Source organism: Xiphophorus maculatus, chromosome 23 (assembly GCF_002775205.1).
Source record: "Xiphophorus maculatus strain JP 163 A chromosome 23, X_maculatus-5.0-male, whole genome shotgun sequence".
Classification (NCBI taxonomy): Eukaryota; Metazoa; Chordata; class Actinopteri; order Cyprinodontiformes; family Poeciliidae; genus Xiphophorus; species Xiphophorus maculatus.
Genome location: NC_036465.1, coordinates 2,013,653 through 2,118,082, shown reverse-complemented (window position 1 = coordinate 2,118,082; position 104,430 = coordinate 2,013,653). Strand labels below are relative to the sequence as shown.

The window sequence follows — 104,430 nt, the reverse complement described above, 5'->3', positions numbered from 1 at the left end:
ATTTCTCTGCAACTTGCCGAAGAACATTTAACCAAGTAGTGAAAATATAGCTATTCATTTTAACTTGTATGTATTCAATTTTGACCCTGAAATTCAAGCTTGTTTTTTGTATTTTCCATCCTGCAAAAACAATAACTTAAATGTTTCTGCTGCTTGACTTACGAAAATCCCATTCTAGTGTAACTAACAAACAAAACAATGAGAAGGAAAAGCTTTTTTCTCATTCATTCTTCAATGTCCAAATATTTCCAGCAGATGGGTGTAATTTTGACTTGTCGTTCATGTTTCCAGCATGACACGGAGGAAAGCCGATGAGGGCTAAAGAAGGAATTAGCTGCCCACTCAAAGGCTTTGCTCTGATCCTTCAGGTCACTGTTTGGTCCCTCCAGCTGCTGAGCAGCTCAGAGTAACACTGATTTGTGGGGATTTGTGTAGATTTAAAATCCAGGAGGAGGGGGTGCATCTTTTAGACAAAGACACAAGATTCACAGTCTATAGAAGGAAGAGAAAGAAGAGAAAGCCCAAACTAGCGAAGCCCCATGAGTAGCTCCATCTCCCAGAGGACCAGGGATGAAATCTGCTCTCAGAGTCAGTCAATGTGGAAAATGAAAACAACTCCTACTAAACTGTGGAACAAGAGATGCATTAGTGTAAAAGCCAAGTATATTATTGGATGGTGTAAAGAGATCTAATAGCCCTCTTATTCACATTCATTTTCAACAGATATCCCTGAAGGTGTTTCACTAAAATATGAAATTTATGCGGATAGGAATTTATTTGTAGTATTTTCGTGCCCAGAACAAAAAGCCTCAAAAATAATAAGTGTATGTTTGGTTACAAAAATGTATGGAAAGCTGAGCTGTTTGTTTTTACATTTGCCACTAGATGGCGACAGCATATAGAGACAAAAACAGTTCTTAATGAGTGAAAGACAATAACAACATGCAAGTAACAGCGTTCATATAGACATTTTTTCTAACTAAGTTTTAGTTAAATACACAGTAGTATTATAAGACAAATGCTTTACATTTAAACAGTGTTATAACAAATCCAGCTTCGGTCTGACGAAGCTGGATGTATCAGTTCAGTCTGTTCACATTTGGATTTACTTAGCTCTCTATCCAGAAGATAGTAAGGGACCTTTTGGCAGCATCAAATGCAGTTTCTCAGCTTCATGCATCAGAGCAGAGATTCACCAACCTCCTTAAACCTTTTATAATAATAAAACAGAAAAATTTGAAGTAGATACAAACTAAATCCAGATCACTAATCACTATTATCAGTCAGACTGACAGGCCAAATCTAGGCTGTTCATGTAATTGAAATCCATTGTTTATCAGTGATAATCCTGTATCTGGTGATAATCCGTTGTGCAGATATGACTGAGTGACATGCAGATATATACCAACATGCCTCCCTCATTGTTACTTCTTAGAACAAACACAATGTATTAATAATGACAGAGCAGCTGTCATTATTGTTTGTTGAAAATAGGAGACAAATGCCAAATCATGCATTTGACTGGAACATTTAAATGTGCTATTTGAATGTGAAAGTACTGTTCTTTTCAATCTAACCATGCAAATATTTCTAAAAGCCTGCTTCACCAATCTCTTCATACCAGGGTAGTTCAACTTTCCATCCAGATTCATTTGGACTTGGCCTAACTGTCACATTTACAGATGTGTTGTCCAATCCAGGTAGGACTCAATCACTCACCTTCTGTTGGGTTAAATTTTAATTTCAATTTATTTCAGATTTACAGCCACACTTCTTCAGCTGATGGCGACTCCTTGGCAGAGGTGTCATCCATTAGACCTTCCATGTCTCTCCACCCTTAGGCCATCCCGGTCAGCAGGACTCTGTGTTTCTGGTTAGCACATTGTTCACAGATTGCTTGATATGAAGCATATATAGTTAGATGCCAGAATTATTCATATCAGGCAGGTCTGAGCATATTTTATTTATGTATCAGATATGGCAGCCTTCTTAAAAAATGGTTAATTTGCTGTTTCAAAATTGTCATACCTAAGAATTATCCAAGTGCCAAATTTGTTGCTTGTACCAGTTTGAAAAATTCCTCGAAAACATTACGATTTCTCCTGCACTCTTCTAAGACTCACCTGAATCAATCAGGTGTGTGAAGCACATCCAAATACCACTGCCAGAAACACCTGGAAAAGGAATCATGTAAGAAAAGTCTTTATATTCCTCTGCTTGCTTTCTGTTTGAAAAAGGATGAATTTTAGAATTTTGTTATTGGCCAGTAAAGCATTGAATGATCTCTGTCCTGAAAAGGTTTAAGGCGGCATGGTATCTCTGAGCTGCTTGACAGACATGGGCCATGTAGACCCCACAAGTCATGACAGACCTGCCAACTTAGTGTTTGCAGAAAGTGAGAACATGAGGAGGCAGCATTTTGTTTCTGTTCTTGACCTCTGGAAACAACACACTGAAAACCTGAGATGCACTTTGAAGTATCTTGTGTTCTGTGAACTTGTCTGCCCTTGGCTTGCTTTGTCCAGCTCCAGTTTCAGCTTTGTGACACACTTTCCAAAATTATGGTTATTTTTCTAAAAAGTTATTAAAGATTTGTTATTTTTTCAGATTTCTGTTGCTTAAAAAATTCTCTATAAGATTATAATTGAGAGACAAACAGTTCAAGGAGATAATGAGTGGACTCCTATCCACTTTTCATACAGCACATCTATTTGAAAGAAGATGCAGCTTGAGAGGCTGAAATACCAAAGTGCTACTATACATGCGCTTGGCTAGCATTTGCTTGGAGCAAAACCAAAGGCTCTCAAACAAAACAATGTCACCCTGAGGAAACGGGGGGATCTGAGTTAGGATCCTTAGCCTAACAAAAGCTAAGGGCTAACCATAGCACTGTTTTGTCAAGCCTGCCTAAAACAGTTGCTATAGCCATTCTTCCATTCATTTCCCTGTTCTGGTGTCATTCTGGTTTCAACTAGCCCTTAAGACTATGTGGGGGCTCGTCCAGGATTGGAACATATACCCTTCAATAGACTAGAAAATGCATAAATTCAATTAATGGTAAACATTTTTTTTTCTTTTTCTGGATCAGGCCATCAGTTAATACTGTGATCAGCTCAATGAATACAACTGATATCCTCAATTTTAGCAGAAATGGTAACTCAGCAATTAATTTGCTTAATTGGGAAAGCCACTCCCCTCTGAATACAAATTCTGCCGGATGATGTTTTTGGTCACAGCTCATCACCAGAAAGGCCTGGAGAGCTGGAATTTGTTTCTATGGCCTAGTTCACACATGGCCAGGCCTTTTTAAAACCACATAGCGGAGATATTCGTTTCTATAAAATAATCGCGTCCACACTTAATCGGTTTAAGAAAAGTGTTCAACCACACAAACACTCTGAATTATTCCATTCAACATTGTATTAAACATGCTAACCCCATAGGAACTAGATAAAACCTGTCAGGGAATCACAATCCTTCAAAACAACCCCAAGTTCCTGTTAAGAATTAAACATGACACCATTTGTCTGGACAGAGCAGTTGAATTACTTTTAAATACTATATTAGAATATAATGTTAATATAAAACAAGTCTCTGTTGACTGGGAATCATGTAAAAGCAAATACGCAGATGCATGTGGAGATTGAACGGCATTCAGCCTCAATTGGGAGGGATGGCTGGTGTAAAACAGCTGACCTCAAAGCTCTCGTTCTCCTTTACAACTCAACATATGGGCTTATAAAATAACAAGTAAAAACTCTATGATATAACTAATGTAAAAATCAGCCCCTCTCTGACAGCAGCCATCTTTCCTTCACTGCATGGTCAAACAATAGCAATGACCACATGTGTAGATGTGACCACATGTTGTTGTAGATTGTCGTGCGTTTTTCTTTAAATTTCCGGTTTCTAATATCCACACAAAAAGCAAAAAATGAGAGATTGCCAATCTTCGCTTTGGCTGGATGTTTTATGATTAATAATTTTTAGTGAGGTTACATGTGGATAAAAGGCCAAATCACATAGAAATCTATTTGGTTTGTCAGATAGCTGGCTACGTGTGGAGGAAGTCTAAATCAAAACAGAAAACTCCCCTCTGTTTTTTTAATGTCTTAACAAGAAAAACTGGACAGATTGCATTTAAACTCATTTGTTTTACTTTCAGCACCAACAAACGGGTTATGTACGCGTGACGCCATGATGGCACAGAAAAGAAAACACCACAAGCATGTCACATTTTTGCACACTTTCTTCATACATTGGGTTTTTCAGCAACAATTGTTTTCTGACATTGATATAGTGCAAATGCACAATAGCACAACAGACACCATTAAGGATACATACCTTTTTTCAATACAGCAGATTTTTGACAATTTGCATGATGTTTTTTTGTTTTCTTGCTAAACATAAGTATGTTTGTACTCCAGCTAAGGTATCAGTGTCCAACAGATTAGTATTCCTCACTGGTAGGAACCCTGTAATACAGACAAGGGTCCGGAAATCAGTGCATCTGAAAAGTTGAGACCAGAGATGAAGCAGGACACGGTCAGCATCTCATCCAAACCCAGCCTGGCTTCAGTCCATGAGGCCAGCTTCAATCTGTCTTTCCTACTGGTTTGTATTCATTGGCAACTGTTGTGGAAGCAAATCAGCCACACTGTAAACTGGAGCAGATGTTAAACATTTCTACTGTATCTTGATATGCACATTATATTAACAACGGGTTCGCCCCTCACCACATCGCTTCACATCAACTGCTAAAACTTCAGCTTCATTTGCTCACCGGCGTCTCGAACCTTTTCGTTCTCAGATTAAAGCGAAACAACAAACACAGACAAGAAACGGACAAAAACTCTGATGGTTCACATTAACAATGAGGCCATCGATCATTACGAGTACCTTTTTTTTTGGTCGGTAATAAATAAAACATATTCTAACAAATTTGATGGTTTTACTATTGTAAAAGTTTACAATGAGCTTGTTTTTGTTGTTATATTTAAGGATTTTAAAAGTGAATTCATAGGGGAACATTTTAGAGTTCAGGTGAATGACTCATGATGGCTTCTGATCATGGTGGTGCTACTTCCTCCGTATCCCTCAAGGGAGACATTACCTCCTTTTTAGGTCTTCAATAAGTTGTAAACCTGAAGCACAAACACCAATCATTTCATGACCCCCTCCCTCCCCCCTACCTCCCACACCAACCCATCAATAATCCCAGCAACCCCAGACTCCATGACACATTTCTCTCATCCCATTCCAATCCTGTCTCACACCACTGGTCCCTGCGCTTCGCTTTTATTCTTTTATTAAATTATCTCCCTGCATCCCAAGCTTTTGGCATTCCTTTCCTCTCTACTCGTTCTTCTTGACATCAGTCTTGGCCAATGAGTTGGACTTGCCGATGTAGGCTTCAAAAAAGAACTGGACAAAAAGCACAAAGTAGCTGAGGTACATCAGAGAGGACCACACAATGTTCTGCATGTGGGATGGACACTCCTGGCCCTGCTGCATCCAGGAGTACACCAGGTAGTTGACCACGCATCCCATCAGCATCTGGGTGATCTGGGTCAGAGTGATGAACATGGCGAACTTGCGCGAAACCTTGAAGCCAGCTGCCCGCAGCGCGTAGTAGGAATACATGACGGCGTGGACCAAGTAGTTCATGGTCATGAACCAACCGCCGCCCGCCACCATGTCCTTGTAGGAGTACCAGGAGTAGAGCAGCACGGTGATGTGGTGGTACCAGTGGAGAAAAATGAGCTTCTGCTTCCTCAAGACGATGAAGAGAGTGTCACCTGAAGAGAGACGGGATTATCAATCATTTTCAGAAATGCAGAACATTCAGAATGAGATACAATGTGCTCAAAGGGCGAGAGGTGGGGCACGCCCTGGACAGGTCGCCAGTGCTTCACAGGAGTTTTGGTGCTTCTGCTTTCCAGGTAAAAACTGAACAAAGTTGAGTGATCAAAAAGTTTAATATCTGTGATTAGCTTTGATTTTTCTCATCATATGATTTATAACTTCAATAACAGAAATGAAGAAGTCCTTAATCTTTAAGTTCGCCAAGTGAAGTTATGTTGGCAGATTCATTTCAGGTACACCACAACCAAAAACAGAAGGGATTAGCTACTGTAGTTGGTTCAGCTCTGGAATTGGATCAAAAAACTTTCTCATCCAATCTAAGACAAATCCTCTCATCTTTAACTTTAACATTCATGTAAAATTACATTATAATTCAATTTGCTATTCAGAACCGCAGAATACTTAACTACTGTAACCTCAACCGCTGCATGTCTCCCATCAGTCAGACAACATCAGACATGTCTCGACTCACCCAGTTCAGGAGCCTTGCTGAGGACGAAGGCGTAAGCCCAGAATTTGCTGACTGGCCCGTTGTAGAAACTCTGGTCGCAAACTGACTGTTTCAGCCCTTTGCTCATCAGGATGAACATCATGTAGCTCCCAGTGCGGATGGCACCAAAGATACTGGGACAACAGGAACGATGAAGAGTGAACAAATCAGGTAAATGAAGCTCTGCCTCCTCTATAAGGGTTTATACATAAGCATAATAACTGGTTTTAAACTTTCATGTTACTGTGAAGTCGATAGAAGTAGCTGTTCACAGTTTCTACTTTACACATCAAGTGCTGTCACCGCCTGCACCTATGATTATGAGAATTTTAAAAACACGAAGCAGAGAATAATTATGAAGTTTTTTAAATTCTTGTCACTTTTAATAGGACCACATTTGTAAAGTGAATCGGTGTATTGTGTCCTTACTATTACATAGTGTTGATCTGTTGCTTAAATCAGCTGGAATGTGATGTGACCAAACACTGTGGATACTTTAGCCAGTCATCGTCTGCGCTTCAACCTCTCACCTGAACACAGCGAGCGTGAGAGACCACAGCACCAGCGGTTTCCGCAGCTCAAACTTTTCCCTTTGCTTCATGACATGACGCCCTCCCAGGATGCAGGCAGCGTAGAGCGCAGAGAACAGGAACGACTTCTTCCTGTCAGCATAAACAACAGACATCGCTGAAGAAAGCTCTTATCGTCCCAAAGCACTGTTAATCAGAGGCTCGTGTTTGGACTTAATGTTCACTGAAACTAAAGGAAAAGTAAAGAAGGTAAAGATGAAGAGCAGCTATTCATCTTTGATGCTGACTATAATGCATTTAATAATTTTCATAGTTTGTTCATAAGCAGCAGTTTACACTAAAATAACAGAACACAAAAGACACAAACTACATCTAGATTGGCTATCATCAAAGTCTGAAAAACATTTTGACCGAAAACAAAAGTTTGTCTCGGCACGGCCAAGATTTTCAAGCACACATAAGAGATCAACACTGATTGGCTGGCTGCTGTGATGAATTCATTCAAGCATTTTGATTGGTTTAAGTGTAAAGCCACTATTTCGCTTTTTCAACCCCGAGGTCAATGTCAATGTCTAATTCAAATGTATTTATATCGCACTTTAAAAACAGGCTTACAACTGCATCAAAGTGCTGTACAAAAATTAAAAGAAGTTGAGAAAAAGAAAATAATACAAGAAAAAAATATTTGTATAATGTTAAAATAATAAGAGTAATAATAAGTAAAGAAAAAACACTCTGGAAAGGTAGATGATTCCATAGAGTAGGAGACCGAGAAGGCCTGATCTCCTTTTCTCTTAAGATGAGTTTGAGGAACATTCAGTAGCAGCTGATTATTTGATCTTAAAGTTCTGGAAACAGAATGAAGTTTCAAAAGATCCTGAAGACATGCTGTATGAATCAGAAATAACTTAAAATAAATCTGACTTCCCATCATAGCCGTATCCAACATTTTGAAATTGGTGTCCGTCTCTTTAAGAACCTCCTACTTTTCCAACACTCCACCTTCAGTACATCATGACAACAATGTGTTTCCATAATGATGTTTGCCACCGTTCTTAGGAGGGCTGCACTGAGAAATAGTTTGTATTTTAAGCTCAGTTCCACCAGGTGTTTGCTAATTGCTGCTGCCGCTAGTCTGGAGGAGCTGAGTGGGGAAGTGATGCTCTGTGGGGTAGAAGCTCTAAGACTGCAGCTCCAGAGATCAGCTGTGTGGGAATAGGTGGCACATTGTGGGAGTGTTAAAACACCTTTGAATGGTTGTATAAGAAATTCAAGGTTTCTTCAAACATGCTTTAAAAGAATCAAAGCAATACACATCATTATAACATGGTGTAAAGCTAAAAGAATTATGACAATTCCCTGACTTTTGTTCTGTGTTGAATAAAATACAGTTGACCCATAATACTGCTGAAGAGAGACACACGTTGTCATCTGACACTCCCACACCTGCCTACGATTATTACAGTCTGAGTCCAGCTGCAGGTGTAACTGAATGCTGCCAGGCTGCAGCAGTTGCTGCGGAGATCAGAGCTGCTCCACATGAAGAGGAAAGTCTTCTGTTCTGTTGACTGGATACAGAAAAAACGGAGCGTTCTCCAGCACTCAGCAAATCCCACGGCACAGGTGGGCTGAGTGGACAGACTGGATCCTGAGAGGAACGAAGAAAATGCCAACCAGATCAGCCCTGTCCTAAAATAACATTAGTTTAAAGCAGGGGAGCTAAAAACATTGGATCTGAAGGCTTCATGTCCCTGATGTTGTAGTAGATTATTTTGGATAATTTTCCTTAATCCTTCAAAATATAGCAGAAATATTTTCTTTTTTAAGGAAGCTGAGATCCTTCAATGTGTGCAGCAAGATGCTGGAGACCTTCTATCAGTGTTGTTGCCGGTGCCATCTTCTTTGCTGCTGTGTTGGGGAAGCAACATCAGAGCTGGCGACTCTAATAGACTAGACAAAATCATCAGGAAAGCTGGCTCTGTACTGGGACTAAGGCTGGAGTCCCTGGAAACTGTGGTGGAGAGGAGGACACTGAAGAAGGTTCTGTCTATTATGGACAATAAACAGCCCCCTCTCCACCACATAGTGGACAGACAGCGGAGCACCTTCTCACATAGGCTGCTCCAGCTCCGCTGTCGTAGGGACAGATACAGGAAATCCTTCCTGCCACATGCCATCTCACTGTACAATAAAAGCTAAATCATTGTTCTGCCAAATCATTCCAATTTTGCACAACTGCACTGTGGCACACTGCTGTACATATATTTACATATACATATCTGCATTTTTTTAATCTTTGCAAGGACTGCTCTTAAGTTGCTTTTTATATTAACAGCATTTTATATTTTTACAATTTATAGCATTTTATATTTTATTTTTTATTTTATCTACAACTACTACTCAGTGGTAGTTGTTATCGTGTCTTGTCTCTATGCTGTAACTGCGAAGTAATTTCCCTGCTGGGATGAATAAAGTACTTCTATTCTATTCTATTCTATTCTATTATTGTGTTACTGAGGAATTATGCTTTTCAAAAACAGCATTTTCAAATTAAAATAATTTAAGTAACTCTAAATGTTTCACATTTTTATTTCAACTAAACTGTACAATAGAGAAGAAAAACAAAGTAAAAAAGTATGGAAAAGTTATTTTTAATGTCTTTTTTAATATTTTTTTAATATGACACATATTATGACAAATATTACTTGATTTCTAGAGTATATCGGATGCATAAAGGATATTACAGTAATGGCTTCCACATGATCTCACTCTGAAAAATGTGAACCAATAATTTGACTTTATTTATTGAGTGACAATAAAATCCCTTTTTAAGAAATAATTATTAACAAAATCACATTCTGACTGCAAAAAATGTCTTAATTAATAATCCATGACTTCCTGTTTCCCTGAAGTATGAATATGACGTGACACGAAGGATCATTTCGTGTCATATGGAAGCTATATGAGAGAAATCATCTTCCTCAGTAAAAAAACATAAGATTTTTTCTATTTACTTAAATCCGACCACATGTTCAGTCAGAGGAATAATTTTAAAAATAATCAACTAGAACTGGGACAAACAAGGCTCGAGGAATCAGGTTTACAGGAGGGAGGTAAAAAAAAAGCTAAATGTTTGAGAACTACAGGAAGGTTTCCATAGCAACAATTTATTTTAAGGCATTTGTACTCAAAGTGCCCTGTGAAATCGACTACAGACCAGACTCAACCCATTTTCAGCTCGAGTGTCTCTGGCTGGTGACCAGCCAATTTGTATTGTAAAAATCCAATCATTCTTTGGTCAGTGAACACACCAACCACCACTCTTTTAGTGTGGATGTTGTTGCCATGCCTACGGTTAACTCAGGCTGTGAGAAAGAGCAAGACTTCAGCAGATAACAGGAAGGTTGAGTTGCCTTGTTCGAGAATTCTTCCAACTCTTTTTAATCTTGGAATCTGCTGGATTTGTAAATATTAGTATGTAAATAAAGATTTAAAGATCTTCTTTATCTAGAATGATGCAGAGGTGTCAGTGTTTCTATCTGATGCTAAAGACAAAGTACTGTACATTTTACATTCTTGATGTAATCTGATGATCCTGATAAAAATAATTATTCACTGCTAAAAGCGGGAATTTTTTTAAGTGCTCACATTATATTGTGATTGTTAAATAAAATTTAGTATTGGTAGCAGCAGGTTGTTGTTTTACAAACCCTGGAGATCAAAAATGAGCTAGAAAATTTGGATTGGTTCATTTCTGTTTTGAGCTCAACTTAAAAACAGAAATGAACCGATCTATTAATAATTGCAGTGCTATAATGTAAGGTTTCATAAATAAATGACAGAAGAAAATGGTTTGTACAAAAATAATCAACTGATCAAACTATTTAAGAAATGTGTAAACCAATAAACCACAGAGAATGATTTGATGTAATCATCCTTCAAAGCAACCTACAGATCTGCAGCATGAGACACATTTAACATGTTAAACAACTGATTCTGTCTTGCAGATCAACCAACAGCACCAGGTTTTGTCAGATCTGCACGTCTTTTGAAGGCAGTAAGACATCGCTCTGTTAGTTTAACAACTAAGATACTTCCAGGAGCGTTTGTGCTGGAAAGCCATAAACTCATGAGCTGCTTCTGCAGAGCAGAGGACAAAGCAACACGGTCGATGTCAAAAGAAGCTGCTTTCACAGAATGACAACAGGACTGCAGAATGACATCACTGTTCCTCAACCAACCACACAGGGAGGGGGCAGAACAGATCGGCACACAAGACAGTGGCCTACATACTGTCTGAAGCTGCAGATACAGCAGAGGAGGAACAAGCTTTGTATTCTCCTGCAGGGAAATGCCATTCAAGGCCAAAGGTCAAAGGTAACAGTGGCTATGTAGCCTCAGCTTTAAGTCTTGAGTACACTGAGTTTCCTTCTAGTCAGATCCTGAGCACACACACACATAGTTTGAATGCATGTGTGACAGATCCCGTTTAGCATCAGAGATGGAGCTTTCATTTCTGTTGTCAAAGAAATAAAAAATCCTCAAAGGTAGAAAAATACTGGAACAGAAAGAATTTCTCCTTCAGGATATTATAATAAAATCAGCAATTGCACATAAATATATATTTATTAACTCTAGAGCACAGGCCAACAACAAGAAATTTAAAGGAAATTTGGATTGGAATGAAAATTTCATCAGTCTTTTTTCTAAAGCCCTTCTCATCCACATTCAGTGATGCAAAGTCCAAAAATAAATGGCAGAAACAGAGAAAATGTTGGTTAAAAGGACTGAGGACATTTTCTGGAAAGCCAATGACACTAGGAGTACTAGGTTTTCGATTTCTCCCCAGACTTGCTGAAACAGTGCCAAAAGACCCTGAGTCCAAACTGATGACTCTGATGGCTCAAATTAGCCTCCATTCATCCATTCTTCTATTCTTCTATTGTACATGTGGTCGTTGACCGTCAGGCCAGAAGGTAGGAGTGTGAATAGTCCATGTTGGGGGTGGGTATCTATGATACCTACAACTAGTCAGTTTAGTTTTGAAGCATACATGAAGTGTTTTTGGAGAGATGTGACCTTTTGCAGCTGATCCATGATGTTGTGCTGCATTATCCAGGTCATTTTGCCAAATGTACATAGAGTTTGCAAAACATACAATCTGTTTCAAAAAATATGCAAAGGTTTTTCTAAAAGAAATTAGTAATGTTTCTCTTTGAAATAAAGCTAAGAGGGTATAAAATGACAGTTTAGAAATAAACTAACCAAATTAATTGTGTTGATCCACCTCAAAAAAATCATGCAAAAAGTGTAAGCAAAAGAAATCTGGAAGACTTTGCACATGCAAATTTGCATGCAGCCTTTTGTGCTGTGGAGGATAAATAGGTGACTGCTTCACCTATTTAGCTCACAAGAACTAATGGCATTTATTTCAGTCATAATCTTGCGGGGGGTGACCAAGGTTCCATCACTATGTGACAGCTGGTCAGCAAACCTGGCAAACATGGAAACATTTATCAGGCATGCATTGGGGTGCAGGAGAGACGGGTGGACTTCCTGGTTGAGCTTGCAAAAGAGTTGGGTAACTCTCATGTGAGTGAGAAGAAGGCACACAAGGAGAAACTGCTTCGGCAACAACCTTCCACACCCAGCTCAGGCAAAAGGGCGAAGTGTCAGGTCAACCATCGATGCAGGATGCGTGTCCTGAGGCCGAAACATCATCAGTGACCCCTCACACCCCCACCATGGACTGTTCTCCCTGCTGCCCTCTGGAAAGAGTTTCCGCAGCATCCGGTGCAGGTCCACCTGGTTCTGAAACAGCTTTTTCCCACTTGCCATCAGACTGCTGAACTCTTAACTGGACTGTACTCAAAAACTGGTCTCCACTTTATACCTTGCACATGTACAGAGCTAAATAACTTCTATTTTACTGTCAGTCCTGCACGTTATATTTTATATTTAGATTTATATTCATATTTTATACTGTATTTTATTTTACTCACAACATTGGAACCTCAAACATTGTCCTGAGCCGTATGCAACGAAATTTCGTTCTGTATTCACCCTGTGCATTGAAAATGACAACAAAGTCAGTCTAAGTCTAAGTCGAAGTCTAAGTCTAAGGAACAATTGTGCAACTGTGAGATGTGTTGAGGCCGTTACCAGGGTACTTATAAGGTAATGGCCCTATTTACGGAACAAAAGCACCTGCTAGATAAAATCCTTCAGGCCAGTTGGACTATCTCTAGACTGCATAGGTATATGTCACAATGGACTAACTCCAGCACTTCTAGTGTTGATGATTATAAATGATGACATAATAGAAGAGAGAGATGATAAAATTCAAGAAGCATTAATTTTGAAATTCTAATTCCACAAATGAATAAACAATATAAATACTAAGCAAAACAAATAATAATATTGAGAATTTAAAATCTTATTTCCAAAAATGCTAATAGCTAATAAAGAGTGTGGCGCTTGGAGCAAGACGGTTCCAGGCGGTTGTAGGACATTAATGCCTCATAGTGGACAGTTTCTTTCTTTAGATTTATCACAAGTCCTTCTGGACTTTATGGAGCAGCAGGTCACATGCAGAGACAGACATCTTGTATTGATGTGAGCGCGCTCTAACCTTTGTCAACACTAGTGCAGCTGAATGTTAGAGTAACAGTAGAAATCCTTTGGAGGAAGCCTATAGTGAAGCGTTGCAGAAATCCGATCTGCAGGTGATAGTGTGTGAAGGTGTGTGTGCGTGAGTTTGAATGCGTGTGTGAATGGGTGAATGACTGAATAGATAAAGTCCCATTTAGCACCGAGACAGGAACGATCAAACTCTGTTGATGTTCCTCGGGTCATAATATAATTAGATTAAATTTAACTTAATCTAATACCGGGTTGTTCAAACTGCGGTCTAGGGTCTGATTTTGTGCAGCCCCCAACTTCAGATTAAGAATGATACAAATTTGGACTGCTAGCAGAAGCGGCTGATCCAGATCAAGACTTCTTATTTTTCATTAGAGCAAAATTATTACAGACACATAAAATCTTGTTGCAATAACTGCACAATAAACAGGATCACGACTATCCACAGTTCTGCTCAGAAATTAATTAATCTATTAAACTTGGATAAATACAGCACTGACCCAGATCATGTTCTTAGTGCTGAAAACATTTATCTGCATTTTGTTCCAGTTGAGCCAAAAGAATTTACAAACTGGAAACTTTTCTTTAATAAAGCAAAAACCTATCATACATTTTGGATGATTTAAAGATCCCTTTTCTACAAAACCTCCAACTACTTTGTTTTATTAAAACACTGCATGCTTAATTTATTGCTGAGCAGGTATAGAATTCACTGGAGAATTTTGACCCAAAAGACAAAAAGTTTGGACGCCCCTGATCTAAAGAGTTCATTCTCATGGTTCGGACTTCGTTGTAGGTTTACCTTCAGTTCTGTCTTGACTGAGCTGAGGAGAATATGTTACTATCAATGACTTTAAATCTAAAATACTTGTTATTAGATTTTGAACATCTGATCACCACCTTTGTTGTCTTGCTTTCCAATGTTAATACAAGCCACAGTATTTGATATTCAGGCTCTACTGAGGTATATTTAGAAGACAGATTTTTCTGCCGTCAGAAAAAAATAAAAAGGAAAAAAATCAACCTAAAGGCAAAGTCAAAGCTGACAAGCTGGTAGAGACGGTTGGGCAAGAGAAGGTGCTGCTGCTGCTGCCTTCTGGCTAAAGCCCTGAAGCAACAGCAGCTCTCAGGAATCTACAGATTTTTTTCTTCACAAACCTTACCTGAATAACCACCTTCATCACTTATCTGTGGATCTAGTTTTTCTGGGTTATGAAGTTCATTCGTTTTTCTTAGATGATGTCATGTGTTTTTATATGCTCTAATGCTGGGAAAAAAAACTCTTCACCAGAGGTGTTTAGTGTCCCAAAATAAGTTTGAACATCGATCAGCTGGCAGTGAGAAGTTTGTTCCTCCTGCTCTCAGGTCCCAGCTGTGCAGAAGGTGACAAATATCGCACCAGTACGCAGCTTTTCCTGTAAACGCTCCGTCACATCTCAGTAAACTAAGATGAGCGTCTAACACAGCCGGTCACGATGCGACTGCAGCGTCTGAAAATAACTGATCAAAAACAGGCGTCGATTTTTCGTTTCACTTCAAACATCCAGGATATTTTTCTATATTAGATTTTTTTTCCTCTTTTAGAGCCATACAAACCAATATTTATAGCTATTATGCATATTTCTATTGCCTAACAACTCTATGGATCACATCACTGACATCACTTCTCACAATCTTGCACTGCATCATCATCACAGTCACATGACCAACCTGCTCTCTAGAAAAACAAACAGAAACGAGACGGAAATAAACCTCAGCTTTTAACATAAACCAAGTTTTATTTATTGAATTGACATGTAAAAAAAAAAAAAACTGACATCAGCAGATACCGAAGCTAACGCAGACATTTCACTTATCCCTAGACTCAGAAGGTTTAAAGAGATTTCCTGTTGTCTTCTTGTAGACAAATATTTTTTGTCTCAAGATTAGAAAATAACTGGAACCTTGAAATTAAAGTGACAGCACAAACAGGGAATGAACAGCCAGACTACCACTGCTGTTGTTTGTGAACATAAAGTTAATCTGGTAAGAAAACACTTTCTTGAACAAAGGGTTTTACGTTTGTGTCTTCTATCAGTACAAAGTGCCTGCAGACCTTCAGCTACAACTCATTTTTTCTTCATATCTGAGCCAAATGAAGGACAGCGTGTGACTGCAGTGTAATTTTTACTCTTTATGACTAATCAACTCATTGTGGGAAAAATAACTGTGTATGGAGTTTTAGAGTTTTATGAGCATGACAGACTGATTTTAGGGAAAGAAGTAAAACTTGCACAATCACAGCATGGTTTGAAGTCTGAATCATAACCGTGTTCAGTGACTTTGCTTTCAAAGTCACTTTCAGAGCTCGGTGTTTGAAACTAAAATCATTGCTCTGACAACTTTCAGGTATGTTCTAGGCTGCATTTCCTCACTTTACTACATATATCTTTTTCTACATGCCCTTTTTACATAAGAAAACAAGATTTACTATTAACATTTTGAAAAAGAAGAAAAATCTGCATGTTTATTTAAAGAAATGTTTTACAGTTAGTGTTTCATTATTCTCCTACTTTTGTCATATCTGTTAGCTCAGCTTCAACATACAAAAAGACTCATTTTAACACAAATATTAAAATCAAAGACAAGCATTGCAAGCAGGACTTCTGTTTAAATGCTGACTACCTGGGTAAATATGTGCATTGGAGTTTTGTGGGAATAAGCTTGAATCGGCGGTTCTTCAAAGTAGCTGGGGGCAGCACAAGTGAAAAACAACGCAGTCAGAGCTCTTTGGGAGGGATCAGCATGGAGGACTAACAGAATCAGCAGAGGGCTGAATTATTAGAAGAAACTAAAATTGCACTTTTCAAGCACAAACCATGTAATCTGCACTTTAGAGGTCATAAATCATGGCAGAAATAACTGGCATGCAAGACAATGTAGGATTGTTGTCAGGGATTCTGCATAGTTATTACAGTATTGACAAATCTAAACATTACACATGCTGTAACTCTTGCAGTTTATGATGAGAAACATAAATTGTTTCTCATCCTACACTGACAGCGTCGTTTAAAGCTGCTGGGTAATTTGGATGTGTATTAGCTGGAGTTATGATGTAATTCTGTTTTCAGCCTGAGGATGAGGCTGCATGGCCGTCATGGTGAGCAGACTCAACACAGCGTCGCTTATGGATGTGCCACGGCGTGCAAAAAGTATGTCAATTCAGGTCAGTTCCACAGATCCATGGAACTGAAACCTGGTTTTAAAGTCAGTCACTCAACAGAAAACATAGAGAGGCAGCTCAGAAAAACCTGTTATCCTGCATTCATTTACAGTTATGTCCACAAACCCTGGCCGCTTCATAATGGATCTTTAAGTTGCCATGTCTGCATCCTGCTACAACACAGCTGCCACCTCTAATCTTGTCACCGCCATGCTTCCTGAATAAATACACACAAACTTCACCACTCTCTTTCTCTTTACTTAAATCAAAGCATTTCTTCTCCAGCCTAATAAAAAGTGACAGCAGAGTGCAGCGATACTTCAGGCAGACCTTCATTCCTGAGACACTTCTCTATTTCTGACGCCAACGACGGTAATGATGATGATGATGAAGAGAGCAGTGGACCTGAAGCCGAGCCTGCGGTGGATTCTGGGTTAGCAAGGTCGACACTCATCAGTATCACCGCGTGTCGCTCCAGTAACACAAAACCGTAGAAACAACAGAGCTAAGCTGCAAGTTTAACACCAGAACAAACATCTAAACCTCGTGTGGAGCAGCCAGAGATTCATGTTTACAAATGGCCTAGTCAAAGTCTAGACATCACTACAACTGAGAATCTGTAGTAACACTTGAAACTGATGTTTACAGACATTTTCCATCTAATATGGAAGAACCTGAGCAAAGATTCACTCTGCAGATGTTTACAGCTGGTGGCGACAAACAGTGTGACTGCAACAAAAGGTGGATCTATATTCTGCTTGCACTGACGCAAGCAGAATAGAAAAGCATGCCACACTTTTCAGATTTTAACAAAAAAAAGAAAAGGACTGAAGACCAGGTATCATTTTACTTCCTGATCAAAAAAATGCAGTGCATTATGTATGTTTATCACATAAATAAACTGAAATGTCTAAATGTGTTCTTGGGAAAGAGGTGCGAATATATTTAACTTGCACTCCTTTGTTTCCACCAAGGCCACTTGGTGGAAACTAAAAAGTCTATACAGTCCAAAAATATTGAAACATATAACATGAGAAGTGCTAATTTCATGAAAACATGAATGAATGTTTTCTGAAAAACACTTAAGAGGTCAAGGCCAGTCTGGAAAACTCACACGGCTCGACTCTTCTTCATGAAAGAGTAATGTGAAACTCAGAGGAAAGACAGCTATCTCCTGAACCATCTAGTCCCAGAAACCTGACCCCCCACGAAGAACACACCCCCCCAAAGTGAATCGTCAGAAGGACAGTGTTTAAGAAGTGCTGAACCTGTCCTGATTCTGCCATGTAAATGTTCTGTTCTTCCAGCAGGGAATATGGAAATGTAAATGCAGATCATAACAAAGCTCATTCTTCATCCTCTGATGTATTTTTGAGACTCTTATGTTAGCAGTAAGCAGCGATACAGCCACCAGGGATCCATCTGAAGTTCAAAGACCTGAGAAAAGCAGTCAGCACCATGAGAGGCTTTTCTGAACCCGATTTGAAACAAAGGTTGAAACAACCTGCATGCTAAGGAGGGATGGTGACGTCTGCAGGCTGGAGGAGTGAGTCAGCAGGATGCAGATGTTTGATACACAGCTGGAAAATCAGCCTGTTTCACTGGAGAACTATAAATGTGAAGAAATTCTGCTCCCTCTGGTGCTTTATTATCATGCAAGTTTTATCTCTGATATCAAAAACATGCTGTTATTTTTGTGCTTATCATTACTGTAACATGGAATGCTAAAGCTGCTGTATGCTGCAAAGTAAAGCAATCTAACATCACTTCGTTCCATTAAGCCATATGCAGAAAGTAAAGATTTTCATCCCAATTTCAGCATGTTCTCATAAAGATTAGCAACACATCTTTCTCTTTATTTTAAAGGGAAATGCCATCACCTGTGAGTACTGTTACAGTTAAAAGACACCTGAGCAGCTGACATGAAGCGCCTACAGAGTCCTATAATAAACAATGACATGTGAAGCAGACGTAAAAGAACCCTAAGTAAAGAGACAGAGCAACATTTGGTGAACTGATGAAAGAGAGATTATTCTACGATGATCTAAAGTTTCTCAGATGACCCCAAACACTGAAACCAGGCCACAGAACCCTTTAAAGGTTCTTCACACACATGTGGAAGACTCTGTTCTGCTGCAGTTCTCTTTCACACTCCACTGTCAAACGATCCAGAAGCTTTTTATAAACAGGTTCCCCTCTTGGCCTGCACCAAGAACCACTGAAGGAAATGACACAAAAACCTCTGAAGAAGAAAAAGCACACAACTTCCTTCTTCACAACATGTAAATATCGGAGTGGCATCAGATTTTAACGGTCGTAGGATTTCTCTTTTGTCTTTGGTAAAAGACCTAAAGCCATTTTTCTCCCATTTGTTCTGATTGTGTTTACCCAGAATGCTCTGCGCCGTAGTCCATTTCCTGCTTTTGGAGCGATTTCTGGTCCGCTTGGCGTTCACATATGCATCAAACCACACCAGGATTCACTTCAATCAAAGCCCGATAGAGGTTTGTAGATGGACCGGAGTTCAGTCTTTTGGTCTGGATCAGAGTTTGATTACACATTTACACATCTCCAAATGAACCGGACTTTCTAAACAAATGGACTGGAGTTGAATTAAAGCGAAAATCAACCTCAAGCAGAGTGGTGTATGTTATGAAGATGTTTCCTACACTACGTACGTATATAGGATCATACAAAATATATTTCATTTTTCCAAAATTCTACTTTTTTCATTCTAAGCAAGAGAAGTTTGTGGGGTGACATCAAACATCCTGCAAAACCGAGCAAACCAGAGAAACTGGGTCATGGGCCGTTCACCTGCTCAGGTGCTGGAAGTTGGTCGACTCTAAGCAACACAGACAGTTCAGGAATTCACAGGAAAACGTACAACAATCTTCAAGCACTTTTCTGTTCATAGAGTAAATGTTTGAGTTTGTAAAAAAAATATGTATGAACAGCCTGATATAAATTTTTTCTCCCTTTCTGTGGAGTCAGAAAATGAATTTCTTTCGGCGTTTTGGTTTGGAATAACACCAGCAGTGCTCTCAATGCATTTGCATACATGGAAATAAAAGCTATGAGGGATGTTTGATCTTTACTCACTTTTATAAACACTGCTGGGATTTAAAACACATTTATATGGTTAAAAACTGAAGAATAGAAGACTACCTTTAGTCTTTTACCACTGATGCAAAAATACCTTTAAATTAGAACCAGTTTCTAATTTAAACTGTGATGAAGCAGTTCTCCAGACTGAATAAGGTTTTGTTGTGTGCTGTCCTAACTGATGCATAACAAGTTCTGTTTATGCAATGACTCTGATGACCAAGGTACAATGTGATGCTGGAGCTCCTAAAATAGCAGTGAAACAGCGATAAGAGCAAGTACAAAGAAATGCAAATATTTATGAAGGCTTTTTATACAGATGTGTAACATCTTATCAGTTTATTCAGTCACTGCACTTACTGATTAGTTTTGATCTAATGACCGGGAGTTCATTAGCAGCACCAGGTTGGAACAAACCTCCATAGCGGCTGCAGCAGGAAGGGGAGTAATGTTAGCGTGGCGCGGCGAGGCGACCCATATTTACTCAATCCAGCAGCCTGCTTTCAATAACAGTGTTATTGAAAGCAATGTTATTGAAAGAGCTTTCAATAACATTTTGATGTTTAATGAAAGTCTGGATGGATTAAAAAGAAAAAAAAATTAATTTTTCGTTTTTAATCCATCTTCTTGTTTTGAAATCTCAAAAGAAGAAGAAAAGCAGAATTTCCAGAATGAGACCAGAAACAGAAACAGGATCTTCAGTCCAACTATACGGACAATCAAATCCACAAGGTTGAACAGCTAAACAGGGAAATATACTCATGTTTTTATTTACATATCTAGATCACACCTAAACAGGTTCTGGATATAAATCAGAATTCATTTGAGGGTTGGTTTAGTGTGCTTAATCCATATTAAAATAAATAAAACCACAACGGTAACTTCACGTTCACAAGGAGCAAAATTAGGATCTATTGTGTTAAATGAAACCGTAATCAACTGCTTTGCTGTCTTATTCTTCAACAATACACACCATTACATTTGTCTTCATGAACCTTCAGTGATATAAAATATGTCACAATCAGTTCCAGTTTACATTGTGAATGTAGCTAATTAGCAATCTCATCTCATTTTTCTGCCCTTGCTGCCTCTGAGGCCATGTGCGCCGACCCGCTCCAGTCTCCTTCCTACTACACAAACGACACAAGGCGTGGGCACAGAGCAGCCGCAACGTGATTGGTTAATGCTCTGTCAGCAGACATCAGAAGATGATTGTGATTGGTCAGCTGTCAGTACCAGGGTATGGACAGCTCCAGCCTGCCTGTCTCTCTCTCTATTTCTCTCACACACACACACCCACACACACATCTAAATGAATAAGGACAGAACTGTCCAAACCAGGGCTTCAGGAGGTCTGGTTAGGTTGAATTTGTTTGAAATGTGGCTGTTTTCTGCAGTCACCTCTGAGTAAGACCAGACAGACTCTAAATGAACAACTTCTCCTCACACATCCTGCCTTCCCAGAAACCCTGCAGCATCTTTAATGAAGCGTACACTCCAACTTTACACACAGCTTGCTTAGTTTTGCTCGAAGTCAGTTCTTTGTTCAACCTGGTTTGGACAAAACTGACCCCCCAGTGAGTCAAAGCAGAGGACGCTTGGATGGACCTGCACATGACCTACATAAAAACACACACAGCTGCTCAGCAATATTTGCTTAAAATCAAAAGTGACAGTTGAACATCGGGGCTTATCAATGTTGTAGGTTGTGCAAAAGCCTGGGCAAACAATCACTCATCATAGCTTTAGTTTCTGCTCAAATTCATCATCAGCGAAATGAGAAGCATAATAGATTATCTTCTATATGTTAATAACAATGTGTATTTTTTAGAAATAGGCTATTATTTATTTTGTTACATAAAAAATGCATTAATATTAACTCATTATTAATCATTAATAATAACTCATTAACAGAAGCTGAAAGACTTTAACATTAGGCAGTTAAGTTTTTCCAAGTCCCAACATAGTAACTGCCATTCTAAAGCAGAGCTGCAACAGGAGTTGGACTTTGTCAGTATGTTGTGTTTTAACATCAACAGTACAAACCTTTTGATTGCAAAATATATATTTTAATTCTGAAATGTTGAAATGTAAAAGTGTAAAGTTGGAAAGATTAACAGAAAGTTCCTTCATCCATGTGGGAAAGTTGAGCATTTCTTAGAACTTGAATTATGCTATTTTTAAGAATTGAACAGTTTTTTTCTTACTGTAAAGTCTCTTCCATTTTTTGTTACCTTTACTAAATATGTATCTGAATTCTTCCTGTCAATTTGCTGCTGATGCACAACAAATTCTCCACCGATGGACATTAAAGGATATTTCTTTTCTATTCTATTAGAAAACCAGAAATGGTTTAACCAAATCCTCACATTTCACAATATTCAGCAGCTTATGTTAAATTTAATTTAAATTGTGAAATTGAAGTTCATTGGGCATTAATAGTTTATTATTATGTAAATAGGATCTATTAAGCAAAATTCATATTTTGCGTGATTCTGTACTTCCATTTGGGTTTCATCTGTTTGTAGAAACAGCCCAGAGCTTAAACAAACACCCAGCTGATTATGGAAAATAGGTAAATGTTTTTTTGTTTCTAGAAAGTTCAAAAATCTCCTGATTAAGTCACAATTGGTTTCACCGTTACCTGGCAACCTCAATGAGCCAGCCCCTCTCCTAGCAACCCAAGAAGCTCCAGCACAATTTGGTCAGCTGGTCTTATTGCTGTATGAGCTGTACAATGGCTGCTGGAAATGAAAAGTTTTGTTGTTGACTTACCATTCAGAAGTTGCTACATTCTTGTTGGTTGTGCAGGAGGCTCTGCTTCTGCTTTTGAGTCTGTTTGGGTCAGAGGTTGTATAATTGCACATCTGTTTGCAGCCATTTTCTTTAAACATTGTGATGGGGGGCCATGATCAGCAGCAGAGTCTTTGGATATAAAGCTGCTAATTCTGAAAGGAGTTCAAAATGTCTGATCAGACTGAAATCTCATTATCTAGGAATGATTTTGTGCAAAAATGTAATGAACATGTTTAGTGACCTACCCTAAGCATTGTAGGTCATATTTAACTAACCAGACCATATGAGTAATAATATAACATCCACATTTCATCTGAGTACCTCTAACAGGCAGTCCATGTACCACTGGTGGTACACACACCTCAGTTTGAGATACTAAAGCTTTAAGACATTATTTATCTTCTGTTTAATTTGCTTTTTTCGGTTGTGGCCCACAAATCATCCCTTCTTAAACAAACACTTGCATGTTTGTTTAAGAACAAACCCTTCATCCCTTCTTTTTGACCAAGAAGGGATGAGGTTTGCAATAACATCGATGTAAACAATCGTTTTTGCTTTGTTGTTGTGCAGTAAAAGCTTATAAATGTGATGTTTGGTAAGAATCGGACGCCCTGAGGCAGACTGGGGAGTGTGTGGTGTGTCAGCATATGGCCAGGCTTGGCTTAATAAACTACTGGCCCACTGACTGAATGGATGAGGCAGCTGGAGGATGGATGACCTTTACGAAACCATGATGATGATGATGGAGTATAAATGGCAGGACGTCAAGGACAAATCGTCACTGAAAAGGAAGATAAACAGCAGCAGCCGGTTTTCAGCTGTTTTTAGTCTCATTTTCTGAAGGCCTGTGTGATTATTTGCTTCCTTTTCAGTTTATATACTGACAGGGAGCATGATATAACCGCTTTAATCCCAGTGAGCAAAGCTGATGCTGTTACACGGTTCAAATTTAGCAGCAGGTCACCGAGCTGAATCCCCGATCCAGCGCCGGTGACAGTAACTGTTAGGCGGGATTAAAAACGAGGCGCTAACGTTAGGGAGGGAGCTAGCCTTACCAGTTCTCCTGCATCCATCGGATGGCTTCCTCCTCGTTGAACTGCCTCTCAAACTCATATTCTTGTAGAGCTAAAACCGACATGGCTCTCCGTGTTCGGCTTCTGTCAGGTTGTGGAACAAAGCGACGCTCGGACTGGATGCTTTCTGCTGGCTCTGCTCCTGTTCTGTCCTCCTCAGCCCCGGACTCGCATCGCTCACGCCGCTTTCAGCAGCACCTCGGCAGTCCCTCCCCGCTCTCTCCTCCTCCGCCACCGGCTGACGGAGCCAACACCCTCTTCCTGAAGGAATGAGGACTACGGGTCCTAGCGCCGTCGACTCACATGCTGCTATCAGTACAATTCAACTTTTCAACGGTGTTGTTTCGGTTGTCAAAGGCCCGAGGCATAAGCAAACCCAGCTGCTTCTGAGGGTCCGCCAGGCTCCCCTGAAATAACTCAACTCCTGTTCAGTATTCTCAGATTTTTCCTAACAGCATATCCAAAATTTCCAAACAAAATGCAGCTTGGGAAGCTGAAATGGTGGGCGCACTATTACTGTTAAGGCACAGTCAACAGGCGTTGAGCCGTTACCTAGCAACCCAAGAGGAGTTCCAGCACCTTTGGACAGGTGGTTTTATGTATGCATTGCACAATTACTCCTGGAAAAGAAGAAGGAAAGGACAAGTGTTTTGTTGATGACCTGCCATCCAGAAAAGATGCCTGTAAAATGTTCAGACAGTTGAATAACTGAGTTTCTGTTTGCAGTCATTTCACGTTGGGGTGTAAACGCTGAGTTGGGAGGCGCGGTGGTAAAAACGAGATCCAATACACTTTCTAAAGAAAAGACAAAATACTGTTGCGGTCATCATGTTTAGGCTACAATTATTTAATTCTCATTGGTCAAGGTTAGTTTGCACAGGTTTTTATTTCCCCTCAGTAAATTAAATCACAGTCTGGGAAGAGCAGTTTGTATTTATTATGCTTATCTTTGCCTGACATTAAAATGTGTTCAGTTTAATAAATTATAAATTATTAAAGATATCTCACTTCTCTTTTTTCTGCTTTGTTTGCTCAGTTCAATGTTAAAAATGTTGACTAGATAAGAAAAAGTCAAGCTGAAATAAAAGTGCTGCCGTTTAACCAATATCTAACCCGGATTTTCCCTCAGGTTCAACTTGTAGCTATTATCTTATGATTTAAGAGTCCATTTTTATTTTATTAGAGGGAGTTATCCTCTATCATAATTAATTACACAGCAAGAAGGTTGCTGATTTGAATCCTCCCTGTGTGAATTTGCATGTTGCTATTTGCATGTGTTCTGCAGGAACCTTGTTTTCTTCCCAGAGGACAAATTACATGTTAACTGCTGATTTTAAACATTTTAGAGTTAGTGTATAGGTGATTTTGATTGGTTCCTTTGTTTTGGTCCTGAGATAAAATGGTGATGGTGTCATGGGTGTACCTAGCCAATAAAAACTCACACCCTGCCATTCACCCACTCACACACTGATGGTAAACTACAATGTTTTGCTGCTCTGTGGTATAGAAGCATTGGTTCATGTTCACTTATCATGTCTGTTCATAACTCAACATAATCTGACAAGTCTTTGAAATGATGTAATTTATAATCACAGCTACAGTGAAATGTGATTATATCAGTTTGTACTGAAGTAGCAGGGAAGAAAGGGGTAACCATGAAACCTGTCTCAGAAACATATGAACCAAAAAAATTATCATATAAAGAAATGAACAAAAAGACCAAAATGTTCAGACATGTGAGTCTCAACATGTGGTGAAGGGTTCTAAGACTAACCTGACTGAGCCATTAGGAATTGTTGAGCATAAACCTTATTGTCAATCTGCAGTTTTCTCAAACTAAATAGGACAAGTGCATTCTGGACACCAAGTTCTATGATCTGAGGCAGAAGTGTTTGAACTAATCTATTTCAGTGTATGTTTCCAAGACAAATTTCTCCTATGGGAGACTAATAAAATTATCTTATAATATCTATCATAAATCAGTTACTCTGGATATTTTCACAATCACTGTGAGAGGTGAATTTGCATGAAAGAAGAATCAGAAGTTGTCTATATACTTCTCAGGAAATTAGATTGATTGAGAATGAGGACTAAGATTAAAACCTGATGATAAAAACATTCTGCATTAATGTAATAAACAGTTGCATTTATTCTACTCACATATAAATACCAGTAAGACGGGAAGGAGAGGAGAAATAAAAAAGATTCAGAACAATTTTTTGTCACTAGAACCTCCACAATAGATAGAATTTAATGTGTTACTTTGATCCGTGTTCAACATTTCATTAAGGGCCCCTCATCCAGCCCATGCTTGTAAATGAAAACATCCAGTGGACGGTGGTTTCATGGCAGTTTGGCACCACAACCAACGTTGAATAGCTAAAATCCGAAAATACTGGAACCCCTTGAATATCCCTAAAACTGCCTGTGTTAAAAGTACAAACATCAAATATCTTATTATCCGTTAATACATACAGCAGAAGCCATCTTGGCACTACGATAGAAGCTAACATCCAAAGACTTTCTTATCTTTGCTTTTGGGAGCACAGCCAATCAGAGCCAAGAAAAAGTGGCAATATGTAGCATTGTGTCTAGGTATTTCAACTTCAAAAGCTGATTTTTTTTATTACTTTAGGTATTAAAGTATTAAATACCTAAAGTATTTAGTACTTTATTCATTAAGTAGGTGAATCTACTAATACTAACCTGTGAATAGGCAGGCTCACTGTATTGCCTGGTAAAACAAAGGTTTGAATGATTCTAAGATTCAGTATGTCTGCTTCCAGGATTAGTCAACCAATCAACAGCAAACAGTTTGTCACCAGGCAGCCTGAGAACAAATGACCAAGATCAGATTGATCACATAAGCAAGCATTTTTACTGCCAGGAAAAACTGCTGGACTAAATGACTGAGCAGCGTCATTGTGTCTCATGTGTTCATACCACAGGTGTCACCTTCTTGGAATGAGAATCTATCTGGACATTTTGAAGGGACCTGGACAAAGCAGTTAGTGTTGGTAAATGTCCAAACACACACAAAAAAATATTTTTGATCGCACACAACTGATTTTTAAAAATACATATAATTACAGCTTAGTTTCGGGCATTCAAAGTAAAAATAAATTGTCTCTGTGATATGTTTACACATTAATTTCTTTTTTTTTGTTGTGGACCCTTTAATCTTCACGAGAAAGCCCACAGTATACTTTGCCATTTTTAAAGCCAATCAAAGAAGCCCAGGTAGTTTCTGTTCTCTTGATTTGCATAAATTTGGTTTTGAGAGTCAGATTCTGTTTTTATAACGGAATCAGTGAGGAAGTAAAGTTTATTCATAAAGCAGCTTTTCCACAAAGCATTGCATAGCACAGGTAAAATTACATGATATTACATATAAGTAGCAGCTTTAATAATAGGCAGTCATATCTCACTGCCTTACTACTGGAATGCTTCATTATCTCTTCTTATCTTAGTAAGAAAATTATCTAACAGCAAATTAAATGAAGAGATATATTTCCTGAGGTTTCATGTATTCTGTTTTTGATGAAAGACTTCCAACTAGTAAATCAGGACTTTGCTCTGATCCAATACTTTGAATATCTGCTGATTATATCAGCTTGCCAAGGTAACAGACCTTCCTCGATCTGACTAACAGATTATAGGTGGTGTGAGCCACTGTGGCACCACCCAATCAACCTCTCACCCAGATACTAGGGCTGCGTACAACAAGCTCACCACAAACTGTTTTAAATTTGATCAATGCTTTAAACAGAAATTATTAAATTGACACATGTGCACTTTCTCCTTTCATGTGTCTTTTAATACAGTGACACAGTAAAGTCCTAATCATCACCAATACTCCAACGAAAAAACAATCTGGATATACTGTATGCTGGTGGAATAAGTATTGGACACTCCACCAAGTTTTCAACGTTGCCCTCTTACAAAACACAAAGAATAGAAAGATCTGTTATTTTTATTGTAGGCGCAGCTCCATAAAAATCACTGCATGATTTTTTTAATAATTAATTTGTATTTGTAGCATGAAATAAGTATTTGATCACCTACCAACCAACAAGTCAGTTTGTCTGTATGGATGTTTTCCCACCCGACAGTTCAGTAAACTCAGTTTGATTGAGGACCAAAACTGCAACATTTGTTACATTTTCAGCTGGTGAGGTTCTCTTTCACACTAATTCTCCAGTTTTAGCAAATCTGAAATGGGCTCCTGAATGTGTCAGTTTAGAAAGCTTGGGAGATCCACCCAACTCAATTTACCCCATAAAAGACCAGTTAGTCACCGCTCCCAGTTTCTCTTCCAAGATTCTCAGAGGACATCATCATCGGAGAATGGGAGTGATTCAGTTTTCAATTTTGCATAACAAAAAAAAGACTCAGTAATAATATAGACAATGGAGATAGATAGATAGATAGATAGATAGATAGATAGATAGATAGATAGATAGATAGATAGATAGATAGATAGATAGATAGATAGATAGATAGATAGATAGATAGATAGATAGATAGATAGATAGATAGATAGATAGATAGATAGATAGATAGATAGATAGATAGATAGATAGATAGACTCCAGAGCAGGATTACAGTGCTACCAACTGAACCACTGTCCAGTCCGTCATAATATTTACATCATGATATTCCATCTTTAAAACATTCACACTATTTAATAGAGCAACATTTTGCTGATTGTATATAATTACTACATCATAGTAATTACATCACCTATAACTATGTGCTACATTTTTGCCCTGTAACTTTTGTCATGTCACATGTATTAATCTTGTAATACCTTGCCAGGGGCAGATGATACAATCACAGTAAAAACATCAGCTAATAAATTATGTTCTGGCTCCATAAAATATAAAATATGTATATTGTGTATATAAGGTAGTTTCTTGAAGCTTTTTGGGAGTGAGAGATTTCTGCCAGAAATCTCTGTTTTCATATAAATAAATCTTTTCTCTGAGCCAGCTGACTAAACCTATCTTCTTCCACCTTTTTAATCTTTGCCTCATCACATCAGTATGCTCCAAATACATACTGTCCACTTGAATTTCATCATCAGTCGTGGTTGTGTAAGTGAAACAGAAGAGGAAGATGAGAGCCCTCACCCTGCAGATCATCTGCTGCTGTCAGCGGACGCTGGGAGAAAATCCCTGTTTCTGGAACAAACAAATTACATTTTGAAAACTATTATTTAGATATTTTAATGAATTATTTCAATCGCAGACATCAACACAATTTTTTCTTGGACATCATTTTGAGTTTATGATTGACAGCAGAAGAAATTAGCCTTCTGTAACACATTTAGGCTTTTTCAACATTAAACTGTGAAGTGCTTGAAAAATATAGATCTTTTAAAATATTTTAACAGATTTATTTATTTACAGTTGGGCCAGTACTGGGATAGATGAGGAAAAACAACCAGCCACACTCAATCCTACAGCCAGGTCATCACAAAGGAATGTTTCCCAAATGCAGGAAGAAACATGAAGTAGAGGCAGAGTCAACATGCAAACTCCCATTAGATCACATCTGGGACTCAAACTGGAAGTTTCTTGCTGTAGTCATGTAGCTTCTGGATTTTCAAAATGGCTCCACTGCTGTGATAGTTTATGAGAAGAATAGGTATTCTATCTATTTAACACACTTATCTTCTGGAAGGTTATAAAAATGTATAATATTTTTTCAAAGCTTGTACACCATCCACGTTGCAAAGACTGGGAAGCAGAAGTTCCAAAGAGATTCCCACTAAGATTTTCACTTGATCTTGATCAAAATAATGTCATCGTTCTGGTTATAATTGAGATGGTTTTGAGGGTTTACTCTTTTGGACCTGCTTCCTCCGGCAGAAGATCATCAGTTGTTAGACAATAAGCACAGAAATACTTTCCTCTTCATGGACAGTTGTTCAGCACTGATGATCCGAAATGCTTTCAGTTTCTCAGTGCTTATTCAAAGCATCATAAAAGCTTGAACTCTGACACAGTAAGGTGGACTTTAAACAATGATTTTTGTTTTGGTATCAAAGTATTTCAAAAGGAAGTTGAAACGTTAGAAGCCAGTCTAAATTCCAGACGGGCAGCATTATCAGCGTCAGTAATGGCTCAGGATTATATGTGACGATGTAATGTCTTCTTGACTCAATGCCAGATGAATTACTGATGTCTGTCTACAGAGAAGGCCTTGAATTTCCTAGTCTACTAGTCTGTGTGAAACAGTCCATGTGACGGACAGCCACAGTCTTCCCATGACTCCTAACACGTGTTGTGGCATTCATCAAGATGACCTGATCTTCTTCCCTACTTCTCTGAGCTCTGCCTTTGTAGATTCAGCATCTTCTGAACTTGCCCTGCAGTTCTCCTTGGCATGCTTTAAATAGACCGTCCTTGAAAGACCTGAGTTATTTACTATCTTCAGAGGCCAGTCGGACACTCTGCAGCACTCTCAAACAATGACATAACAGCTTCAGTTGTGCAACACATAACATGTAGACTTTCATAATCCCTGTATTGCAATAAGTCTCTTCAGCTGATTAATAGCTTTTTCAAAGTGTTTTTAAAATGTATTTGCTAATAATGTTGCATTATTTATTTATTTATTTATTTATGTTGTTGTTTTTTTACATATTTCTTGAACATATTAAGCTTTGACTTGGTATTTGCTGTTGTTAAAGCCAAAAATATATATTTTTGTCAAAAAAGAGAGAAAACAATTGACACATTTAAAAGCTAAAATGCCTAAATATTAAAGTATATTTTATTTGTGCAGAATAAATTGTAAAAGCTAAAGTTGCTTAAAGCAAATACATTTATTTTGAAATATATGTATATAACTAAAATAACTAATATGGTTTTTAAAGAATTAAAAGCAAAAACCATCTGTGAATAGATTTTGTCATTTGATAAAATTCAGAATGTTAAATGGAACATGTTCTCGTTCAAACCATTTGTGATGTACTAAATCTAAGATCTATCTATTGCAGTGATACCTGAAGTATTGAATATGGAGTTCATTACACAGAAGAAGAACAAACCTTCCTGTTTCAGGGGTCTCAAACTCCAGGCCTCGAGGGCTGCAGTCCTGCAGTTTTTAGATGTGCCACAGGTAGAAAACACTGGAATGAAATGACTTAATGACCTCCTCCTTGTGTAGCTCAGTTCTCCCAGCCTTGCTAATGACCTAATTATTCTGTTCAGGTGTGGTGCAGCAGAGGCTCATCTAAAAGTTGCAGGACTGCGGCCCTTCAGGACTCGAGTTTGAGACCCCTGTTAGATGCTAAAGGAAGCTCAATGTGTGTCTCTCATTTTCTATATCACAGCTTCAAGAGAGAACAAAGTTATCACATTACCCTCAACCTGTCCAAGGCTGTCTGGGAACACAAGTTTGACTTAAACTTAGCTGATATTTTATTTTAACAGTTTGTGGTAAAAATACATACAGTAGTTATAAAAGCAATGATTTCTTCATAGCATTTCTTTATCTCAGAAAAATAAAGAGATTATTTGTTCCTGACGGTAAGGCAGTACGAAATTAACTCACATAACGTCATTAGATGACATGCTTGGATCATTCAGTGACATGACAACAACCCTAACATTAAACCAGATGGTGCGGCCTGCTGCTCATGTGACCCTAAAGGGCTCATTAGTGACCTTAACAGCCCTATTAGTGTGAACGTCCTGACTACATTAGAATGATGCTTCCAACCTCCGCTCAGGTCTGGAGAAGCATTTTGGATGAGAGATGAGAAATACTGTTTTTAATTGGATTTTACAGAACATTTTAAAAGTCTTTAACTCCACTTTTTTACTAACTATCCAGTTATCCTAATATGTCAGAAAATCAAGCTGTTTCAAAATCGACTTTTTTCAGATGAGCTCATATTAGGAACAGAGGTGGGAGATGACTCGCTACATTTACATTTAATTTTCACTGTGCATACAGTAGAGTGAAAAAGTTTTTTTTTTCTCAAGAAGTTTTTCTCCCTTCTTTCAAAGTGTTGTTGATCCATATTTCTTGTGGTTTGTGAAAGTCTTAACTTTGTCTTTGTTTTTTGTGTGTGACGTATAGATTCTAAAATAGTTTGTGTTATGAAAGCATAGGTATTTTTATGTTGGAAAAATGAAAACAAAGTTGACACATTTCTGTGGAAACGGTCAAATATTGTGTAAAAAATACATTTAACTTAAAAATTCAAAGTAAATCACAAAATTATTATTATTATTATTATTATTATTATTATTATTATTATTATTATTATTATTATTATTATTATTATTATTATTTTTATTATCAACAAAAACATTTTGTTGATTTTTGGTCAACAAAATTGCTAAATGATCCAAAGTGTTTGGCTCTGTATTCACAAGCATACTGCCATCTAGTGGTAGATTGTAGATTTTACTTTTCACCTCAAATACTTCATCTCACCAAACAAATTGGATTCATAATGTATGGCTTACATTACAACCTGTTTATATCATGTCTGAGTCTGACAAAAAGCCTTGGCAGTAAATCTATTCTGCAGTATATCCCAGTCCTCTGAGTGACATTGCCAATAAGATGGAAAATTGGTGATATGATGAATGAGTGAGCGTGGTATATGTATTGTTTTAACCAAAAGGGCAGCAGGTGCAGTCACAGTGCTGGGGCGTGAAAAGTGGGAATCCGACCTATTGGTTTAGAGAGGATAAAAACACATTCCCTCTGACCTTTCTGCTTCATTACCTGCCATGATACCTCATGAAGTCAGGAAAATACCAGGCTGCAACATTCGTCCAGAAGAATCCTGCACTTTCTGTCCTTTGTGAAATTCAGTCGGATTTCCTCCAATTTTTGCAGAATGAGATTCATATATTGAAGTGTTGATTATATGTGTTAAACTTCAACTTAACGGGAGCCAATACTGAGTGTACATTTTTAATTACTGAAAAATCTATTAAAATGTTTTGTTGATTTATTGTTTAGTGTGTAGTCAGTAAAGATAACCAACCCACTTCTGCATCACTGTAAAGAATTTATGAAAGAACTGCTGTGCTAATTTTCTTTACTGACCTCTAGTGGTTGTTTCAGACCGAACACAAATAAAATCTATGAATAATGCTTTGTTGAACTTATAAACAGCTTTAAAAAATTTAGAAATCAGGTTTTGAAATATTTACACTTGATAAAATAAGATTTTTTTAATTTTAAACTGTTACAAAACACAATTTTAAATGACAATCAGTTTGATATTATAAAATAAAACAAAACATAGCAATGTTTATGCAAGATTGGATTAGTCTTCAGGCAGCCATGAATGTCTGGCCAAGATCAGGAATATCAGTCGGAAGGGGAAAAAACAAAATACACATTTTCCTTTTTACTTATTTATTTTTTGTGGGCCTCTGCATGTCCATGTGTCTAGAATTTTCTGTCAGAGATTCATAAGAAAAATAACAATAGATATGTTTTGAGATCATGAGTTTAAATCCTCATCATCAGTCAGAAAATCTTGCTTATTTTGGGGGGTTTTCATCATGTGTTTGAATTTTTCTTCTACAGTCGGGTGATTATAGAACATGCAACTTCCATGACTTTAAAAAGTAAGAGGCATGCAGAAAGTAAATTTTTCTGTGAATTTACTTGATTCAGTCTTCAACAAAATTACACATGCATGCTGAAATATGTAACTAATATTAGGTAAAATGACCCTGAGTAAGTTGTACTTCAACCACATGACCTTTGTAGCCATCACCAAGTTTCTGACCAAATTCTGACTGGATATTTGACACTTCTTGGTGTAGTTCAGTTTTTTTTTTTTTTTTGTCATAGTACTAACTTCTGGATTAGTTCACCAGTCTGTTTTGGGGAGGTCAATCAGAAAGCATATCTGAGCCTTTCAGTTTCTGTTTCAGTGTGTTTGAGATCACTGTCCTGGAACAAATAAAACCACTGATGCTACATGCTGCATCACCAGTCCAGCTTCCCAGAAAATAATGATTTAAATATCTAATTAAAAGCCTCAAACTGATCAAATTAAATTTGCACACAGCATTCATGCTGATATGTGTATATAAGCTTCTAATCGGAACTGCATTTAAATGCAGACTCTGCAAACAGTTTTAAACCTCACAGTAGTGGCTTACATTTCATATCTGCAAGCATATGACATCAACAACAACAAATAGGACAAATCATGCCTCTGATTCACAACAGAGGATAAATCTGCACCAGCATAACAGGTCCTGTGGAGAATATAATTCTTGATATAGTCTATATGCAGTGACTACAGCCCTTTATCTATGTGCATGTTGGTGTTAGGAGTGGCATCCGTTTCAGTAATGACAGCATGGCGGCTGCTCCAGCAGGGATTACCGCGCCGTGTGCTCGGGCTCCCCACCGTGCTCCATAATGAAGCAGGGCTGTGCAGACTGGAGGCCCAGGCTGCAGGTTGTTCTTTCTTCACCCGAGTTTTACGGCTCTGAACGTGACTGCATCACTGGAGATTAAAGCTGTCTGGCACAAAGAAGGAAGGCAGAGTTTTCTGCTTGTTCTGTTGACTCTGCCATCCATTTAAAGAGCGAATCACAAAACATCAGTTCAGAAAGTGAAGGTGTGCTGTGTGAAAGATGGCTGCTCAACTGGTTGTACTCCAGCCTGAGGACAGCACTGTGACTCCTGAAGTGTGGATTATGACTCCATCCTGAGGCAGAGGTCAGGAGATGACATCCAGAACGGCTACACTTACATGCACTGTTACAAAAAACAGACTTTGATCGGATTTGATTGACCATATTATTTCTATTTGTTAAATGCCAGAATAATGAAAGAGAGAGAACATTTTTGAGTTTCACTGACATCCAAGTTGTAGAAGAACCAGAGTTGACAATGGTATATCATTGAAGCCACAGGAAAACTGGGTTAGATTTTCTGATACTGGTTTGACTCTTACTTAAAAGGACTGAGACTTATTTGTGTCGATAGGTAACTTTTCATTTAAATGGACAAAAATCACATTCGGGTTGTCATAAATCCATGGTCATTTGGGCTCTTTGCTTTTTTTTTCTCCATATATTGATTTCTTTTGATTTATTTCTCTAACATCTCTGTTTCAAAGCTCCTAATTGTTGCTGATTGGAAATGGAAGCAGCTGCCAGTGTCTCCAGAATGACATCAGATCCAGCTTAAGATGCAGAAGTCATTCTTTCTCACTAACCCCATCCATTCTTTCTGTCTCCTTGTCACTCTCTCACCTTTTCCATCTCCTCTCCAGGAAGTTATGATTTTTGTTAAATAAACCCAATTTTAAGTTATCCTATGTGTTGCTTCCCTTTAATTTGTTATGGTTCCAGAGACAGACCATAACAACATGATATCAGATGATACACAACTCTACATTAGAATGTCACTAAGTGGCTATAAACTCATTTAACTGTTTATAAAGTTTTACAAATCAGTGCATAGATGTGCCATTACATTCTACAGGTGAATAGCAACAAAACTAAAATTAAAATGTTTTGACATGGAGGAATGGTCAGAAGTAAAGCATTAAATTTCAGTTATTACACCTAGAAACTAGTAATCAAGCCCAAAATCAGACCTAAACCTTCAGTCACACAAAGACAATTACAAAATTGACCTATGACCTGAAGAACATTTCCAGCATTCAGACATGTCTGAAACGTGCTGATGCTGTTTTACATTGCAGACATCTTACGTTTATTTAATGCTGTCATATCAAAGCTCTTGTTTGTGTTTGAATCCCTCCCAGGTGACGTTTGTTGGTTGGAAATCTCCTGAGACAAACTTCACAAAGATAGTTCTGCTGGGTCATGCATTTAGTTCATCCTCAAGCAATAATTCAGTGGATTATTGCACTTTGTGTTGCAGAAGTCTTTGAGGTAAACTGATCACTCTTGCTGTGGTTTGAACCTAATCTACCTGAAGAGGATTTTGCAGGCAAACAGTGAGTCAACAATGAGTTTTCTGTTGACACAGTTTGTGGTACTTTAGGTGCATAAACTATTTTTATCCTTTCCTTTATTACAGTTGTAAAAAACAGACCATTTCCAATCACTATGCAGCAGTTTCACGTCTTCTTATAGGCTTAATAGAGCCACAACAAAATAAAACAGCTTTTGTGGGTGTGAAATTATTTTTTACCTGAATATTTGAACAGAATCATCTCTTTTTTAGCTCTTTAGGCCAGAACGAGAATCCAGTGGCTCCTCTCCCCTCCAGGTCTGTGTGGATGTTCAGATCCTGCAAGATCAGGCAGAGAGAGCAGATCTTAGAGAGATCAATACTCCTTAGTGGATTTCCTATATCAACCACACAGAAATCCTACCATCTGTGACATATAGGTTGAGCATATAAGTCACTGCTGGATGGGATCCAATCCAATAAGTCGCTCTCCACACCGTCTGTTCTTGTTGGGTTGGAAATGCTGGATGGGCTCAAAGAGGTGCAATAGGAGAGACAGCAGGTAGCAGCACCAGGTGGAGTGTTCACTTGTTTTCCCTTTTTCACAGCAGTTCAGATTTTTTTTAGCTTTTTAGCTCTTCTTACCTATATTAATCATTTTGTTTACCAAGATTTGTGCTGTGAAAGGTGCAACAACAAAAATACAGGAATGAATAATCAGGAAGTCTGAGTAGATCTGTCCACCTAACTTTAAATCTAGAAGGTTTCAGCATCACTTGGCTTCAGGTTTTCTTATCTTCTGACACCAACAGGCATTCAGACAGAACAGCTGGTGATTTAATCAAAACATGATTTGATAGTTATTTTCCTGCTTTGAATAAGTATAGAGAAGACAATATTTAACAGGGATTTAGACAAGATAATATTACAAAAAATGAATAATTCAAATACAGACACAAAACTAGACTGATGTTTGCAAAGCAGCCAATCCAGAAGTGCCATGCATTTTCCCTGGCATTGATTGGTTGTACCCTCAAAAGTGGAGATGAGGTAGATTGTGGATGTTAGCTTCTGCTGTAGCACTAAGTCAACTTCTACTCTGCAGTCTAATATTGAGTTATATTTGGTGTTGGAACTATTAAACTAGGCAGTTATAAACATTTTTAGAAGGCTGTTTCAAGTATTTGTGGATTGTAGCTTTTTGCAGGCAGTTGTGGTTCATAAACCTTTGATAATACTGGGGATCTGCTGCAAATCATAAACTGTTTGAGCTTTATAAAAAAGCATAAAAACTAAAGTATTTTTACATACTACACTTTTACACCGTTTGTCACATTACAACCACAAATTTTAAGGGATTTTATTAAAATTTTAATAAGGATTTTCAAGCTTTTGTGTTCAGTCTTACTGAGTAAAAGCTTCGTAAATACAAAACCTGTAATTGCAGGTGAAGTTGCATATAACTGTGGGAATGACGAAACCAACTTTACAGATCTAGAGACTGAAAATGTCTCAATTTCTTTACTGCAAAGTTGCAGAACATCAGTCAGTCAGAAGATCTGGCCAGAGCTGACATGAAAATTAATGTTCAGATGCGTTTGAGCCCATCTGAACATTAATCTTCATGTCAGCCCCCTGCTAGATGTTTATGTTTAGTGAACCTCCAACACAGTCTCAAGTTTCCTCCATCCTCTAACAGGTTTTCTTTAAGGTTTGATTCAGCTCCATCCACCTTCAACTCTGACCAGCTCACCTGTCCAGGTGGTCCATCCTCTCTCCAGGTGATGAAATGATCAGAGCTCTGAGAAATCCTCAAAGCTTGCAATGTTGTTGCAGACTATAACCTTTAAACTTCTCCACAACACTCTCCCTGACCGAAATATAGATACATGCCAAACTTTTCAGATTATTTTTTGTAAAACATTTTCAGATCCACAGATCAGTTTCCTTCCACTTCACAAATATTATTTGTAGTTTTGGATCTTTCATTATGTTAAAAATAAATCGCAAATTCTTTTTAAGTCACTGGATGTCCTGTTTAATTTCAAATATTATTACCTTCACACAAAATACAGGCGACCACAACCAGGAAGTACTGAGGTCCAATAACTGGCAGAAACTTTTTAAGTAGCTGTTCCTCATCTTTATTTCCTAAAAAAAAAAAAACAATAGAGCATGTTAAATGATTTTACCAACTATATAAATAAAGTCATGGAATATTACCATACACACTTATCATATCATACAATGTGATGTGAATGTGTGTACAAGTAAAAATAATACATTGCATTGTTTGTGTTTCTCAGATCTCTGTAAAAAAAAAATCCTCATTGGGGGAATGAACTTTAGTTCAAAAAAAGAAAGTAAATGTCAGAGACAGAAAAAAGATGTCCTAAGCAATAAAAGTTTAAAAAGTTCCTTTGGGAAACAACATCTGGATTCCATAAATGTGGAAGCCAACAAATATTTTAATGAGGTGTAAACAGTGACAACTTACGGTGATTTCCTCCGTCAGCTGATGAACTGGCTGTGGTGTTTTCCTGTGTGAGCGCTGCTGGCATGTTCACCTCCACCAGCGTCACACAGCAGAGCAGGACAGAGACAAAGCGATGATTTCTCTCCTGTAAGAAGCAAAGTGTGTGTGGAGTCAGAGATGGATTTGAAATATGAAGCGATAAACTCTGAGATGATTGTAGGAATGACTGAGTGCAGCGCTGAGCAAATATTTGACCACACAGACACTGAGAAAATACACCAGGCACAACATTTATTATAGATTGTCAACTACTTTATTGCAGTGGCATAATTTTAGTATTTAAAAACTCAGAGGTGTTCTGTTATGCATTTTTCCAGCTGTCTTCCATTCCCATATTTGGATGTTTGAGAAAATTAATAAGGTTTCTCAATATTATTTAGAATATTTTCTGTTTCACACAGCCAGTCTTAGAAAGCCAGTGCAGCGCCACCACAGATATTGAGTTTTAGAGGAAGTTTTACTTTTTTTATTTTATTTTATGATCCAACAAGGTTTCATCAGTTTAAAAAATGTCATAAATGAAACAAATGTGATAGGAGATTGAATTGAAATCATCTGAGCTGCTGGTTCTAACAGAACATGTGGCTCTAGTACCAACAACCTTTTCAGCTTATCAATGTTCTTCTTAGGCCTCTAATGAGCCATCATTGGATCCAGGTGCGTTAAACCAGGGAGAGACTAAAACATGCAGGATGCCGACCCTCCAGGACCCACTTTAGGCATCCCTGGTCTAAAGATTCATTTTTGTATTAAAATATGTCTAAAGCTCCAAAACTCCTTTTGAAAAATAGGAAACTACTTAACAGAATGCATGAATGATTTCACTCTGTGTAAATGCCATGAAATAAAATAATTCATGGTGAATAAGAAGTAAAAATCAGTTACTCTTTTATGTCCACAAAGATGGAACATTTTTCTTGAGTGGACTATTCTATAAAACAAATCAAATAAATTGAAGTTAGTTGTTGCAATGCGATGGAAAAGAGAAAAACATTGAGGGTATGAATACTTTTGCACTGTACATTACTCAGTGTGTAATTATTTTCATAGTTGCACAAGGCACCAATGTAATAATTACACTGGCAGTTTTCAAACTCTGTAACTAAACCCACTTTTGGCAGAGTCAGCACCAGTAATTGCTGCCACATTTTTCATAACTTCAAGGAAATAACTTGGACGTAAGCAGCATTTCTGAGAGCATTTTATAACTGGCTGATGTTTTTAAATGATTTTATTTTGAAGCGGCAGCAGTAGACCCTGAACGTCAGCAGTCTGATATCAGATAAAATGAGATCCAATTACTAGAGAGCAAACATGAATTAACAAATAACTGTGAAGTGGAAAGAAGAGGATAAACAGTTTCTAACATTTTTTTATGAAGATAAATAACTCCTGCAGTTTTAACAGAGTTTCTTCCAGGATTGTCCTGGATTTAGCTTTAAACTTCTCCTGACCTTTTTTCTGACCTGCTTCTGGCTTCCTGGGTTTTCATGATACTGGTTGATCTCCAAAGAATCTCTAAGTTCAGAAACACACAAGTGGACTCCATTTATAATCAGATAACTTAAGACCCTGCCCATTAATTGCACTAGGTATTACTTAGAGGTAACAGAGTGAAAAGGGGCTGAGTTCAAATGCATGGCACACTTTTATTATATAAATAAGATTTGAACTGTATTTTATTTTCAATTCCCAGTTATGCACTAATTTCGGTTCTATTGATTAAATACTGAAGGTCTTTGGTGATTGTAAAGCTGTATAATGTAGAAAATTCAGAAGGTGTGAATACTTTCCCAAGACAGCCAAGCACATTTTCAGAAAGCTGTATTCTCCTGAATTATGTTTATTAGACAGTTAAATGTAAAATTCAGCTAATTGACACTGGGCTACGTTAAATGGCCGCTCAGTTTCTGTCTTCTCATTTCAGAGTTTTAACACAGTTCCAAAGTTTGTCAAGCCCTGCTGACGAGTACATAAAGTCACGTTGTGATGGTAAACAGACTGAATGCAGTTCTGACTCACATGCAGCAGCAGGCAACTTGGGGCTAGTGCCTTGCCCAGGGGCTCAGAGACAAGAGACAAGAGAAAGCTGGAATCAAACCTGAAACTTTCCAATTGTAACACAGATACAGTGACCTGAAATACCACAAAGGATCACGCCCAAATACGTTTAAGTAAAATTCTCAATATTCCACACAGATTTTTGTGTGTGCCCACCTGTGTGGTATAAGCACAGAAAGGCCAGTAGCCAAACAAGGACGAGAGAATAAAGAGACAAGAATTTACTCATGTGTGTCCATATTTCTGCAGAATCTGTCCCATAACCACACAACATGAAAGCACAGAGATTTCTCTTGGAAAACATTTCTGTTTGGACTCAGGAACTGAACGGAAGTTGGAATTAGGTGAATAAATTGTGATATTGTGTTTTTTCTTTACTTGGCTTCCCAGTAATATTGCTCATTTTATGCTTGGAGATGTGATGTTTGTACAGCTGGAACGTTGACTCGGTCTGTAAAGTGTGACATTAACTCTGCAGGCGTTCCTGCCTTTGTTCCTGCCATCATTTCAAACTACGGCGCAGAAATATGGCAGGTTTGTATATTTTGCATGACTGAACATGATCTTTACAGAGAGACTGAAGAAATGCAAGAGCGCAAATGTTCAGTGTTAGGTTGGATGTTTAAGGCTAAATCCAAAAGAGAAGTTGAAGAACTTCTTGTACTTTGATTCTGTCATTCTGACTTTCTTTGTTCATCCTTTGTCTTTGCAGCTAAAAAAAAATAAAATAAAATAACAGATTATGTTTTCCACAATTTCCCTCTGCATTTTCTGACTCACCTTGGGTTGTGAAGATTGTGGGATGTGAAATGAAAGAAGCACTAAAGCAAACACAAGTGCTCAGGTGTAATTTTCTAGCTAAAGCTGGAGCCTGGGAAGCGGTCGTGCCGAGCTGCTCTTCAAACTCAGACTCTGGGTGGCTGACAGCCGCAAAACTGAGGTAAACGTCAATTAAGCTGTTACAGTAGATGACAGGCCCAAAGAAAACAGAAACCAGTGCAGGAGGGGGGCAGCCTGTGTAAACTGCAGGTGTCTGAACACGATGCTGTAGATAAGGCTAAAATGTTAGCAGCTTTGAACTTGTCGGGTTAGCGTGACAAAGCATGAGGAAGACTTCAGAAACTGATTATTCCCATAGAAATCTTGTAGATCTTCTAGTTGTTTTCATTTCCATCCAGTAAAAGCAGAAATGATCTGATACATGTCTGGGATGACTTGCATAAAGTTTGGATCATCACACAGGCTCACTGATAGACACACTCTTTAAATTCCTAAAACACATGTTGACAAATGCACCAACCTGTGGTGGCTCATGTTACGAGCTCCACTGTTTTGTTTTTATAAATCACAAAACATATCTTAATAAGATGCAGAAATACTCAAACTATGTTTGACTTGTTTCTGTGTTGTGGTTTTCATGCTTGTCTTAATCTAAAGCGGTTCTAGTTCCAGAAAAAGCATTAATCATGCTCTTGTCTTTGTTTTTGGATAAGTTGAAAAACTTCATTGTCTAGGTAGAAATTTTCTTTCTGTCTCTGTCTCCCACCACAAAATAAAACACATTCAAAGATTCATCAACAGAAAAAGCAAAAGGATGATCATTATATTCAGCCCTTAAACAAATCAGAGACCAACTTCAGCAGCACTGGCCTCCATCACAGCCAAACTTCACTGTTATGTTAAAACAGTCCAAGGATAAAAGCTAAATCTTTTCTGCTGCTTGTCTGAGCTGGAAGACATTTGCAAGCATTAAAGCTGCAGTATGTAACTTTTTTAAACAATATGTTTATTTATTTATTTGTTAAAAGTGTCACTATGTCTTCACAGTATATTATGAGTCAGATAATCATAAAAAAATCAAGTTTCCTCGCCTCCTGCCAGTGTTTATACTGTCATCTGCAGAAATACTTTGCTCCGTCAGAAACAACCAATCAGAACAAGAGAACAGTCTTACTGCTGTTAATCAAGCTTGTGTACGCCCCCTCTGGCCATGCACCTTGCTCTCTGCTAGCCTACAGCTCGTTTCCCACCCCTTCCATAAATGCACAGGTTAGTTACTATAGCTACCGATGCCGGCAGATAAACAATTTTTCCTGTAATGTCAAGTTTTTTCTCTGATATTCGTACATTAAGCAGTGAACACAACATGAGGGTGACTGACCGCACTAAGACCCTCCTACTGGATCTGGTTGGTTGCTTCTGATCTGGAACAATGTATTTCTGCAGATGGCAGCAGGACCCCTGGGAGGAGGCAAGGGAGCTGGATTGTTTCACAGATTGTGTTTCATGTTAAACTGTATCGACATGCTGACAGCTTTAATAAATATGTAAAAGTATGTAATATATATTTATGAAAGTTACACTCTGCAGCTGTTTTCTCTGTAATTCCTGAAAAGTGACACTGTGGACGTAAAAGCTTCCCCTCGACCTTCTCTAAATGTAAAGCGGGCCTGATGGACATTTTGAGATGAACTTACTAAGTCTGGACAGCGATGTCTTTCTGATTAGCTTGTTAGCCTAACAGCACTCTGAGGATTTCTTTACTTTTCTACAGACTCATGCTGATCTGACTACACCAGCTGAGGGAAATTATACTGATGATTTCTCAGCTGAAATATTCCAAACTATCCCTTTAATTCAGACTCCTCTTTACTGGAACTTGAATATTTTCTTTTGACCAGATGGCAGCAGAGCTTCTGATTTTTGATTCAGTTGTAAAAATAGCAGGTGATATTCACCCTTAAACATTGACCGTATCGTCTAAATTCTCAAGTCCCTCATGATGGAGCCTGTTTTTCTCCCTTCAAGCTCCATGAGAGCTGCTCCGCTGATCTTTTCAGCATGCTCTCAATGTGCAGAAATTGATTTGGAGAGAAAACAACTCAGATCTGTGTGTGTGTGTTTTGTTTTCATCCCTCTTTAATAGAACTTCAGAGAGCAGGAAGTGTGTGCGTCATGAAATCCGTCCTGGTTATCTGCTTTCACACGCTCTAGTCTGCCGCCTGCCCTCCAACTGCTCCCAGCTTCCACAGCCAGAGGAGCTCCAACACGGCTGCACGAATGGCACATGTATACTGAACAAACACGCAGCAGACACCGGCGCTGAGCAGGGCCTGAACTCCCCACAGCACACCTACTCCCAGCCAAACTCACTAAAATAAAACACTTTCATCCGGTTTTAGATCGACGCTTTTATATAAAAAAAAAAAAAAGCATTTCTAGTTTTTCATTTTGTGCTAAGTAAACAGACACAAATGTTGCAATAAATCCAGGCATCTTCTGATTTATTTTGAAAGTTTGCCAGAGAAGCTTTTTTCCTGTTAGTTTAGATGGGTTGTAATGAATCTTGTGGAAAACCTCTCTTCAGGCCTTAGGTGAGGGTGAGAATGTGTGAGGTCACACCATGTGACCTTTAGCTGAAGCTGCTGGGCCACCATTGGTTAAGAGTCAAACACTCCACCTCCCCCAGACACAGGAGTCCCCTCTGCTGCAGAGCTCATGCTTGTTGGCCCAACTCTTGCCAAAGTGTCTCACTTGCAAACTACACCTGCATACCAACATGTGTGCAAACATAAGTATGGAACAGGCTGGCGTGTCTCCCATCCTCTCTCACCTACAGACAGCACTGACCTCACCCAGCTGAGTGTTTCTGTCCCTTCGGAGTCCTGCTGTGATTTAATTTGGCTCTGTTGCTTCATTGCCTCCTTCAAATAATAAACTATTGATCCGAGCCACCCTGCCTGCTCTGAAACATCCGGAATCTGTGTTCATTATCTTAACCCATATCCCTCCAACTCCCACATTTCCTGCTTGCTACAGCAACACAGAGTTACTAAACAGCAAAAGAACAGATGACATGCAAAGAGGAGAAAAAAGTTCATATTAATTTGTAAAAATAATGCTAAGTCAAATTTTCTGCATCCATTGTTCACCCAAACTAGTTTCCTAGCATTAAATATAATCAAAATATTCATAAAAGCCACAAATTATCTATGAAGAGTGCCGTCATCACCAAACAGCGTCGTATTTAATCTGCATGAATCTTTAGAGGCTGTGATTATTTTTGCTGGATTTTTGCATTTGTTGTCTTTTTAATTTAAATTCTGCTGAGCGCAGCGAGTTTTTCTTCTAAAATCAGTAAGTGGAACAAATTTCCCCCTCAGGATGGACTGCGGCGATGTAGGTAAAATAAGCAGGTGATGCGTGGATTTCTCTGGCGATGAGACTGAAAATATCATCTTTATTTTATTATTACAAATTTTACACGTGATGCAATAATTATAAAACAATGTTATGAATCCCTTACGAAGGTGTTTTCTTTGACGCATAGTTAAGATAAATATTTAAAATAAAATATACCCAGATTGTATATCCGTAAATTCAATGTAATTTCAACTCTTGCTTAAGCATCAAAATGTGCAAAAATATTAGCGGTGTTTCAAAAAAGCTTACATTTCCTGAAGAAAAATGATTAAATGTATTTTCAAAAAGCGCAGACCTAACCTCCATGCAATAATTACATTTTAAAGACATACCTATTTTTCTTTTTTTAATTAAATATAAATTGATGCTTACCTTTGAGCAGAAGTGCGGAGCCACAGAAGTGTGCAGTCCTGATCAGCGTGTCAGCCAAATGAACAATTTCCCACTGATTCCTCTTCAGGTCTCATGTTGATTGTGTCGATGTGTATTCAGACTGCAGACTTGTGTATTCGCCCGGGTTTATCCCCTCCACCCCACCATTACAGGATGATTATTTCTGCGTCTTACCAACTCCATCCAAAGGTGACACTTGTGGAAAATCTTACAGGGTTTGCAGCTGAACACGGCAGCTCCGGCATGGAAACGGATGAACGCTTTGCTGCTGTTTGTTATTTGGCACTTTTGGAAAAACAACACTCGGGACTAACTGAGATTTATTTCTGCTCATAATAAAACCCCATGAGAGGCGACCTGAGGCGAACCTCACAGTGGATCTTCGGACCACCTTTGTGCTAAAAACGGGGGAATGCTGCACTTTTACATCCTATATCTGCATTATGGTGGGATATAAAAAATACAATAAAATATAAATATAGCATTTTGATGCATGCATATTGCACATATTTTCTTTCTGTCTGCTGGAAGTGGGGCGTGTTTCCTCCGTGATTTCTTCCATGAACTCTGCACTCATCCCCGCTTCCTCCTGCATGCATCCCCGGCCTTCATACCTCTGCAGCTCTGCATGTTTGCTCAGGCTTCATACTCATAGTTTGTTTGGCTTTGTCACGTTTGTGCACATTTAAAGCATAAAAAAATCAGCAGCGCCAATGAAGACAATAAAAGGGCAAACAGATGAGTAAGGCTGGTTGCGTGTCTACAAAGAAGAACTTGTTGGAAACAAAACAAAGCAAGTTTTAAGGTGTGTACATAAGAGTCCAACGAAGCAGGGTTGATTTGATGCATGGCTGCGTTTGAATCGCCTTATTTCTTTTTAAACTTTTTTCTAAGGTTTCATTGACTCTAAAAATCCACTTCAGAGAACGGAACTTAATGGATTGCTGTCTTTGTTGTGTGCGCCGCCGTGCAGCTTTTTGTTGATTCCGGTGTTATTTCAAGCCCCAGCGAGCAGCCGAGGCTCTTGGCTGGAGCAGGCAGGCAGACAGACACGCATTCAGGGGCTAATCTGCCGGAGCATCCCGGTGCTATGTGTATTGGAGCGGCCCATTGTTTTCCTCTATAGATTTGCCGCACAAGCGCCTCAGACAATCGAAAGGCTATAGACAGACTGTCACTGCTTTGCACTCCGCTAACAGACTTCTTGCACAAAGATTCAATAAAAGTCGCCCAGCAGAATGTTTTTGGAACAATATATTTACTTCCATTAAATAAAACACAATATTTCGGGGATTGATGGGGGAGAAAAACAACATAATTCCGTACCAAATAGTATACACAGAGCAAAAAACCAAATCATTTGTCGCAGGAACATTTTTGGATGCTTAGTATTATTTTTTTAAAATCCAGAATTGCTATTCTAAATCGATATTCACACAGACATTAATAATAAATTTATAATATGTTCGAAACACACAACTGGTGCGTTTTTAGTATGTACATTCCCTTTTTGTTTGCAAGCAAAACATGATTCCTTTTTTTAGGATTTGTATTTTTTTTATCCACATGCGTCGATAAGTTGGAACCTGGAGAAGTCGCAGCGTCGGAGCGCAGCCGCTTCAACAAACAGGAGATGATCATTCAGATATATTTACACGAACATTTCTGTCAACAGTTAACGTCCAGAATCCATCAGGGAAAAAAAGCCCTCATGACGAGCTGTGAAAAGTGAAACAGGCCTTTATTTAGATTTTTTTTAACTGTGTGAACGAGGCCATCACTCATCGGAGAGGAAGAAACTTAAAAAACTCCCGGTTCAGTTTGACTCCGAGGAGGAGCTGAGTGTGTTTCAGTGGTTCAGTCTTCTAGTGCCCTTGTTTTGAAAAAAAAAAAAAAAAGAAGAGAAAAGTAGCTGTAGTAGTCTCTTGTTTCGGTGGACGGCTGCTATTAATTATCCTCACACTGCAAAAAATAACCACCGTCACAAACAAAACCCTCTAAATCAGATTCACTGCGTGAAAATGAATGAAAGTCAATAAGAGCGAATTAAGTCAAATTTTTCCTATTATCTGATGGAAAAGTTGAGTCTTGGGGGAGATGGTTACCAGGCGAGCAGTAAATTCCCTTTAACACTTCAAACAGTTCAAAATGATCTTTTGTGGGGTTAAAAATGCTTTGTCCTCTAACATGTCAGCTCGGTGGCGATTTTTTGCAGTGCAGGGAGCAATTAGACCGGCCTGTCCACCGCGTACTGGCAAGCGCTCAGATTGGTGGCTGGATTCTGAACCCCGGCGTATCCAAAACTCGAGTGCTGCTTGGCTTTCAGTCTCAGGCTGGCCAGGCTGGAGTTACAAGTGTCTCTGTACACGTAGGGAGGGGTCGGCGGCGCGTAGGGGCACGCCGGCGTGGGCACCCCAGAGTTGAGGGAAGGGTTACTGAGGTTGTTCAAGTTATTGAGGCTGTTCAGGCTGGATCCCGGCACGCCGGTCACAGCGGATGGCACCATGCTGGAGGTCATGGAGGAGATGGAGTTGGGCGGCGAGAACATGGTCTGCGAGGATAAAGGGTTGACGTTCATGGAGTTGAAGAAGGGGAAGCTTTTGGTGGATAAGGAGGCGGACGTGAGGCCCTTGGCGGCCCAGTTGTTGTACGTGTAGCTGGGATACATGTCGTCGTACGGCTGCATGAGTCCATTGAACTGCGGGCCGAAGCCGTTCTTACACAACTCTGCTTGCTGGTTTCTCTCCCGTTTCCTCCACTTGGCTCGTCTGTTCTTGAACCAAACCTAGAGCACAAAAAATAACAAATATAAGAGATAACATACACTTTTTTATTCTTAGTTTTATTTTTTTTATTCGTACTTTTTTTTATATTGGATTCTAATTTTTCTCCCTAAATGTACATAATTAAAATAAAATGAAATCCCTCTCATCCCATTTGCGCAGAAAGCTCCCGTTTTACAGCCGCCTCTATCTGCGCGGAATACACACTGCAGTCTCAGTGGAGCATCTTAGCGTGGAGTGGATGTGTATTCCCCCGCATGCTTCCACAAACACTCTGACCTTAATCACACAACGTCAGGGCGACAATCGCAAAATACGAGCTTTGCACCTCTTTTACACGGAGAGAAGAACACAAGTGGCACGTCAATAGCCTCAACTGTTAACAGCGTCATCACTGCCTAATTACACCTAATGGGTAAATAATACATTGAGTAATTTATAATTATTTTAAAAATAATTAAACGATAAGGATCATTTCCAGATTATTTGATCTGAGGTGAATATTTGCGCGTCGTGTCATAATTGATCAAGTTTATTGGAATGAGGTCAAATTAAATGTTGTTTTATTCTGCAGTATTTTAAAATTAGTTTTCCTTTAATTATACTGAGTATCATTTTTATTTGTCATATTGTAGTACATTCCAGCAATCCATAAAGTTTTATTTACGCGCGTAATTGTGCCAAAAAGCCGCATAATTAAAAAACTATAAATTGTGTTCATGTTCAGAGAGAATCAGAAGTGCTGCGCTTGATGTATGTGTGGTGTGTGTGTGTGTCTGTGTTTTACGTGTGTGTGTGCGTGTGTGTGTGTGTGTGTGTGTGTGTGTGCGTGTGTGTGTGTGCGTGTGTGTATGTGTGTGTGTGTGTGTGTGTGTGTGTGTGTGTGTGTGTGTGTGTGTGTGTGTGTGTGTGTGTGTGTGTGTGTGTGTGTGTGTTTACGCACCCTGACTCTGGCCTCTGTGAGGTTGGTCCACACGGCTATCTCCTCCCTGGTGCTCATGTCCGGGTAGCGGTTCCTCTGGAAGGTGGCCTCCAGCTCCTGCAGCTGCTGGCTGGTGAAGTGAGTCCTCTGCCGCCGCTGCCTCTTCTTCTTGGACGGGTCGTCCGAGGAATCGTCGTTTTTATTTTGTATTTTTTCTTTTTCTATAAAAAGAAAACCGGGTTTTTAGATTGAGATTTTACTGTTTAAATTAAAAAAAGAATAAAACCTAGATTGTTTTTTATCCTTGTGAAGAACTTTTTATTGATTTAAAAACATATACTTTTTCCTTTTAAATCGCATTCTACTTTTTATAATAATGCTAAAAATACAATAAACTATTTAAACTGTTTAAAAACAAACAATAGAAAAAACAATAATTCACCGTCAAACCAGAGACAAATGAGCTGCTATTAAAATGACAGCTCCGGTTTTTATGCATATAAATCTCCCTTCATGGTGACTGATAGCAACTATTGTTTCATAACCAGATGATCTCTGGGACTCCGGGTGAAACCCCGGCCGGTTCTTACCCACAGACTCCGGGCTCGATGTGTCCGACACAGTGTGCACCTCTAACCGGTGCTTAGAGTCCACGGAGCGCTGCAGCGGCTGCATGCTGGACGCCATCGCCAGAGCCGTGTGGTGCGTGGAGGCGAGTTTATTCCCTGTGAGGTGGTGGTCTATATTTAATGGATCCCTCATAGAGCTCATCGGTGAAAGATCTCACGAGCTTCTAGCACAGGAAGGCTGAGCGGAAAGTCCGACTCCGGAATGTGTTCAGCTGTCCAAAAAGCGCACAGCAGCACAGTTCCTCTTGCTGAGATGAAGCCCTCGTTCTGTTTAAACTGGAGAACGCTTTAAAACAGGCCATTGAGTTTTATCACAGCATCGGTGGAAAACTGCGGCTACCTTGGCTGACTATCAGAGTGACAAGGACAGGTAGGTGATATTAGATCCAGAGGCTTACACACACTCCAGCGCTCTCTGCTCATTTCAGATGTTGCCTGTGCTCTGCCCATCCAACTGCGCCTCTCTCCACACCTCCACGTCACCGCTTTGCCTCCGCCCCGATTCTCTCTGACAGGCGCGTCCATGCGGATGTGCCCAACCAACCGGAGCTCGCAGAAACGAGATATGTCTGCCAGTGTATTTATGCCGGGGCTGGCGCTTATTTTTCCTCTTCCAAATAAAAGCATGTAAAGTCAGATGAGACGCACGGTGTACCGAGCTGCGCCCCGAGCCGCCGCTGCGCAGCAGCCCAAGACCAAATAAAAATGAAAATAACACAGTTTGGCCTCATTTTATGAGACGGGTCCAGTGGCCCGGTAAAGAGATGGAGTGCCGCTGATACCCAGGCTGAGCCGCGCTCTCTCCCGCTCTGTCGCTGCAGTTTGCTCAGTGGATAAAGCGGCTTTTATTGAAAGGCGCAAAGAAAATAGATGCGCACTGAATATCAAAGACAAACACCTTCTGCACCGCAGAGGTCCCGTGAAAGGACAAACAAATGTTAACTTCAAAAGAAGGGCTGTGGTGGCGCCAGCGCGCTCCAAAACTATCTGCGCGCACTTGTCAACTGACGCTAACTGCCAGACACGCAAGCTATGTGAAAAAAGCGCACACGTGCCGCATGTGTGTTCGCACAGGAGCGCAGAATGGAGGCGCTGAAGGAAAAGAGTCAAGCGACTCCATCCAAAGGCTAATTTACACCAAGCACTTCAGTTTGTAAACATTCAGATCAGAATTTTTATTATAGAATTCTGATGTGTTGAAGTAAAGCATCCCCACAGCATAATGCTCCCACCACCATGTAACAGGCTGCCCCTGCTGATCCACAGTCAGATTCAGATTTTTATGGATTAATCACAACAGAACAACCTCTGTGAAAAAGAGAACTTCTTTTTTCGAATGAGTTTTTGACTTCAAGTCTTCCTCAGTACAACATGATCATCTGTTAAAATCTAATTCCCATTTAGTTGAAATAGAGATTTGACCTAATTTTACTTCCATTGGACAAGTGTGAACAAAACTTCTGAAATTTTCTAAACTTTTATAGATTTTGAGATCAAAATGACTTCAGGCTGCAGAATCATTTATTTATCCTCTGGCTGTGTTTTCCTTCGAAGCAGTTTGACTTCCATCAACTATTTTAAAGTATATTTAGATAAAGTCACAGAGTTTTGCTGATTGGGACGCAGAAGACATGCCGTGTCTGGAACAGGTTTGTGTTGGAGGTAAACTTGTGTCCATCTAGAACTAAAGTAGTGACGAGTTAACGTTCAAGTTAAACTGGTTGACAGGCTGAGCTCTACTATGAGGAGAAACATGAGACATTTTAACTTTAGATTCATTCTGTAAAAACTTTACAGAATGAATCTAAAACTTCTTTTTATGGATTAATCACAAACCAACTAAAGGACAAACTAGAGGAGCAATAATTACAATAGAATGATTTAACTGAGTGGCTTTCAGCAGTTAAAACCAAAATTATTTCTTTCCAAAAACGCTGACAAAAATCTAGCCAAAGAAACCAATTTAATTTGTTGAATTCTTCCAGTGTGGATTTTCGGTCAAAGGCAATAAAAGCAAAACAGTCCTCAACAAATTGAGTCCAAGACACAAGAAGCCTGACCTCACAGACTTCCTGATTCACGACATGCAAAAGAGCCACACACTAGCTGTCAAATGCAGTGATCCTCTTGACCCCCTCAGTGTTAGGCTTCTCAGATTCATTAAATGAAGCTCGGCGGAGGCGCGCGGGCCTCCAGCAGCCGCAGATCTGCTTTGGTGAGGACGGATTACTCCATCATGAGGCTTAAACCGGATCTGTCCTCACTTTGCCGCGGGTCCTGCAGGCTGCGCCGTCTGGGACATTTTTCTTCCTTTTCATCTCATTTTTCATGTCATTCTTTTAATGAACGTGACGCAACAAAGAAAAAGTGTGAAAACCAGTGACAGAGATGTGATGGAGCAGATCGAGGAAGAGCAAACCGGGTTAAAAAGCACCTTCACATGCATAACCATCGTCATCATCATCATCATCATCATCATCATCATCATCATCATCATCATCATCATCATCATCATCATCAACATCTTTAGAAAAGTAAAGAAGGACTCCTTCATCTTCCACGTGGCCAAGCGGACGCGCTTTCTTGCAGCACATTTGGACTTGGCGCAGTAATCCCCCCCATATATATATATATATATATATATATATATATATATATATATATATATATATATATATATATATATATATATATATATATATATATATATATATATATATATATAAATACCAGCAGACCACCGACACGCACAGAAACACGCATCAGTCACCACTCCTGCAGGCCGATTACATGACAAATCAACTGGAACGGAACCATTTAGATGTGTTTGTTATGTGAAACACAAGAAATGACGAAGATTTTCACAAAACAATAATAATAATAATAATAATAATAATAATAATAATAATAATAATAATAATAAATCAAACAGTGTGATGTCATTTTTTCCTCTTCCAGCCATATTGTAATACTAAACTTGAAGTGGATTATCGGTTTCCTCTTCATTTCTACAATCTGAATGCTTTATCTCTCTTCTGCGGATTACTGGTGCAATAGGCCTCCGCCATAGAGGGCCATTAATTAGCAATTCAGTCAATATAGCGGGAGACGACAAGGCTTTTTACATAGGATTAAGAAGACATCAGATTCCACCATTAGCGTATTCCTGCTCACGAATGGGCTTTCATTATACATTTAGTTTTCCCAGGAGCCAATCTACGGAGCGCTGCATATATTACAGGGCGGCACAGATGACGCCCGTCTCCCTGTGAGCTGCAGCTCCTGCTCGCCAGTTTCTGCGTCTATTAATCATATTATTCCTAATATGCGGCGGTTTGGATGAAGGGATGAATCCAGCAGCCGCATCGGTGTTTACTGAGTTACACAATCAAAGTTGTAGTTTGTTCGTTTACAGCTGAATGTGATTTTCGAATCGAATTAGAGAGCAATGAAATAATTCTATTTTACTGAAATACATTTTTTTATTTTTTTGTTTTTTGAAATCGTGATTCTCTGAATACATTGAAAAATTGACGTGATAAAATTTGTTTTACTTAGATGTAATTTGAGTTAAAAATTGTAAAAAAAAAAAAAAAAAATTAGAATGAAATTCAATGGGTTGAAACTGAATTCGGCTAAACATTATTTACTCGCTCAAACCAGACGTCATCAACTCAGCCTGCTGTAAATTTGGAGAATACGTCTGACCAGCAGGTGGCGCACTAAGACAAAGAACAATGACCCACAGAGGCCAATATGTCTTCACATTTTTTGATCAGACTGCTAAAATTGACAGAAAAAATATGTACCTGGGCTATTTTTCATTTTATCAGAAAAAAAAGAAAAAGAAAATCTTAGACCGACGTCACGTTGACGTAATTAGAGAAGAAGGTTGTTTCTCAATCATAAGAATGAATTGAGATAATGACTCAATTTCCTTCTTTTTAATTTATTATTATTATTATTATTATTATTATTATTATTATTATTATTATTATTATTATTATTATTATTATTATAACCGTTATATTTGAATGATTAATTGAGGATGGTAATATTAAATGTCTGAATGGATTTTTTTCTCTTTTCTTTGCTGTTTTTAAATGAATAAACTTGAGGAAACTCACCTATTTGTGCGCAGGTAGTGGCCAGTTTGCGGCAGTGCGACTCCATTGTGGCGCTGTGAGGTCACTGATCTGCAATTTAGATAAACACAAAAGATTCAGTTAGTTTGATTACAACCTAAACAGCATTTAAGGTTAGAAAACATTTCAGTTTTCTGTAATAACAGTGATGTTTTCAGATAATTATCTGAAACACTTTTAAATTTATCAAAAAATAAAAGAAAGAATTTACATTTAAAAAATCAAGCTTGAAAAATCAGGGGATACAGACATGGCGCTAATTAATTTAAGAGGATAAATTAATAAAATTGAATCAGTGATGACTGTCAGTGAAATATTTCTAATGAGTTTTTTTCTGCTTAAACTTTTTTTTTGAAGCGTGTCAGAAATTGCAGCTGCATTAAAACAATAATTGTGACGCCCTCCTCACTTGCTGCCGACACATTTCCGATTGTTTTACTGCATTGTCTGATTTCTGTGGCGTGGGTAAAACACGTCGTGTTTTGCCTGAGCCTCCACGCGTGTTTTGCTGCTGTCTGCAGCAGTTGGAAGTGGAGTGATTCCGTGGTAAAATCACGGGATTAGAGTCTGATTGAGATGTCTGTCGGTGGGATATTACAAAATTCATTATCGCAACCCCTCATACTACCTCGATATGAAGTTACACAGATGGGTTTTTATTAGTCCAGGCTCACACTGTTTGCTTATGATAATTCGAGGCGGGAGGAAATTTGCATGCAGTCATGCTGTTAACCATTTTCCTCACTTCTCCTTCTCACCTGCTCTACATCTTCGCTGTGTTTTTTTTTATTATTCCCTGTTTTTCATTCAGAGGATGCAGATATTGGAGGTTAAGTTTTACACGGTGTGTAGCTGCGCGACAGTTCTCCAGAAGCCCTTCTCTATTTTTCAGCAGCAAAATGAAAGAGTGGGCGGCCAGGCTGGAAGGTGGAAGGTTATTGCACGCTGCTCCGCCTTATCTAATCAGAGAGGTTTAATGAGAGCTCCACATGCAGCCTGGGCTTTTCTGCGGCCTCTGAAGGCAAACCTGCTTTGATTTTCTTTAGAAAACTGAGATTTTTAATACAGCAAAAATCACATAAATCCTCCCACAAATTATCTGCTTTTACAAATATTATTTTGAAAGTTTGCATTTCCTTTTTCCAGAAAGAAATGACACTAAGCAAAAGAAATAAAATTTAAATTAAATTAATTGTAAATACATTTTAAATACAAAGCAAAGTGAAAAGAAAAGTGAAGAAAATTAATTTCTTAATTAAAAAAATAGAATAGCAATGCACTAAATAATAATAATAATAATAATAATAATAATAATAATAATAATAATAATAATAATAATAATAATAATAATAATAATAATACAATTTAGATTAATTTAAAGGGTAATGATGCCTTATCCGCCAGAGGCCCTTCTTTTTAATATCTGTTTGGGATAAACTGCCCTGTGGGAGCAGTTTAAAGAAAGCTGCATCAGCATCGCCATCACCACTTTACTTATTTTCATCCCGTTCATCCATTCATTCTCACTCCGTGGAGTCCGTTTGCTCTCAGCACCAGCAGTTGATGTGAATCAGTGAGTCTCGTGGCATCGGGCCCAGTGCAGACAGAAAGCTGGCATCGCCCCACGCAGGCTTTACTCGTGAAATTAGCACAGCGTGAGCACGAGGCTGCAGCCATCACCGGCAGGATGAGCCACTAACCTCCATCATATGGTCCTGTATTAATTAAAGACGCGGGACTGTCAGCATCAGCACGTTATTTATATTACTTTATTCTCTTAAGGAACAAAAGTGATGAATTTCCACCTACATCAGCTGAATATTTACTAATAAATCACAACAAGCGGAATTTTACCTATCGATGTTTTTAGACTCCAGATAGAAGATTGAGTTATTCTAAATGTTCGCTGTTTGCCTTCTCGATAGTTTTTGCGCATAAATAGGATCACACTGCGTGTTTCACTCTGCGCTCTCCCGTGTTCCAGCTCTCCATCACCGCTATAATAACACCTCATGATCATCCACCGACCTGTGCGCCAAACGGTGCCCTCACATCCCCATTTATGTTCCTCCAGTCACGGCTTTGAAATACACATCAGAAAACGCACAAAGTGGAACAAATTCCCTCACTCGCATTAGCTCACATTTCGGTTCTCCTGTTTTTTCTATTTTTACTCAAAGCGCTACTCACCAGCTGCGGACACCGGGCGGGACAGGGATTTTTTTCTGTCTCCAAGTCGTCGGCTTTTTTTTGTAAAGTGAGGAAATGAATCCCACCGTCCTCAGAAGCCGCGCTCACGGCTCAAACTCAGACAACCTCGAGCTCCAGCGGCGGTGAACTTTCTGTCTGTAACCGTGAGCGTCGCATGGAGGAGCTCCCACACGCCGCGCGTATCCAAAAAAAGAGACGCGGCGCAGCCTTTAGGTTTGTTTCATTTATGCGCATAAATAAGTGTCTGTTTACAGCGCGCGGAGAAAGTGCGAAGGAGGCGCTTTCATCCGAGTCTCCCCTTGGCTCGTCCTCTTCTGTCTTCCTCAACTTTTTTTCCTCTCTTGAAAGACGCTCCAGGAGTGGCGCAATTTTTCCAGCTTTTGAGATCAGAGGGGAACTCGTGTGTGTGTGTGTGTGTGTGTGTGTGTGTGTGTGTGTGTGTGTGTGTGTGTGCGCATGTGTGTGCGCGCGCTCACAGAGGGGTGTGTATGTTTGCGTAGAGCAGAGGGCAACTCTCAACTTTCACCAACAATCCAAAAATTCTGATGCGTGTTTTCAAGAAGGACGCGGTGACGAAAGCGACTTTTTATCTAAACATTACGGGCGTGTATAACTTTTAATGACTTATTTCCTTATTAATAAAAGGGCAAACTATTTATAACTTTGGTAAATTGTGCGCAAAATAAACAAGACGCAACCACAGCTGTCTGCAAACAGTTCATATCTATTAAATTCAGATAATAATTACATATTTTCTCTAGTCATCCTCAATTAAAGACTGTTTGATAAGACACAAAATATCCTTTATTGCTAATTTAATGCACCCACAAAACATAATATTTCAAATAAAAGCTGAGAGAGTCGCTTTTATAAAGATGCAGTGGCCTCGTTCTGCGCCAGACAGCGCGCTATCCTGTTGCGGATTTATGTGCGGACGGAGGGAACAGCTGGCTCGGATGCAAATGTTCTTTATGGATCCGTTTCGTTTGATGCAGACTGCATGCGTGTTCCACCCGCATCTTAAGCTGGGCGAGCAGACCGGACGGACGCAGGCCTGCGTTAGTCCCCCCGCACCGCACCGCCCCGCACCGCACCGCCCCCTCCACCAGCCCGCCATCCCGGCACATAATCCGTCTTTTACATTTTTAGTCATACTCCCATTAAGCCAGTAATTAATGCGCTCATCCACACGGGAATTTCCAAGCAAAAGGGGGACACTGAAGCAAAACGTGCGCGTCGTTTCTTCCTCAAAAAAAAAAAAAAAAAAAAAAAAGAAATATATGTATATATAATTAAAATCAAGTAATTGGAAATATATTTAATAAATTACATTTTTTGGAATAAAATAACTAATTGTAGGAATAAATACAAAATAAATTAAAAAAACATTTTTCGTCAATTGAACGTATTTGGACTCATAAAAGATCCAGTCGGGATTGTTTTAAATATTTTCTAGTCATCTGAGCCTGCCCTGCGGTGTGATGGAGGGACAAATTTATGTCAAACATTTCATGTCAAACATCCCGGTTTGTCAGGATTTCACCAATTTCTCAAGGAAAGCCAACCAAACACGCCAAATGAGAGAAAATGCAAATAAAAGAAGAAAGCATCAGCCCTGCATCACAGAGATTTCTCCACATCACGCCCCGCCTGCAAGTACAGAAGAAAGAGGGAGCGCAGCGTCTGGAGAGGCTTGACGCTTCGGCCGCATATGCTTCTCTTACCTTCTTACACAAAGAGAGGAAGAAAAAAAGTGAGTGAGCAGCCTCCTCTTTCTCACGCAGAAAGATGCAGAGGAATGCCTGAAGTTCAGACAAGGCTGGCGGGTATGAAATCTTTCGCCTCGGGGGCAAACCGACGGCTTCTTTTCATTTCAAGCGCTTATCGATTTGCCGTTGTCATCTTTGGCGACGCAGAAGGACACTTGAAAGAATTTCTGATGGGGCTGTGATGTGAGAAGCAGGGTGACCTGCTCCGCTGGTGCTCTCTCCTGATTCTTAACGAGCACATCAGCTCGTCTGTGTCAGCGCAGTTTGGACACTTCAACTTTTCCCTCCTCCTGCATGCGCTGGAGAGGATTTCAAAACACTCTCTGCAGCTTTTTATGTATATCAGCACGGCATGCGAGCCTGCACTTCAGGGAGGAGAGATGATAGACTACAGGCAGTCAGCCGTTAACAGAGCTTCATCTGGGCTCCTTTAAAAACAGGAACTTCTTTCTTTGAATTCACAAAACTCAGCAGTTGCTTCCATTTCTTACATGCACAATTGTTATTACATTTGTGCATATTTGCTGTTTAGACGTTGTAAATGCATCTCAATGTAAAATATTTTATTTATTAGAGTCACAATTTAAAAATGTGAAAGCTTGCCTGCATTGTTGGCTCTGGTGTCTCAACCCATATATTCTCTGTGGTTCGCGTTTCTCTGCAACTAACCCCTGTTCATCTTTTTCTACCAGACTTTTTCCTTCCACAAAACTTTCAACTGGAATGCTTGTAATGACCTTTGGTGGTTGCTGGACATCTCTTAAGTCCTTCCTCGGGATTGCGAAGGCCTTAAAATAGCCATAATATTCTGTATTAAAATCATTTTGTTGTAGTTATTATGTTTCATTTTGAACTGACATAAATGACCTTTACATTGAAGTTGTAATTTATTGAGATGCTCCTGCATGTGAGCAGATTTCTAACCAAAAGGCCTGACATCACTCGAATGCATCATTGTAATTAATGCAGACTTTAGTCTCATTTCTTCTTTGTTGAATCACCGTAATGTGCAGCTGCTCTGAGTAATAAACTCTGACACCGGAGTGAATTTGTCTCATTTAATTTCCTCACAGGGTAGTTTGTTGCACCTCATATCCCTCTCCCACCGTTGCATCCTGAACGTGCCTTTATGCATAACTCATATCACAGTCAAATCACAAAGGAATGCCTCTGTAATTTCTTCCTTCAGCACAGTCATTTTTGAATAAATTCACATATTCCCATAACATTATCCAATGTATTGTATTGCATCAGGAAGCTTTAGTAGATATGAAGTGGTTTCATTATTTGGTGTTTGCCTTTGCGTCTGAAAACAGTTTCTTCGTTTCTCTTTCCTTTTTTCACAGATTTGGCCTAAAACCACATGTAATTTTCACGATGTTCAGTCTGACCAAAATTCTGCGGGTCATGTCGTAAAACTTGAAGTTGTAAGTGTTGTTTCCAAAGCCACAAGGCTTTGAACGGATCTGCTAATATGGTAGAAGTCTAATAATGAGCAGAAATTTTGTTTCATTTATGGTTGAGCTTAATTGAAAGAGTGGCTTGTTGGGAAGAAGGAAGTCAGTGAAGGATGAAGAGAACAAAGAAGGGAGTTAGAAAAAGGGATAGATGTCTAAAAAAACACAAAACATTCACTGAGACTTTCTCCTCCAAGTCAGAAACATCCTGTGTGTATTTCCATTTGTCAAGTAGCACTCCAAGAGTGTTATTAGTGAAAAAGCTGGCTGTAAATTAACCAAATTAAAAGGGTGGATCTTTGATAGCTCTTGAGCTTGTTGAGCGGCTTTATGCCTGATCCTTGCTATTCCAGCTCTGTCACAGTACCAAAGGGAGATGAGCTGCAGCAACGCTAAGCACTCCAACTCAGCTTGTGGTTTAGTAAGGCCTGTAAACGGCTTCCTTTGCTCGCCTCGCTCCTCCTGACGTGCCCAGCTAACATGGTGTATATTTAAAAAGTACTCAGCTCTTCGTCTTTGTCTTCTTCTGTAATTATCCCATCGATGGCTACCAAAAGAATTGCAAAGCTGATGTCATTGTGGGTTCGGGCCCCCCGGGCGCTCTCATTTTTACTTCCATGAATGAAGCAGCTTGAAATGAATACAGATTACTCTGATTTAAACTCAGCTCTGTTTGTGTGTGAGGCCTGTTGGCCCTGACGGGTCTAAGCAAGCCGTCTCTGCTGCTCTTGACTTTGGACGTGACATGGCTTTGGTCAGGCATGATGGGAAACGTCCTGGAGACCAGATGACTTTCATTAGGCTGACCGTTTCCACACGGAGGACCGCGGCGTTTTACTGCGCAGAGGTCGCTCCCAGGGAAAGCAGCTGCTGGTGCATGAATAAACACATGCAGCCTCAGCCTTAATCACAGGTGCGAGTGGGCCAATAAATTGCTCCAGCAGGTCTCTGATCAATTACATGAAAAATCAATGGGAAGCTGCCACTAACCTGCCTAAAGGGAAATCGGCCAAGAATGAAATTGGTGTGATAAAATGACTATGATGCCTCCCAGCCCGTCGATAACATGTAAAACAGTCCGGCTACATGCTAACTCTCCTGTCAGCAGAGCTGAGGTGGACGCAGAGGTCACAATCAGCTCCTCTAATTGGTCTTCTTCTGCAGAGAAGCAGATTGAGGAGAGGAATGAAACAACCCACAGAGACGCGCAAAGGGTTGATTTCACACCGCAGGAGGAAAACAAGAACTTCATAGAGATCTTAAAACAAAAAAATTATGTGTCACCTAATGGTAGGAGGAGAAAGTAAAATGCTTTAAGGTCATATTTAATAGAAAAGGGCAGAACAATTCCTCTCACATGTCCTCACATCGAGCTGGTTTCATCAGTACACGCAGGAGTTTAAGAAATGTTGCTTTGAGGGAAAAAAAGAAACCAAATGTGAAATGTTTCTGGAAATAAATTTTTCTAAAAAAATTGCCTCTGATTTCTTACACATTCATCCTTTAATGGCCTCTGTCTGTAATCCCTCAGAAAAAATATTCAAACCCATTAAACCTTTTCACATTTTGTCACTTTGAAATTACAAACTTTGGGATTTTATGCAGCAGACCATCACAATGTATTGTAGTCTGGCTAATAATAATTGAAAAGTGTAAAGAAAAGGACATGTGATTTTAGATGTTGTGTATAAATGAAAATATGAAAGGTCTGGGATGTATTTGTGTTCACCCCTCTACGATCCAGCACTTTACTCTGTGGTCAATCTGCTGGAGTCAACCTCTACCAGCTGTGAGCATCTTTACACTGAACATTTGACCCATTCCTCTTTACAACAGAACTAAAGCTCAGTTGGATTGGTGGAGAGTGTCAGTTCTACCACAAACTCTCAGCTGAACTTTAACTGAGCCATTGTTTTGACCAGAGGTCTGCCTAGCGACAAATACTTCCACCTGAGCGGAGGATCTCTACAGCTCCTCCTGAGTTACTTTTGGCCCCTTTCCTGCTTCTCTGATCATCAGTTTGCATGAAAAGTCACCATAACTGCTGGTTTTCCATGCAGAAAACTTGTTTTCGCATTAACTGTCATGAAAGTCTGTTTCATTTCAATACTTTTATTTTGAAAGCACGCTAAAGTCAGGTCACTTCCTATTCTCAATCAGATAATAGGAAGATCAAATCAAATGATACATATGGATTCTGATGCAGACAGTTGGTTGCACTGGAGTTTATTTAGGAGTTTCAGAATCAAAAGAAATTGGATACAACTACACACCAACTTTCCACATTATTATTGGTAAAAGATATTGAACCACACATCGCTTTCACTTTGGTTTGGTTTTCTACATATAATCCCAATTAAATAAATTGCAGTTCTGAACTGGAAACAGTGTTTAAAAAGCATGTAGAAGCATAATACCACATGTGAAACAAAAACATCTGTTTTTTCTATTTAAACTTGTAGGGACTGTTAGATTCAGTAACTCTGTTTGCATGCAGCTTAGCAGAATTCAGGTCATATGTTTGACCAGAATTTCTGAATTCTGTCTGTTAACTGAACTCTACACACTATCCAAAAAATATCATGTGTGACAAAAAATAAAAATCCAAAATTATGTTTTAGATTTATAAGTTGTTTTTGGGTACTATTTCTTTGAGAGAGCTATTATGAAAACGTAATAAACTATAAATCTGCTTCTGTCCTCCAGAGCTTCCAGGCCTCTCAGGTTCTTCTGCTGGTGCCTGGAGGGAGAAGTGAAACACGCGTCGAGGCGCCATTCCTTCATGAAGTTTAGATCTTCAACAGCCAAATAAAGACAGATCCATTCAGTCTGGCTTTTACTTCAAGTTTATAGCTATTCATTATCCCTTACAGTTTATTATTTCATTCTTCTTTTAGCTACTCCTAGATTCTTTATTTGTTTTTTATTGTGACATTGCTGTTTTTACTGTACTTAATCTTGTTACTTACAGTATGTGTACTATGTATGGTCTTAACTTTGCTGTTTTTATAGATTTTATTTATCTTATCTCCTTCTAAAATATACATGTACTGTATCTTTCATATTTCTTGCATTTCCATAGTTTCTGCTCCTCTATAATGTTAGTTGATTTCTCTCTCTTTAATTCTTAATTGTTTTACTATCCATAAATATTGCTCTATCTGATCACATAATTTTTTCATCATTTTGATCTTCATATTGTGGGTCTCTAGTCATTAAATGTCTGTTTTTTTTTAAACCTGTAAAGAATTTTGTTACACCTGACTGTAAGAAATGTGTTTTATAAAGTTTAATTGATTAACTGATTACAACTAATTTGTTTTGTATTGTAAAATGAATGTGAGCCATCCAATATTTTTTTTTATCTCCAGTCAGACAGCATTAACTACTAAACAGACCCAGAAAGTGATGAAACATTTTGCTCCAACTGTATTATTGAATGCACTTTGTCACAATAAAATCAATAAGCACCAACTTGTTTGAAAAATTTCTCTGGATTTTTGAATCAAAACTCATCTGCAAATCAGCAAACATGACCTTAATTGGTCAAATTGTCTTGTTCATAGATGATAGTCATGTACTTAGCCTTGCAAATCTTTGGAGGATCTAACTGTTTATAATCGACAACTAAGAAACAGTTAATAGATTACAAAGGTTGGAGTGAACAAAAAATATGAGACAGATGTTAGAAACTTGCAAGAGAAATTAGATAAATCTGATGCGGTAAAGAGTAAAAGCATATAAGCAAACAATATCTAAATGTAACTACAAAGCTACATGATACAACAAATATTTGATAATACTAATAATACAATTTACCTAACAGGATTAAAAAAAGATAGAAGAAGAGAGCCGGAGGGAGGGTGGATACAACGTGGCTAATCTGTAATCAGGATGCTGGTCCCATGTCACGTGTCGCCATTAGTTCCAGTCTTTCATGCTCGTCTGTCCGTTTCACGGAGCCTCACCGCTTGGCTGCACTGCATACAGTTTTCCACCACAGCCGGTGCAACAACTACACTAGCAGTGACCCCAGAGACGGGCCTGGGTCAACATCCATCCATGCTGCACATCTCAGTGTCACTTTCTAAACTTCATAGACTGTAAGTGTGACAGATTTTAAGAAACAACGTTGCAGCTGTTAATCCTGGTGGCCATGTGGAGGAGGTTTCATGCAGACCTCTGCGGCTCGTTGGCCTCTTCCCTCAAATCTGTGCTTCAGGTTTAATCCAAAGAGAGAGGGAGGTGTGTGTGGATGCTCAGGTTTCTTCATGGTGGATGTGTCTGAGTGTGTGTGTGCAGGGCTTCCTGTGTGAGCGTGGAGGAGGAGGAGCAGGAGGGAGGGGGAGCGAGGCTGTGCGTGAATGAGGAGGGTGGGGGTGTCTAATCCAGTCCCAGTGTGAAACTGTTGACATTTGTTCTTTTTTTCCCTTCATTATGTGACTGGGGCTGTTTTGCGCTGGATTAGCTACAAATCTCCCATGCAGCACATTCAGCATGCCACTAGTAGTTTAACTTCATTAATAATGGATGAAGAGATTGTAATCCAGGAGTAAGAGAGCATGCAGGAAAACCGTACAGCGAGTGAGAGGCAGACGGGGACAGGGAGGGAAACCCTGTTATGAAGTCAGGCTTTTTCCCCAAAACAGATCACTGATGATGGCTGCTGAGTTATAATTTTACCTTAGTGATCCTAAAATTATGAAATGTTGTTGTGCCAGCCAATAAAAGGGACAACAACTCCAGGACACCAGAAGTCTCTGTGGTGCATATGCTAGTATCTTTCATTGATTGTGTTTACTCAAGCTTCTCATTGCAGACTATTATGGAAGTCCGGGGGACACACCCTGACCTAACATCAGGATAAGAGGCATTAAAGGCATACATATTCACAATTTTTGTCTCTGCTGCCAGCTTTGATTTCCTCGAACACAATGAGTTTCTGGACTGAGCACAGTGAGGGCCAGCGGCCTCTGAAAGGTACAGAGCATGAAGGTTTTGGGTCCTGTATGTTTGAACTCATTCAGTCAAAAACTGAAGAAAAAACAATTAAGAATCTGAAGGTATAGAAATAAGTTAAGAATATCTGCTTTGCAATAAAAAAAATCAAACCAAGAGCAAAATATACATTTTGGTTCATGGTGTATCAGAAATCATTTGACCTTTGACCTCTAGTCCAACATTTGAGTTTTGGAAAGTTAGGAAATTATGCAATAATTCTACAGAAAAACAGGGAAATATTCTCATCGGATCTTTACTGAATTACATTACATCGTCTGCATAAATGCTAAATAAATGTGTTGTCATGTTATCTAATAATTTGGCTAATTTGCTGTGGTAGGGACATTTCACAATCATAATTTAAATAATGTTTTTAGGATGTTAATAGCAAAAGTTTAGAGAACCAAATAGAACTAATGATGAGATCAACATATGTAGACAGAAATCCATGTAAAGACATTTTTACATCTTCTAGAACCGCCTGTTGCTGCAATCACTGCAGCAAAGCTGTTGGAATATCTCTCTACCTGCTTTGGTAATCTAAAGGAGAAGTTCTTGGGTATTCTTTATGAAAAAGCTCAAGACTAATCAAACTGGATGGAGTACATGAATTTCTTATTAAGAAAATTATTTCATTATCCACAGACAAATGACTCTGTGGATTTCTCCAGCGTTCCCATGAGCCCCTTTGATGGTTCTCTGCTGACTTTTGCTCCTGCTCCCTGTCAGTTCTGTCAGTCTTTGTATAATAAGCTGTGGTTTTTCCAAAATACTCCTATAAAATTCAAAGTCTGCAGATATTTCTACTAGTAGAGTATTTGCTTTTTTAAATATGCATATTTATTTATTTTTATTGTAAATCACAGATTTTTTTTACAATAAAATTCAATGTTTACTAAAGTCTCTCAAATAAGTATTATTTAATGTTTTTATAATTACGTAAAATTACATTTTTGGTTTAATGTAATTTCATTGTTGGTATTTGACTGTCTTTTGATGTATTTTTTACTATCTTTTTCTTCTATATTTCTGATGTACTCAGTTTTTTAAATCATCAGTAGATCAGTCTTCTGTTAAATCTAGAAAGCTTGTGATATTGTTTTGTAACATATATTTCCTTTAAACCTCTCCAAATCTTCATCCCTGACTCTCTGCTCTGTTCCCCGAGTCAACTCTGTTTAATAATTTGGTGACTTTTGAAGGAAAATGCTTACATTAAATCTTATTGAGGGGAATCAGCATAAAGCATGCCAGACTTTTTTAGATTCTTTTCAGTAAAAAAAGGCAAATGCTTAGCTTTCCATTTCACAATTACTTTGTGCTGATCCATGACAAAATGCCCCAATAAAATAGGTTACTGTTTTAAGTTGTGACATGGAGCCAGATAATTTAAAGTCTAACACCCAGGAAGTGATTTTCTTTCCTTGTTCTCACCTTTTTTCAGCTTTTATAAAAACCCACAGCGCAGTTTATATAGTAAACATGCAAACCGCTGGCAGTGAACACTGACAATAACTTGCCATGTTGTTCCTCTCAGGCAGCCAGAGACATTTTATTATATTCAGTGAAGTCTCTTGCACATGCACAAATAAACATGGCAGGTTGTTAACTGGGATTTAGGTTTGATACTGTAGGCATGTGGGGAGACACCAGTGAGTAGTAACTGTTCAGTGATGTGTTTGATTGGCAAACGACTGTGTGCTGCCTTTAAGGAACAACTGACGCTGGATTACAGAACTCCTCAGAACCAGAGGAGCTTTACAAAGACATGAAGAAATTAAGGCAAACATTTTGCAGGTGTTTAGTTGTGATTACTATCACACAAGCTTACATATTGACAGAAATATTAAATATGAAGAATATCTAAAATGAATTACTACAAAAGAAAATGTGGAAAAACAGTAGGACAGTGCAGGGTGACTGAACTCTTTAGTGTGTTTAAATGACTGTTAGATGTTTTACTGTGCAGGAAAAGGCGTTCAGACTTCAGACCCCACATCAACAAAACCCTGTAGCTTCAGGGCTGTCATCATTTCAGCAGATGCTTTTTTACAAGAAAGAAAATAATAAGGTTTATTCACTAAATGGCTGAAAAGACAACAGCACCAACTCCTCAATAGAAGCAGATGTTCTGTAATTTGGCACAGTAACGGTAATAATAGCCCACAGTGCTCCTGAAAAGCACCTGTCCATGAACTTCCAGGTTCAGTTGAGCAGAAATCATGTTTGTTCTTGTCTGTCTAACAGAAAGAGCTCCAGGGTTACTTCTTTTCATAACGGAAAGTGGCATTACCCTGTTGGGTAACAATTAATCAAAGCATATGCCTGCTCATATTCAAAGATCAAAGAAACACTTGCTTTAATTAGAAAAGATTAACTATAAAGATTAAAGGAGGTTGATTGCATCACTATTCAATGGCCTCAAAACAAAATTCTGAAAAAATCAAAACTGCAGCAGACATGAACAGTCCTGACACCTCTGAGGTTCTGCAGGCTGTGACTGCAGGTTTTAAGATCCTTCCCTCATATATTATCACCGCAGAACTTTAAAATCAGATTTTGCTGCATTCAGAAGACCAAAAGGCTTTAGGAAACACAAGCCTCTGTCTTAGAATCACACAAACTTGCTGTTTGGTAGTGAAGGTTTGGCTAAAACTGCAATTCAAAATTAAAGCTGTAAATCATACAGTGACTTCTGTTATTTGAGACAGATTCAAATTGACAGGATTAAAAAGGTGTAACAAGAGACATTCACAAGTAAAACACATCATATCCTGTTTCCTTAAGTATTTCCTGTTTTATAGTGAGAAATCAGAAGTTGAGGCCGAGCCACGCCCACATATTCTGTTAAGACTTGGTTTAGTAACCCCTCAGGAATATGCATTATTAAATCCATGTCACTAGTTTGAAATGTGCAGGAGAAATAAGTTTGAGTGGATGTGCATAAGTTTTGTGCACAATTAATCACATTTTAATCAAAACCAAAATCAACATTTTCAATTAAAAAATGTATTGACTAACTAGACATATGAGCTCAACAATAAAAGTATTTATTGTTTCCAGTCTCTTATTCAAGTTCTTTAAACATCAGATTGTTACAAAGTGCTTTTATAACATTCAGCTTCAAGGGTTTCAGAAACTCTGATCATTCTTGGAACTTCTTTAGAAATGTGGACTGTGGACTCTGACATTAGCATTAGCTGCTACATGTTCAGCATTGAGATGCTATTTTAGGCTTGAATAGCTTCACTGATGGGCTAACACATTTTAGCACAACTTAAACACAACAATAGTCTTTTCCAGCATACCATCAGACTGGTTTATGAAACAGAAATTAATCCCCAGTGGCATGAGAGAAGCGACTTCCTCGCTGTTCCATCTATGTTGTTTGCAGAAGTCGCTCGTCCTTCAGATTTATGGCCGTACCAGAAACGAATGAATACAAAGGTTCCAGTCAGAAATAAAATGTGATTAATTGTGGTAAAACATTTTAACACTTTGAAATGTGACTAATTAATCAAAATTTACACCTAAATACCAAATCTGTTGCTCCTCCTGGTGGGGTTTACATGAGCAGTATTTGACCTGTCTCTACATGAATCTGGTCCAGTTCGCTGCAGTTTAACCTTTAACAGACATAAAACTAATTCCATTCTGATGTGTGTAGTAACTTAATAAGTTTTCTGAAGTCTTCTGTTTTTGGCGTTTACTTCATATAAAAAAGGTTAGTAAAATATTTGGATTTTAAACGTTCTTTGGACCGCCTTTAGTACTTCAGTATAAAAACGTGTATTTTTACATAGCAGCCACGCTTTAGTTGATGTTAGTTAACTCTTTGCTCAAGGTCACAGCAGCTGTTGTTTTCGGTGGCGGTAGGGATGAGCTATCTCAACAAAACGGTTCATCCTGCAGTGATCAGAAAGGCCCGGCCCGTCTTCGGTGACCGTCAGATCATGTAATTAACTGCAGGCTGCTTGTGGCACAGGGAATATAAGGCGGACAGCTTGATGTGCGAGGTGCCACATTGCTGCAAATAAATGCTTAATGGGCTAAGCTTAGGTGATGTCATTGTTCATTGAAAAGACAGTTGCCAGACTCGTAAATAATACTTAAGATTGTTTCCAAGTACGTCCTTTGACGGACATGCCAGCTTGCTCTGCTGTGACGCTGCTGACCTCTGGCATGCTGTGAATGTCACACAAGAGTTTCCATTGTGATGAACCAGTGGAAAAGAAACACACTTCAAGAGATGATTCCACCAAGTTTTCCTACAATTAAAGCACAAATAGATACATAGATAGATAGATAGATAGATAGATAGATAGATAGATAGATAGATAGATAGATAGATAGATAGATAGATAGATAGATAGATAGATAGATAGATAGATAGATAGATAGATAGATAGATAGATAGATAGATAGATAGATAGATAGATAGATAGATAGATAGATAGATAGATAGATAGATAGATAGATAGATAGATAGATAGATAGATAGATAGATAGATAGATAGATAGATAGATAGATAGATAGATAGATAGATAGATAGATAGATAGATAGATAGATAGATAGATAGATAGATAGATAGATAGATAGCTGTCAGTCCTTTTGCGTTATCCAGATTATCCATCCATCCATCCATCCATTTTCTGGTCACCCTTTGTCCCTAATGGGGTCGGGAGGGTTGCTGGTGCCTATCTCCAGCTACGTTCCGGGCGGGAGGCGGGGTACACCCTGGACAGGTCGCCAGTCTGTCGCAGGGCGTTATCCAGATTACAGCTCATTAATTGTGTTTAACATCAGTTTTTTGGGAAACAGCTAAATTTCACCTGCAGTATCCAGGCCTGATTACTGCCAGATCGACACTGATATAGTATGTGATGTGTGTTGATGTGATGTGTATGTTAGAACTGGGTGAAGAACTTCCAGTGACAACATCAGTGTCTTCTGCATCTGTTTTCACCTTCATGTGTCTCACAGATACAAATGAACATCAGAACAACGAAGCTTGTGGTCAAACAAGAGTTCTCACTTTAACATAAACTGTGTTTGTATCTGGAGAATTTTGGGTTCAAACTTATTTGTTCTTCATTTAATGAAGTTGCTTGCAGTGAGTTGGGCATTCAGAAATTTTATTCAACCAAGAGCAGTAATACTTCATAGTAATGTTACTCATGTAAAAGTAAAAAGTAGGGTGTAGTAAAACTAAAGTAATTTTTTCAAAATGTAAATATAACAGTGACAGTAATTATTAATTACTGCCCAGCTCTGAGCATTCATGATTGAAAATCTATAAACGTGAGAAGCCAGTTGTTGCCTTAAAAATTGACTGACTGTTTTTCATTTTACTAATCCACCCAAATAAAAAAATAAAGAAATTAAAATACATTAATAAAGAAATTAACGCTGAACTAACATCTGTGTATTGGTTAATTGTCTTTTTATGACACATAGTTGCAACAGAGAGGCTGATTCTGCCACACCTCAAACTGGACCAGAAATCAGACACCTTCACTTTCAGCTCTTTGAACTGAAATTCTTGCCACCCTCCAGAATGAGACTGAGCAATAACCTGATCATGAAAGGGCCGTTTGTGTGGCGGCTGCTTCTATGTGATACATGTGTTAATGATGAGTTCAGCGTTGCATCTGGTTCCGCTGCCTGGGAGGAAGGCCAGGCTGCATGCTGACACCGAGGCCGCGACAAGCGGCCGCTGGACTGCAGTGCATGTGACGCGTCAGCCAAGGCCACACCAACCCAGGAGCATTTCCCCGCTCTCTCAAATGTTTTCTTTAATTGCTGGGCTGTCACAAACTGTGTTTAGTTAACATGAAACACATTTGCACTGACTTGCAAGCTTTTGTTGATAGATGTGATTAGAAGAGTTTAAATCTTGCTTCATAGCTTTTCAAACGATTTTTCTCCCACCACCCTCAGCTGCACATGCCTTCGCCCTGAAGTGGGAGATTAACACGTTTTAAGTATCACAAAGAGTTATGATATGATTCAGTTTCTAAAGTATGGATGAATGATCCCCCTTTTACAGGGAATACATTGCCAAGGATGATACAATAGAAACATGCTTGTGTTCAATTAATGAGATTCTTCAATTTTAAACTTTGGACATGAGAAATGTTCCTGATCCTCAGGCTTCCTGGAGCTGGAATACTTTTGCAATCAAAATGCATGCAGTATTAATTGGGGGGAAAAGTTCATGGAGAGAGAGAAAAAAGAGAATTATGGGAATCGAACCAAAGAATTTCTTATATGACAGATAACGGTTGATTTGAGGGATCGTGTTGAAGCTCCTTTGGAATGACTTCATTTTGCATGTTGAGTTTCTTTTTTACTTTTGTTTCATATTTTTCAAATGTCATTTTTACAAATATAGCACAAACAACATGTAATTACAAAACCTAATCAGAGTGACTTGTTCACATTCCATTTCTGTGAGACTCTGCAGCTTCCAAACCGTTACATGTGCAACTGGGACAGAGTTAAAGTATCTAAAACATTATACATGTAATGTATTGAAGGGTTTTTTCTTTTGTTTTACACATTTCGGGATGTTCTACAGTTTGATTATCACTTCGGAAACGCCATCATACACCTGCATCAACAAATCCACCGTCATCTGGACAAAACAGGCAGCACTGTGAGGTTCATGTTGTGTGATTCTTCTGGTGCATTTAATATAATCCAGCCTGATCTACTCTGTCAGAAACTCCAGAAGATTCAGGCAGAGCCAGGGGTCAAAGAAGGCTGGTTCTGTTCTGGTTCTGGTTTGGGAATGGCTGGAGATGACGACGCAAAGATGGATTCTTCATAAAAACAAGAAAATTATGGACAATCCCAATCATTCTCTTATTGAGACAACTTTAAAACAACAGATCGCTTCAGTCAGAGGCTTCTTCAGAACTGCTGTAATACAGACCACTACAGGAGGCCCTTCTTGCACACAGCCAGAAGGGCCTGCTTCTGTGTGCAAGAAGCCGACCCTTGTCACATGTTTAGCAGTGACATTATGTCAGCGCATAATGTCACTGCTAAACCTTTAATGTTTTATGTAAAATTTTGGGTAGACATATATGGAATGGGCAAAATTGACAGTAATTCTTACATCGAAGTTGGAGCAATTTCCAAACAATTTAGAAAGAAGTCCAGAGAAAAGCTGAAAACTGACATTTTAAAGGATTGTCAGATGTTTAGAGGATTTGCTGACTTCAAATAATGACTGATAGATATTTTCCACTGGTTTGAGACCAGCAGAGGTTGCCAGGCTGCATGTTCATGATCCTTGCAAAGAGAACTGTACTGATCCGGTAGGATGTAGAGGCTTGGCCCTTGAAGACCAACCAAGTCTTAACCCTTTCCATGGCGCTCGTTCTTATAACACAGAGCATTCTGACCAGTGGACCTCAGGGGGCAGTTCAAATACCACCAGGTCATTGGGGGGCAATATCAACAGAACCAAGGCTTTGTCACCAATCCCACTCAACTTCAAGGATCTTTAGTGGGAAACAAATCGATCAGTTCCTGCTCCATAACTGCTGTATGGCCATGTAGAGAAAAACACACCAAGAGAGCATTTCTGTGGACTGTTCCTTATTAAACCAGCAACACACAGAAGACATGCAGCTAATTACGCCAAAAACAAGGGATAAAAAAACTACTGGTTAACATTTTTACAATCACATATATAATCTATATAATCAAACCCAATGACTCAGAAATATTTTTCCCTGTGTAAAAAAATACAAATAATATTAAACAACAATAAAAGAAGCCTTTCCTATTTCCCTTTAGCTTCACTTAATGAACACCTGCTAACCCATTGTTGCTTGGGATATTGCTTTAAAACTTTTATTTACATCAAATATATACACCCATTTTAAATATAAGATTTTAAGTAATTATGTATGGTGACCAAACGTCCGTATTTCCCGGGACATATCCGTATTTCACATCCTGTCCCGGGCGTCCCGGGATTTTTTTAGAAGGTGAGGAAATGTCCTGTTTTTTAAATTTCCTTCATTGGACCATTAAATTTACAGGCACTAGGGCACTGGGCACAGCGCTGCGTGTGACGTAATCCCTGTGCAGGCAGCCCTGTTCTTAATCAGAAGATAGATAGCGTGGCTGTCAGTACGCCAACAACATGCAAAAGCGCAAATGTATGTTTACCGACAATTTACAAAAGAGTTTCCCCGCTTTTAGAGCCCCCCACCCCCACCCCGCCCGCTCTAAGGTGTCCTGGTTTTCCCAACTGAAAATATGGTCACCCTAAATTATGAAAACAATACTTGATTTCAAGAAGTGTGAATACTTTCACAAGTCATTGTATTGCTACAGTGAGTTACAGGATTTGTTGTTTTGCAGTGCACAGTTCCCAGGGTGAGCATGCTGCTACTTGCTAACTGATATCTTTAGTTCTGGAAAGTCCATCCATCCATCCATTTTCTGTTCACCCTTGTCCCTAATGGGGTCGGGAGGGTTGCTGGTGCCCATCTCCAGCTACGTTCCGGGCGAGAGGCGGGGTACACCCTGGACAGGTCGCCAGTCTGTCGCAGGGCAACACAGAGACATACAGGACAAACAACCATGCACACACACACTCACACCTAGGGAGAATTTAGAGACCAACCAATTAACCTGACAGTCATGTTTTTGGACTGTGGGAGGAAGCCGGAGTACCCGGAGAGAACCCACGCATGCACAGGGAGAACATGCAAAGACCCTGGCCGGGAATCGAACCCAGGACCTTCTTGCTGCAAGGCAACAGTGCTACCAACTGCGCCACTGTGCAGCCCCCGGAAAGTTCTGGAAAGTGAAACACAAATTAAAATTTTGACCTGTTGATGATTCTTATAAAAACAAGTAAATCTATAAATGCATCCACTTCTGGTTGATTATTTTTTATTTTAACCCATAAAGGTCATGATGAAGATAAATGTCAAAAAGAGACGACTGCCGTACTGTAGGTGTGTAAAGGTTAGAATTATTTTACATTTCTTAAATAGTTAATAGTTCTGCAGCAATAAAACATGATGAGCAGTTGTCATGGAGACAACATACTGTATATGCTTTGGTTTGGCATTTCAGCAGCAGTGGGTATAAACACGCCAATACTGTACATATAAAAACATCTTAAAGCACAAGGGAGCAAAAGTTGAAGTTGAGAAAGTCTTCAATGGAGTTTCACTTGACCTCTTCACCAACATCCTCTTCCTCCTCATCTACACCCTCAGGCAACCCAAAGCTCTTTTACAAGGTGAGAAGTGCCTGATCCGGCCCAACTGGAAGCAGATCTGATGCATCAGCTGTAGCCATCAGTCATACTTTGATCAATCACTGTCACCTGGCCCTGCGCCAACCTCACTCCAGTCGCTCTGCCACACCCTCAGCATGCAGCCCTTAGGAATGCTGGGTAATGAGCAATGGGGGCATCCAGGCGTCGGATTACAAGCTATGTTGGGGAGAAAGGAGCGATGTGCCATGTGAGTACATGAGTGACTTTACATTTAACCTCTGCTTTCATCTAAAGGAGCAGTTACAATTAGACACAACATTGTAGGGAGAGGAAAAGAAGAGAAGAAAATAAAAACTGTATTATTGTTTCTGTTTCCTGTTGATAGTGGCCACTAAGGTTCCACATCAAGGTTTCTTCAGGTTTGATTCAAATTTAAAACTTTTAAAGACCTTTTTAAGACCATTGTGAATGAAATTTCAGACCTGCGTCATGACAGAAATATGAAAAATCCATTTCTTCATCAGTGGGTTTAACTAACAGGGACGATCAAAGTTTTGAGGATCTTTAGCATTGTAAAATATCAGACAAACACAACACACGTTTGCACAAGACTTAAAGATCTGTGTTAATGAGCTCTTACTTCTTGTTTATGAATATTTAGAAAAATTCAAAGATGAAAAATAAATTCTCTTTTTTTGATTGGATTATATATTAGGTGTGTAATGATATATCCAGTTTGAGAGAGGAGAAGATACACAAGACTGAGTTCCCAGGACAAATAAACATTTTAAAAATATCACAAACTCTTAACAAATCTGTTATTAGTATAGAATAATCAATCCCAGGTTTGATCAGTTCATAAACTGTGTTTTGATGTTTGTCATGGTGGATCTAATGCCAAAAATCTCAGCATTATAAACGTTTGTTGTTGATGAAAAAAACAACATAAACAGAATAATTTTTTGTTAATTACAAACAGTTTTTAAAAGAATGATCAGTTTATGTTTCCCAGTCTAACTAATTTAGATTTTGAACTGTAGTTGATCAGATGCAGATATCCAGAAAAAAAGTGAAATTATCTTTTATTTTTCCACTGTTATGGTTTAAATTAATAACAGTATTGTAGCAGTTTTCCATCAGTGCTGTCATTCTGTCAATATTTGTTTGTTGTTGTCTCTATCTAAAATGCTGCCACACTACTATAGCTGTTAAAATAAACAATATTTCAGCTGAAACAAATCCTTTAAATATACTTTTTTTTGCTCCAAAATAGATATGCGTTCAGAAATTTTCATCTCTGCAAGATGGTACATAAAAGTACTAATTAATCCTTGCAGACTCAGTTGGAAGAGTCAGTTTATTTGTAGTTGTTGGATTTCTGCTCTACAAGTCAGGGGATCTTTAGGATCTTAGTTTGGACATTAACTGGTTCATCCATTCATTCCTTACAGTTGGATTCGTTTACAAAACCAAAGGCCTCAGATTCCCACTGATCGTTTCATTACAACACTTTCCACTGCCAGAAGTAAAGTTAAAGCTACATATTCTTGAACTAGATCCACAATCATCATATGATTTATACTTATAAAGAAATATTGTTTGGGTTTATTTGCAGTGCATTAAAGATGTGCATTTGGAGATTTGCTGCTTTACTTTTCCTTATTCCAGGCATAGCTGCTTTAATTCACCGTGAAGATTTGAGATTTGAGTCCGCAGACTAATAAGTGTCTTTAAATGGCAGCAAATATCACATCATGCCACGGAAGAGATGGAGATCTCACCATTAATCTGTGCTACAAACAGCAACTGTTGGAGGGGCCACCGTGTGAGATTAAGTCTAAATCCTATTCCTGAAAATTGTTCACAGAGCAAATGGAAATTCCATCAGAAAATTCAGACTCATTTATTATTCATTGTCAACCCCTCGCCAATGCCTCAGCGGAGGTGATGAAAAGTGAAGGCAGGTACGCAAGTATATCATGTGGGACTTTAATATATTGCAATCAAAAGCAGTGAACTGGAAAAGACAAGGCTTAATATGGTATCAGGTCCTAAGTCCTTACTAATTCAATAACATTATGCCACATATTTATTAGGAATCCCATTTCCCATAAACACATCTGCTTGCTTGGATTTTATTCCACAATACTGAAAACATTCCACAGCTATTTCCTTAAAAAATTTAAAAAAACAAAATTCTACATTCACTGCATTTAACGACTTTCAGTACATACTTGTCTTCATATTAAAGACATAATATCAATAAAAAAGAAAGCATTCAAATCTTGACAATATGAAACATAGCTCAATCACTACAAGCCTTTTACATTGTTTTTCATAGCAGCTCACATTTCTGATACTAAAACCATTTTGATCACAGATTCCTGAACAGGTCAGTACTAACTTACAGGATAATGATAAATAAATAGTTTATATTACCACAGCTTTTTGAAATCACTATATATGCAAAGTTACCATTTATAAATACTCAGATAAATCTGATTAACTTAAATTTTACATTTGCCTGCTTTCCTTGTGCTCACCTAAAAAAACAATTCAGTGTCTGATCTGTTAAAATTCAACCATTCAAACAATTTCAATTTCAATTTTAAATAATTTCAGTTTGGTGTTGAATTTTATGCCACTGGATTCCTGTAGAGACCCTCATATTATTCTCACTCACCTATCGGACCAGAACTAATCTTATTACTCAGGAATGTGTGTTTCCCACACACACCACATCCTCCAGGTCTCTGCTGAGGATCTCACTGATGTTCAGCCGTTGTGGAAAAAAAAAAGTGAATCTAGAAGATGGATCCCTTTATATTTCCAAACTTTGACCTTTTGACAGAATTATCCAAGAGAAACTTTCAGAGGCAGACATAGAGATAGTCAGAGCTACATCTTTTCTGGAAAATATTAATAGAAGAATAAAATGCCTTCCTACCAGTTTGATTTGTAGTTAAGGGTTAACCCCTTGAATGTCTTTCTGTGGCTCTTGAGAATTTGAAACCCCGGTACTGAGTGATTGTTTCAATGTAAATGGGCCATGAAAGTCCCTCCATAACTTTCCTTGAGGGTCCTGTCATGCTTTATTATACACTCCAAAAATCAACTCTTGGTTTTCAAGTGTTCATATTGAAGTTAAAAAGATGTTTTATTCTGCAGTCATGAGGTAGTAAAGTAACAAATCAAACCACAGATTTGGAAATATTCTTCTATGAGTCATAAGATGAGGGAGACCCTGTGTCAACATGATATCAGCTTGTTGTGACAGTGGGGCTTCTGCGTGCACAAACACACAGCTCAGTTCAAGAGTATAACTGTGGCCAGAACAGTGTTGACACCTCCAGCTGTCTCCAGGGTTGGAATAAAGATCTGACACCCGCAGCGGTCCACTGTAGACACCAGCTGGGCCTGGAGCCAGAGAAAATGTCTTTCACCTCCTCTATCAACGCCAGCGTTCTCTCTCCTGCACACTCACAAGTCTATTTTACCTTCCTCCACTCCCTTTAACCTTTCTTTTTATCTCTGTCTTCCTCTTTATTCATTGCTCCGCTCTCTTTGTGAGTCTCTCCAAGGCATCCACCTCCTAATCCCTCCCTCCCTTCCATCCCTCATTCGTCCTTCTCCCACTTGCAAAACCTTTCCAGTGACACAACGCAAAGATTCTGCCAACTTTTCTTCCCTCCTTGAACAACATCTCTGTGGTACAGTAGCTCTTCAGTCTGCTGATGACTTCATACAGCCTCTCTTAGCATGGGTGGCATTTAACACAAGCGGAGAATGAATGACTCATAAGTGCTGGGTGGCACAAGTAATGCAAAAGATGCAACAATAGGAAAATGCCATTGCTACTACATATACATACATATATATACAAGGACAAAATTGATTGTTGGTGCCCCTCTGTTAATGAATGCAATGCCAGCAATAGCCACTGAAATGGACAAAATTAAAAAATGACTGAAAATCAACTGAAGAATACCAGACATTGCTTTTGAATTTTGATTCAGCAAAACCTTACAAAAAAATCCCCCCAAAACTAACAAAACAGGCCAGGAGCAAGATGGTGGTCCTGTGACGTCACATTTCACTAACTAAAATGAAACACTGATCAACACATTGATGCGTCTTAATGATTTTAATTATGGCATTTGACAAAATGTTTATTGTTTGTTTCACAGTTGGTGACTGTATGATGTTTTTATGGTGTAAAGCACTTTGAACTGCCTTTTTGCTGAAATGTGCTGTACAAATAAGCATGAACTGAATAGAACTGCCAATGAGACTTCTTCACCTGTCCACAGGTGTTTTGTCCACCCTCCTTATGGGAAAACTGCTCCACTTGCCTCAGGTTTGAAGGTTGCCTTCTCCTAACGGCATGGTTCAGCTCCTTCCACATGTTCAGTAGGATTTATATCAGGGCTCATAGAAGTGTTTTTAGGTGCTTTGGGTCATTGTCCAATCATACGCTGCACAGATTCCAGACACCCTGTGTCTGATGCAACAAATCAGCCCCAGAACATAACAGAGCCTCCTCCATATTGCGCAGCAGGGAATGGTTTCCGACGGCGGATGGCATTGTGCTGTGTGTGCCACTTAACCTGCTCAGTTTAACACAACTTCTGATATGGAATATACGTATATGTTTTGCATTGGCATTTAGTTTTACTGTTTTCTAATAGAGGTGGAAGCTAAGGGTCAAAAGTGGTGTTTCAATAAACCGCTGAAATCACAGCGCCATGTAGTGGCCTGGCATGACAACTACATCAGCTTCAGAATGTCTATGATCTCGACTAAACGTGAATCTTTTCCACAGTCAACATCTGATGGAGTGCAAGTTTTCAGACAGCAGTCTCATGTAAATGTAGTCTTAGAAGTTCAGTTAACCTATTAGTCATAATTATGGATAGGAGGAAGTCAGAGAACCAGGAGAGAACCCAAGCATGGACAGGGAAAACATGCAAAATCCATTTGGAAAGATGCAAGACCAGGATTCAAACCCAGGATCTTCATGTTGCAAGGCAACAGTGCTACCAACTGCAGGCTGCTTTGAAAACCACGTCTAATTTTCATTCCATTTCACAACTATGTACTACTTTCTATTGATCAGTCACATCAAATCCAAACACAGCATCTAAAAGATGATCCAAATTGTTCACCCAGTGAACGTTTGAAATATCAGGATGTTGAAAAGTGCAAAACTCTATAAAAATATTGTCATTGTAAGTCCATATGTTGATTCTTAGATGATAACTGTGAGGAAAACATGTCAGGCTAGACAAGGAGATTTGAACTTCCTAAGTATTTTAAGACATCTCTCAGTACCTACTTACAGAGCGCCATCCTGACCCTGCTGCCAAAGCGGACTGCGAAGACCTCTGAGCATTTCAGAAAGTGAACAAGTTGCAGACTTAAGATGCTTTGTCGGGACGACACCAGCATTTAAAGCTAACAGGTTGGTCACTTTAACCATGAAAACTTCTGTGGGAGACGTTGAGCAAGCACAAAATTAGAGCCTTTCCCAGTCTAGGTTTACTGTATTATCCAGATAAGAACATTTCTTTCAGCATGTTCAGCATCTGAGCCATTAAGGGACATTATTACTTAAACTCTATGCAAACAAGTGATAGCTGCTATTACTTACAAACAGTTTTTCAGTCAATATAAATGATAGACTTTAAAATGATATTAAGATGTCTCCCAGGCTAGTTTTGTTGTTGATAACCTTGATTACATTAAAATTAGAAGACAGCAATTGTGCAACATCATGGGCAGAGGTTCAGAAAACTCCATTGGGTTTGATTAGAGCTTCAAAAAGGGTGCGGAGAGGGAGAGGAATGCCTTCAGATTTCATTTGGAGCAAAAGTGCTGATGTGGTGGTAAGCGGATGCAGACGAAAAGCTGCAGAAAAGAGTGAAATAATCATCGCACTCTTGACGTGGTTTCAGACAGATTCTTGTGGTCACACGGCTGTGTGTTACAGGAGCAATTCCCAGCTTCGAACTGCTTTGCCCAAATGTTTTCCTTTTGCTGCTCTTCCACTTGTGTTTTATAGGTCTCGTATTCTCAGACTTAAGACGGCGTTTAGAGACCAGAAATTTGACGGCATTTGGAGGAATTATTGAAATTACTGCACAGCTTGTCCGGAGTTCAGGGGGCTACATGTTAGGTTTTTTTTAAAGAATCTAGCAGCTTTAAGCAATTTTAAATTTTAAGATTGATTACTGCAGAGATTGTAGCAATAGGAAGAAGTTGCCAGAGAGAACCACAACTTAGTGTAAATTTTGTGCCGCAGTCATAAAGTCAGAACCTCCCTGGTCATGCAAATCATTTCAGAACTTTTTGACCTGCTTGGCTTTTATTCGAATGAGGGGGAAGAGTCTTCTCTTTAAGCCTCGTAGTGACAGGAACCCCAGGCTCTGGGCCAGCAGTTATGACTGATGGAGATGGTTGTCTTCTCAGCTGCCTCTGTACCAACTGAGAGCACAAGCTAAAGATGTAGGGGACAAATATAGAAGGCTATTTCTCACCCAGGGTTGATGGATTACACTAAAGCCAAACTATGTACAGTGCTCAAAGAGGTAACAATGTAACATATTCATATCTGTTATCACACACGGTTACTGAACCTTTTCTTCCACCTTTTCTCTTTTATTTGGAGCTGTTAAGGGAACAGGTTTCTTCTGCACACGATGAACATGGAGGGCTATTAAACTGAACGAGACCTGAAGGAAATGATGACAGTAGCCAACGAAGCTGGTGGTGCTTGTTTTGAAGGCTGTCTACTCTCTACATGTGCAGCCTCCTTGGCAGGGTTTGTGTTCACTGGAGCTGAGTCCAACCAGATGTTTCTCTTTGAGTTGCTGAAACTGATGGAGTTCAGGATGCTGTACTATTTTTCACTGCCCTGACCTAGGTCAGCACAAACGCAATGCGTCATTTCAGTCTGTCTATTTAGAAATAAGGTGTTCTATTTTTGCTCTACATTCTGTTATTAAAGCAATCTTGTTAAAAGTTGTTTGAGGGATTATTCAGCTGTTTGGATCAAAAAAGCAAGAATCAATGTGATTTTGACTCAAACAGCATAAAAGTAATTCCTGGTGTTTTTTGCTCTAAACTCAAAACTGAATGATTGCTTTGGAGAGGTCTTTTCTCACATTTCCTCCATCTCCAATAACATTCCCATCAAACCAACTGGAAAAAATATCATGCATACAAATATGCTGTTCAACTTGTTGGAGGTAATGATTGACCTTGTTAATTAAATGAGAACAGATACCACTCATGGCATTGAACTGTTGAAGATCGCACACAAACGTACACAGCAAACCAGAAAAATCAATGCTCAGCCGAGAGAAGGATCAAATATTGCTTGATGAAATGGTTTTGTTTGGTTTTCTGGCCACAACTTCCCACTCCCACTGTTCAGTAGTTCCTCAAGCGCGATGTTTGTGTTTTTTCTTCATTATGGATTTATAGATGCCTCAATGTTGTGAATCATCTGCAATTCAAACACCCATTTTCTCAGTCTGCCCAGTAAAACCTCCAACTTTTATTCTGAAAAACCTTTTTTATTGTCTCGTGTTAAATCAATAAGCATAGCCGATCAGAATAAATTTAACTTCACCTCAACAGAGTTAACAACAGAGGCTGTTCTATGCAACAGGAAAGAAATGACCCCAGTGGCCTGAGTACAAACATTACGGGGACATTTTTAAATAGTTGGTACAGGTTACTAAAAATAAATGACACTAGTCTCCTTTTAAACAATGTTGCACAGATGGCACCTATTTGCTTAGTTATAGAGAAGGTGTTGTTTTCCCATTAACACTTGTCAAGATCAGAAGGACAAAATGCAGCTGGATTACTGGGCAAATTAAAAAGTAAAATCTAATATCAAAATAAACTGTGTTGTAAATTAATATGATCTGCTCTGTAGAGTTGGTAGCACTACTGACTTGCAAGAAGGTCCTGGGTTTGAATCTCAGCCTGGGGTTTTCACGTTCTCTCTGTGGATGTGTGAGTTCGCTCTGGTTACTCCGACTTCCTCCCACAGACCAAAAACAAGACCAAGAGATTATAGGAGAAATTAAACCAGAATATTGATATGGCATAAATATCATTTAGCAAAACACTTTCCAGAGACCAATCTCTCTGATGTACAACTTAAATAAATAGTTTTTAGTGTTTTTGTCAGTAATGCCTCAGTGGGGTGATTTGAGTGGTAGAACTACTGTCTACCATCCTCAGTTCATAACATGCACTGTGTCTCAGCCAGCTACTGAAACCATGCTACTGTCTGGTTGCTTATCAGGGAAAATGGAAGAAGAATTATTTTCGTATATGAAGAAATGCCAGAAGACGTTAAGGGAATAAATAATAAACAACCATACCAGTGTGAACTTGAACCAACTGCTGATGTCTCAGAATGGATTGAAAACACTTCAGTTTGGATTCTGATGATCAGGACCGACATGGCTGGCAAGACGAGACGCATAGCGACCAAGTTGAGAACAATGAATGGTAAGAACAAATTACCATTTCTAATGTACAATTTATGGCATTAGGACCTTAATAGGAATTTATATTCTGGCAATATAAATTCATATTACAGGCTGATCCTTGTTGTTTTGTCTCATTGTCTGTGTTGACATCCTCCTCTTGATCTACTTTTCTCTTTATGAGTTTGGAGAATAATTTTTGTGTTGAAAATTATTCAACACAAAAATTGAAAAATTGAAAAAAACAACGTCATCCAAATCTGATGACGTTTTTTTTTGTCTTCAGTAGTCATTTCTGGCCAGTTTTCTACTGAGCCATGCCTCCGGCTGTAAAATATATCATCATGGCAATATTGGTAAGTGCAATGGTCACTTAGAGTTCAGTAATTTTTGACTAATATATTAAAAATATCCTGAACTTGCAGTTTAAACCCACAGTCTAGAAACATAACTGTTATGTTAATTGGTTTCTCTAATTTGCCCTCAGGTTTGAGTGTGTGTATGGCCATTTGTCTTGTGTGTCTCTGTGGTTACTTGTGATGGACTAGTGACCTTTCCCATGTGTACCCGGCCTCGTCTGTCTCGTTCAGGCAAAGGGAGGAGCTGGACAACACTGAGCAGGTACATGGTTGCAAAGCAGAGATCAGTTTGTAACATCGCTTGTGGCATTGTGAAAATTGCATCTGCCATTCAGGAAGACAAATGACTTGCCTATGTGCTTTTGTATAAATTCCTTGGTGAGGTTAAATTTAGCATAGCGTCATAATCCCCTGCATTGTTCTGAAAGTTTGGAGCAATTCTAGATATGCTTTCGGACAGGGGCGCTCATCTCAGCGTTTCGGTGTGGACAGAGTGAGGACGAGTCCAAGTTCACCCTGTAATACTCTGTCATCTGCCAGACATGGAGGTGACTCACTGCACAACTGGAATCAGGCAGGCTGCAGTATCGGGTGTCCTGTGGGCTTGAGAATAACCAATCAATGTCAGGAAACAAAGAAAAGAAGAAATTTGTCCAGAACAACTGGACATGGGAGATCACTGTAGCTCCATTCCCTGAATAAAAAAAAACTCTCAGGAGACCTATTAGCGTGAGTTTAAAGGATGAACATGCCCCACTAAAATTTCTTGTTCTATCTTTTGCTTCATCTTATTTAATTGTGTTTATTGTAAAACATAGAAACTCTTGATTAATGTTTTTGTTCCTAATCTAATTAAATGCTTTTTTAGATTTTCGCTTTTCCCCCAAACAATGGAAACAGCCTCGTCATAAAGTCACTAAGGACACGACTGCAGACTTGTGTACAAAAACCTCTCTTTAAGCTCGCCATGTCTGCTTCACCTTCCTAAAACAATAAAAGATTAAATTACATTTGTTTTCACACATGTTAATCTCTGCTTGTAAAACTTACACAAGCCCAAAGAGGTGCGCTCACACAGAAATTCCTCTGTGAGTTTGTCAGGCGGCGAGTGCATGGCCAGAGTGAGTGAAATTAATGAAGTCTGTAATGGGTTATCAAAGAGGGGAACTCGATATCTGTGGAGGAGAACCCCACCTGTTTATGGGGAGACGCTTTTGGCGGACGCGCACACATTTACACTCACACACGTCACAGTCTGCCCAACAAAAAAAAATTGCAGGTGGGGATCAAAATGCCTCTTCTGTGCCAGAACAACAGGTGGATAGGCATTTTTTTACGACGTCTCGCCTCTGCACTTTTCATGGTGAGCAACTTGAGATGTAAGAACTTCCTGCAAGACAGAACTGACAGAGAACAGTTTGGGAAATAAGTTTTCTTTAAGGGATCGACATGCTGGCCTAAATGTGTAATAATTTTTCTATTCACTTAAACGTTGCTGTTTGTGATACTTAAAAGCTTATAATGACTTCAAAAATTGTGTCTCTTTATTATATTTGCACCTACAGAGGCCAGTAATCTTTCAGCTGCCCGATGTATGCTGGGCCGATGGCGATGCTAGGTAATGGTCGACTCTAGTCTATAAACAAAACACAAAAAGTCCAGGACTGATGAGGGCAGCACACAAAATGTCTGGATTGAGGCAAACTGTGTCACTACACTCAAAATATCTGTTGAAACAACGAAATGTGACTGACTTGTGGTTTACTGTTTCACTATTAGCACGAGCTAACACAAACTCAAAAAATTGGAAGATAATGAATGGATATTTAAAGTGATCTTTAAGACTTTGTAAAAAACTATTCTAATATATGTGAGAAAAAGTTTTGACAGAGTTGGAGTTTGAAACAGAATTTCTTTTACAGCATACACTCTCCTTCTGGGTTTGCTTTTCCGAGCAGCAGCCACACAAACTCGCCCTTCTTCATCAGTTTGGTCCTCATCTTCATTTCCCCTCATTATTTCTGCATTGCCCTTTATTTCAACATGCTCTGGTCCAAACTGAAAGGGCTGAACTTTACTAATTTCACAAAAAAATACCTTTCTGGCTGGACAGCTAGCATGGGTCACCTGGTCATTTTATTTAAACGTATATATTTACTATGTTATATAGTTACTGTGTTGTTTACAGGGGATTCTAAACAAATTTTTAATCCCCTCATCAATTTCTCATGTTATCTCAGTGCACTTTTACAGCAAAAGTACAGGCAGACCCATCAGAAGATTACATCCACTTACCTCGCCACAAATGTCATTAATTTTGATATACCCGGTTAAATACATATTGCAAAGAATCCACAAGCTTTCTGTTACCACCAACAAGCTTCTGTCATAATTCTCTTTATTCCACAGTTTTAACTTTGTAACATAAACAGAACCAGATTTTTTCTTTTTCTTTTTTTTATACCATAGTCCAAACTTTCCGATACGACTGGTGTGAGGGATTTAGGAAGACTTGTGCTTTGGATGATTGCTCTGTTTAAAGCACCCAGCTGTGTACGTTTCAATCCTCAGACCTATCACCCCCAGTTGTAATGTTCAGGAACCAAAAAGGTTTCAAGCTGATCTAAAAATGGCTGATACTGGAACGCCGGCATCAATGTCCCCACTGAAGCCATTTTACCTCAGCATGGACAGAGAGGGTAGGAGGCACTGCTCAAAAATCATGGCTGAGATTTACAGCTGTCCACAAGGACAAACAAAAGAACCTTCTGAAGCTAACGTTCATCTAACATGAAGGAAATTTTGCACCAGTGCTCTAATCTATTTAAATATGTAGCAGATCTCATGATAAAACTGCTTAATCTAACTGCAAATGCAACAAGTTATGCTGACAGCTACTTGTTATTTTTCTGAAACACAAAAAATTTTGGGAAACGGTTTCAGTTTTTTTAATCTCACTTCATTTCATTGCAACATGAAATTTTAAAGTTACTGAAGATATGAAGCAATCTGCTTACACGGGGATTACTGAGATATAAATTAAGTGTGAATATCTTCAGCATAGTAGAGCTAAAACTAGTGCGAGGTGACAAGAACATAGTCTTCTTTGTGTCCTTGTAATTTTATGAGCTGTTGCTTGTTGCTGTTTTTTTCTCTCTGTATGACATGTGGGTAAATAAAGTTTGTTGAACTAAGAATCTGAAGATTTTACGCATGGAAAATTTCAGCAGGGAGGATTAGGCAAATGGCATCCACACTGAACAATAAGTAATAAGATTTAATGATAATAGTTGAGTCGAGAAAAGTCTCATAAAATCAAGCTTTAAGGGGGAATATTGCTTTATTTTCCAACAACATGGACTATTGTTCTTGCTTGGTCACTGAAACACAAGGAAAGGTTCAAATAACTGATTTAGTAACATTGTATTCAGATAAGAAAATCTCAACTGTTGAAGGAAACTTACTAAATAGTTAAGAAGGAACATAAGCCTGTTTCATAGTTTGGTTCAGACCTAAGAGTTCAACGGATTTGTAACTCTGCTTATTATTTTTTGAATCAGTAATCAGTGGAGCTCAGTGAGAATGAAGTGATTCATCCTTCATAGGTAATCAGATATGCTGCTGCTGTTTCACTGGAAGTTTTGTATTCAGTGCTGGAGAAAAGTATTTGCACCCCTACATATTTATTCAGGCTTGCATTTTTTTAATCACATTTAAAGTGTTCAGATCATCAAATATGTTTGAATATCAGACAAAGATAACTTGAGTAAATACTAGAGAACAATAGGTTCAAGGTCACGCTACTGCTTCTCAGTCAAATTTAAATCCAGACTTTGACTTGGCCACTTTAAAATGTTTTTTGTTGTTTTTATTGAGCCCTACAAAGGGAACCTGCTGGTGTGTTTTGATCACTGCCTTTTTTCACAACCCTGATGATTAATAAGTTCATAAACTGATGAAATTATAGGTAATTTAATTGCTGGTAGTTCCCCAGGTTGCTAACATAATGAAAAAGAAAATGAAAAAAAATTTTTTTTATTAGTTTCAGTTTGGATGTGGTGAACTATTTTCCAGCATTTTTTATGTGTTTTGGCTAATTTGAATTCTTTCCAGTCACCAGGGATGTTGGTCTTGGGTTTGTGTCATGGATAATATTTTTTTCAATATTTAGATTTTGTTCTTGTTTTTTTGTGTCCTTAAGAATTTCTGGTTGGCTAACCACTGTTCTATGGGTAAGGATAGGGATAATATCTCTCTGTGTGGTTTGCTGGAAGCCTCACCAATTGTGTTTGGAACCCTTTGCAGTCCGACAGATCTCATTGTTTCCCCCTCTTTCCTGATTTTCTTTAGATCTCAGCTTGATCTGTTGCTTTTCAACACTTGTTGTCTGATTCTGCAGGTCTGGTCCCAACATTAGACAGTTACTTTATGACTTACTGGGGGTTGTGAGATGTAGAGGGTGTCTGGTAGTTAATAAATGAAAATTATCTTCACCCGATGTTAAAAGGATACTAGCTGATCTGAAACGTTGCACAGGCAGCTTGAGCTGCCAGAAGACGGTTGCGGATGAGGTGGGGTGTAAGAAGAAAGGTGTGAGGATCTGGAGGCACAATAAATTAGGTGACTTTGAGGTTTCCGCCTGTTGAAAACCTCAGTGGCTTTGTTAAAACACAGCTGTAACATAGGAAAAAGAGGTAGCAAAAACTTCTCATAATATTAACTTTTAACTTTTTTTGGGAAAATTGCCAGTGAGGGAAATCTCCATTTGATATTGTATTCAGTATATTTAGCTCTCATTACCTACAGAGCAGGTTTGGAGTTGTTCATACTATAAATTCCTAACAATCTTAGTATAAGGATTATGACTGAGTTTAAAAATGGATTTGAGTGGAGAGTCACAGGGAGTTAAATTAACAAAAGTTACTTCAGAAAATGAAGGAAGTCGCCACGGAAACCTCACAGACCTACAGAGCACAAACGCGCACATTAAGGAACATGTTCACATAACCAAAACAGAGACATTGAAAACAACTAATTATGTTGGAGAAAGAATGACGTGATATTAAAGTGGACCTTTATTAACTCAGCAGTTTTTGTGTACAATCTTACAGGTTTTTCTGAAGAAAGCATAGTCTTTCTTTAATGAACTAAAACAGTAAAAATACTGAATAGTACTGAAAAATACACTCCAAACTTTTCAATTTTTAAAGCAAAACTAATGAAACCATGTATAATTATTGTGCCATTTCACCTTTCTACAGGACTTCTTGTTTATGTGTCGCAGGAAGTCCCCAGACAAAATATTAAAGCAGCAATATGTAACTTTTATATCTATATAAAAGGTTTCTATACATATTTGTTTAAACTGTCACCATGCTGTGACAGTATACTGTCCTCTCTCCTTTCTCTCTCTGTCAGAAAGGCAGCATGCAATCAGAAACAACCAATCAGAGTTAGGGGGAGGCTCTTAGTGCTTTTAATCATGCTCATGTACATGCAGCTAAATGTGATAAATGTGGAGAAACAACTTTCACTACTGCTCACAAATAGAAATCAGTGAATACTTGAGATTCCATCTAAAAAGGCCTATAAATTACTATTTTAATTATTAATCAGACATTCCTTATTTCTCATTAATACACAATTTGTAAACCATCTCAGCACTACCACATAAAGCAGAATTTACAGTCTTCCTTAAAATGAAAGGCGCTCCTGGATTGGCTGCTTTCCTGAAATGCATTTTCCTCATATAATTTTGTTACATTCCACAGAACACTTTGCAAATTCTGATCCATGAATATGTGGGGATGATACTGAAACTGTATGGAAAAGAACCAGGTACTTTTACTACATCCTACAGAAGATCCTACAGAAGAAGAGGAACTATAAAATGCTTTGTAGTTCATAGTCTATTCACATTTTCCCATTTAGATGATTGTCATTAATATTTGACCAGTGGATAAAACATAATGTAACACCTGACCCTACCAGGGCGGCGTGTTTGAGCTGACTGCAGTGTTAAGCTAAACTTTTCAGACACTCTGAGCTACTCCATGGTTTTCCCTCTGAAAGGTGCAACATGCCTCAATACTCTGAGCTATGCCCTTTAAATGAATCTATATAGGGAATCTCCCGAAGCGCTGTACAGAAGTGCTAATCATTTTCAGCACACACGGTCCAGCGTATAGTATGATCAAAGTTAAGCTCGACCATATCAGGAATGTGTTACCCTCTGGGATATTTTTAGGTTCTCCTTGCTAACTATCTGCCTTTTGGACTTGATTGGAGATTAGCACTGGTTTCATTCTGGCAATGAGTAAACAACCTTCTCTTTATTTCCTAGCCTTGAATCCCCCCCAGCCTAGTTAAGTGATCGGGGCACCTGCTATTTTTGGTCTGATTCAGGGAGGGTTTTTCTAAAGAGAAGAGGGCTTGTTTTACACCCTTATAAGAGCCTATAAATAATATCTCTGTGTCACAGGGCAGCAGGGGAGTCGGTGCTAAATACATAGGTGAAGATGTGTGTGTATGTGGCTGTGTGTGTGTGTGGATGTTTGTGTATATCTGTGAGGCAGCGAAGCTAAGACTGACTCAAGTGAGTGTTGAAATGTAACAGCATATATAGTTTCTGCCTGCGTCGTGTCAGTTTGGTGTTCAACAAGCTGATGTATAATTTTCCATGTCATTAACTCCAGTTCTTGGTTAATTACACTGAGAATCACGGATTAGATTGCAGCTTCTTTCCTCTTACAGTGAGATGCATCTTTTACTTTTGAGGACTTCCTCACCTAAAGCATGTAAATGAAGGAATGTTAATCAGAGGAAGTTGTTGTATGGAAATCTGCACAATGCTATTTGTATTTTTGAGCAAATGCAAACCGTCAGGCCCTCAGGGAAGCTCTGTTCTCAACGAGTCCTTCATGCCACATGACCATTTATGGGTTTTTTATTCCCTTAAACAAGCTTTCTCTACTACCTGCAATAAACAGCACAACACTTTTCTTGTTGCATTAGACTCAAAATGCTCAAATGTCATTTGATTGTTTCAGTTGAAATATTGTGTTAAAGTGACTACTTTCAGTCGGCTAAAAAAGAAAACGGTGATAACCATCATCGGCCTGACAGCTGCTCAGCCAGTGTGTGTAGGTTATGATTACATGCACTGATTTTTATCTCATAGGCGAGTCGGCTTGGCCCCCAGAACCCGGCTCAAGCCCGCAAACAGCTGGACGCTGGTTTTGGTTTCAACCCCAGTTTGGTTCATGCATCTAAAGTCTGCATTTGTCTGCTACCACTCTTACGTATAATTTTTGAGGTTGTCCTCCACATGGAATATAAGGGCTCAGCTTTCATACAGACTCACATATTACACAGACTACCTTTGAAGACACTTGGTGCTGAAAAGTATGTACGTTTTAAGCAGGTATTCTAAAATAAAGGCCAAAAGCAAGGCAATTTCCTCAGATTTTTCTCTCATATGAGTTCTTTTCCCTTCAAACTGCCCCTTCCCCCTCTCATTTTCTTGTTCCTTACTTCAGCTTTCTCTGCTGCTCTTCGTTGTCCCTTCACGCCAGCTGTGGTCTGCACAAAAACTGATTTTCAGAGTGTTAACCACCATGTTCTTCCTGCCGACAGCAGGATTTCATTTGCAGACCACAGGGGGCCAATATCTAGGGTAATTCCCAGGGTTTAGTGCCACTGATCTCTTCCCAGCTCACCTTGGGGAGAAAAATTAAAGCAGCGATAAGGCCTTACCCTGCCCAGCACCGGGTTCACCCTGTGCTGCCCACTGCCTCACTAATGATGGTTCACACATACAACACCTGATCACATATATTCTCTGTTTGCACAAATCATTTATGGATGAAACTAAAGGTAATATGTCATATATTTATATATACTTTCTACACCTGTACCTGTGATTTCTCTTTAACACAGTCTAGATTAACCACATTTTCTATTACAATGTAAAATGAATTGAACAAGTGTATAATAATTGTTAATTGTTAGTGTAAATGCATAATTGCTCATGAAAAGGAGTTAGAAATTAGACATAACCTTTTGTTTTATCATTTTGTTTTATCCATATAAATGTTATACTGTGTGACAGAAATTAAAATGAACAATAAAATAAAGAAAGAGCCATAAAACCAATAAACACTGAAAGTTTGAAGCATAAATAAAGCATAATTGATGTTTTTTCATTTAAAGACAATTTTTGGTGATAAAAATGTCATTAGAGCCAGACTTATTTTAAATACAGGAAATAATTACCATATTTTGATGCCATAACATAATCTGATAACACAGAGTCTGATGGAGTATATATTAGTAAAGATTGTTCTCTTCATCTTAAAAAAAAAAACAACTGTTTTAGTCAGAATTTGTCAAACATCTTGGTGACCAAATAAGGAAGTCAGGGACATTTTAGATACAGATGTGTCTACAGTGTGATTGAAATAAGGGTGAAGATGTGAACACATGAAGAAGACAGATTTTTCATTGATCACTAAAAAAGGTTTATCTGTTAAAAATATAATTTCCACCAAGATTAGGGATGTGAACTCTTGGTTTTCAGGAATTAAAAAATAAATAAATAATAATAATGAGAATTCAAATCTGCTCATGCAGGGAGTCAACAACTAAACCAGCAAAGTGGCTGAACATGTTGTGTGTTAGCAAAATTATTGCTTTCTTTACATTTAGTGAGTGAGTTCTCTGTAAGTAAAAATAATAAAAACAAACAAAAATCTGCTGCTGCATACATCAGCTGGCCGATTGGATATCAATAGTTCAGCTTTCCTTGTATCCACAATGTTTAGCGTTAGTTTAAGTGACTTGTTAATCCCAAACAAGGTGTTTCTGTGGGAAAGTTAACTTCAGCTGGGCAGAGGAAGTCCTGAAGAATGACATGCTGAGTATGTGGGAAAATCAAGACTAGCATGACCATGGCTTACTTCTACATGGCTTACTTCTATGTAGTGCCTCATGCTGAGACGCATCGCCACATGACAAGAGGAAGCTGGAATCAAACTTACAACCTTCCAATTCTAAGTCAACTATCCATCTGGGCCACAGTCAGCCCATCTAAGCTGACTGGTCGCTCCACATAGAGCTCATAAAGTTCTCCTTAGGGTGCCGGTTTGTTAGCTAATCAAGCTGCAGCTATCAGATAACAGTTCCTTTGAGTTCCTCCTTTTTTCCAGACAGAATTGCCACACTTTTCATCACTCTTTAGCTTTGGGTCAGCATTATGTTGTGTATTGATTTTGGAATTTGACTGAAGTTTTGGCTGCCAGGTGTTTTTTCTTCAATGCTTTTTTACATTTGTCCTGATTTCCTTCATGCAAATCAAAATAATTGTTGTGAATTCCAAGCATAAAGTCAACGGTTTTAAATGACTAAATAGTGTTTTTGTTCATTAAAAGATGTAAATATCAATTTTTTTTAGAGGAAACAGTCAGTTTTGTTTATGATTCAGTCAACTTTCATGGAAATTTGCTAAATGTCACAAAATGTCATTCTCTGTAAGCACTGATTCTAAATTAAATTTTGAAGTTGTTGAAACTGACATTATTCTATTTAGAGAAATGGAAACATTCAGAAATGAAATATCAAAAGCCTGAGCCAGAGTTTCAGTTTCATCAAGCTGGTAGATGTTTCTTTCCTACTAGGAATACAGCATGCATGGGAGGGGCAAACCGAGGAGGAAATTAAAACGAAACATGAGAGCCTCTTCTTCAGGTTTTACAGTTGCATGTCTATTCAAGGACCGTTCCTGTCATTGCTTTGGTAGCATGCCTCAGCTGTGTGTAATGGGAACAATTAAAAGCCTTTTTAGCCATGTGCTCAGGCTCAAACACAGGAAGTAGAAAATAAATAGGTAGTAAAAACACACATGTTGTATTCCCTCTTTCATCAGCTGGTGGAGACAACTGATGTGTTTTTATGTATTAATTTATTTACATCAATATGAGATGTAGATGTGACAGAAATCTTCTGATACCAGATTCCTTTAAAACAACACTGTTCAAACACACACAGAAAGCCACACACTGCAGTTGGGAGTGGTGGGTCCTGCAATACAAGCTATCTCTGCACTTCAGGGGGAGGTTTGGGGTGGTTTGTGGATTTAAGTGAAACCAAATGAGCCGATGTCTCCCTGATTAAATGCCGAAGTTATTCTATCTTTAAAAACACATTGCATCACACAACTCTTCCCCCCGTTTCTCATACATGACATGACTGTTGGTTTGACAGTTTTTCATACCGAGCACTTCGCAATGTGTTTCTAATCGACAGGAGATGTGAAGCCCGTGTTGCCGCCCTTTGAAATGATGCACGAGGAGGAAAACATAAACAAATGTTTGCCACCAAGCACGTTCAAACTCCCCTTCCCCCCCAGTGCTGCTCGCCCACCCCAGCTCTGCAGAAAGCCACAGCCGCACATGTGACACATTACCAGAGAGGCAGAAGACATGTTTTTGGAATTAAACTATTACGAGGCCTCCAAACAAGATAAATTTTCTAATTGGCTCCTTTCACAACATTTAGATATTGTGTGTGTGTGTGTGTGTGTGTGTGTGCGTGTGTGTGTGTGTGTGTTTTCCCTAGGAGGTGTGTGGTACTGCTGTGCTGGGTGCGAAGTAAAGAAGAAGAGGTAAAGTTTATTTGGAGGAAGCTAATGGAGAATGACGGCAGGACAGAACCACACTGGGAGCAGCAGTGACTCGCCGACATACGAAGCAAAACAAACAGTCTGACTTCTAAGCCTTGGCAGGCCCCGCTGACGGCTCTCTCCGTTTCTCAGCTTTCCACTCAGATGTCTTTCAAGTCTTTAATTCAGTTTTTTTACATGCATTATTTCTTTCTGCACTCTGTTGTTTTTTGTGTGCATGTTTCAGTATTCAGCACTGTTTCAGCATTTTCCAGAGGAATGGGAAAAAAACAAAACAGATGAAGAGTGGAGTAAATTAGAGAACCCTGGAGATGCTGTTTTCACTCAGAGGCATTTGATAAGATGTACATTAACGTCGACACCGCTGCTGTAACTGTACACACAGCCGACGTGAAATGATACCATCAAAATGGCCAATTCCTGTTGGACCCAAAATAGCTTTGCACCACACTTTAACAGCTCCTCACTTTCGCTGTCAAGTTGAGCAAACACAGACGTCACAGCTATCAGACGAGTCGTCCTGCTCCATCTCCCCTGGCCACTTCTGACTTTCTGTTGCTTCTGCCGCCGCTGGGAAACCCAATCTATTGTTTGATGTGCGCAGACAGATTGTCTTCCAGATCGGCAAATACTTTGTGCAAACAACCCCCGTTTTACCCTTCTAAAATCTGTGACTTAATAAAGATGAAAATGTGAGGTGTCCATTTCCCCTCTGGCTGGGGCCGTGGAATGAAAACCACATGCGTAAATACAGCCCGGTGTGCGGCGTTAAGTGCGCACATGAGAGAAGAAACAGTAATCAGATTGGTTTCCTGTGACAAACAATAACATTTATTTTAAAGCGGCAGCATTTTTCTCAGGCAGAGGCAGTAGCTCTGGTGATAATCAGAGCCAGACTTGGCTCCAGAACAGACGGATGCTGCTACCTAGCTGATCTTGGCAAGTTGGAGGTGAAATTAGCACTGCTGTAAAACTCAGAGATACTTCTGTTACAGAACAGCTTTTGTTTGCAATGAGATTCACCAGCGCTGATCTTAGATAATTACTTTAGATATAGCACAGAGTTATTGTATTAGCTAGAGTTTCACAGGTATTTTTCTCCCTTTCAGAGAAAATCTAAATCTAAATCTAATGAAATCCACAAAAACTGACTGAAGGCATTTCTTCACACCAGGTTACAAAATTCCTTCTGAAAGTATCAGGTTACTGGTCAGGTTAGGGTGTCAGGTTAGATACGATCGGATGAAGTGGATAGAAAGTGATTCATGATTTCTTTTTTTGCAAATAGAAATCTCAAAAGTGTGGCATCTAAGTGTACTCAGGTAACATGAGTCAGCATTTTGTAGAAGCACCTTTCAATAGAATCACAGGAATGAAGTCTCTGTACGATTTTGATGGGAACCATCAGAGAACAAAACAGTTTCAGTCGTGCCACACATGCTAAATTAGGTTTAGACCTGAACTTTGACTAGGCCATCCTAAAACATGAATATGTGTGAAAATATCTCGTTATTTCTCTGGCTATAGGTTTAGGGTGTCTGTCCTGCTGTGAGGTGAACCTCCACCCCAGCCATCCATCTTCCAATCAACTTCCCTGCTGAAAACACAATTTTTCCACTGCATGATGCTGCCACTTGTCAGCAATTTGCCACAAAAATATTATTTCTTCACAAGAGCAACTTTTTCCAGTTTTCTGATAGTTTGTAGAGGTGATATACTCTCCCATGCACTGATTAAGTGACTTCTGAGGTGTCAGAGTAAAGAATGATGAGTAGGTTCACTGATTGGCAAACTACTTTTGGAGCAACTTAAACACAATCGTTTATTCCAGCTTTTAATCGGATTGTTTTTTGAAGCAGAAATGAACAACCCAGTGGCCCAAGAGAAGCAGCTTTGTCTTCCATCTGCTGCTGTTTGCAGATGTTGTGTGTTTGATATACAGGCGTACCAGAAACACCAGAACATAAAGGTTCTGGCCAGAACATTTTCACGGAAAAAAACAAACAAAAAAAGCATTAAAATTTGTAATGCATTGAAATCTATGTAGTTAATTAATCAAAATTAATTAACTTAAAAAAGGAATAAAATATTTTTCAGTTGCAACATTACTAAATGTGAAAAGGTCTGAGGGCTGTGACCACTTTTGCAAGCCCCTGTGTGATGTGGCTGCTACCTCAGGTTATCTTCAGTGTTTCATGTATTTGAGCGTAACTGTGCTCAAGTGGAGGTCTGTGGGAGCTCCCAGCATGCTCGCCATCTTCCAACAGAAGAACGTGCCGGTGATGATGGATCACACGGTTTGCAGTGACGAGTGTCTGCTCCTCACCCTCTGGTGGGGTGACCTCTGTGAAACAAATTTCCCCTTCTACTGTGTCTGTGCTGGCTGTGAACGACGCGACTACAGGATCCATCTGCCTCTTGTTTCTCTCACAAAGTGAATGCACACACAGCTGATGTGTTAATGGACAGAATCTGTTGAAGAAACATGCCGTGCATCGCTGGTCATAAAAAGGAAACTTCTTTCATGGCTTGTTGCACTGTGAGGGGAACCAGAACGCTCAGTTTATCTCTCCTATTATGCCTTGGGTAATGTTGCTTGGCAGAGGAGGGAAACTCAGATGTATTCTGTGGTGTTTATTTATATGAGGCACTTGTGGGTATTTTCCTTACAGATGACTTCAGAACTTCATAAATGTGCAATATACGTTTTTAGTTTTGCTTCTGTGGCTCGCTGATATAACCTAGAACCACATGGCAACACAATGTTAACTTCTGTAAATACCAGAGTCACTACACAGCTGTTGTGGCGAAACCTCCTGCAGCCTTCAAAACAGACCTTTGTTCAAAGGCCAACATTCAGGAAAGTGCATTTTTAAGTAACACTTTCAGCAAGAAATGTGATCTGATTTATTTTGTTTTATTAGACTTTTACAGTTCAAACCTTCTTTCGTGATCGACAGAAACCTCGTCTTAAAAGTTGATGTTCACAAGTTATTTTGATACTCTCACACGCTGTTCATAAGTGGATGAGGATCACCCTGCAAAGGCAGTTAGTGGTGAATGGAGTGCAAGCGAATTGTGGCAAGAGTGGAGAACCTCTCATGGCAACAGTCAGTGCCAGTTGTTTGATATTTCAGCTTGGCATATGCTTTGGCATGACGGGTGCCTCACTGAGCCCATAATGAATCATGCATGACCACAACACTTAAATATAGAAGTGTAGACAGCAAAACTCCTGCTATTCTAGGAGAAGCTGTCTTGTAGCAGCTTTGGATGCACACAAATGGATTTTTTAAGTTTTTATTTAAATATTCAGACACTATGTTCTCCCTCTAATTTAGCAGAATCTTGAAGTGACACAAATTTGGCATAATTGAGAAATGGAAGGAAATTGAAACAATTAAAAAAATTAATTAAAAAATTAATTTTTTACATCTAAAAAATTCTAAAAAGTGTTATCCTTTCCCTTTTAGTAAATAAAGTCCATTGCAACCAAATGCATTCAGAAGTCACCATGATCAATAAAAAGATGGACCACAGCAGAAACGTCAGAGAGGAAATTTAAAGTACAGTTAGGTTGTAAAACAATATCTGAACTTTTGAGCATTTCCCCAAAATCAATCTGATCAATCCATCATCTGAACATGAAGAGAGGCTGGCTCACCAACAGACCTACCAAAACATCATGGACAACATTCATCAGAGAAGCAACCAAGAGAACCACGTTAACTCTGGAGAGGCTGCAGAGATCCATAACTCAGGTGGGAGAAGCTGTTCACGGGTAAAACTACACTGTACTCTACAGATTAGGCCTAAACAAAGACTGGCAAAAATAAAGTCACAATGCAATCAATTTAATGCATAAATCCATCACGCACACAAGAATATGATTCTATAGTATCAATGTTTTGAACATATGGAGCAATATCATTTGCTGGAGAGACTGAAGCCCCTCACCAGTAACGATGTAGGTATTAAATTTAGAAATTTGTCCTGTCCTGGTTAGTGTGTCCCTGATATAAAATTACAAGGCCTTAAATTTTTTACTGCTACTAGAGATGCTCACAAATCTCAAGTTTTCAATTAATGAAATTAGCAGTCTCCTGAGGATGCATGGTATGTAACTCTGCGTTACTGTAGGTTATTGAGTAAGACTTGTGCATTTTCAAATAACATTAGATTTTAATGTTCAGTAAAAATGTTTGGAAATTGAAAAATAATTTATAATATCAGAAATACAAATGTGGATTTTTGTTTTTTGGTAGGGGAAATTGAACAAGTTCAAATAATCAAATAATTATTGTTCAACGTAAAATAAATAAGTACAATTTCTGTTAACATATGTGCTCTAACTTTCCATTTGTTTATCAGTCAGTGCAAAACAGCTAACTTGTAATAAATCTTAATTTGAAGGTTTTGCAGTTGCTGTTATAGCACAAGCTCTGGTGAATGAACAGGAATAATGCTCTTCTGTAGAACCACAACAAGAAGTGTTTTGATCTGAAGGTCTTGTCTTTGTAATAATGCCAGATGAAGATCACAACCTCCATTTAAGCTACATTTATTTTGATTTGATGCAGGGCTCAGATTGAGACATCCAGATGATCATTATTATGAAGCAAGCAGATGAACAGATTACGATGAGCCATTACTAACTACAGTGTCTGATGACTTTTGGTAACTATTACTTATATTGTTACTGTGTTTTGCTTGCTGGGTTGGAACCAGTTGATAACTGCTTGCAGTTCCAGCTTGTTTTAGTGGTTTGTTTTATCAAAACAGGTCTTTAGTAAATCAGATCTTGGATCTCAGTGGGACAACCTGTATAATTAAAGGTTTAATAAAAAAAAAAAAAAGAAATACTATTCAGTCAGCATGTTGTTGGTTATTAAAACAAACACACTTTTTCATATGTGCATGCTATGTCGAAGCTGAGGTTTGAACAGCTAGATTGTTCATTAGACTTGAGTCCCAGACCACAAGTCTTAGTCAATTATCCAATAATTAGAGTATGAGTCAAAGTAGTATAAGTTTAGTCAAAGTCTAAAACTCAACTCTTTACCCCAGTATTGAGAATTGATGATTCTCATTGTTTTTATCTTGTGATTGTACTGAACCACTGAAGTCAAAGTTACTTTCATAGCAGCCAAAGTAGAAATATGGCCCAAATGAGGGCCAAACATTTTGACGTGGCAAAAATCTTTTATTTAGAAGTCAGAACAAACTTGTATTTTACTGGTAAGTAAAAAATAAATCACAGTCAGATGTCGAGAATCCTTCATGAATTCTTCTCTTGCAGCAGTTTCCACTTATTTCCTAAACAATAATTTATGACAGACTATCAAGCTGAACAAAGAGTGTGTATTATTTCACCTTGAAGTGATTTCATCTCCTGAACACCTGATAACTTCACTGTTTAGAGACTGAATGCAGGTGGACATCAATGAGGTGAATCCTGTTTTATCATTTTAACAGCTTCTCACTGTAGGAGGGAAATCCATATTTCTGTATTATATATATTTATAAATATATAAATTTTTATTGGTCTGATGTTATATTTTAATTTTAAATGTCTGTAAGAGGAAAATCATCATAATGAATGGAATAAAGACTGGAAAACACAACTCTGTGTTTGATTAACTTTATGTTTTGTTTCTTAGCAATAATGTTTCTGAAATAAATTGGCTTTTTAATAATATTCAACTTTATTGAATGTGTCTATTTTAGATAAAATGTGAGAAATGAATAAAACACGTTAATGTGTGAGCTGTGAGCCTCGTAACATGAATAACATTAATTATTTCATTTTTTTTAGAGTATTTATTGGAGATGTGAAAATTGTGCATTCTTTGTGTTTTTAAGTTTTAAATAAAAATACATGAGCATGATTTATACTGAACTTTTAGTATTGAGGTGTTTCTGCTGGAACAAGTTGCTGTCTATCTTGGATAGCACACTCTTTTTCTAAACGGCGTTTGAAAAAAAAATTAATTGCAAGATTTTCCTTTTTGCCTGTTCCAGGGACACTCTAAGGACTTGACCATTTTCCTTAGACTTTTCGTCAACAAAATTCTACGTATTTCGCCATTAAAAGGCAATCAAACAGCAAATGTTCCAGCCTTGAACCCATGGAGTGAAATATTGAGAAGGGAAGGATTGGAAACAGCTTGGAGGTTAAATTGAATTAGATCTTTAGAGATGACACCCTCTCCCAGCAAGAAATGCAAAACATGTGAATGTGAAGCACATAATTTTTTTTCTTCTTTCTCTTCATGTATGCTGAGTCTTTTTAGTGTACTGTAAGATGTGTCAGACATATAACTCATGTGAGTGAGGATGAGAAACAGCCGTCGGCAGCTCCTTTAGATAGAAAAAACCTCCGGGTGTAGAGTGAGTCGTACAGCTGTCCTTAAACTGTGAGTCAGCTTTTAATTTGGTTGGACTAATTACCTCCTGCATTGATGCTGCTTTCATCAACAAAACACATAAAAAATGTACTAGATTTAGTCATAACTTAGCAGCTAATGATGTTGACCACAATTCCTCTGAGTTTATGACAAAATACTCAAAAAAATCTGCTTAGAGTTTAAGTTCCCGCCACATAATCTGCGTGTACAGATTTCAGTACACATACAACTTGAAACTGCATTGAAAAGTGCTGCAATTTCCAATCTATAAAATGACTTGGAAGTATGGCAATCATTTTTTCCACGCGACACCGTCTCGGATTAAAATAATAATCAAGCATCAAATCTGAAAGTCAAACTAAGTGGTGTTTTCTCGACACCCAGCTTGTAGGCGGTGTTATCATGTTTCACATCAGGCCCAAACTGCTCCATCACTGTTTTCATAGACACACAATCTCAACCGGTGCTCATTTTCACCCTCAGCGAGAAAGTTTGGTGGAGTTCCCCATAGCAGGATTTAAAGTTGATATGCCAGAATCCCAGAAGGCAGTAATGTTGGAAGGAGTCGGCGCCCCTGGCTCCTGATGGGATGGTGTTGGTTCTATGACTGGTCAGAGCAGAAGATAAGCTTTCAAAAAGTTCATTTTGTTGAGCGCATGCAGACTCAAAGCATGACAGAGGGATCAAGTAACAAAAACCTGCTTCATTGTAGATCAAAATACCATTTATCATCTACAAATCTTTGCAGATCTGTATGTATAAACATATGATTATTTCAATTGTTTAAATATATGTTACTATTTTTCTGTGCAATGTTTTATGTATAACTGTAATTTACAGCTTAAATTGGGAGCTGGAGGAGCAACTGTGGCTCTTACTTTGGCTTCTTCACTTTGTCTGAATTCTTTACTTCCTGAAACAAAACAAATCTGATGAGTGTGGCTTGCATTTTTATTCATTATTTTGTTTTTCTTTGAAAATAAACTAAGCTCTGTCACTATAAGTGGGGAGCTTTTGTAAGTATAACTTTAAGGGTTTGTAATTTGATTTAAGTTTGGACTTTGACTAGACCTTTCTGACACATTAAAAATCATTGCTATAAAAACCATTCTATTTAGGTATGTACAAGCTGAATGGTGTCTCCAATCATTGGCACCATCCATTCTACCATCAGCTCAAACCATATAAATCATGCTTGTTTGAAGTGAACCAAAAACAACAGGACATGATGATGTCACGACTTTCCTTAAAAATGTTTCCTCTGCTCACAGCACAACAACATTAGTGAAAATAAACAACAAAAACAACTACTGCACCTCTTCAGATTAGTTGACGTGTTAAAGCAAAACCTGAACTGTTGTGGAATATTCGTGACGCATCACATCCTCCTATGAAACCACTCCTCTGGATCAGGCCAGGGACAACAAATTGTGGATAAAAGAAAGAAATACTGCCTCCTATGGGCCTGGCATGCACACTACATTGATTCCGTTGCTGTTGGTGTTTTCATCTGCATGCAGAGCATTTTTATTCTGCTGTTGTGTAAATGCTACTTTTTGCAAATGCAATGAAAATCATTTTTTGGAAACGTTGTTGTGTAATCAGACCCTTAACTGAGCTACACACAGCCGGGCTACAAATCAATGTCTAAAGGAAACGGTTTGCACTGGATGCTATTTAAATTAAAGCTGACTCAATAATTTACACTTTTTAAATTTGTGAAAAAATCCAAGAAGTATGAATACTTTTACAAGGCACTGTATCAAGGCATTGAAAACCATGGATGAATAATTTGGGGTATTTATCATCTTTCTGCAGCGTTTACTTGTGCTTGTCCCAATCAGTAGTTCCTTTGTGTCTTGAATGCCTGTTACAGTAAGTTAATGTGATTGCTTATTGCCAATTCATTAATTGAACTCATTGAACTGATGATTTATTAAATGGTTTGAATTGGGAACAAAAATGTAGGATTTGTTTTTTCTCTCCAGTTTGTAACACGAGATAAAAATGAAACTTGGTTTGCACGTCGTCTCTAACTGTCCATTTGTCCAATCTGAGTCTGGAACCTGGTCAGGATGGGGGGGATTTTACAACACATACAAGGCACATGCTGTACAGTGATGATGGGTTTGAAACAAGGTTATCCATCACCGGTGATCCTCAGTCCAAGGGCCCCTGGCCAATACCACATCCATTATCAGGTTGAGGGAATACAACCGGGAAAATAAAGGGGTGGGTGGTAGTGGGTTTGGGATGGGGGTGGAGTGTCCACATGAGACTGCATTAAAATCATAAGGACAGATGTGAGAGGCTGCCTGAGCTACACATCATATTTTTAATAGAATGCAAACACTGGAGTGTCTTCTTGTGGAGGAAAAACAGTGTACGAAAACACAGATTAAAGATTTAACCAGATGAATAATACTAGAACTGTGTCATTAAAACATTTCGGGTTTTGGACTAAACTGTGTAGATGAAGTATTTAGAGCTATGGAAATGCATGCCAAGCAGCAGAAACTCCAGCATAATAAAAACTCTTTTCCTCTGCAACACGAAGAGAGGAAAAATCCCACCGCGAGTCGGCCAAAAACGCTTTTTTATATCGTAAATGAAGGAGAAGACTGTGGCTTTTAAAGCAAACCGTTCTGATAGTTAACACAGAACCACTTTAAAGGCCAGCTGCAGGAGTGACGTGAATAATAGCGTTTAATTTGTCTAATCTTAGCAGGAGCCGTGGGTGGCTGAGGTTGGGGGCACGAGGGGCTGAGGGGTTCCTGGTACCCTTATGGCACATGAAGAGATCTGCTTCCACCACAACAGGGTGTAAATGCCCCAAATTATCATTCAGCTTTGTTGCTGCTGATGGTTTATGTTGTGTACATGTGTGTGTGCGTGTAAGCTGATAACACGTGTGTTCACATGATGCACGCTTGGATTCCTGTGGAAAACTTCAGGACTGGCATGTGCCAAGAAGTTGATTGAGGAGATGATTTTGGCGGCTGTAATTTACCCAAGCGCTGAAAAATGTCAGTAAATAAATAATTCAAGGAACTTCACTGATGCAGCCTGGAAAGTATTTACAAGGGCAAGCTCCCCTGAACTCATCCGCCGCGCCAGAGAAACTCTCGTGGCCACATTATTAGGCTCCATGTATGGTAAGCATTCTTAAAAATATCAATAAAATTGTCTCCTTTTGGAAGCGTTTTGGAGCGTGGCATCGCTCCTCCAGAGTGGTTTAAAAACACAAAATAATGCAGACATCAACAGTTTCATGAGTAATCATCAACCGAGGCTTGTGGTTCATACTCAGCTATATTTCCTGTCTTCTCTCGGTCGTACATGAGGCTTCCTGTTCCCAAACAAAAAACTCCAAAATAAAAACAAAAAAATTATCAAAGTTACACTGAAGTTACACTGAAATAAAACATTTTAAATTGCCTTTTTATATAGTTATTAGAATATTAACAACATGTTGTGATTAAGCTTGGCATACACTCTTGTATTGTTACATTAACAAGAAGAACAGACAACCAACCAATCAGCAATCCCTCATGACTTCAGAAAAAAAATAAATAAATACAAAAACAGAGATAAAAAAAGGAAAATAATGGAGAAAAGAAGAAGTTAAAAATAAACATTTTAGAGGAAAGGAAATGCGGAAAAAATAAATAATTTTCTATATTTTTCTTTAGGCGAGATCAGCATTATTTGTCTCTTGTGTAGCTGAGTTTAGCTTTTTGGAAAATAAAGTATTTTAAAATGAAAAACAAAAAAGGAGACAATTTTTAAAATTACCATAAAAATAGATATATAAAAGAAATAAAAAAAACTCTGTTATATGATGATGTGAAAATAGCACTGCTGCCTTTGTGTTGGATAAGTTAAATTTTTAAATAAATAATATTTCTATTGATAAAATACAAACAGAAAAGATGATCCTAAAAATCTTAATACCTGATAGATAATTTTATATTAAACTCACTCACATTTTTCTGGTAGTTTTAAATTTCATCCAGTTTTAGTTTTTTAGGGTTAAACTCTCAGGCATCTCATGTGATTCTCCATGCACCTCCTCTCTGTCCGGGTTTGTGTTGGAGATGTCGTCCTATTTTCTACAAGCAGCTCTATAGCTCCATACTGTGTTGTTTTAATCCCTCGGTACACATCATAATTATGTGACAGAGCTAATATGTTACGCTCTGAAATGTAAACCTGTGTCATCAAATACTTGGATAAGATTTCAGATCGGCTTCAAGTAAAAAGAGAGAAATGTCTTTCAAGTGTTAAATGATAAACATGAATGTCTCCTTCAGCTCCAACTAAAACAAATCCTGGTCCGATGTTTTCAGGAGAAGAAGCCACATACTTTGTCTGTGTGTAGATCTCACCTAAATTAAATCATGTGGTCACCAAAAGAGCCCGTCCACCCCCAATACCCAATACCCCACCCCTCGTCTCTCATTGACCTTCTAGGCGCTCATTGTCCAAAAGTGAGACTTGATTACAGGCCTAAGCCCTTCGAAGGTTCGCCTCAGTGGCCACAGCTGATCTTTTATACTAATTTCGGATTAATGCGGGGTCTGCAACACTGCGTAAACACAGTCACTGAGAAGGCCCCTGCCACACAGAGCTAAACATTAATCCTCCTTAATGCTGAGAGTCAACTTCCAGTCCTTATCAGAATTTGTCTTAATCTCTGCCTAGGCTGTACAAAACTCCACTGCTCAATAAGTAAAATGTACACCACCAAACAACAAATGAGGCTAGGAACTGTGCTGGAATTCACAAAGCAGCATGGAAGGAGGAAAAGAGAAGCCCAGCTTACCTTAGCGACGTTTAATTAACTGCTTTCCAGATTCTAATGGCAGAAAAAGGAAGACAGCGATTACTTCATGTTTTCTCAGAATTTAATTTCAAGCTCTGCTGCTGCAGTTTTTAGTTGATCCTTCCTCGATTTCAGCCACAAGCTTGTTTCCCTGCTCTCCCACTCTCGTTCGTATTTTTGTCTCTCATGCCGTTTTGGATCCACTGATGTGTGGGTTCTGACCATGTGGGTCCGGGTAGTCCCTGTCTAGTCGAGCGCCCGTCTGTAGAGTGAGGCTGCTTGTCTGTAATTTTCTGAATGTGAGATATGTGATGTATTATTTCAGCAAATATCTGGGCTTGGTTCAGGCGCGTTTTGAAATCTGGGATTTATGACTGGATCTTTTTTTTGTATCATAACCTCCGTTATATACACAGATTAGTGGGGTAACATTTAAAATTCTTCCCTTTCTTTCTTTATTCCTTTTGCTTTTTAATACATCAGGGACAGCAAACTCAGAATTTGAGCATTTTTTGTGGTTTCACAACCCACTGACCATAACCAAAGTCTGTTTTTGTTTCATATCAAATGTTATGCTTTAGAAATAAAAAAAGAAAATGCATGTAACAGAGTGTAATGTCGTGACTGCTAAACACAGTTTAGCTGAATTTGCAAAGCA

At 38.7% G+C, this 104,430-nt stretch overlaps 2 protein-coding genes across 5 annotated transcripts; both read right to left on the bottom strand.

Annotated features, from left to right (window-relative positions):
* Nucleotides 1–4,090: 4,090 nt before the first annotated feature.
* elovl6 (ELOVL fatty acid elongase 6) lies at nt 4,091–23,948 on the bottom strand. Its single transcript, XM_023328873.1, has 4 exons — nt 23,686–23,948; nt 6,886–7,017; nt 6,338–6,489; nt 4,091–5,798 (listed from the first exon to the last, which is right to left on the bottom strand). The coding sequence occupies exons 1-4, from the start codon at nt 23,766–23,768 to the stop codon at nt 5,356–5,358; spliced, it is 810 nt and encodes a 269-aa protein (XP_023184641.1). The 5' UTR covers nt 23,769–23,948; the 3' UTR covers nt 4,091–5,355.
* Nucleotides 23,949–46,063: 22,115 nt separating this feature from the next.
* Nucleotides 46,064–103,934, bottom strand: pitx2 (paired like homeodomain 2). Of its 4 annotated transcripts, none has more exons than XM_023329080.1 (4): nt 103,773–103,934; nt 53,286–53,354; nt 48,551–48,750; nt 46,064–47,609 (listed from the first exon to the last, which is right to left on the bottom strand). In XM_023329080.1, exons 2-4 carry the CDS (start codon nt 53,329–53,331, stop codon nt 47,052–47,054), a joined length of 804 nt encoding a protein of 267 aa, XP_023184848.1. In that variant the 5' UTR covers nt 53,332–53,354; nt 103,773–103,934; the 3' UTR covers nt 46,064–47,051. The 4 variants fall into 4 exon arrangements, with proteins under 4 accessions (XP_023184848.1, XP_023184847.1, XP_023184846.1 ...); XM_023329079.1 differs by lacking the exon at nt 103,773–103,934 and adding an exon at nt 57,239–57,589; XM_023329078.1 differs by lacking the exon at nt 103,773–103,934 and adding an exon at nt 55,494–55,886.
* Nucleotides 103,935–104,430: the final 496 nt, after the last annotated feature.

Coding starts and splice junctions, on each gene's coding strand:
- elovl6 (XM_023328873.1), bottom strand. CDS start 23,768: ATGTCGGTTTTAGCTCTACAAGAATATGAGTTTGAGAGGCAGTTCAAC. Junction 7,018..23,685: donor CGATGGATGCAGGAGAACTG/GTAAGGCTAGCT, acceptor TTATGCTGACAG/GAAGAAGTCGTTCCTGTTCT. Junction 6,490..6,885: donor CTCACGCTCGCTGTGTTCAG/GTGAGAGGTTGA, acceptor CTGTTGTCCCAG/TATCTTTGGTGCCATCCGCA.
- pitx2 (XM_005815551.2), bottom strand. CDS start 49,300: ATGAGCTCTATGAGGGATCCATTAAATATAGACCACCACCTCACAGGG. Junction 48,751..49,119: donor ATCGAGCCCGGAGTCTGTGG/GTAAGAACCGGC, acceptor TTCTTTTTATAG/AAAAAGAAAAAATACAAAAT. Junction 47,610..48,550: donor TCACAGAGGCCAGAGTCAGG/GTGCGTAAACAC, acceptor TTTGTGCTCTAG/GTTTGGTTCAAGAACAGACG.